Source organism: Melospiza melodia, unplaced genomic scaffold, assembly GCF_035770615.1.
Source record: "Melospiza melodia melodia isolate bMelMel2 unplaced genomic scaffold, bMelMel2.pri scaffold_34, whole genome shotgun sequence".
Classification (NCBI taxonomy): Eukaryota; Metazoa; Chordata; class Aves; order Passeriformes; family Passerellidae; genus Melospiza; species Melospiza melodia.
The window spans coordinates 5,368,491-5,512,139 of NW_026948659.1; the positions used below are offsets into that span (position 1 = coordinate 5,368,491).

A 143,649-nucleotide genomic window follows, 5' to 3' on the forward strand; every position below is an offset into this window, starting at 1 on the left:
TGAGGTTCCCCAGGTCGTCAAGCTCTCCTGCTCCCACTCCACCTTCAGAAAAATTTGGATTTCATTGTTTGTTGCCCCTTTAGCTTTTGGCTGTTTTGTGTTCATTGTTTTCTCCTATGTGCAGATCTTCAGGGCTGTGCTGAGGATCCCCTCTGAGCAGGGACGGCACAAAGCCTTTTCCACCTGCCTCCCTCACCTAGCCGTGCTCTCCCTGTTCCTCAGCACTGGCTTTTTTGCCTACCTGAAGCCCCCCTCCTTCTCTTCCCCATCCCTGGATCTGGCCCTGTCAGTTCTGTACTCGGTGGTGCCTCCAGCCCTGAACCCCCTCATCTACAGCCTGAGGAACCAGGAGCTCAAGGCTGCGGTGTGGAGACTGATGACTGGAAAATGTAGAAAACATTAAAGTTTTTGCCAATCTCTGCATATCTCTTGTAATAAAAGTGAGATTTGAAAGTTTTTGTTGGATTGGTTATTTTCCCCCTCTGTTTTAATTTTTAATATTCTCCCTATTGTTTCTTCCATTTCTAATTTTCTTTCTCTCCACCTTCCCAGTGCCCCCAGACAGTGTCAACATGAGCTGTGTTCTCAGTGTCTTTAAATGAAATAAAGGATCTCTCAGCAGAATTTTCACCAGAGATCTCCCTTTGTTCCTTCCCTGGAGCTGCAGCAGCAATGTCTGTGTGCAGAGCTGGGGCAGATCAGGGCTGGCACAGCAGCTGTGCCCAGCAGCAGCAGCACTTGGTGTTGCCAGTGCTGCTGCCGTGGCCCTGCCCCGCTGCCCTGGTGGGCCTGGTGTTGCTGCAGGGCCTGAGTGCTTTTGGGGCCGGGCACAGCCCTGGGGGTGGCAGTGCCGGGGCTGCAGCAGGGACAGGCCATGGGCACTGCTGGGGCAGCGCTGACGCCTCAGCCCAGGGCCTGGGGGCTCCAGGCTCCTTGCCCAGGCTCTCTCAAGAACACGACCAAGCCAATGCTCAGCACAGAAAAGCCCTGTGAGCAGCCCCAGGCTGGCCGTGGGCAGGCTGGGGGCAAACAGCATGGCTGGGGCTCTGCAAGGGCCCTGGGGCAGACGGGAAGGAGCAGCAGAGCAGGGGCTGATCCATCCCCAGTGCGCTGCACAGCCCAGGGCAGCGTCCCAGAGCGTCCTGATGGAGCTGCCAACAACATCCCTCCTCTGCAGCCCTGGCCTCTCCCCCAGCTCACACAGGTGCCCCATCCTTGCAGGCACAGACACGGCAGCACTGGCTCAGCAGCCGCTGTTTGCATTGCACAGAGCAGGGGGAGCACCCCCATGCTGTTGGTGTGGGGACATGAACCTGAGGGAGCACAAATGCCATCAGCCCCTGGGGCCAGCAAGGGCTGGGGGACACCAGGGAAACCACTCAGCTTTGTCCTGGCCTCTGCAGTCAGCCAGAAAGTTTGTTCCCATCAGCTGGGAGTTTCCTGTGCCACTGCAGACGCTGTTGCTCAGAGCCAGGGCTGCCTGGCAGCCACCCCCAAACTGCCCTGAGCATTTCCTTGGCTTCACCTGTGCTTTCTTTCCCCTTTCCTGATCTAGATTACTTCTTCTTCCACCCCTGTACCCTCCCTGCCATCAGCCCATCCCTGTTTGCCCTGTCCACTCTGGCCCCACTCCCCATTGCAGTTCCTGACTTGGCACCCATGGGAACGTCCCTTGGGCAGCAGGATCATCCTACAAGTGCTGCAGGAATTGTCTGCAGGCTCCTGCAGTGCCTGGTGCTGCTCCCTTGCCAGAGGCACCCCAGGCCAGGGGGGCACATCTGGGCTGCTGTGTCTGGCTCTGGGGCTCCCTGTTCTGGGCACTGAGGAGGGGCTGCAGAGGCTCTGCAGGACTGACAGGATGGGCTTTGGGGCTGGCAGGAGAAGCTGAGGGCCCTGGGCTGCTGGAGCTGCTGAAGAGGAGGCTCAGGGCTCCTCCTGCAACTGCTCCAAGGGTGGTTCCAGAGAGTCACAGAATCAGCAAGGTTGGAAAAGACCTTGGAGATCATCAAGTCCAATCTCTGCCCTGACACCTCCTTGTCTCCGTGAGCCTCCTCTTCTCCGAGATGAACCACCCCAGCTCCCTCCGCGACTCTGATAGGACTTGTGTTCCAGACCCCTCCCCAGCCTTGTTGCCCTTCTCTGGACACGCTCCAGCCCCTCCATGGCCTTCCGAAATTGGGGGCCCAGAAGTGGACACAGCACTCGAGGTGTGGCCTCACCAGTGCAGAGTGCAGGGGAAGAATCACTGCCCTGCTCCTGCTGGCCACACCATTCCTGATCCAGGCCAGCAGCCATTGGCCTTCTTGCCCACCTGGGCACACTGCTGCCTCATGTCCAGCCTGCTGTCCATCAGTGCCCCAGGTCCCTTTCTGCCTGGCCGCTGTCCAGCCACTCTGTCCCCAGCCTGTAGCACTGCAGGGGTTGTTGTGGCCAAAGTGCAGGACCCGGCACTTGGACTTATTAAACTTCATCTTATTGGACTCTGCCCATCCATCCAACTGTTCCCGGTCTCTCTGCAGAGGCCTCCTACCTTCCAGCAGATGGACACACGCTCCTAGCTGAGTTTTGTCTGCAGATTTACTACTGAAAGTCTCAACACTCTCATCCATGTTGTCAGTAACAATATTGAACAGAACTGGCTCCAGCAGAGACCCCTGAGGGATACCACAGGTGACTGGCTGCCAGCTGGATGCAGCAGCATTCACCACCACTCTCTGGTGTAACATTCACCGCCACTCAACTGGCCATCCAGCCAGTTGTAGGTGTTTAGTTGATGCCCCTTGTTCTTTCAGAGAATATTAAAAAACTTAATAATTTCATGGTCAGTAGTGGTGTTCACAGAGGTCCCAGAAGAGGGAAGAGAAAAGGATCTGACTCCATGTTTCAGAAGACTAATTTATTATTTTATGATAGATATTCTATTAAAACTATACAAAAAGAATACAAGAAAGGATTTCATCAGAAGGCTTGCAAGCAAAGGAGAAAGAATGGAATGACAACAAAATCCTGTGTCTGACCAGAGAGAGACAGAGCTGGACTGTGATTGGCCGTTAATTAGAAACAATGACATGAAGCCAATCACAGATCTACCTGTTGCATTCCACAGCAGCAGATAATGATTGTTTATATTTTGTACCTGAGGCCTCAGCTTCTCAGGAGCTAAATCCTAGCAAAGGGATTTTTCAGAAAATATCATGGCTACAATGGTCGCTGTGCCCCCAAGAGCCTCTGACCACCTCTGATCTGCCACCAGCTCTCCTCTGTTTGTGACCAGCAGGAGACAGAGCTTTCTTTGGCAGTGGGAATTGCAGGAAACCTCCCCCAAGTGCACCTTGGAAGGTTCAGGCTGGAGCTGAGGAGTAGGCAAAGTCCCTCGCAGGGCAGAATGTTGGTGCTGGAGGTGTGGCAGCGTGAGGCTGGGCAATGGCCGGGCTCTGTGTGCCAGGAGCCGGCAGCGCTGGGTGCAGGGAGCCCAGGGAGGGCACAGCAACGCTGGGTGAGAAATGCTGGGGCACAGCGAGATGGGCGAGTGCAGCCGGCCAGGGCAGAGGAGCAGCACGCCCAGGGGGCGCAGCCTGCAGGACAGATGGCCAAGGGCCGGGCAGGGCTGGCAGGGCCACAGGCACCCAGGCCTTTGTGCCCTGGGCTCGGGCAGCGCCTCTGGAGGCCCCACAGGAGGAACTTTCCTGGCAGGGGCTGCACTTTGCTTCTCCCTCGGCCTCCCTGGGGAGGCTGGCAGGGGCTGCAGGTTGATGCCATTTGTCCTTGCTGCCCCTCACATCCCCCTGGCCCACCAAGAGCCCCGAGGCAGCCGTGAGGGACAGGCCCTGCTGGCCCAGGCTGGGCTCAGGGCTTGGCCTTTCTGCTTCCTGCAGCCAAGCCAGGCCTTGCTCAGCATTGCAGTTCCCTGCTCAGAGCCTTGGCCTCCCTGCAATCCTGCCCTCAAGGATCTGTTCTCACCAGGCCCTGGGCAGCCTTGGGCACTCCCTCCCCTCCCTGGGGCCCAGCCATGCTCCAAGACACTTGGAGTTTTGCTGCTGACTCCTTGAGCAGCTTCTTCATCCTTCTCTGCGTGCCTGAGGCTCCTGGACCCAGCCCCAAATTCAGCGTGGGGCTGATTAAAATACAGAAAGGCCTCAGGCGCGCTTTGTCTCCCTTCCATTGTCTTCAAGGCTTTAGGGTGTGTGCAGTGATTGGAGTCAGTTTGGAGTTCTCTTCAGGAAGAAGATAACAAAATGCACCTTCTGATTTTTTTTAATCAAGGGTGCATTTTTTTATTTTTGATTTCATTGAAGAGGTGGCAGAAGCATTCCGCAAGTCCTGTTGACCCTGAATGTCTCTTCAGGAGGTCTGGGCAGAGAGAAGAATGAGCACTTAGAGGCTGAGCCTGTTTGCACAACCTGCTTCTCATCCCTAACCTCACCATCGCCCCCTTGGACTGAGATCCCAAAACATCCAAAAATGTTCATGCAATGATTTTTTAAAATTTTTATTCTGTAACACATTATTTAGTGTTAATATTTTATTATTTCTATATTTGTTGTATTTATTTATATTTATAACAACAGGGTTAGTTTTTCTTACCTAGTTTTTATATTTATATAGAAAAAATCAAGACATTTTGAGTAGACAAGAATTTTAATGCTGAGTGTTTCTAAGTAAGACAATTCCCTTTGTGAAAAGTGCATATTATATGGTTCCACGCAGATATTTACCATATGTATTTTGATGCATTGATTAGTAGTGCTGTATTAAAATTTTAATAATAGTCTTGTAATTAAAATATACCTTTTTTAGTTAAAATAAGAACTATGTTAGTGGGGTTTTTAAGAATGGAATGAGGCACTCGCAGCAGATAGCAGCCCCAGGACACCTAAATCTTTAAGAGAAAAATAATTTATTGCCCTCTTATGAGAAGAAACAAACTTCTTCCCACCTCGAAGGCGCTGTTAGGATTAGAAGGAAGAAGTTGCTGATGACCAGAGAGAATCCTGTATTTGAATGGAATTTATGTATCATATATGAAGCGTGTAAATATGCAACAGGCTATTGCTCTTAAGGGTTAATTCTTTGTTAACAGAGGTCCTTTATTGGGCTCATGCTGCCCAGAAAAAGGTACCTGGACGACCGTAACTCTTTCTCTTTATTGCCTCATACTGTCATAATTCAATTTGTCCAAATTACTATTATTCCAATTGCATTACTATTTTTATAACCATTTTATTACTAATAAAATTTTAAAATTTTAAAAACAGGTGATTGGTGTTTTTCACACCTTTGTTAATTAATTAAGCTCTAGTAGCTATTTATTTCTTCCTCTTTCTGGAAATTAGATATATTTGTAGTCTTTTTGTCAGCTTTTTTTATAATATTTTTAGAGTACAGGCTCGGGGGAGGGCATGCTGGGGTGACTGGAGACATTTCAGGGGCCCTTTTGGGGCAGTTTTGGGTCTGGGGAGGGAATTCAGAGAGAACTTGAGGGTCTGGAACACACTTGGGGTAGCCAGGTGGGCACTTGGAGGGGCACTCAGGGATTCTGAGGGACAGTTCGGGGTCTGGGGCAGCACTTGGGGGTCCAGGGGGGCCCTTGGAGGTCGTGGAGGGGAATTTGGGGCCCTTCGGGATTCGGGCAGGCCCTTGGGGGACTCGAATGGGACTCTCTGGGGCTAGGGGGGTGATGAGACTTGTAGGCGAGGGTATCGTACAGTTTAAGAGGGCCGCGGAGCATCACGGGAGCTCTGGGCACAGCTGCAATGGCTCTCGGTGAAGCGCGGAGCATGACGGGGGATGAAGTCCCGGCTGCACGAGCGCTGCGGAGTAATGGGAGCCGTAGTCCCGGAAGTGGCTCAAACGGGGTGTTTGGTGGTCCTGGAAGGCACTTAGGGGACATTTTTACGTCTGGGCCGCGACTGGAGGTCCTCGGGGAAACTTAAACGGCTCGGGAGACCCTTCAGGGCAGCTCGGGAAGCTCTAACGGGCCCCTTACCGCGCAGGGCATGGCAGGACTTTTAGCCGCAGGACTGTGTTCTGAGGGGCTCTGGGGATGCAGGGAATGAGAGGAGATGAATTCCCAGAAGTAGCTTTACCGGGCATCTGTGGGGTTGGGAGCACTCAGGGTGTCCGGGGAATTTTTGGGGAGTCCAGAATGGGCACTGAGGGAGCACGGACGGATCCTGGAGGGTCTGGGGAACACTTATGGGACAGATGGTGGCGGAAGCCGCGCGTTCCGTGGAGCGCAGGGCATGACGGGCGTTGTATTCCCGGCTCCAATGTGCTATATGGGGCCGCAGGGCATGATGGGAGATGTAGGCAAAAAACATGGTGCAAATCTAGGCACCGCCCTCAGACCCAGATCCCTGGTGCTGTTTGGCTGCGGGCAGTGATGGGCGGGAGCCTCGGTAAATGGATGTTGTGTAGGCGAGAACAGCCTATTCACCTTCCTCCAGTTCCTCCCACTACAGCCCAGTTCATTCCCAGTACAAACCAGTATAACCTTAATCCCAAATTAATCCCAAGTAGAATCCAGTAGAACCTCAGTGCCCATCCAATTCCTCCCAGTACTGCCCAGTCCATCGCAATACACCTGAGTTAATTCCCAGTCGTTCCCAGTTCCTCCCAATGACATCCACAGGTCCCCAATCTTCTCTGCAATAACCCTAGTATCCCCATTATGTCCCAGTCCTCCCCAGTGTCACTCCCAGTATGTCCCAGTGTCTCCCACAGCGTTCCCAGTGTTCCCCAGTATGTCCCCGTCCTCCTCAGTGTTTCCAAGGACAGTTTAATTTCTCTTGGTGGCCGTGGCAGCCAAACCCAGCAGTGGGGTCAGTGCAGTGCCCATGGCCACAGCCCCTTGCAATGCCCCCGTAAAGGTTGGCCTGATGATCCACCCTCACAGCTGGCCCAGGGCAGCTCTGCAGTGGCTTTGGTGGCACCTGGGGCTGGCACACACCTGAGCAGTGTGTCTGTTTGCAGTGGGGAAACTCAGGAGTTTCAGATTGCTTGAAAAACCCCCAAAAGTGAAAACCCCTCTTAGGCTGAGTGCAGCCAGCTCTACAAGCACAGCAGGTCCCAGGGGAGTGAGGACAGACAGGGTGGGGCTGGGCAATGTGGAGCAAGGTAGTCCACACTGGATCAGAGCTCCAGGCACAGATTCTGTGAGAAGGCCAGAGCTGCTGAGTAGCGACCCTGGGCCAATGTCAATCAAAGAATGCATCGATGACCTCTGCTCCAAGGAGAAATTTAAAAAAATACATCCTTTAAAATTGGAATGTGTATTTCTGACAAGTTCTTTGAAATCTTTCTCCATAACTGCACTAGGAAAAGTTTTATGATTCTCACATGGCTTTGATGATGTTTACAACAGACTCAGTGCCTGAGAGTGTCTTCAAAAAACTTCTCAAGAACTCAAAATTAAATTGAAACTGAACTTCTAGTAGTTTTAATGAGTCCCACTGAGGGACACAACTGAGAATGTGTCCCCAGGTTCCAGGGACAGCAGAGCACTGGAGGCAGTGATGACTGCTGGGGACAAACAAGGCCAAGGTGTCTCTGGTGCTGAGCAAAGCTGGATGTGTTTGAGGAATGCCAAGGGCCAAGGCCTGAGCCCCAGCCCCTGGCCAGGCAGATGCTGTCCCTCCCTCCTTGCTCAGGGCTCTTGCCAGGATGGGCACTGGCATGTGGGGATGTGCAATGGCAAGGGCAGGAGCATGGGGCGGCCCCTGCCAGGCTGCTGAGCAGGGACAAGGAGGCAATGAGGCCCCAGGCCTGCAAGGGTCACTTGTCTCCTGCTCCTGCCTCAGGCCCAGGCCCAGCAGCCATGGCCAAAGTGCTGCCCAAGTTGGCTCTGGCAGGGCTGTCTTGCAGCTGCTGCACATGCCTGTGCCCTGTGCAGCTCAGGCTGCCCCACGGTGTCCCTGCCCTGCGCCTCTGTCCCTGCAGGCTGTCGGCATCCCCTGGCTGCCCCACCTGGCTGGGCCCTTCCTTTGCTGACAGCTCTGCCTCCTGCCTGCCTCTGCCTGCCCACAGAAAGCCTGGGGCTGATACCCAAAGGCTTCATTCCATGTTTACCCTGCCTGTGAACTTTCAGCACAGGAACAAGACATGCAGGGGCTGCTTTCCCAGCGAGGGTGGAAGAGAAGAAGAAGACATCTGGCTCAAGGGTGCAGGGATAGAGAAAACAAGGAGTGAATCTGGGAATTTGGGGTGGGTTTTATGGAAATGAGTAAATTGTAATTCACATTTAGTGACTGTATATAAGCAACAGAGTGGTAGAATCACATGCCCATGTAAGGTTAGCAGTTATCCCTCACCAGACCTCAGGCCTGAATAAATGACAGCCTATGAAATAGCAAATTAGTGTTCAGGAGCCTTATTCTGATGTTTCAGAGATTTGTGACAGTGGGGCTTCACAGACCCAAGGAGTCAGCTGTGACACTGTGCAAGCTCATGGAACTAAGGGTCCATTGTGACACAGCAGAACCCCACGGAACCAAAATCCATTTGGGCACATTGGGGCCACATTGAACCAATGGTCCATTGTGATAGTGCAGATCCAATGAGACCATTGTGACCCTGAGAAACCTCTTGGAACCAAGGGGCCATTGTGACACAGCAAGGCCTGGTGGGACCAATAGCCAGGAACAGGAGACAAGTGACCCTTGCAGGCCTGGGGCCTCATTGCCTCCTTGTCCCTGCTCAGCAGCCTGGAAGGGGCCGCCCCATGCTCCTGCCCTTGCCATTGCACATCCCCACATGCCAGTGCCCATCCCAGGAAGAGCCCTGAGCAAGGAGGGAGGGACAGCATCTGCCTGGCCAGGGGCTGGGGCTCAGGCCTTGGCCCTTGGCATTTCTCAAACACATCCAGCTTTGCTCAGCACCAGAGACACCTTGGCCTTGTTTGTCCCCAGCAGTCATCACTGCCTCCAGTGTTCTGCTCTAACTGGAACCTGGGGACACTTTCCCAGTTGTGTCCATTTGTGGGACTCATTAAAACTTCAAGAAACTTTGGAGAGGGATATTGACTTTGAATTCTTAAGTGATTTCAAGTCCTTGTACTCTGTCTGTGCTGCTGGGCTGGGCCGGGCTCCTGGCACAGAGGCAGCTCCTGGCAAGGGCAGCAGAGCTGCAGAGAGACAGCTCTGGCCAGGAGCAGCTCCTCTGCCAGCCCAGCAGGGCTGGGGCTCTGCCTGCAGCCACCCAGGCACAGCACAGAGGAACAGAGAGAGCAGAAGCAGCCTAGGCTGGGAGGGTGATTGAGCTCTCGCTAGGGGATGAATCTTCACAGGATTTGAATGAATAATTCTCTGCCTCTAGGAAAGTTAAACTTCCATTCCTAGAGGCTTCTCCTAAGGCTGGCACATCCCACAGTTTCCATGATCTTTTGCAAGCCCTCACCCAGTTCCTCCTCTGCAGAGGCGGTGGCCATAGGGGAGAAAGGGCAGTATCTGCAGGCAGCAAGGGCAGGCAGCACAAGTGACAAAGAGGTTAAAGGGGTGGGGTGGGAGGACAGGAGAGACCCCATCAGGGGAGAAATCTGCACAGCCCCTGGACACGGTGAGTCTCTGGCTGCAAGGCAATGCAGGTGAGTTCCTGGAAGTGTCTCTGACAATGCCAGCACTGACAGGACCTGTCAGGGTGGCTCTCCTGGATGTCCTGGTGTGGAGCAGAACAAGCTCCAGAGCAGGGCTTCCCTGCTGCCCCCTCGGAGGCACAGGACAGGTCCCTGCAGGGACAGGCAGAGCTGCCGTGGGGCCGTGGGGTGGAGATGGGCTCTGTGAGCCCTGGCAGGGAGCGGAGCTGGGCAAAGGGAGACGCTGCTGGCAGCAACAGCCCCACTCAGCAGAGACACGGGCAGGGAGGGACAGGGAGCTGCTGCCACAAATGCTGGCCAGGGGGATGTGGCACCTCCCTGCTGTCCCTGTGGCTCAGGCACCTTCCCCCAGCAGCTCCTCCCTGGGCTCCTTTCCCATCCTAAGCAGAGCCCCTGCCCTCATCCCACGGGGGCTCGGCTGTGCAGAGCCCCTGCAGCAGCCAGAGCCCAGGGAAGGAAGGACAAGGCCCTGATTTCCATCAGTCTCTGTGTCCCTGCTGTCCCCTGGCAGGAGCATTGTGACATTTCTCTGCCATCTCCAGGTGCCTGTGCTGTCCTTGTTGCCGCCATTGGGTTTCTGAGGCAGAGCAAGGGTTTGGGGCTGGCAGGTGTCCGTCCAGGCCGGGACCCTTTGGATCCTGCTGTGGAGATGTGTCTGTGGGAGCAGAGTGCCCAGGTGCCCTCAGGGCTGTTCAGCTCATTCCCTGGGTGTCCTGCAGGGCTGCAGGGTGCTCTCCAGAAGGGCACAGCTCTCCTGTGCTGTCTCTGGGCTGCCTGGGATCCCCATGGAAGAGACAACTCAGTGGCAGGGCCAGGGAAATGCTGCTGGCAGCTGAACCTGGGCACTGCAATGATCCCTCTGTGCACCAGCCTGGCAGGAGAGAGCTGAGATCCTCATGAGGCCCTCTGGGAGAAGCCGAGGGCTCTGTCCATCTGCTCTCTGCCCAGAGCCCTCTGCCCTCAGCACTGCCCTGTTTCTCTCTAGGGGAACTCCTCTGGGTGTCTCTCCTTCAGCTCCAAGCTGCCAGCAAGGGGCAGCTGAGAACAGCCCTGATGGGCAGAGCTGCTCTCTTGTCCCTGCACTGAGAGTCCATCCCTGTGCCTCTCACACCCACGCGATTTCATCTGCAGTGCTTTAGAAATGTCAGGGATTTCAGACACCCACAACCACTCCTAACTGTAGCAGGTGCAGCTGGATGAAAAAAGACAAGGAACTTCTTCAGCTGAGTTCTTCAGATGGGCAAATTGCAAACAGCAGGACTGAAAAGCTTTCTGGTGTTTGACAAGTCCATTTAATTGGTGATCATCCAGCATTCTCAGTTGCCTCTCACTGGACAGGGCTAAGGAATCCTTTGGAGCCCATTTGTAAGTCCCTGCTCTCAATGCCTGCAAAACCCAGGGCCCAGGAAAGGGGAATGCAGAGAAGTGTTCCTAAAAAGAGAGACTCTGAATGTTGAATTGCTATGAGATATGTAATAGATTTTGCTCTGCATCTGGCCCAGCTCTGTCCTGCCTTTTCCTCCTCATCAGAAAACCATTTCCTGAGGCAGCAAATGTCCAACAGCAGCTCCATCAGGCACGTCCTCCTGCTGGCATTGGCAGTCACGCGGCAGCTGCAGCTCCTGCACTTCTGCCTCTTGCTGGGCATCTCCCTGGCTGCCCTCCAGGGCAACGGCCTCATCATCAGCGCCGTAGCCTGTGGCCACCACCTGCACACGCCCATGTTCTTCTTCCTGCTCAACCTGGCCCTCAGCGACCTGGGCTCCATCTGCACCACTGTCCCCAAAGCCATGCACAATTCCCTCTGGGACACCTGGGACATCTCCTACTCAGGATGTGCTCTTCAGCTATTTCTGTTTGTCTTCTTCATTTCAGCAGAGGTTTCCCTTCTCACAGTCATGAGCTATGACCGCTACGTGTCCATCTGCAAACCCCTGCACTACGGGACCCTCCTGGGCAGCAGAGCTTGTGCCCACATGGCAGCAGCTGCCTGGGCCAGTGCCTTTCTCAATGCTCTACTGCACACAGCCAATACATTTTCCCTGCCCCTGTGCCACGGCAATGCCCTGGGGCAGCTCTTCTGTGATGTTGCCCAGATTCTACAACTCTCCTGCTCACACTCCTACCTCAGGGAACTTGGGCTTCTTGCTGTTAGTGCCTTTTTATCGTTTGCCTGTTTTGGGTTCATTATTTTCTCCTATGTGCAGATCTTCAGGGCTGTCCTGAGGATCCTCTCTGAGCAGGGACGGCACAAAGCCTTTTCCACCTGCCTCCCTCACCTGGCCGTGGTCTCCCTGTTCTTCAGCACTGCAGCCTTTGCCTACTTGAAGCCCCATCCCTCCATGTCTTCCCCCTCCCTGGATCTGGGATTGTCAGTTCTGTACTCGTTGGTGCCTCCAGCCCTGAACCCCCTCATCTACAGCCTGAGGAACCAGGAGGTCAAGGATGCTCTGAGGAAAATGATGACTGGATGGTTTCAGAATCATTAAACTGTCTCTTTTCTGTTGCAGAGCCTTTAGAATGTAACTCTTTACAATCTCAGACTTTTACCCTATTTGACCATTTTTTTTTCAGTAACTTCTTTGAATACTGTTGTTTTTTCTGCAAAATATTGTAGTAGCATTGTTTGCATTTCTGCATTAATATCTATATTATTTGAAGCACAAAGACTTACAAGCGGTCTGTTCCCAGTGCATTTAAATAAAAACAAGTGCCTGCCCCAATCTGGTTATCCAGGATTCTTCCTCAGCCCTTCTCTGTCCCTGCAGGAGCAGTGCCTGTGAGCAGAGGTGGCAGGAAGAGACTCCCAGCACAGCAGCACAGCCAGGGACAACGGCCCTGCCTCTTCCCCGATCTGCTCTGCCCAACTCCACCCTGTCCTTGCCAGCCCTGCTGTGGCTGTAAGGCCGGAGTGCTCTGGCATCTTGGTCACTGTCCTGCTGCGTGTCCCTGCTGTGGCCACAGGCAGGGCCAGGCCATGGGCACTGCTGGGACACAGCTGGGCTCCAGCACAGCAGCTCCAGCAGCAAAGGGCATCTCCTGAGGGCAGGGCAGGGAGGCTTCGCTCCCCTCCAGAGCTGCTGTCAGCAATGTGCTCCAGGAATGCCCTGGCACAGCAAAGCCCAGGGCCTGGGGCAGGGGGGAGTGTGCAGGGGGGCCTCACAGCAGTGTCCTGGCACAGCCAGAGCTCCTGGCATGGACCTGAGGCAGCAGAAGAGCAGGGCCTGGGCTGTGTCTCTGTTCTGGGGCAGCCTGGGAAGGTGCCCCAGGGCAATTGTCCCACACCAGCCCCTGCAACCACCATTGCCAGCACTGGCCTCTCCCCACCTGCAGGAGGTTGTTTGTCCCTGCAGGGAGGGACACCAAGTGACCAGGCCAGCAGGCCATGTTTGCTCTGTGCTGAGGAGATCTCAGCAGTGCATCCTGTGTGTGTGTGGGGAGATGAACCCCAGTGAGCACAAACACCATCAGCAGCACCCGGGGATGGCACAATTCCATGGAACAAACAGGGCCTTGAGGCCACTTCACTCTGAGAGTAACGTCCTCTGGGAAAACACCTGAATTCTTTGCTGGGTTGTGGTTAGGACTGCATGGAGAGAAATATCCCAGGCAGGGAGGCTCCAGGGAAAAATGCTCAGGGCAGCCATGGACTGCACAGAGAGACATTGGATAGAGTGAGGGTCTGTGGGGAGAAATCAGAGCTGCCTCCCTTCTGAACCAGTCTGAGGACCTGGACAGGGCTGTGCTGTGTTCTGGGCACTGACCTGGCACTGAGGGATGTGGAAAAGGCCTTTGGTGTCAGGGCTGTTGAGAAGGCTGGGCAGCGTCACTGTGGGACCTCTCTCCAAGCCCTTGGAAAGGCCAGAGCCATCCCAGAGGTTCCTGGGCACTTGGGAAGGGCAGACATGGAACCAGTCTGCACACAGGGCAGGGAGGGGCACTGGGAGAGTCACAGCCTGCTCAGGCTCAGCAGGGAAGGGGATGTGGCAAATCTTCCTGCAGCCATTCCAGGCACTGGCAGGACAGGGCAGGGACTGCAGAACCCACGTGGGAGGGAAAAGAAGGTGATGTTGTGTGCCCAGACTTCAGCCAGGCCTGGGACAGGGTCTGCTGTGGCCTCCTCAGAGCCAGACTGGAGAGAGCTGGGCTGAAGGAGTGGAACATGGGCTGGGTGGGAATTTGGCTGAACAATGAGGGTCAAATGTAATCCATGGTACAGAGTCCTCTTGGCAGCCACGCCCTGGTGACACCCCTCAGTGACCAGCCCTTGGCCACCACTGTGGAACATTTCTATCGTCTCTAAAATGGCATGAGATGTACTTTCAATTCCTTTATGGATGCTGCCAGATTGCAGGGAGTCTGTGACTGAACTCATCTAGTTAATGGTGACTGCAAAATATATCTGGGCAAGATGACTGAGTTGTGTAAATTTGTCTTGCCATCAGGCGCCAAGCAAAGCACAAGAAAGGGCAGAAAAAACTAATGCATCAGAAGAAAGGCAGTTCAATAGGCAAAAACCCAAATCCAACCAAAAAAATCCCAAACCAAATCAAAAAAACCAAAGCAAGATCCACCCACAACAACAGAAAAAACTCCTCAAACAAATCAACCACAAAAAGAAAAAGCCACAGAAGAAAAGCAAATCCTCAGGAAATCTCCAACCAGAAGAAAATGTTTGACCACCTTGTGGCAGGAGAGGATTCTGTATGTGTAGGTGCTGTTTTGAAAGAATAATGTCATAAAAAAATAATTAATCTCCTACCCTCCTTCTCCCCCCGCTTCTCTCAGATGATTGCTTATCATGGTGTGACACAGAATGGAACATCCCTTGGGTCAGTCCAGCCCAGCTGTCCCAGCCCTGTTCCCCAGGAACACTTGCCCACCCCAGGCCCATAGGCTGGGGGGTCGCAGACGCCTCATGCGGGGCGAGCACTGAGAAAGGGACAGGAGAACAGAACAACACAGCCTTGGAGAAACTGATTGAGGATGTACCTATCGCAAACAGAAGTCACACTAAATGCAAGCAGGATGCCAGCTCAGCTCTGCAAGGCTGACAAAGCAGAAGTTATGCAGAACAATAATATTGCCCTTTCTCAAAAGGAGGGTTCAAGGAACAGCCACCTAAAAAGGGCACTGGATGTTGAAGACAAAACCAAAGAACCATAAAAGGATTTGTGATAAGGTGTGCAACTGTGTCAAATAAACTCAAAGGAAGTGGGGATAGCTAATGGATACATAATCTGCGTGTGTGATAAAAACTCTGTTCATTCATAGCTTAATGCACTCCAATGGAGGGAGGATGGCCCAAGTGACCACCATGCTGTAATGAAGAATGCCTGCTTTCAAATACTCCAAACTCTTTTCAGAAGTTTCTATCCAGTGGGTTTCACTATCAGTGGTTTCCTTGACTCCCTTATGCCCCACAATTTCACAATGGCCCCTTGGCTCCATGAGGCCCTGCTGTAGAACAATGGACCCTTGGTTCCATTGGGTTCCGTACTGTCAAAATGGCCTCCTTGGTTCTGCACTGCCACAATTCTTTCCTTGGTTCCACGAGGCCTTGGTGTGTCACAACAGCCCCTTGGTTCCATCAACTGCCAGAGTGTCACCCTGGTCTCTTGGATCTGTAGTGTCAAAATGGACAATTGGTGACAAGCAGCCCCGCTGTGTCACCATGAATATTTAGTTCCATGGGGTCCCACAGTGTCACAATGGCCCCTTGGTTCCACGAGGTTCCACAGCATCACCACAGTCTCCTTGGATCTGCAGTATCTCCATGGACCATTGGTTCCATGTGGCCCTGCTGTGTCACAGTGGTTCCTTGGTTCCATGAAGCCCCACAGCATAACATTTGAATCTTGTTCCTGTGAGGTTCTGTACTGTCACCATGTTCTCCTTGGATCTGGACTGTAACAATGGACCGCTGGTTCCATGAGGTTCCATGATATCACAATGGTCTCCTTGGTTCCACAAAGTTCCATGATGTCTCAATGGTCTCCTCATGGTTCCACGAGGCCTTTCTTTGTCACAATGGACCCATGGTTCCATGAGCTTCCATGGTGTCACCATGGTCTCCTCAGATCCAGATTGTCACAATGGACAATTGGCTCCATGGGCCCTCCTGTGTCACAAAAAACCCTCAGTGCCATGAGGTTCTGTGGTGTCACAATGGTCTGCCTGGTTCAGCGAGGCCCTGGATTGTCACAATGGCTGCTTGGTTCCATGAGTTCCACAGCATCAACAATGGTCTCCTTGTTTCTACAGTGTCACAAAGGATCCTGGTTCCATGAGGTCCCTAAATGTCACTGGTCTCCTGGGTTCCATGTGGCCCTGCTGTGTCGACACAGCCCCTTGGTTCCATGAGTTTCTGTACTGTCAGCAATGGTTCCTTTGTTCCAATGAGGCCCTGCTGTGTCACAATGGACCCTGGGTTCCATGAAGTTCTTCAGTATCACAATGGTCCCTTGGATCCATGAGGTCCCAGAGTGTCACCATGATGTCATTGGACACACACTGCCAAAATGGGCCATTGTTGCAGCTGGAATAGCTACTAATAAAGCCCAGGGTAGGGAAGCAAAAAGGGCATTTGCATGGTACCCACAGATGTTTAATTCAGCCGTGCGGTGAGATTTTCAGGGTCACAAGACAGGATTCCTGAGAGGAGTCCAGGTTTCTGTATCTCCAGAGGAAGGGGTTGATCAGTGCCATGGGGGCAGTACAAAGATGGGGCCAATGGGGGAATAGGGAGGGAGTGGCTGAGGGACACAGAACAAGGGGAAGGAGCCAATGGGGTCGCACAGCTTTTGAGGGAAGCTTCTTGTGTCTCCCTAACCCAGGGAATGCCTCTCAGGGTCTCCACAGCTGCAGAATGTCAAAACGGCCCCTTGGTTCTTTTGGAGTCCTCAGAATCCCAGTGACACCATGGCTGCATGAGGCCCAGCTGTGTCACACTGGCCCCTTGCTTCTATTGGGCCCCACAGTGTCACAATTCCCCCTCCCCTTAGTTCCATGAGGCCTCGCAAAGACACAATGGACCTCTGGTTCCATGAGACCCACATTGTTCCATGAATCCTTAGTTCCATGGGGATGTCCCATCCTTAGATCCTGTAGTGTCACAATGGGCCCTTGGTTCCATGGTGCCACACAGAGCCACAATTGCCCAACAGGGCCTCCTAGTGTTACAATGGACTCCTTGGTTCCATGGAGACACAAAATGCCACAATGGCCCTTTGGTTTCACAAGGCCTCAAGGTGTAGAAATGGCCCCCATGGTTTCCTGCAGCCATGCTGTGTCACAATGGACCAGTGGTTCCATGATGCCCCAGAGTGTCACAATGGTCTCCTTGATTCTGCACTTTAAGAATCTCCCTTGGTCCAATGGAGCCCCACAGTGTCACTATTGTGCCCTTGGTTGAATGAGGCTTTGCTGTTTCACAATGCTCCTTTGGTTCCATGAGGCCTCATGCGTCATAATGGTCTCCATGGTTCCATGAGGCATTCCTATGTCACACTGGACTCTTGGAGGAGGAATCATGTTTTGGTCATGGATGCTTGAATGAGAAGGCCAGTTCTTTTCCATTTGAAGAAAAGCCCAGAGCCCCAGGGTTTCAGGTGAACATGAGCAGAGTCTCAACATGCCAAGGGCAGTTGGACCAGTCAGGCCAAGCCAACCAGATCTGTTCCCTGTTACCTTGTTTCCATGGGGCCCTGCAGTGTCACAGTGGTGGTTTCATATTGGATCCTTGCTTCCATGAGGCCCAGATGTGTCACACTGGCCTCTTGTTTCCATGAGGCTCCAGTGTCACAATGGTCCCTGCCTTCAATGAGGATTTACAGTGTCACAGGGGTCTCCTTGGTGCTGCAGTGTCACAATGGACCCTTGGTTCCATGGGGACTCACAATGTCAGAGGAGTCTTCTCTTTGGTTCCATGTGGCCCTGCAGAGCCCCTTGATTCAACGAGGCCTCCAAGTGTCATCATGGCCTCCAGGATTCCATGAGGCCCCACAATGTCCCAATGGACATTGGTTCCATGGGGTCCTGCACAGTTCCATGAATCCTTAGTTCCATGGGGCCCGGCAGTGTCACAATGGCCTCCTTGGTTCCATGGTGCCACATGGCGTGACAACTGCCCCTTGGCCTGCCAAGACTCCATAGTGTCACAATGGTTCCTTGCTTGCATGAGATCTTGTAGAGTCACAATGGTCTCCATGATCCCATAAGGCCTTGCAGTGTCAAAACAGACCATTAGTTTCATGGAGCCCCACAGTGTCACTATGGTCCCCTTGGCTCCACAAGGCTCTGAAGTGCCACAATGGCCCTTTAGTTCCACAAGGCCTCCAAGTGATAAAATGGCCTCCATGGTTCCATGAGGCCTTGCTATGTCACAATGGACCTTTGGTTCCATGAGCCCACACAGTTTAACAAGGGACCCTTGGTTCCATCAGGCCTTGCTGTGTCACAATGGACTTGAGCTCTCACACTTCCAGCAGCAGTCTCCTTGGTTCTGCAGTGTCACCATCGACCCTTTGTTCCATGAGGTTCCGCAGGAGAACATGGTCGCCTTGGTTCTGTGAGGTTCTGCAGTGTCAAAATGGACCCATGGTTCCACGAGGCCTTGCTGTGTCACAATGGCCCCTTGGTTCCAAGAGGTTTCTCAGGGTCACAATGGTCTCCTTGGATCCGCAGTATCACAATGGATTATTGGTTCAATGTGGCCCCAGTATGCCAAAATGGATTTTGGTTTAATGGGGTTCTGCTCTGTCACAATGGACCCTTTGTTCCATGGGGTTCCACAGTGTCACAGCAGACTCCTTGGGTCTGTCAGCCTCTGCTGTCACCAAATGTCCAAAATATCAGAATAAGGCTCCTTAACACTAAGTTGGTCTTTATTAGGGCATCATTTATTCAGGTCTTAGGTGCAACATGGGATAACTTCTAAACTTACATGGACATGAGATTCTCCCAGGATGTTGCTTATATACAGTCCCTGAATGTGAATTACAATTTACCCATTTCCAGAAAACCCACCCCAAGTTCATAGATTCACTCCTTGTTTTCTCTATCCCTGCACCCTTGAGCCAGATGTCTTCTTCTTCTCTTCCAACCATCCTCGCTGGGAAAGCAGTCCCTGCATGTCTTGTTCCTCTGCTGAGAGTTCACAGGCAGGGTAAAAATGGAATGAATCCTTTTGGTATCAGCCCCAGGCTTTCTGTGGGCAGGCAGAGGCAGGCAGGAGGCAGAGCTGTCAGCAAAGGAAGGGGCCAGCCAGGTGGGGCAGCCAGGGGTTGCCGACAGCCTGCAGGGACAGAGGCGCAGGGCAGGGACACCGTGGGACAGCCTGGGCTGCACAGGGCACAGGCATGTGCAGCAGCTGCAAGACAGCCCTGCCAGAGCCAACTTGGGCAGCACTTTGGCCATGGCTGCTGGGCCTGGGCCTGAGGCAGGAGCAGGAGACAAGTGACCCTTGCAGGCCTGGGGCCTCATTGCCTCCTTGTCCCTGCTCAGCAGCCCTGCAGGGGCCGCCCCATGCTCCTGCCCTTGCCATTGCACATCCCCACATGCCAGTGCCCATCCCGGCAAGAGCCCTGAGCAAGGAGGGAGGGACAGCATCTGCCTGGCCAGGGGCTGGGGTTCAGCCCTTAGCCCTTTGCATTCCTCAAACACATCCAGCTTTGCTCAGCACCAGAGACACCTTGGCCTTATTTGTCCCCAGCAGTCATCACTGCCTCCAGTGTTCTGCTCTAATTGGAACCTGGGGACACTCTCTCAGTTGTCTCCCTCAGTGGAACCCGTCAAAACTTCAGGAAAGTTAGAAGTTTCAATTTAAAGTTTGAGTTCTTGAGAAATTTTCTGAACACCCTCTTAGGGACTGAGTCTGATGTAAACACTAGAGCCACAAGAGGCTCATTAAAATCCTTGTGCTTTTTCTGTGCTACTGAGCTTTAAAGGTACAGCTCTTCCAGGACCAGCTCCTCTCCCAGCCCAGTAGGGCAGAGGGCTCTGCCTGCAGGCACTGAGGGGACAGGAGCCAGGCAGAGACAGGCTGAATGCAATCAGGATTGCGAAGACATTGAGCTGAGACTTCACTTGCGGAAACATCTTTCACAGCCCTGTGCATGGTGAGTGTGTGGGTGCAGGGCAATGTCCCCTGTGCTCCTGGAGGGATCTCCTGAAGCCAGCACAACTCACAGCCTGGGGGATGTGTCAGGAGGACGCTCCCACTTTCTCTGGGGCACAGGAGCAGGAAGAGGAGGATGTGCTGCAGAGCAGGGCTGCCCTGGGCACCGTCAGAGGGAGAGGGCAGGATGGCTCCTGCTGCCAGGGACGGCTGCAGGGGGTGAAGCGGGGGCTGCAGCCAGGGCTGCCCAGGACTGTCCTGCAGAGCAGCTCCTGCAGCCCTCAGGGCTCTTGGCCAGCCCAGGGCATGTGCCACCTGCCAGGGGCAGCTCTCAGCCTGCCTGGCAGCTCCCCATGGACCCTGCAGGGGAAAAGTTGGAGGTGGAAGGAGCCACCCCCATCAGGGCAGATTCCTCCTGCTCTGGAGATGGTGCTGCATGGCCAGGGCTGCTCTCAGCTTTCTCCTCAAGTAAAGGGAAAGGGGCTGTCAGCTTTGGCTGTGTCACTGACACTCCTGCACTGTCACCCTGGGCATCAGCAGATGGGCCTCAGCTCTCCCTCAGAAATGGCCTCCTCAGCCTCCTCTCCCTACAGACAGCAGCAGCAGCAGCACCTTGACTTGCAGCATCTCTGTTTGTCTGGCCTGCCCTTAAGGCCCTGCTGCCAGGGAGATGCCCCTGGGCAGTGCCCTGTGCTGGGAGGGGTCTGCAGGGCAGAGCTGAGCCCCCAGGGCTGGGCTGGGCTGGGGCAGCAATGGCAGGGACAAGGCTTGGATAGAGAGAAACAGCTCCCAGCAGGCACAACTCCAGGAGGCAGAGAACCAGAGCAACCTTTTGTATTCCTTCCTGTCCAGCTGCACAGGGAAAGACACAAGGGTTTGAAGAAAATTATTTTTAAACTGGAGTGTTCAAAAAGTCCACTTTATTTTTCAAGACATTTTTAAGTGCAGGCACCCTGAAACAGAGGAGTTGTAATTATCAAAGGACTCTTGTGTGAGGTCTAGTACTGTGTGCACTGGGGCACAGAGAGCGCTGTTTTCTTGGGGTCTCCCCAGTTTTCAGCCTGAGAGCAATGGTAAAGATGAGGCAGGAGCTCAGCAGCACAAACTCAAAATCAAAAAAATGTTTGGCAAAATTCCCTCATGGGAAGAGAAGTGATTGTGCACTGATTCCAAATAAAATACATAGGATTGACTCAAAGAAATGCATTGCATTTCTCTATGTCTTCTTTCAACAGTCGACTACGACCAGAGTGAAGGAATGTCCAACAGCAGCTGCATCAGGCACTTCCTCCTGCTGGCATTGGCAGACACGCGGCAGCTGCAGCTCCTGCACTTCTGCCTCTTGCTGGCCATCTCCCTGGCTGCCCTCCTGGGCAACGGCCTCATCATCAGCGCCATAGCCTGCGGCCACCACCTGCACACGCCCATGTTCTTCTTCCTGCTCAACCTGGCCCTCAGTGACCTGGGCTCCATCTGCACCACTGTCCCCAAAGCCATGCACAATTCCCTCTGGGACACCAGGGACATCTCCTATAAAGGATGTGCTGCCCAGGTTTTCTGCTTCCTTTTCTTTATCATAGCAGAATTTTCCCTTCTGACTGTCATGTGCTACGACCGCTACGTGTCCATCTGCAAACCCCTGCACTACGGGACCCTCCTGAGCAGCAGAGCTTGTGCCCACATGGCAGCAGCTGCCTGGGCCAGTGCCCTTCTCAATGCTCTGCTGCAAACAGCCAATACATTTTCCCTGCCCCTGTGCCATGGCAATGCCCTGGACCAGTTCTTCTGTGAGGTGCCCCAGATCTTCAAGCTGTCCTGCTCACAGTCCACATTCAGAAAAATTTGGATTTCATTGTTTGTTACCTGTTTAGCTTTTGGTTGTTTTGTGTTTTCTCCTATGTGCAGATGGTTTTCTCCTATGTGCAGATCTTCAGGGCTGTGCTGACGATCCCCTCTGAGCAGGGACGGCACAAAGCCTTTTCCACCTGCCTCCCTCACCTGGCTGTGCTCTCCCTGTTCCTCAGCACTGGCATATTTGCCTACCTGAAACCCTCCTCCATCTCCTCCCCATCCCTGGATCTGGCCCTGTCAGTTCTGTACTCGGTGGTGCCTCCAGCCCTGAACCCCCTCATCTACAGCCTGAGGAACCACGAGCTCAAGGTGGCAGTTTGGAAGCTGATGACTAGATGGTTACAGAAGCATAAAACTGCTGGCCAGTTTCTGCCAATCACTTGTAATAAAAGTAATCTTCAATACTTCTTTTTAGTTTCATTTTGGAGATCCTTTATCTTTGTTTTATATTTTAAATATTTTCTACAAAGTGATGTCACTGTTTGTGCCAACTTGTTGTTGCCAGAGCTGTTTCCGTGGCCCTGCCCCGCTGCCCTGGTGGCCCTGGTGTTGCTGCAGGGCCTGAGTGCTCTCGGAGCCGGGCACAGCCCTGGGGGTGGCAGTGCTGGGGCTGCAGCAGGGACAGGCCATGGGCACTGCTGGGGCAGCGCTGACGCCTCAGCCCAGGGCCTGGGGGCTCCAGGCTCCTTGCCCAGGCTCTCTCAAGAACACGCCCAGGCCAATGCTCAGCACAGAAAAGCCCCATGAGCAGCCCCAGGCTGGCCGTGGGCAGGCTGGGGGCAAACAGCATGGCTGGGGCTCTGCAAGGGCCCTGGGGCAGACGGGAAGGAGCAGCAGAGCAGGGGCTGATCCATCCCCAGTGCGCTGCACAGCCCAGGGCAGCGTCCCAGAGCGTCCTGATGGAGCTGCCAACAACATCCCCCCTTTGCAGCCCTGGCCTCTCCCCCAGCTCACACAGGTGCCCCATCCTTGCAGGCACAGGCACGGCAGCACTGGCTCAGCAGCCCCTGTTTGCATTGCACAGAGCAGGGGGAGCACCCCCATGCTGTTGCTGGGGGGACATGAACCTGAGGGAGCACAAATGCCATCAGCCCCTGAGGCCAGCAAGGGCTGGGGGACACCAGGGAAACCACTCAGCTTTGTCCTGGCCTCTGCAGTCAGCCAGAAAGTTTGTTCCCATCAGCTGGGAGTTTCCTGTGCCACTGCAGACGCTGTTGCTCAGAGTCAGGGCTGCCTGGCAGCCACCCCCAAACTGCCCTGAGCATTTCCTTGGCTTCACCTGTACTTTCTTTCCTATTTTCTGATCCAGATTACTTCCCATTGCCCATCCCTGTTTGCCTCTTCTGCAAACAGCCCATCCCTTTTTGCACTCCACATTGCAGTTCCTGAACTGGCACCATGGGAACGTCCCTTGGGCAGCAGGATCATCCTGCAAGTGCTGCAGGAATTGTCTGCAGGCTCCTGCAGTGCCTCCTGCTGCTCCCTTGCCAGAGGCACCCCAGGCCAGGGGGGCACATGTGGGCTGCTGTGTCTGGCTCTGGGGCTCCCTGTTCTGGGAAATGAGGAGGGGCTGCAGGGGCTCTGCAGGACTGACAGGATGGGCTTTGGGGCTGGCAGGAGAAGCTGAGGGACCTGGGCTGCTGGAGCTGCTGAAGAGGAGGCCCAGGGCTCTTCCTGAAACTGCTCCAAGGGTGGTTCCAGAGAGTCACAGAATGAGCCAGGTTGAAAAAGACCTTGGAGATCATCAAGCCCAACCTGTGCCCTGACTCTGCCTTGTCTCCCTGAACCTCTTCTTCTCCAGCATAAACAACCCCAACTCCCTCAGCCTCTTTTCACAGGACTTGTGTTCCAGACCCCTCCCCAGCCCTGTTGCCCTTCGCCCTTCTCTGGAAACGCTCCAGCCCCTCCATGGCCTTCCTAAATTGGGGGCCCAGAACTGGACACAGCACTCAAGGTGTGGCCTCACCAGTGCCGAGTGCAGGGGAAGAATCACTGCCCTGCTCCTGCTGGCCACACCATTCCTGATCCAGGCCAGGAGCCATTGGCCTTCTTGCCCACCTGGGCACACTGCTGCCTCATGTCCAGCCTGCTGTCCATCAGTGCCCCAGATCCCTTTCTGCCTGGCCGCTGTCCAGCCACTCTGTCCCGAGCCTGTAGCACGGCAGAGGTTGTTGTGGCCACAGTGAAGGACCGGCACTTGGACTTATTAAACTTCTTCTTCTGGACTCTGTCCATCCATCCAACTGTTCCTGGTCTCTCTGCAGAGGCCTCCTACCTTCCAGCAGATGGACACACGCTCCCAGCTTAGTTTTGTCTGCAGATTTACTACTGAAAGTTTCAACACTCTCGTCCATGTTGTCAGTAACAATATTGAACAGAACTGGCTCCAGCAGAGACCCCTGAGGGACACCACAGGTGACTGCTTGCCAGCTGGATGCGGCAGCATTCACCACCACTCCCTGGTGTAACATTCACCGCCACTCAACTGGCCATCCAGCCAGTTGAAGGTGTGTAGTTGATGCCCCTTGTTCTTTCAGAGAATATTAAAAAACTTAATAATTTCATGGTCAGTAGTGGTGTTCACAGAGGTCCCAGAAGAGGGAAGAGAAAAGGATCTGACTCCATGTTTCAAAAGACTAATTTATTATTTTATGATAGATATTATATTAAAACTATACAAAAAGAATAGAAGAAAGGATTTCATCCGAAGGCTTGCAAGCAAAGGAGAAAGAATGGAATGATAACAAAATCCTGTGTCTGACCAGAGAGAGACACAGCTGGACTGTGATTGGCCATTAATTAGAAACAATGACATGAAGCCAATCACAGATCAACCTGTTGCATTCCACAGCAGCAGATAATTATTGTTTATATTTTGTACCTGAGGCCTCAGCTTCTCAGGAGCTAAATCCTGGCAAAGGGATTTTTCAGAAAATATCATGGCTACAATGGTCGCTGTGCCCCAAACAGCCTCTGACCACCTCTGATCTGCCACCAGCCCTTCTCTGTTTGTGACCAGCAGGAGACAGAGCTTTCTTTGGCAGTGGGAATTGCAGGAAACCTCCCCCAAGTGCACCTTGGAAGGTTCAGGCTGGAGCTGAGGAGAAAGCAAAGTCCCTCGCAGGGCAGAATGTTGGTGCTGGAGGTGTGGCAGCGTGAGGCTGGGCCATTGCCGGGCTCTGTGTGCCAGGAGCCGGCAGCGCTGGATGCAGGGAGCCCAGGGAGGGCACAGCAACGCTGGGTGAGAAATGCTGGGGCACAGCGAGATGGGCGAGTGCAGCCGGCCAGGGCAGAGGAGCAGCACGCCCAGGGGGCACAGCCTGCAGGACAGATGGCCAAGGGCTGGGCAGGGCTGGCAGGGCCACAGGCACCCAGGCCTTTGTGCCCTGGGCTCGGGCAGCGCCTCTGGAGGCCCCACAGGAGGAACTTTCCTGGCAGGGGCTGCACTTTGCTTCTCCCTCGGCCTCCCTGGGGAGGCTGGCAGGGGCTGCAGGTTGATGCCATTTGTCCTTGCTGCCCCTCACATCCCCCTGGCCCACCAAGAGCCCCGAGGCAGCCGTGAGGGACAGGCCCTGCTGGCCCAGGCTGGGCTCAGGGCTTGGCCTTTCTGCTTCCTGCAGCCAAGCCAGGCCTTGCTCAGCATTGCAGTTCCCTGCTCAGAGCCTTGGCCTCCCTGCAATCCTGCCCTCAAGGATCTGCTCTCACCAGGCCCTGGGCAGCCTTGGGCACTCCCTGCCCTCACTGGGGCCCAGCCATGCTCCAAGGCACATGGAGTTTTGCTGCTGACTCCTTGAGCAGCTTCTTCATCCTTCTCTGCGTGCCTGAGGCTCCTGGAGCCAGCCCCAAATTCAGCGTGGGGCTGATTAAAATACAGAAAGGCCTCAGGAGCTCTTTGTGTCCCTTCCATTGTCTTTGAGTCTCCAGGGCTTGTGCAGTGATTGGAGTCAGTTTGGAGTTGTCTTCAGGAGGAAGATGTCAAAATGCACCTCATGATTTTTGGTTTTTTAATCATATCAGTATTTTTTCATTTTTTAGTTATGAGAAGAGGGGATAGAAGCATTCCCCAAGTGATCTGGATGCTGAATGTCTCCTTAGGAGGTCTGGGCATGGATGAGAATGAGCCCCTTGCAGGCTGAGCCTGTTTGGAAGAGCTGCTCCTCACCCCCAGCCTCACGATGTTTGACAATGCTCACCTGGGACTGACATCCCAAACAAAAAAGAAAAATTTTAGCATTTTTCTGTATAAATGAAATTTATTAATAACAAAATTATGATTATATTATTTTAATTTAGTATTGTCCTATACAATATTTTTATTACCTAATTTGTATATTTATCTTGAAATTTGATACATTTCTAGCAACCAAGAAAATTATTCATCACTGGTTCTCAGTAACACAATTCCTTCATGAATTAATTAATGAATTTCTATTGGCTATTTATTTCTTTCTCTTTATGTTAATTAGTTATATTTGTAGTCTTTTTGTCATCTTTTTTATCATGTTTTTCTCAGACTGGGTGGGGGGGGCGTGCACTTCGGTGTCTTTGGAGACATTTCTGGGGCACATTTGGGGCAGTTTTGGGTCTGGGGAGGGAATTCAGAGGGAACTTGAGGGTCTGGGGCACACTTGGGGGAGCCGGGTGGGCACTTGGAGGGGCACTCAGGGATTCTGAGGGACAGTTCAGGGTCCGGGGAAGCACTTGGGCGTCCAGGGGGGCCCTTGGAGGTCACGGAGGGGAATTTGGGGTCCTTCGGTGTCCGGGCCGGCACTTGGAGGGACTCGAACGGGGCTCTCCGGGGCGCGGGGGGTGATGGGAGTTGTAGGCGCGGGTATCATACGGTTTAACGGGGCCGTGGAGCATCACGGGAGTTCGAGACGCAGATACAATGGCTCTCGGTTGGGCGCGGGGCATGATGGGAGATAAAGTCCCGGCGGAAATAGCGCTGGTTGTGCGCCGTGGAGCATGATGGGAGCTGTACTCCCGAAAGTGGTTGGAACGAAATATTTGGGAGTCCGGGACGGGTCTTGGGGAACACCTTTGCGTCCGAGCCCCGACTTGAGATCCTCTGGGGGAACGTAAACGGCACGGGAGCCCTTGGGAGGAGCTCGGAGAGCTCCAACCGGGCTCTTCAGGGCGCAGGTGGCGGCCGGAGTTTTAGGCGCGGGACTGTGTTCTGAGGGGCTCTGGGGCCACGGGGGACGAGAGCAGATGAATTCCCAGAAGTGACGGTACCAGGCATCTGTGGGGGTGGGAGCACTCAGGGGTTCGGGGGTGCTTATGGGAGTCCCGAATGGGCGCTGAGGGGACACTGAGGTATCCTGGAGTGTTTGGGGGACAGTTGTGGGACAGATGGAGACGGATCCCGGAGTTCAGTGGAGCGCAGGGCATGACGGGAGTTGTTCTCCCGGCTGCAATGGGCTCAGTTTTGCCGCGGGGCATGACGGGAGTTGTAGGCAAAAAGAAAATTTGCTGCCCGTGTAAGCACCGCCCCCAGGCACGGATCCCTGGTGCTGATTGGCTGCGGCTGGAGATGGGCGCGAGCTTCGGCAAATGGGATGCAGTGGAGGTGGGAACAGCCAATTCCCCCTCCTCCAGTCCCTCCGAGTAAAGCCCAGTTCATCCCCAGTACAGACCAGTATAACATCAGTGAAGCCCAATTAGTCCCCAGTAGAACCCATTACATTCCAGTACCCCTCCAATCCCTCCCAGTACAGCCCAGTCTGTCCCAATATACCCGAGTTCATTCCCAGTCGTTCCCAGTTCCTCACAGTGTCATCCACAGGTACCCCAGTGTCCCCAGTCTTCTCTGCAATATCCCCAGTGTCCCCAGTTTCTCCGAGTATCCCCCAGTGTCACTCCCAGTATGTCCCAGTGTCTCCCACAGCGCTTCCAGTGTTCCCCAGTATGTCCCAGTCCTCCCCAGTGTTTCCAAGGACAGTTTAATTTCTCTCAGTGGCCATGGCAGCCAAACCCAGCAGTGGGGTCAGTGCAGTGCCCATGGCCACAGCCCCTTGCAGTGCCCAGTGCAGCTTGGGCTGATGATCCACCCTCAGAGCTGGCCCAGGGCAGCTCTGCAGTGGCTTTGGTGGCACCTGGGGCTGGCACACACCTGAGCAGTGTGTCTGTTTGCAGTGGGGAAACTCAGGAGTTTGAGACTGCTTCAAAAAAAAGCAAAAAGTGAAAACCCCTCTTAGGCTGAGTGCAGCCAGCTCTGCAAGCACAGCAGGGCCCAGGGGAGTGAGGACAGACAGGATGGGGCTGGACAATGTGGAGCAAGGTTGTCCACACTGGGTCAGAGCTCCAGGCACAGCTTCTGTGAGCAGGCTGGAGCTGATGAGGAGAGACCCTGGGTCAATATCAATCACAGAATGCTGCAATCAACTCTGATGTAAAGAGAAATAAAATAAAATACATCCTTTAAAATAGGAATGTGTATTTTTTGCAAGTTCTTTGAAATCTTTCTCCATAACTGGACTAGGAAAAGTTTTATGACCCTCTCAGGGTTTTTGTGTTGTTTACATCAGACTCAGTGCCTGAGAGTGTCTTCAAAAAACTTCTCAGCAACTCAACTTTAAATTTAGACGCCAAATTTTCTTAAAGTTTTAATGGGTCCCACTGAGGGACAGGACTGAGAAAGTGTCCCCAGGTTCCATTTAGAGCAGAACACTGGAGGCAGGGATGACAGCTGGGGACAAACAAGGCCAAGGTGTCTCTGGTGCTGAGCAAAGCTGGATGTGTTTGAGGAATGCCAAGGGCCAAGGCCTGAGCCCCAGCCCCTGGCCAGGCAGATGCTGTCCCTCCCTCCTTGCTCAGGGCTCTTGCCGGGATGGGCACTGGCATGTGGGGATGTGCAATGCCCAGGGCAGGAGCATGGGGCGGCCCCTGCCAGGCTGCTGAGCAGGGACAAGGAGGCAATGAGGCCCCAGGCCTGCAAGGGTCACTTGTCTCCTGCTCCTGGCTCAGTGCTTTCCTTTTTATGGAAAAGAATCCTCCCTCCTTCCCAGGCAAACAGGGCTCCCATACTACTAACCAGTATGATTAAGCAGAAGCCATTTATTGTTTACATTATGCACCTATTTATACATTCTAACCCTAATGCATACACTGATCACGCTCTTCTTCATTGGAGCCTCTCTCTTGTCCTTGTGTTCTGCACGCACTTCTCGGAGTATGTGACTGGTTTCAGTTCATGTGGTTCACAGCACTCTGTTATCGAGTTCTTGTGGTCTTGGTATTCTGTTTCTCAGTCTTTTCTTTCTTCATTTAGCACAGTTTATGTCTTAGTAACCTTGATGAATTCCAGAGGGCTCTGATAAGAATGACTACAAGCAATATGGCTGGTGCATAGTGTGGCCCAAGTTGTTCAGATGCATTGCTACAATTCCCCCTTGTTCTTCTTCTTCTTGCACCAGCCAAACCCTTTTTACAGTATTTTCTACCAACTGGGTCACCAATTTCACTATGTGTGGAATAATACAAAGTAATATAATAATAACTACTAGTAATAACAAAGGTCCCTTAAGGTATCTTTCAATCATCCAGTTATTCCCCATCCCTCAAAGCATTCATCCAAGCCCCAATCATTCACAGTCAATTTCTTCATGTTGTCTTCTAGTTCTTTGAGTTTCCTGTGAATCGAAGAGAGTAGGTTCATAAAACACATTCCTTCAAAATTTTCACACCTGTGCCCATGTGCTAACAGCAAAAAATCTATAGCAGCTCTATTTTGCAGTGTGCCATGTCTAATATTATCTAAATCAGTGAGCATTTGATTTAAAATAGCTGAACTTGTGTTCAGTGTGGGAATCCACAAAATCAAAGGGCTTTGGGGAAGCTGCAAAATGCAGGCCTCAGAGACAGCAGAACTGTGATTAGAGCTAAGCAGTAGCCATGAGATAGGTCAGCAGAAAAATTATTTAAAAAGTAGAAAAGCAAGGAGAAATAGAACAATGGTCTGTGTCTTAACGCTTGTCTAGAATAACTCCCTAAGATACAGAAAAGTTTTTCTGGCAAGATATTAGGAACTTTGAAGCTTAATAATGGAGCTCTGTGCATTGTGTTTTAAAGCTTACAAGCAGATATTGTATTCAAAATAAGCAAGTGTTGGTTTTACCAAAGGTACATGTGCTTATAGTGGTTGGATAGAACTGCTGTCAATATGCTTTTGCTTTGTGGGATTGGTTAAAATACTTATAAATTAAGTTGTACTATTAAGTTCTTGGTCAGCTGCTTGGGATGTGAGCTGCTGGCATCTTCGCATTGTCACAACCGTGTAATGAGACTGATGCTGAAAAATAAAACAGCTCAAGGCATGTTCCACAGCAGTGCCTTTCCCGTTTGTGATTTGTACATAGCCCCTGGCTCTCTCTATACAGGATAGACTATGCAAAGTACTTTACGTTATTTGAATTTCATTAATTCTAATGTCATATACCTTTCACGAATTGCTCTCAAAAAGAACCAAACCCCCCTGTCTTAAGGCACTCTCATAACAACATGTACACACACCTCAAAGAAAGACCTCCAGTACTTGACCAGAATCATGAATCTAAAATTGTTGAAGGGCCATAGCCTCTCATTATGTGGGTGACAGAAAATGCTTGTGTTTCTACAGATACAGGACCCTGGTGGATTCCCAGGAGATTTATCAGTCCCTATGTAGACCACAGATCTGAAGATGACCCCTTGAATGAACACAAAGTCAGCTCCCTCTCCCACCATGCCACAGAAGCAGCTTTCTCTTGGAGATGAAGAAAAAAATAAATTCACATATCCAAACATTGTGGCAAGGACACTCATCACACGTAGATATATCCCATTGATAATGTCCATGTCAACCTCAAATGCAGACACACCCCTCCCTTTTCCATCCCTCTACCAGTGACCCTTTATCCCTACCCCTCCCTCTTTCCCCTCTTGAAACTACTCCTTTTTCCCTGCCTCAAATTTCCCTTAAAAAAAAAAAGGGAGTGATTGGGAGGAGTTGGTAAGAGCTATAGGGAGAACTTAAGAATATTTAAGAATGTCTTAAAATAAGTCAACTAATGTGTGCTTTTACCATCCACAAGTGAAAACTACCCAGTGGGAAAGAAGAAGAATGATTCTTCCTGCGTTACCCTCCAGGGCACCCTGCAGCAGTACCAGTGCCACCATTGCCATTGTCTTTATCAGCGCCCTCATCCGTATCCAAGTGACCACCAGCTGGATCATCCCTCAGCCAAAACAAAACATCTGGATCACTTTGGCAAATTCATTAAAGCCAGACAATCTTTGCATGGCCATGGAAAGCACAGACGATACGCTCTTAACATTCTAGGTGGGAGTTCCCCTGTCACCAAATGACTGCCTGTACATAGGTAAGAAACCCAACCCCATGGACACCTGGGACAAATGGACAAAGATCCTCCCACACCATGTCTCCACAGGATTTGCTTTTCAAGGCCCAGGATGGTGTTAGGGGCAGTGGTGTGAGGCACAGGGTAGGTCTCCAGCCATCCAGTGGTGGCTTCCACCATGGTCAGCACATAGCGCTTGACTTGGAGTGTCTGGAGCAGTGTGATGGAGTCAATCTGCCAGGCTTCCCCATACTTGTACTTGGACCACCACCCACCATACCAGAGGGGCTTCACTCTCTTGGCCTGCTTGATTGCAGCACACGTCTCACAGTCATGGATAACCTGAGAAATACTGTCCATGGTTAGACCCACCCCTCTGTCTCATGCCCATTTATGGGTGGCATCTCTGCCCTGATGGCCTGAGGCATCATGGGCCCATCGAGCTAGGAACAACTCTCCTTTATGTTGCCAATCTAAGTCTATCTTTGACACCTCTATCTTTGCAGCCTGACCTACCTGCTCATTATTTCAGTGTTCTGCATTAGCCTGACTCTTGGGGACATGGGCATCTACACGGTGGACATTCACAGATAGATTTTCTACCCAAGAGGCAATGTCTTTCCACTCACCAGCAGCCCAGATTGATTTTTCTGTGCGCTGCCAGTTGGCCTCTTTTCACCTTTCCAGCCAACCTGACAGAGCATTGACAACCATCCAGAAATCAGTGTAAAGGTAGAGCTTTGGCCACTTCTCTCTTTCAGCAATGTCCAGGGACAGCTGAACAGCCTTGAGTTCCTCAAGTTGACTTGATCCACCTTCTCCTTCAGTAGCTTGTGCAACCTGTCATTTGGGGCTCCATATGGCTGCTTTCCACCTCCAGTTCATCCCTACGATGCGACAGGAGCCATCAGTGAAAAGAGCATGGTGTGCTTCCTCTGCTGATAGCTAATTGTATGGTGGAGCTTCTTTAGCCTTGTCACTTACTCCTGGTTCTCTTCATCAGTGAGACCAAAGTTTTCACCTTCCAGCCAGTTTGTAATTATCTCCAAAATTCCAGGGTGATTCAGCTTTCCAATACGGGTGCGCTGTGTGATCAGAGCAATCCATTTGCTCCATGTGGCGTCAGTGGCGTGGTGGGTGGTGGGAACCTTTCCTTTAAACATCTGCCCCAGCACCAGCAGTTGCGGTGCCAGGAGGAGTTGTGCTTCTGTGCACATCACTTCTGAGGCCCCTTGGACTCCTTCATAGGCAGACAAGACTTCCTTCTCTGTGGGAGTGTAGTTGGCTTTGGATCCTCTGTAGAATCCCAGTAGTTGGCCTTGAGCATCCCCAGCCACCTTCTGCCAAAGGCTCCAGGACAGACCATGGCTCCCGGCTGCAGAGTAGAGCACATTCTTCACCTCTTGGTCCTCTGACTGGACCAAGGGCTACTGCATGAGCGATCTCCTGCTTGATCTGGGCCAAGGCTTGTTGCTGCTCAGGGCGCCAACAACAGTGGAAACTGTTCTTCTTGCAGGTGGAGAGGGCTCACAATCTGGCTGTACGCACGAATGTGCATTCTCCAAAAACCTATGGCATGCAGGAAAACTTGTGTTTCCTTCTTGTTTGTTGGTGGAGACTTTGCGGTGTTCATGTTGATGACCTCAGTGGGAATATGATGCTATCTGTCTTGCCACTTTACACCCAGGAACTGGATTTTCAGGAAGGTCCTTTGATTTTGCTCTTCTTGATGGTGAAGCTGGTTTCCAGTAGAATCTGGATGATTTTCTCTCCTTTCTCAAACACTTCCATTGCTGTGTTCCCTCACACAATGATGTCCTCAATGCACTGCAGGTGTTCTGGAGCCTCACCCTTTTCCAGTGCAGCCTGGGTCAGTCCATGGCAGATGGTGGGGCTGTGCTTCCACCCCTGGGGCAGTTGGTTCCAGGTGTACTGTACGCCCCTCCAGGTGAAGGCAAACTGAGGCCTGCATTCTGCTGCCAGAGGAATGGAGAAAAACACGTTGGCTATGTCAACAGTGGCAAATCATGTTGCTGCCTTGGACTCCAGCTTGTACTGGAGTTCCAGTATGTCCAGCACAGCAGTACTCAGCTGTGGAGTCACTTCATTCAATGCACGATAGCCCACAGTCAATCTACATTCTCTGTCAGATTTGTGCACAGGCCAGATGGGGCTGTTGAAGGTTGAGTGGGTTTTGCTGACCATCCCTTGGCTCTCCAGCTCATGGATCATTCTGTGGATGGGGATCATGGCATCTCAATTTGTTCAATACTACTGGTGATGAACAGTCAAGGTGGCAATTGGCACTCATTGCTCTTCCACCCTCAAGAGTCGTACTGCAGATGGGCTTTCTGACAGTCCAGGCAAGGTGTTCAACCACTTTATGTTCTCTGCCTCTACAACAGCTATTCCAAACGCCCACCTGAGTCCCTTTGGGTCTTTGTAAAGCTGTTCCAGAGGAAGTCTATGCCCAGAATCCACGGGGCCTCTGGGCCAGTCACAATAGGATGTTTCTGCCACTCCTTCCCAGTCAGGCTCCCCTCAGCTCCCAACAGGGTCAATTGCTGTGATCCCCCATCACCCCAGCAACGGAAACAGGTTCTGCCCCCACATGTCCTGATGGTATCAGGGTACACTGCACACCTGTATCAACAAAGGCGTTGTGTTTTTGTGGCTCTGATGTGCCAGGCCATTGGATCCACACCATCCAGAAAATCCAGTTTTCCTGTGCCTCTTCCTGACTAGATGTCGCTGCCGAGGCAGTCATGACACAAAGCAGAGACCACAAGCAGTCTCAGGTGGCAACTCTTCATTATTGAACAGGGCTGACCTTTTATACATTTTCCAAATGTTTATGCTTCTTCTATCCTAACTATTGGCCACAATAAGTCAACATAACACTATTGGTGAAAAGTTACAGTGATTTCAACTAACTTTCTAAAAATTCTTTGTCCAGCTGCAAAGTTCTCTTATCTTTCTTCAGTTCCTCACTTCTCTCAGTCTCCTTGGTTACAGCCTTGGAGAGAGCTCCTTATCAGCTTCTTCTTGCTTCTCAGCTTTTTCTCGCTCCTTTAGCTAACAGGCCTGCTGTTCTACAGCTAGAGGCAGGACATCCTCAGCCCTTGTTATTATTTCTTTCCTGGGCATACATGGTAGAGGTTCCTTCAAGGGGATCTGACAGATCACACCTGGCAGCTCGGTCACGGGAGGTTGAGGCTACTTTCACTTTAGAGGAATTCCCTCAGTTAGTGTTTGCCTCCTTGAGTTGATGCACCCCTGCTGCCAGGACAGAAGTGGGTTTCCCACCCCACCTTCCCATGTCTTCCCCATGGTCATGCAAGAAGAACCACAGGTCAGCTCGTGGGGTGTACGTACCCTCTCTCTCTAGCTGGGGGACATTGGGCTCTGACTTTGGGGCCTGTGACTTGCACTGGTGCCATATGGGAACTGTTCTTCCTCCCTCCACCCTCATCTCTTCTTGTAGGCTCTTAATCACAGCAGAGACATGAGCCTGCATTGGGCCATTGATCACACTCTCACAATTTCTAAGCCTGTTGGTGACAGAACCCACTGTCTCTTGGTTGGTATCAGCAGTAATCGTTGCAATGAAGGTGGTGTATTGGGATGGCCCCAGATTTGTCAGACTCCGCAGCATTTGCCCTGTGCACCTGACCTTGTCTGGGTCATTATCATGCTGTCCATCCCTCCCAAAGAGTACCTCCTGTGGTAGATAGGGACAGGCGATCGGAAGATCACGTGATGTGACGGAAAGGGGCAGGATTCCTTTTCCCCTAATCCCCTGAGATAAGAGATCACCCTAGGAATGTAACTAGGAATGTAGCTCCCCTAACGATAGTAATGCTGGTAACTTTCCACTCCTTACTAACCATAGAAAGTACTGCAGACCCCCTCTGACGTAGAGAAGCCCCTTAAACTATAAAACCCCATGAGATGAGACAATAAAGGCCTTTGACTGTCTGCCACATTGGTATCTGCGTGCTCTTTGGCCCGAGCGACCCTGGTGAGTTTTGGTCGCCGTGCTGCTCCTCGAAACCAGGTCGCTTTGCCTTATATCAGAAGGCAACAACTGGTGCCGACACCCGTGAGGGAGCTCGGTAATGGGATTCGCCTGGAAAGAGGACCGGCGGCTGCACAGCTGGCCTAGTGCAGCCGGGGGCCGCCCCCGGACCCGCGTAGACCATGGAAGCCATAGCGAAGATCGTAACTCAGATGCATGCGCAATGGGGCATTGAGTGTAAGCTTAAAGATCTATGTCTTGCATTACCGAGACTGATTAAGCTTGGGGCCATAGAAAGCCCAATAGAAATCCTCCATTCAGGGGTTTGGGATATTGTACAAAGGCTCTGGCCGAGGAAACCATGTGCTCAGGCTCAGGGTAAGCCCTAAAATCGTGGGGCAGAGTTCTCCAGGCTCTGCAAAAAGCTCGACAAGAGCAAGAAACCTGGAGAGCCGTGCGAACTTGTTTCTTAGCCATGCCGCAGCTGGGGGTGGGCGCGGCAACGCAGACCGCAGAGGATTTTGATCAGATCGGCGGCGCGGAACCACGAATGCTGGATTCCCCCGAGCAGACCAACTTAGCATCAGAGAGGGGGGAACATGCGCGGGCATTTTGGCAGGGGCTCGCAGAGGAGGCGCAGGAAGTGGCTGGATTGTCGGACCCTGTAGGGATCGATAAAAACGTCCCCCCACCCTATGCGTTTGAAAATGGCATCGAACCGCGTGCTCAGGGCGGAAAGGAAGACGCGGAGGGCGGAAATGCAGTCAGCCCGCTTAACAACGCATGCGCGGGTGAGAGGGGAGGAGGGGCGGCCCCCGCGGAGGAGCGTAAAACCAATCAGAGCGCTCAGTTCACATTAGGTCCTTATAGGGCAAGGACCTCCTCCAGCAGGAGGCGGGGGGAGCCCAGGGGGAGGGAACGGCCCGACCCCCACAAGAAGGGGCAGGGTCAGAGCCCGAAAAAACAGCAGAGCAGCCCAGAAACGTCCGGCCAGTCGACTTCCGGCTCGGACTCATACTCGAGCTCCGAGCTCTAGAGGGGACCGGGGGGTTCCAACTCTGATTCTAGTTTTAACAGAAAGAGAGCAGCGGCATGTAAGGTCACTCGTCACAGCGCTCCCGCATGGGTGAAGGGGTTATCAGAGAAAGATTGAACCCCGCTTACAGACTGGTGGAAAATAAAAATAGCGTGTGCAGAATGGGCTCCGTCGGCGTCACTGGTGTTTCCGGTCCGGGTGGGGGGACTAGGCGGAAATCAAAGAACCTACTTCCCAGTAAACCCGAAAGACGTGAAGGCAATTATTAAAGCGATTGAAGACAGCGAATTAATTCTGCCATGGTTTCCACACTCACTGACAGTGTTTTTGGAGGGGTGACCCTACCTTTTGATATTAAGCAGACTTGCAGGATGATTTTTGATGGGCAGGGATGATAGTTTTTAAACAGGGAGGACAACAGTATAAAGCAGCTAGCTTTGGTAACGGGAGCTGACCATCCACTGCACGGCTCCAGCATACAGAGGCTAATGGGCACAGACCCCACTATGATCACCCCCCAGGCGCAGCCTGAGGGCTTGCAGGCCCATGAGGTTATGACAACAACCTGTGCTGCCCGAGAAGCCATCTGTGTTGCTTCCAAAGTAATAGCCAAACCCTCCCCATGGTCTGCTATAAAACAGAGTGAGAGTGAGAGCTTCACTCAATTCGTGGACAGGCTTCAGGCAGCATTAGATTCCTCCTCATTACCCTCAGAGGCGAAGGGTCCCGTGCTGGCAGACTGCCTACGCCAGCAATGCAACTCAGCCACCAAGGACTGAGGAACTCAGTCACCAAGGATTTTAAGATCACTGCCATCTGGGTCCAATGTTGCTGCCATGATCAGACATGTTGCAAAGGAAGAACACCTAGCCCCCATCCAAGCAGCAGTTCACACTGCAATAACCAGTGTGATGGCATGCCTTAAGTGCGGCCAGGCAGGCCACTTGGCAGTGAACTGCTTCCAGCCAAGACACCCACCAGCAGCTGCTCCACCACGCCAGGGGAGACTAAGGGGACCATTCTGGGCATGTGAAAAGAAGGGGCATTTAAATAAGGAATGCAGATCCAGACCTCAGGGAAATGGGAGAGGGAGGGGGCACCCGGGCCGTATCCAGCCTCCTCCCACCTGGAACATGCAGCAGCCCAGCTACAGCAACCCCCAGTGGGGCAGGGGACCCTCATACCCCATGCCCCCACAGGGAGCAGTCAATTTCGCACCCCTGCCAGCAGCACAATGGCAGAGTTGCGCAGCACCGCCAGCAGTACTTTCGCATCCTCCACCGCCACAAGCCGGGCCGGTGCCACAGGGCCAGCAGGGGACGCCCCAGAGCGGGATCCCTGGGTGGCCCTGACCATGAAAATAGGGAAGGAGCCCCTGATGGTGTGGGGGACATGCCGCCTTTATGGCAGTCAGGATCCCCACGTCATAGGGTTTCAGTTTTGGGCGGACACAGGATCAGACTGCACGATTTTTCCCCAAGTGCATTGGCCCAGACATTGGCAATTCAAAGAAGTCCCTCCAGTGAACGGAGTGGGAGGGCAGTCCCGGGCGTGGAAAAGCACCCAGCTGGTGGCTACAACACTTCACATGAAAAAGGGACCAGAAGAGACAGGGGCAATCTACCCCTACATTTTGTAAAATTCGCCCCCCCGATAGGAAAAGATGTCCTTGCTATGTTAGGAGTCAGGATCACAAATTTATCATGAGGGCCACTGCCGTACACCCTCCGCTGCCAATCAAATTGACTTGGAAATCATCAGACCCCGTATGGGTCGAGCAGTGGCCCCTGTCAGAGCCTCGAGCGGCAGCCTTGCTGGAACTGGTCGACGGCGAACTGCAAAAGGGCCACATAGAACCCTCCATCAGCCCATGGAACACTCCTGTATTTGTGATCCCCAAAAGGTCTGGAGAAGGTTATCGTCTCATCCACGACCTGAGAGAAGTGAACAAGAAGATCCGACCCATGGGTCCAGTCCAGACACTGCTACCCACCAACTCAGCCATCCCCGCAGGGCAGCCGTACGCAGTGCTGGACATCAAGAGCTGTTTCTTTTCAATACCTCTGCACCCTGAGGACAGAGAACGATTCGCCTTTTCCGTGGCGTTTCGAAACAGCGAGCAGCCCAACCTCTGCTTCCAATGGAGAGTATTACCACAAGGTTTGGTAGACAGCCCAACCATATGCCAAATCACCGTGGACAGAGCACTGACGCCAGTCCGACACTCCTATCCCACCGCAACCATCATTCAATATGTGGACGACATCCTAGTTGCTGCGCCATCGGCAAGCCAAGTAGATCACCTGGTGTCCACAATCACGGAAACCCTTCAGGCCAACGGCTTTGAGATCGCGAGTGCAAAGATCAAGAGAGGACCCTGCATGACCTTCCTGGGAGTGGGGGTCACAAGCTCCTATGTGACCCCCCCCAAGGTGAAGGTCTGTCGAGACATCAAGACGCTCCACGACATACAACGCCTGGTGGGATCGCTGCAGTGGCTTCGCAACATCGTCCTAATTCCTCCCGAGGTCATGGACCCTTTACATGACCTCCTGAAAGGAGAGCACCCCTGGGATCCCAAGGAGCTGACACCACAAGCAACGAGCCCCCTCAACTTCATCAAAAGCCAGATGTCCACTGGCACACTTGCCAAGTGGAACCCAGCCATGTCACTGGACCTGTACGTCCACTTTACACCAAAGGGGGGAGTGGGAGCACTGGCCCAAGGACCTTTCGAAAAGTCCCGACCAATCAAATGGGTTATCCTCGGAAGACCTGCTCATGCATTTTCCCCGGGAATTGAATGCATTGCTAACCTCATAATGAAAATCGCCTTGAAACACCTAGGAACCGAGCCGACAAGCATCCACCTTCCTTTCCGCAAGCAGCCGACCTTGGAGTCAACCACAGTATCGGAGCACCTAGCCCTCGCTCTCACCGGCTTCAGAGGAGAAATCTCCTACTCCGCCAGACCACCCTGGACTCAGCTGCTGACCATTGTCCCCATGGACATGCCGCCAAAGGTCATGGACCGACCTAAGCCATGACCAACGGTCTTCACAGACGCTTCCTCCACAACTTCAACCGCAGCAGCAGTGTGGCAGGCAGGAGAGCAATGGCACTGCGTCAAAGCGTGTGACCCCACACTGTCATTGCAACAACTGGAGGCAGCAGCAGTGGTCTTGGCATGCGGACTCTTCCAAGATGAACATCTCAACATTGTAACGGACTCTATATTCGTGGCAAGGCTCTGCCTAGCCATGGCAGGACCAGATGTGTCAACATCTGCAGCAGCCCTAATGCTGGAAGAAGCGCTCTCCTCGTGACAGGGCACCGTGTCAGTCATGCACATCAACAGCCACGACCCAGTCAAAGGTTACTTCCAGATCAGCAACGACAAAGCGGACACTGCAGCAAAAGGCGTATGGACGTTGCAGGAAGCTCATCAACTGCACGAGTCACTCCACATCGGAGCCAAAGCACTGGCGAAGAGATGCGGAATCTCAACAGCGGATGCAAAACATGTGGTAGCCACCTGCCCTCATTGCCAGAAGTCACCCCTATGGACCTGTGGGGTCAACCTGAGAGGTCTCAAGCCTTCAGAGATCTGGCAGTCGGACTTCACTTTGTGTCAACTGCTGAAGCCCCGAGCATGGCTTGCAGCGACAGTGGACACTTATAGCGGAACGATCATAGCCACACAGCACCACAAAACTAACTCCAAGGCCACAATCAGCACTGGCTGACAGTCATGGCTTGGCTTGGTATCCCCAAACAGATCAAAACTGACAACAGCTCCAATTTCACATCCAAACCAGTGCAAGAATTCGCCTCAAAATGGGGCATCACATTAGTTCAAGGTATCCCGTATAACAGTACCGGGCAGGCCATAGTTGAGCGGGCAAATCACACCCTGAAAACCAAGCTAGAAGTGTTGGCGAAAGCAGAGGGCTTTGCCAATTCCATTCCCCAGGAGATCAGGCGCGTATACTGGCAACCGCTTTGCTAGCACTGAACCAATTCCCTAGGGGAGATGAAACAAACAGTCCCGTTCAAAAACACTGGGCCAACCGAACGCTGGAGGAGGGCCCGCAGGTTGTAATTAGAAATGAGCTGGGTGAGTGGGAATGGGGCTGGAGGCTGATGCTCACGGGCTGAGGGTACGCAGCTGTCAAAAAGGACAGCAAAATCAGGTGGTGTCCACTTAAGTCAATCAAGCCCGACCTTCACAACGAGCAGAATGAGTCTGATGAGAGTTGCAAGTTTCTGTTTACAGGATATGCTCATGGGGCGTCCTCGTGACGTGTACATCCCCGTTCCAGAGGAAACTGACAGACCACCAAGCCACCAGGCAGCGCCGGAGAGACCCGCACAGGTGAGACCCAAGCATCAAGGGTGTTTCTGTGTGATTTTGCTGTTGGGGCTTGTCACCAGAGGGCAAGCCAGCCCAGACCACCTCCCCCATCGGCCATTCAGGTGGGTCATGCGACACCTTAGTAGTGACAAGGTGCTCAAAGAAATCACCACACCAAACGCCCCATCCTTCGTGCTCCGCATTACTGACCTGTTTCCAGGACAACCAAAGGTAGACCCCTATTCCCCACACGCCACACACATGTACCTATCCTACTGGTGCCCAGCTTCAAACCCTGGGAAAAGCTACTGCAATCACCCAGGGTGGGGATATTGTGGGCACCGGGGCTGCGAAACCATTGTTACAGATGCCAGACGATCGGGGCCTGGGTGGGAGCCACAAGAGCCCGACAAATTCTTACAGTTCACCTGGGCACCCACCGGCTGCCAAACACCCATCTTCCTCCAGGGAAGTTTCTAACGAAACCATCATAAAATCCCTAAATTTCAGAAATGCACTGACTACAACATGACGGTTTTGCCAAATCACCCTAGTTGGGCCATAGGCAGAATGTGGACAGTAGTCCTTCAAGGGTCGAAAGAGAGGGTGAATGTGCGAATTATCAGGCTCCAACCGTTGGCACCCTGAGCGGTCAGACCCAACAAAGTGATTAAAAGTGCACAGAAAAAGAAAAACACGACCTACCCCAAAACCTTGCCCACAAAGGTCACCAGTATCCCGACCGGCCATGCGGAAGCCTTTCAGACAGGCCATTCAACCGGGTTGGACTCAGACCCAATCCTTCGCATGCTAGAAGCTACCTTTCTATCCCTGAACGAATCCAACCCTAACCTAACCGACTCCTGCTGGCTTTGTTACGATGTCAAACCCCCCTTTTACGAAGGATTCACTTTAAACACTCCCTTCAGTTACTCCACAGCCGATGCCCCTCACCAGTGCAGATGGGATACCCCCCACAAAGGAATCACCCTGAGTCAAGTCACAGGCCAGGGCAGATGCTTTGGCAATGCAACCCTAGCTAGGCGGAAAGGCAACGTCTGCACCGAAGTTGTGAAGCCCGACAGGAAAAACAATTAGTGGGTAGTCCCATCCGCATCTGGGATGTGGGTTTGCCAGGGATCTGGAGTGAGTCCCTGTGTGTTCCTTCCCAAATTCAATGACTCTAACGACTTTTTTGTCCAAGTTCTGATTGTTCCTAGGGTCCTGTACCACTCAGATGAAGAAGTGTATCACCTTTTTGAGGAACCCAGCCGTCTCCACAAAAGAGAAGTAATAACAGGCATAACTATCGCAGTGCTGCTGGGCCTAGGAGCAGCCGGAAATGCAACGGGTGTCTCAGCCCTAGCGACCCAACACCAAGGACTGTCCCAGCTGCAAATGACCATCGATGAGGACCTGCAAAGGATCGAGAAATCCATTTCCTTACTAGAGAAGTCAGTCTCCTTATTCTCAGAAGTGGTCTTGCAGAACAGGCGAGGCCTGGACCTCCTGTTCATGCAGCAAGGAGGCCTGTGTGCTACCTTGAAAGAGGAGTGCTGCTTCTACGTGGACCACACGGGAGTCTTTAGAGACTCCATGGCGGAACTCCAAAACAGACTGGCTCAGAGACAGAAAGACAGGGAAGCCCAACAGGGTTGGTTCGAGTCCTGGTTCAATCAATCACCATGGCTGACCACCCTGATTTCTACCCTAATAGGTCCATTGGCAATGCTACTTTTAGCTGTCAGCTTCGGACCATGCCTGCTGAACAAGCTAGTCTCATTCGTTCAGACCCGCCTGGAACAAACCAACATCCTGTTCATAGTCCGGCAACAAATGCTGTGAGTTCAACCAGGGAACACTGCCAGTCACAAGATTTTCTAAACTTGCCTGGCAAAAACTTACTCAGGTTTACCAAACCCCTTTCCCTTTTTAAGTTACAACCCTATACCTCATTTCATTTCCTATGTATATGACTTCCTCGTTCATTTGTGAAAAAGGTGGGGGGAGATGTGGTAGATAGGGACAGGTGATCGGAAGATCACGCGATGTGACGGAAAGGCAGGATTCCATTTCCCCTAATCCCCTGAGATAAGAGATCACCCTAGGAATGTAACTAGGAATGTATTCCCCCTAACGATAGTAATGCTGGTAACTTTCCACTCCTTACTAACCGTAGATAGTACTGCAGACCCCCTCTGACGTAGAGAGACCCCTTAGACTATAAAACCCCACGAGATGAGACAATAAAGGCCTTTGACCGTCTACCACATTGGTATCTGCGTGCTCTTTGGCCCAAGCGACCCTGGTGAGTTTGGGTTGCCGTGCTGCTCCTCGAAACCAGGTCGCTTTACCTTATATCAGAAGGCAACACCCATCTACCCCGTGTGCTCCATAGACCCTCGTTATACGGGCGCATACAACTCCCACCATCCCCCGCGCCCCGTTGAGCCCCATTATATCCGCGCCTACACCTCCCATCATGCCCTGCGCCCCATAGAGCCCCGTTATACCCACGCATCCACCTCCCATCATCTCTCACGCCCTATAGATCCCTATTATATCCGCGCCTACATCGCCCATCATCCTCCGCGCCACATTGAGTCCCGTTATATCCGTGCATACAACTCCCATCATCCGTCACGCCTCATAGAGTCCCGTTATATCCGCGCCCCATAGATCCCTATTATATCCGTGCATACGACTCCCATCATCCCCCGCGCACCATAGATCCCTATTATATTTGCGCCTCCAACTCCCATCCTCCCCCGCTCTCCATAGAACCCCGTTATACCAGCGCATATATCTCCCATCATCCCCTGCGCTCCATAGACTCCCGTTACATCGGCACTCCATTGAAGCCCCAAAACAGATAGCCTTCAAGAAATAATGAGTTAAAACATAGAATGTGAGGCATTTGAAGAAAGCATAGCATTTAGGAAACACATAGAGCAATAAATCGGCTAAAGCATGGAACACAATGACAGGAAAGAGAGGGACAGGGGAACTGATGGGCTAAGCATGTTCAGAGCCAACAATGTCAAACTGACCCTAAGAGCCTTGCCAAGCCATGGGGACCAAGCCAAGTACACCGGGAATTGGCCAAATTAGGAAAGGGGTTCAAAGGTTCAAGGAGGAAGACTCATCAGGAGACCCCAGCCCATGATGAAGGCAACCGGAACGACCACCAAGATGATCCTCAAAAGAGGTATCCCTGCCCATGCTCCGCCTACACCACACCCCATATGAATATTTATGCAAAGATGTGATTATGTATATGATCTGATGTAATCCTATATCCAAAACTGTATAAAAGGCTTGCCTTTGTTACGGGAAACTTAGAAATCCATTTTGTGATTTCTCCGACGTGTCGCAATAAAATACCTCCTGCTTATCTGACTTAATCTGAGTCTCTTAGGCAGTTATTCTCGCCTTTTGGGGCAAAATTCGGCATCACCATAGATCCCTATTATACCCATGCATACAACTCCCATCAACCCCTGCGGCCCATTGATCCCATTATACCCGCGCATACAACTCCCATCATCCCCCGTGCTCCACAGACTCCCGTTATACCCATGCCTCCAACTCCCATCGTACCCCGCGCCCCACAGATCGCCATTAATTCCCTCCCACACCCCAAAACCCCCCCAAAACCAGGAAAGAAACCCAAATTTATTTGACCACCAACACTCAGACACCTCCAAGCTCCCAAATCCTTTAATATTCACAATTTTCTCCTGTTTAACCCTTTCCTCCCACGCCGTTCAGCTCAGCGGGTTTGACTGAGCTCCATCTGCTCCATGGGGGTTTTTGGGGGGATTTTGGGTTTTTGGGGTCCCTCAGAGCAGAGCCCGGCCCCGCTGGGTGAGCAGGACCCCGAATCTCCGTTTCAGGGCCAGGCGGTGCCGTGAGAATTTGTCATCAGGGGAGAAGCGGGCGGGGTGGGCCGAGCGTGTGGGGAGCCTGGCCGGGGACACTTTCTGAGGGGAAAATTACACAAAATGCTGTAAAACACAGCAAAATCCTACAAATTACCCGAAATCCACCCCAAATCCCCCATCAGGACAAGCAAACTCCCCCCAAATCCCCCTAAAACCCTTAGAATTCCCCCCAGATTCCTCTCCTCGGGACACTCAAAATTTCCCGCCAAATTCCCCCCTCAGGATACCCCAAAATTCCTCCAAAATCCCAAAACTGTCACCTCAGGACACTCAAAATCCCACAAATTCCCCCCAAAATGCCCCAAATTCCCCCTCAGGACACCCAAAATCCCTCAAATTTCCCCAAAATGTCCCAAATTCCCCCCAAATTCTCCAAATTCCCCCAAATTCCCACTCAGAACACTCTGGGCACTCAAATTCCCATTTTTGGACCCAAATTCGCCCTTTTTGGTGCTAAATTCTCCTTTTCTGGTACACATTTCCCTTTTTTGGACCCAAATTCTCCTTTGTTAGTCCTAAATTTCCCCTTTTTTAGTCCCAAATTTCCCTTTTTTTAGTTCCAAATATTCCTTTTCTGGTACAAATTTCTCATTTTTGCCCCAAATTCTCCATTTTTAAACCCAAATTTCCCTTTTTAGCCCCAAATTCCCCATTTATGGACCCAAATCCCCCCTGTTTAGTCCCAAATTCCGCTTTTTTAGTCCCAAATTTCCTTATTTTATTCCCAAATTTCCCTTTTTTAGTCCCAAATTCTCCCTTTTTAGTCCCTATTTCCCCATTTCCAGTCCCAAATTCCCATTTCTTATTCCCAAATTCCCCCTTTTTCTAACAAATTTCCCCTTTTCACCTCACAACTCCAGTCCCAATTCCCCCCTCAGCCCACCCAACCTCTCCCTCATCGCTCCCAAACTGCTCCCAAGGCACCCAAACCCCGCGGATCCCCTCAGAACCCTCCCCAAAATCCCCAAAATCGCCCAAAATTGCCCAAAATTTGCAAAAATCGCCCCAAAATCCCCTCGGTACCTTGAGGGTATAAATGCGCTCCCCGCGCTCGTTCTCGTAGCACTACAGGAACATGGCAGCGGTGGCGGGAAACAGAACCGGAAGTCGCCTCAGGATTGAAGGAGATGTGGGCGGGGTTTATAACGGAAGTTGGTGAAGGGGGTGATGGGAAATGTAGTCCCGAAAAGGGAGCAGGAGTACAGAAGGGAAGTGCGCGGGGTTGAAAGTGGAAGCTGAAAAAGGGGATGATGGGAAATGTAGTCCCGGAATGGAGCGGAGTACAGAGGGGAAGTGGGTGGGGTTTAAAGCGGAAATTGGCAAAGGGCGTGATGGGAAATGTAGTATCGAAAGGAGCGGGAGTACCGAGGGGAAGTGGGCGGGGTTTGTAGCAGAAGTGAGCGAAGGGGATGATGGGAAATATAGTCCCGGACAGGAGTGGAAGTACCGGGCAGGAAAAAAGAGGAATTTGGGACCAGAAAGGGAAAGTTTGAGTCAAAAAAGGAGAATTTTGGTCTAAAATGGGAATTTGTGCCCAAAAATGGGAATTTGGGCACTAAGGGGAGGTTTGGAGCCAAAAATAGGAATTTGGGTCAAGGAAAAAAGAATTTGGACCAAAAAAGAGGAAATTTGGGTCCAAAGAGGAGAATTTTGGATTAAAAAATGGAAATTTGTGCACAAAAAAGGGAATTTGCGCAACAACAAGGGGAAATTGGGTTAAAAAAATGGAGATTTGGGCTGAAAAAAGGGAAAATTTAGGTCCAAAAAGGAGAATTTGGGACTAAAAAAGGGAATTTGGGTCCAGGAAGGGAAAGTTTGGGACAAGAAGAAGAATTTGTGTCCAAAAATGGAGAATTTCGACCAAAAAAGTGGAATTTGGACGAAGAAAATGGAAATTTGTGCCCAAAAAGGGAAAATTTGGGTCCAAAAATGGGAATTTTTGTCCTAAAAGGGAAATTTGGGTCCAAAAATGGGAATTTTTTTTCTTAAAAGAGAAATTTGGGTGCTAAAAGGAGAATTTTGGTTGAAAAAAGGAGAATTTGCTTCAAAAAAGGGAATTTGAGCAACAAAAAGGAGAAATTTGGACCTAAAAAGGGAATTTGGGTGAAAAGAGGAAAAATTTTGGCCAAAACTGGGAATTTGGGTGCTCAGATGGGAAGTTTGGACCGAAAAATGGAAATTTGGGACTAAAAAATTGAAATTTGTGCCCAAAAAAGGGAAATTGAGCAACAAAAAGGGGAATTTGGGCTGAAAAAAGGGAAAATTTGGGTCCAAAAAAAGAGAATTTGGGACTCAAAAAGGGATATTTGTGCCCCACAAATGGGAAATTTGGGTCCAGGCAAAAAGAATTTGGACCAAAAAAAGGAAATTTGGGGAGAAAAAAGGGGAATTTGGCGCCAAAAATGGAAAGTTTGGGCTCAAAAAGGGGAATTTGAGCAACAAAAAAGGTAAATTGGGTTAAAAAAAAAGGGAATTTGTGCTGAAAAAAGGCAAAATTTGGGTCCAAAAAAATGGAATTTTTTTTGGGGAAAAAAGGGAATTTCGACACAAAAAAGGGGAAATTGGGCTGATAAATGAAGAATTGTCGCAGAATGAGACCTTTGTCGGGGATGAGCCATTTGTCGGGTGCAGGGAAAACTCGGACACTCAATATGAGTCAGCAGCAAGTTCCGTTTATTGAAGAGAGCATCAGACACTTATCCAGCAAGTAATGAGCTCATGAATATTCTGTGAGCCAAGCGATCTATTGGTTAAACTAAACATCAATTCTCCCTCATTCCTTTGGGCCTACGTTCTCTATTTCCCACGTCTCTCTGTCCACTCGTTATCATACCCAGCCAGGCCCAAGGACGCGCTGTCTTGCAGGTGCAGGACTCGGAATTAGCAACAGCCTTGTGCTTTTCCAGTCTCTGATCAGCGAAATTCCCAACAGGTGGGGACTGAGGACAGCAGAGGAGAACCCTGGGAGGGACTGAAGGGTGGTGTCAGAGACGGTGAAGCCTTTTGACATAGTAGAGAAAAGCAAGAAAAAGCCCAAATTAATGCCAAGGGCACCTGGGGAGGCCCAGATTCAGAACAAATGTTTTGCGGAGAAAAGAAGAAACCTCACAACTTTGTAAAAGTTGTAAAGCCTTGTATGCTTTTATTACGACGCACGCCGGACGCAAGCCCCCAGAAAGGCAAGCGTGCCTCTGAAGACCTTGGGTTTTCTTTTATCCCCCTTCCAAATGCATATGCATACAGTTTCACAATAAGTTCATACATATTCATTCCGTGTGACATTTAGCACCAGTTCTTCTTTATCAAAAGAATTTCTATGTCTGGGGCAGATTGAACTTGTGGTCATTTCTGTTTTTCTTTCTCTGTCTCCTTGTTGTCTCTAAAATGTGCCTTTTCTTCAGCTTTGGCTCCACAGACTCTTCACCTCTTCCAGACACTTCACCTAATTCAGAATAAATCTTTACTCTGTCTCACAAAGACAATGGAGTTTCTCTCCCAGGGAAGGGCTGTGGTGCAACAAATCCCCCAGAAGGAGCCTGGGCCAGCCCCAGGCTTTGTGTGGGCAGGCAGAGGCAGGCAGGAGGCAGAGCTGTCAGCAAAGGAAGGGCCCAGCCAGGTGGGGCAGCCGGGGGATGCCAACAGCCTGCAGGGACAGAGGCGCAGGGCAGGGACACCGTGGGACAGCCTGGGCTGCACAGGGCACAGGCATGGGCAGCAGCTGCAAGACAGCCCTGCCAGAGCCAACTTGGGCAGCACTTTGGCCATGGCTGCTGGGCCTGGGCCTGAGGCAGGAGCAGGAGACAAGTGACCCTTGCAGGCCTGGGGCCTCATTGCCTCCTTGTCCCTGCTCAGCAGCCTGGCAGGGGCCGCCCCATGCTCCTGCCCTTGCCATTGCACATCCCCACAGGCCAGTGCCCATCCCGGCAAGAGCCCTGAGCAAGGAGGGAGGGACAGCATCTGCCTGGCCAGGGGCTGGGGCTCAGGCCTGGGCCCTTGGCATTCCTCAAACACATCCAGCTTTGCTCAGCACCAGAGACACCTTGGCCTTGTTTGTCCCCAGCTGTCATCACTGCCTGCTGTGTTCTGCTCTAACTGGAACCTGGGGACACTTTCTCAGTTGTGTCCATCAGTGGGACTCATTTAAACTTCAAGAAACTTCAGAATTTCATTTTAAATTTGAGTTCTTGAGAAGTTTTTTGAAGACTCTCTCAGGGACTGAGTCTGATGTAAACAACACCAAATCCCCTAGAGGCTCATTAAATTCCTTGTGCTGTTTCTGTGCTGCTGAGCTTTAAAGGAACAGCTCTTCCCAGGCCCAGCTCCTCTCCCAGCCCAGCAGGGCTGAGGGCTCCGTCTGCAGGCACTGAGGGGACAGGAGCCAGGCAGAGACAGGCTGAAGGCAATCAGGATTGGGAAGACATTGAGCTGAGACTTCACTTGGGGAAAGATCTTCACAGCCCTGTGCATGGTGAGTGTGTGGGTGCAGGGCAATGTCCCCTGTGCTCCTGGAGGGATCTCCTGAAGCTGAACCAGGACAGGACTGATGTGACTGTAAGGATGGCACTGCTGCTGTTTCTGCTTTGGGGGAGGCTGTGCTGCAGAGCGGGGCTGCCCTGGGCACCGTCAGAGGGACAGGGCAGGACGGCTCCGGCTGCCAGGGACGGCTGCAGGGGGTGAAGCTGGAGCTGCAGCCAGGGCTGTGCAGAGCTCCAGCTCATGCCCAGGGTGACTTTTCATGAGCTCATTCAGGGCAGGAGTTTCCTGCTTGGGTCTATGCTTTCCTGAATCTGTGCTCCCACTTTCCCTGGCTCAGCTTGGTGGCAATAGAAAATTAACTCTGCAGGGCAGATCAGGGCCTGAGACACTTAAACCATCACCCTGAGGATTCCTGGGCACCTCAGCAAGTGCCTGCACCTGCCCAGCCTCCAGATCCATGCAGCATCACCTTTCCATGGTGCCCAGGCTGGGGGAGCTGTTCTTTAATCCCTGCAGGGCCCCGCAGCTGCAGGGCAGGGCTGGCCCAGGGGCTGGGCTGGGCTCGGGCAGCTCTGGCAGGGAAGGAGCCCGGGGCCACAGGAGCAGCTGGGGCTGGGACAGCTCCAGCAGCAGAGCCATGGGCAGGCAGGGAGGGAGGCAGTGCTGAGGGAAGCCCTGCTGCAGGGCAGATGTGGCACCTGCCGGGCCTGCCCTGCAGGGCAGACACTGCCCTGAGCAGCACAGCTCTTGTGTCCCCTCGCAGCCAGCACAGCCCTCAGCCCGGGGGGCTCAGGGCCCTCAGTCCCTCCTGGGCCGGCAGAGCAGCCCCAGAGATGAAGGGCATCTCTGCAGCCATGTGCCCATTCCCTGCTGACCAGGGCCTGAAGGTCACTGTCCTGCCCTGCTGCTGCCTGGCAGGGGCTGCGCAGGGCTGGCCAGGGAAAGGCTTTTCCTCAGGCCCGGCTCTCTCTCTCTCCTTGCCTTGCCCAGGTGCTGCTGGCATTGCTGAGGGGCTCTCTGCAATGGCAGTTCCAGCTGCAGGGCCAGGCCCACCCCTTGGGCTCCTCCTGTGCTAGCTCAGCACAGCAATGGGGTGTCCCAGCTCCCTGTGCCCGGGCAGCTCTGGGCAGGGCAGCCTAGGGGGCTGGCACTGAGCCCACTATCCTGAATCTGGTAAAGGCAGGAGCCACTTTGTGTGCCAGGGATCCTCTGCTCTCAGCAGTGTCTCCTGGCTGTCCAGGGTAACATGGGAGTGGATTTCAGAAAGGTGCAAGTGCAGGGCAGCTGGAACAGGAGAGAGGGACAGAGCAGCTCCCCTCAGTCTGCACTAAGCCTCAGACAATCCTCCTGCCTCTCTGGACTCTCTGTTCTCCCCAGGTGCAGCAGAATCCCTCGCTCTGCCTTCTGTTATCCCCATCCCTTCACCCAGGCAGTTCTGCAGCCTTACAGGAAGATTCTTTATCCAAGCCTGAACACCAGGACAGGGCCCTGCTCTCACTGTTCCCCTGCACTGACTGGGGGTCAGGGCTGACTCCCAGGTGTCCTGCAGGCCAAGGTCCAGCTCCTCACACAGCATTGGCCAGCAGCAATCAGGGCTCCAGCAACAATGGTGAAGGAAGATCTCCTAGACATACACAAGGGGGAGGTGCGTAGTGGAAAAAAAGAGGCTACGACAAAGAGTTTTGATTTTTCTGTGAGAAATTTCCCCTTCATTGCCGTGTCCTTCCTCCTTCTGTACGTTGAAATGTGCAGACACAGCAAATGTCCAACAGCAGCTCCATCAGGCACTTCCTCCTGCTGGCACTGGCAGACACGCGGCAGCTGCAGCTCCTGCACTTCTGCCTCTTGCTGGGCATCTCCCTGGCTGCCCTCCTGGGTAACGGCCTCATCATCAGCGCCGTAGCCTGCGGCCACCACCTGCACACGCCCATGTTCTTCTTCCTGCTCAACCTGGCCCTCAGCGACCTGGGCTCCATCTGCACCACTGTCCCCAAAGCCATGCACAATTCCCTCTGGGACACCAGGGACATCTCCTACAAAGGATGTGCTGCTCAGCTATTTCTGTTTCTATTTTTCATTTCTGCAGAATTTTCCCTCCTGACCATCATGTGCTATGACCGCTACGTGTCCATCTGCAAACCCCTGCACTACGGGACCCTCCTGGGCAGCAGAGCTTGTGCCCACATGGCAGCAGCTGCCTGGGCCAGTGCCTTTCTCTATGCTCTGCTGCACACAGCCAATACATTTTCCCTGCCCCTGTGCCATGGCAATGCCCTGGGCCAGTTCTTCTGTGAGGTTCCCCAGGTCGTCAAGCTCTCCTGCTCCCACTCCACCTTCAGAAAAATTTGGATTTCATTGTTTGTTGCCCCTTTAGCTTTTGGCTGTTTTGTGTTCATTGTTTTCTCCTATGTGCAGATCTTCAGGGCTGTGCTGAGGATCCCCTCTGAGCAGGGACGGAACAAAGCCTTCTCCACCTGCCTCCCTCACCTGGCCGTGCTCTCCCTGTTCCTCAGCACTGGCTTTTTTGCCTACCTGAAGCCCCCCTCCTTCTCTTCCCCATCCCTGGATCTGGCCCTGTCAGTTCTGTACTCGGTGGTGCCTCCAGCCCTGAACCCCCTCATCTACAGCCTGAGGAACCAGGAGCTCAAGGCTGCGATGTGGAGACTGATGACTGGAAAATTTAGAAAACATTAAACTTTTTGCCAATCTCTGCATATCTCTTGTAATAAAAGTGAGATTTGAAAGTTTTTGTTGGATTGCTTATTTTCCCCCTCTGTTTTAATTTTTAATATTCTCCCTATTGTTTCTTCCATTTCTAATTTTCTTTCTCTCCACCTTCCCAGTGCCCCCAGACAGTGTCAACATGAGCTGTGTTCTCAGTGTCTTTAAATGAAATAAAGGATCTCTCAGCAGAATTTTCACCAGAGATCTCCCTTTGTTCCTTCCCTGGAGCTGCAGCAGCAATGTCTGTGTGCAGAGCTGGGGCAGATCAGGGCTGGCCCAGCAGCTGTGCCCAGCAGCAGCAGCAGCACTTGAAGTTGCCAGTGCTGCTGCCGTGGCCCTGCCCTGCTGCACTGGTGGCCCTGGTGTTGCTGCAGGGCCTGAGTGCTCTTGGGGCCGGGCACAGCCCTGGGGGTGGCAGTGCCGGGGCTGCAGCAGGGACAGGCCATGGGCACTGCTGGGGCAGCGCTGACACCTCAGCCCAGGGCCTGGGGGCTCCAGGCTCCTTGCCCAGGCTCTCTCAAGAACACGCCCAAGCCAATGCCCAGCACAGAAAAGACCCCTGAGCAGCCCCAGGCTGGCCGTGGGCACGCTGGGGGCAAACAGCATGGCTGGGTCTCTGCAAGGGCCCTGGGGCAGACGGGAAGGAGCAGCAGAGCAGGGGCTGATCCATCCCCAGTGCGCTGCACAGCCCAGGGCAGCGTCCCAGAGCGTCCTCATGGAGCTGTCAACAACATCCCCCCTCTGAAGCCCTGGCCTCTGCCCCAGCTCACACAGGTGCCCCATCCTTGCAGGCACAGACACGGCAGCACTGGCTCAGGAGCCCCTGTTTGCATTGCACAGAGCAGGGGGAGCACCCCCATGCTGTTGGTGTAGGGACATGAACCTGAGGGAGCACAAATGCCATCATCCCCTGGGGCCAGCAAGGGCTGGGCGACACCAGGGAAACCACTCAGCTTTGTCCTGGCCTCTGCAGTCACCCAGAAAGTTTGTTCCCATGGGTTGGGATTTTCCTGTCCCACTGCAGACGCTGTTGCTCAGAGCCAGGGCTGCTTGCAGCCACCCCCAAACTGCCCTGAGCATTTCCTTGGCTTCACCTTCGCTTTCTTTCCCCTTTCCTGATCTAGATCACTTCTTCTTCCACCCCTGTACCCTCCCTTCAAACAACCCATCCCTGTTTACCCTTTCCATTCTGGCCACACTCCCCATTGCAGTTCCGGACTTGGCACCATGGGAATGTCCCTTGGGCAGCAGGATCATCCTACAAGTGCTGCAGGAATTGTCTGCAGGCTCCTGCAGTGCCTGCTGCTGCTTCCTTGCCAGAGGCACCCCAGGCCAGGGGGGCACATCTGGGCTGCTGTGTCTGGCTCTGGGGCTCCCTGTTCTGGGCAGCGAGGAGGGGCTGCAGCGGCTCTGCAGTACTGACAGGATGGGCTTTGGGGCTGGCAGGAGAAGCTGAGGGACCTGGGCTGCTGGAGCTGCTGAAGAGGACGCCCAGGGCTCCTCCTTCAACTGCTCCAAGGGTGGTTCCAGAGAGTCACAGAAACAGCAAGGTTGGAAAAGACCTTGGAGATCATTGAGTCCAACCTCTGCCCTGACACCTCCTTTTCTCTGTGAGCCTCCTCTTCTCCAGGATAAACAACCCCAGATCCCTCAGCCGCTCCTGACAGGACTTGTGTTCCAGACCCCTCCCCAGCCTTGTTGCCCTTCTCTGGACACACTCCAGCCCCTCCATGGCCTTCCTAAATTGGGGGCCAGAACTGGACACAGCACTCGAGGTGTGGCCTCACCAGTGCTGAGTGCTGGGGAAGAATCACTGCCCTGCTCCTGCTGGCCACACCATTCCTGATCCAGGCCAGCAGCCATTGGCCTTCTTGCCCACCTGGGTACACTGCAGGCTCATGTCCAGCCTGCTCTCCATCAGTGCCCCCAGGTCCCTTTCTGCCTGGCCGCTGTCCAGCCACTCTGTCCCCAGCCTGTAGCACTGCAGGGGTTGTTGTGACCAAAGTGCAGGACCCGGCACTTGGACTTATTAAACTTCATCTTATTGGACTCTGTCCATCCATCCAACTGTTCCCGGTCTCTCTGCAGAGGCCTCCTACCTTCCAGCAGATGGACACACGCTCCCAGCTTGGTTTTATCTGCAGATTTACTACTGAAAGTCTCAACACTCTCATCCATATTGTCAGTAACAATATTGAGCAGAACTGGCTCCAGCAGAGACCCCTGAGGGACACCACAGGTGACTGCTTGCCAGCTGGATGCAGCAGCATTCACCACCACTCTCTGGTGTAAAATTCACCGCCACTCAACTGGCCATCCAGCCAGTTGTAGGTGTTTAGTGCATGCCCCTCGTTCTTTCAGAGAATATTAATAAACTTAATAATTTCATGGTGAGTAGTGGTGTTCACAGAGGTCCTAGAAGAGGGAAGAGAAAAGGATCTGACTCCATGTTTCAGAAGACTAATTTATTATTTTATGATAGATATTCTATTAAAACTATACAAAAAGAATAGAGGAAAGGATTTCATCAGAAGGCTTGCAAGCAAAGGCGAAAGAATGGAATGATAACAAAATCCTGTGTCTGACCAGAGAGAGACAGCTGGACTGTGACTGGCCATTAAATAGAAACAATGACATGAAGCCAATCACAGATCCACCTGTTGCATTCCACAGCAGCAGATAATGATTGTTTATATTTTGTACCTGAGGCCTCAGCTTCTCAGGAGCTAAATCCTGGCAAAGGGATTTTTCAGAAAATATCATGGCTACAATGGTCGCTGTGCCCCAAACAGCCTCTGACCACCTCTGATCTGCCACCAGCCCTTCTCTGTTTGTGACCAGCAGGAGACAGAGCTTTCTTTGGCAGTGGGAATTGCAGGAAACCTCCCCCAAGTGCACCTTGGAAGGTTCAGGCTGGAGCTGAGGAGAAAGCAAAGTCCCTCGCAGGGCAGAATGTTGGTGCTGGAGGTGTGGCAGCGTGAGGCTGGGCCATGGCTGGGCTTTGTGTGCCAGGAGCCGGCAGCGCTGGGTGCAGGGAGCCCAGGGAGGGCCCAGCAATGCTGGGTGAGAAATGCTGGGGCACAGCGAGATGGGCGAGTGCAGCCAGCCAGGGCAGAGGAGCAGCATGCCCAGGGGGCACAGCCTGCAGGACAGATGGCCAAGGGCTGGGCAGGGCTGGCAGGGCCACAGGCACCCAGGCCTTTGTGCCCTGGGCTCAGGCAGCACCTCTGGAGGCCCCACAGGAGGAACTTTCCTGGCAGGGGCTGCACTTTGCTTCTCCCTCGGCCTCCCTGGCAAGGCTGGCAGGGGCTGCAGGTTGATGCCATTTGTCCTTGCTGCCCCTCACATCCCCCTGGCCCACCAAGAGCCCCGAGGCAGCCGTGAGGGACAGGCCCTGCTGGCCCAGGCTGGGCTCAGGGCTTGGCCTTTCTGCTTCCTGCAGCCAAGCCAGGCCTTGCTCAGCATTGCAGTTCCCTGCTCAGAGCCTTGGGCTCCCTGCAATCCTGCCCTCAAGGATCTGCTCTCACCAGGCCCTGGGCAGCCTTGGGCACTCCCTGCCCTCACTGGGGCACAGCCATGCTCCAAGGCACTTGGAGTTTTGCTGCTGACTACTTGAGCAGTTTCTTCATCCTTCTCTGCGTGCCTGAGGCTCCTTGACCCAGCCCCAAATCCAGCGTGGGGCTGATTAAAATACAGAAAGGCCTCAGGAGCTCTTTGTCTCCCTTCCATTGCCTTTGACTCTCCAGGGCTTGTGCAGTGATTGGAGTCAGTTTGGAGTTGTCTTCAGGAGGAAGATGTCAAAATGCTCCTAATGATTTTTGTTTTTTTAATCACATCAGTATTTTTTTTTATTTTTTAGGTATGAGAAGAGGGGATAGAAGCATTCCCCAAGTGATCTGGATGCTGAATGTCTCCTTAGGAAGTCTGGGCATGGAGAAGAATGAGCCCCTTGCAGGCTGAGCCTGTTTGGACAATCGGCTCCTAACCCCCAGCCTCACCATATTTGACAACGCCCACCTGGGACTGACATCCCAAAAAAAAAAGAAAAATTTTAGCATTTTTCGTTATAAATAAAATTTATTAATAACAGAATTATGATTATATTATTTTAATTTAGGATAGTCTTAGACAATATTTTAATTACCTAATTGGTATATTTATATTAAAATTGGATACATTTCTAGCAACCAAGAAAATTATTCATCATTGGTTCTAAGTAACACAATTCCTTCATGAATTAATTAAATAATTTCTATTGGATATTTATTTCTTTCTCTTTATGTTAATTAGTTATATTTGTAGTCTTTTTGTCATCTTTTTTATCATGTTTTTCTCAGATAGGGTTGGGGAGGCGTGCACTTCGGGGTCCCTGGTGACATTTCTGGGGCACATTTGGGGCAGTTTTGGGTGTGGGGAGGGAATTCAGAAGGAACTTGAGGGTCTGGGGCACACTTGGGGGAGCCAGGTGGGCACTTGGAGGGGCACTCAAGGATTCTGAGGGACAGTTCGGGGTCCGGGGCAGCACTTGGGGGTCCAGGGGGGCCCTTGGAGGTGAGGGAGGGGAGTTTGGGGCCGTTCGGGGTCCGGGCGGGCACTTGGAAGGACTCGAACGGGGCTCTTTGAGGCGCGGGGTGTGATGGGAGTTGTAGGCGCGGGTATCACACGGTTTAATGGGGCCGCGGAGCATCACGGGAGTTCTGGGCGCAGCTGCAATGGCTCTCGATGGGGCGCCGGGCATGACGGGAGATAAAGTCCCGCCTGAAATAGCGCTGGTCGTGCGCCGCGGAGCATGATGGGAGCTGTAGTCCCGAAAGTGGTTGGAACAAAATGTTTGGGAGTCCAGGACGGCGCTTGGGGGACACCTTTGCGTCCGAGCCCCGACTTCAGATCCTCTGGGGGAACGTAAACGGCACGGGAGCCCTTGGGAGGAGCTCGGAGAGCTCCAACCGGGCTCTTCAGGGCGCGGGTCGCGGCAGGAGTTTTAGGCGCGGGACTGTGTTCTGGGGGCTCTGGGTACACGGGGGACGAGAGCAGATGAATTCCCAGAAGTGGCTGTACCGGGCATCTGTGGGGGTGGGAGCACTCAGGGGTTCAGGGGTGCTTATGGGAGTCCCGAATGGGCGCTGAGGGGACACTGAGGGATCCTGGAGTCTTTGGGGGACACTTATGGGACAGATGGGGACCGATCCCGGAGTTCTTTGGAGCTCGGGGCATGACGGGAGTTTTTCTCCCGGCTTCCATGGGGCTCAGTCGGGCCGCGGGGCATGACGGGAGTTGTAGGCAAAAAGAAAATTTGCTGCCCGTGTGAGCACCGCCCTCAAGCCCGGATCCCTGGCGCTGATTGGCTGCGGCAGGTGATTGGCGGGAGCTTCAGAAAATGGGATACAGTGGAGATGGGAACAGCCAATTCACCCTCCTCCAGTCCCTCCCAGTAAAGCCCAGTTCATCCCTAGTACAGACAAGTGTAACATCAGTGAAGCCCAATTCTTCCCCAGTAGAACCCAGTACAATCCAGTACCCCTCCAATCCCTCCCAGTACAGCCCAGTCCATCCCAATACACCCGAGTTCATTCCCAGTCGTTCACAGTTCCTCAGTGTCATCCAAAGTACCCCAGTGTCCCCAGTCTTCCCTACAATATCCCCAGTGTCCCCAGTTTCTCCCAGTATGCCCCAGTGTCACTCCCAGTATGTTCCAGTGTCTCCCACAGCGTTCCCAGTGTTCCCCAGTATGTCCCAGTCCTCCCCAGTGTTTCCAAGGACAGTTTAATTTCTCTCGGTGGCCGTGGCAGCCAAACCCAGCAGTGGGGTCAGTGCAGTGCCCATGGCCACAGCCCCTTGCAGTGGCCCAGTGCAGCTTGGGCTGATGATCCACCCTCACAGCTGGCCCAGGGCAGCTCTGCAGTTCCTTTGGTGGCACCTGGGGCTGGCACACACCTGAGCAGTGTGTCTGTTTGCAGTGGGGAAACTCAGGAGTTTGAGACTGCTTCAAAAAATCCCAAAAAGTGAAAACCCCTCTTAGGCTGAGTGCAGCCAGCTCTGCAAGCACAGCAGGGCCCAGGGGAGTGAGGACAGACAGGATGGGGCTGGACAATGTGGAGCAAGGTTGTCCACACTGGGTCAGAGCTCCAGGCACAGCTCCTGTGAGTAGGCCAGAGCTGCTGAGGAGAGACCCTGGGTCAATATCAATCACAGAGTGCTGCATTCAACTCTGATGTAAACAGAAATAAAATAAAATACATCCTTTTAAACAGGAATGCGTATTTTTTACAAGTTCTTTGAAATCTTTCTCCATAACTGGACTAGGAAAATTTTAATGACCCTCTCAGGGCTTTTGTGTTGTTTACATCAGACTCAGTCCCTGAGAGTGTCTTCAACAAACTTCTCAAGAACTCAAATTTAAATTTAGACTCCAAATTTTCTTAAAGTTTTAATGGGTCCCACTGAGAGACATGACAGGGAAAGTGTCCCCAGGTTCCAGTTAGAGCAGAACACTGGAGGCAGTGATGACAGCTGGGGACAAACAAGGCCAAGGTGTCGCTGGTGCTAAAGCAAAGCTGGATGTGTTTGAGGAATGCAAAGAGCCCAGGCCTGAGCCCCAGCCCCTGGCCAGGCAGATGCTGTCCCTCCCTCCTTGCTCAGGGCTCTTGCCGGGATGGGCACTGGCATGTGGGGATGTGCAATGCCCAGGGCAGGAGCATGGGGCGGCCCCTGCCAGGCTGCTGAGCAGGGACAAGGAGGCAATGAGGCCCCAGGCCTGCAAGGGTCACTTGTCTCCTGCTCCTGCCTCAGGCCCAGGCCCAGCAGCCATGGCCAAAGTGCTGCCCAAGTTGGCTCTGGCAGGGCTGTCTTGCAGCTGCTGCCCATGCCTGTGCCCTGTGCAGCCCAGGCTGTCCCACGGTGTCCCTGCCCTGCGCCTCTGTCCCTGCAGGCTGTCGGCATCCCCCGGCTGCCCCACCTGGCTGGCCCCTTCCTTTGCTGACAGCTCTGCCTCCTGCCTGCCTCTTTCTGCCCACACAAAGCCTTGGGCTGACCCAGGCTCATTCTGGGGGACGTGCTGCACCACAGCCCTACCCTAGGAGAGAAACTCTGTCGTCTTTCTGTCTGTTCTGGGCCTCCCCAGGCGCCCTTGGCGTTAGTTTGCCTTCTTCTGGCTGTTCTCTACTATGTCAAAAGAATCCACCATCTCTGACACCACCCTTCAGTCCCTCCAAGGGCTCTCCTCTGCTGTCCTCAGTCCCCACCCCACTGAGCACAGAGCTCCTCTGTCCCTGTACAGTTCTCATATGCTTGAGGCCATGGGTGCCTGGACAAGAAGGACAGTTCTTTTCTACAGGAAGAAAACTGCAGAGCCCCAGGGTTTTGAAAGGAGATCAGAGGCGCTCATCAGACTCTAAGGCAAGCCAGACCTGTCTGTCCTTGCTGCTTTTGTCTGAAAGCAACCTGTGGAGAGTTTGGTTCAAGCATGGCTTACAGAAAGAGGCCATGAAGGCATACAGTTGAGAGAAAATTAAAAGGTAGTTGTAAAGCAGTTCCCAGGCTTAGTTCTATAAACAATTAGGCTCTCTCAAGCATCACTTTATAAACAATAAGCTTCTCAGACAGTCTTCCCATAACTAGTAAAACACTCTGTCCCTGGGCTCTCTGGGAAAAGATAGCTGCCTGGGAACAGATATGGAAGTTTTGGGAACCTTTCATATCACAGTGGGAACGCTAGTCCTATTTTTAATAAACAATCATAGGTATTGTAAAACAAAAGGAGTGGTTAGAGTTTTCTCTGTTAACCTATCGTGAGCTTGGATTTTTGCAATATGCATGAAGTTAATTAACACTGTTACATAAAGTGGCTGATCGATCAATTAATCGGAGTTCGATGCATCAATCAGATGGTCATCCCCCTTCACTTCAATAGCAACCCTTGGTGTTGATGGAAGGAGGCCAGGACATCAATTTGATCATCACAGGCCCAATTTTATTGATCAGTACAGCGGGTTAAATACAGTTAATAATGAGCTTCATACATATTTCAAAAGTTGATCTCAGGATTGGTCAGTTACATATCAGCACCTACGCCTACTTCTGCATTCCTATGGTTCTACTTTTGATACTTTCTACATATTCTCAGGATATATTCAGGAATAATCTCTACTCCCTATCCTCATGTTGCAGCAAGGTCACTGCTGACCTTTCCTTTCAGCTTGCTGACTGCTGACTTTCTTCCTTCAGCTGAACCAGCGGCATTATATCAGTATGGCCTTTCTCAGCTAACCAATTATTAATAAATCTCTCCACACCTTGGATATTTGGGGAGTTTTGGAGTGGAATTCAATTTCAGCCACGAGTGCCTACACCAGAATGACAGTTCTTCTCCACAGGATGGAAAGGGCAGAGCCCCAGTGTTTCAAAGGCTGATTAGAGGCAGCCCCAAGGAGGCCATGGCCAGCGAGACCTGTTTGTCTTGGCAGCTTTTGTCTGGGAGCAGTCCTTGGGTAGGTTGAGTTTGGGAGGCCAAATCCCAGTTTTGTCCATGGGCACCAGGACAAGAAGGAGTTCTTTTCCATAGGAAGGAATGTACAGAGTCCCAGTGTTTCACAGGCAGATGAGAGCTGGCCCTCAGGATACCAAGGGAACCTAGACAGTCCTGGCAGCTTTTGTCTGGGACCTATCCTTGGATATAAGGAATTTTGGGTGCAGATTCCCAGGCTATGGACACCTGCACTTGAAAGATGATTTTTCCATGGAAAGAAAATCTTGGCCCCCCAGCGTTTTGAAGGCAGATGAGAGGTGGCCCCCAAGATGCCAAGTCCACCCAGAGCTGTCTATTCTTGCAGGTTTCATATAGGAATCATTCTTTGATATAACTGAATTTGGACATAGAATCCCAATTTCAGCCATGAACACCTGGAGGAGGAGAGTTTTTTCCCACAGGGAGGAAAGCACTGAAGTCCAGGGTTTTAGTGGCAGATGACAAGCAACACTCAACATGCCAAGGTCAGCTGCACCAGTCAAGCCAAGCCAACCAGAACTTTTCCATGTTCTTGGATCCTTTGGTCCCTGCAGCATCACAATGGCCTCTTGGTTCCATGAGGCCTTGCAGTGTCAAAATAGTTTCCTTGGTTCCATGGGACTCTGCAGAATGCCACAATGGCCCCTTGGTTCTATTGGGCTCCCCAGGATCACAATGGACCCTTGGTTCCTCAGGGCATGGCTGTGTCACACTGGCCTCTTGCTTCCATGGGGACCCATAGTTTCACACTGACCCCTTGGTGCCATGGGGATTCAGAGTGCCAGAATGGTCTCATTGATTCCATGAGTCCCCTCAGTGTCACAAAGAGCTCCTTTGTTCCACAAGGCCCTGCTGAGCCCCTTGACTCAATGAGGCCTCAAAGTGACATAATGGCCTCCAGGATTCCATGCAGCCCTGCAGTGTCACAAGGGCATCTTGGTCCCATGAAGCCCTAAAGTACGGAATGGCCCCTTGATTCCACTGGGTTCTTCACTGTCTGGTCAATTCTCAGTTCCATGCAGCCCTGTAGTGTCACAATGGTCTCCTTGTTTCCCCAGAGTCGGAATGTCCCCGTGGTCTCATGGAGCCCCAATACGATCCCCTTGATTCCATGAGGCCCTGCTGTGCTGCAATGAGCCCTTAGTTAAATGAGGCCCTGCAGTGTCACAATTGCCCCTTGGTTCCAGTGGGTCCTGAAGTGCCACAATGGCCTCCATGGTTCCATGAGGCCTCAGAATGTCACAATGGACTTTTGACTCTAGAAGTTTCCATACTACAAACAACAGTCTCCTTGGCTTCACAGTGTCATAAGTGACCCTGGTTCCATGAGGTGTCTGGCCTCCCACAGCCTCTCAGAGACCTTCTCCCCGTCAAGGTCCCCAAGAGCCCTTCATGGCCTCTCAGAGCCCCTCATGGCCCCTAAAAATTCCTCATGGCCCCTCAGGACCCCTCTCAGCTCACGGCCTCTCATGGCCCCTTCACAGCCCCCACAGCCCCTCATAGCCCCTCATGGCCCTTCACAGCCCCAGGCCTGGAGCTCCTCCCAAAGGAGAAGGGGTTGGGCCCTACTTGTTCTCCTTTTATTTTGGTCCCTTCACAGCCACGAGTAAAGAAAGGCTAAAATGGAGCCTTTCCCCAGCCTTTCCCTCGGGGTTAACGGCAGACTGAAGCTCTGTACAGGCACTGATACGAGTGCCACCATCCCTGCAGCCGCCAGGCCTTTGCTGTCCCCCCGTGTCCGTTCCCTGTCCCTGAGTCCCGCCCGGCTCTGGCAGCAGCAGCAGCCGCAGCGCAGGGGGTGCCGGCCCGGCCCAGCCGGGGCTTCTGGCCAGGAGCAGCAGTAGCACCGGCCCCTTCCCACCTGCTCCTGCCTCGGCTCCCAAGGGCTTTTTCCAGCTCAATTCTGGACTAGAGGAGCAATCACCCACACACAGCCCTGACTCCTCAGGGCCCACCTGTGCTGCCCTGAGCCAGCCCTCAGAGAAAGAAAGGATCAGGTTCCAGCCCTGTTTTCCGCTTTGTTTTACTCACCCTGAGGTGACAGCAGGAGGCTGCTGTTGCCTTTGCCTTGGGAATTGGACACCATGGCTGTTCTTGCCATTCTTCTGCTTGCCATTTGAAATTTATCCGTAAAACTGCAGTTGCCTTTTTTGATCAGCTCTACCCAGAGTGCTTTCGTGATGGTGAATGTGGGAATCCTTAAAATCAGAGGGTTTTGGGAAAGCTGCAAAAGGAAGGCCTCAGAGACAGATGAACTGTGATTAGAGCTAAGTGGTAGCCATAAGATTTGTCAGCAGAAAAGCTATATTAGAAATAGAAAGTAAGGACAAATAGAACAATGGTTTTTGTATTAACGCTTGGTAGAATAACTCCCCGAGCTGCAGAAAAGTATATCTAGCAAGATATTGGGAGGTTCTAAGCTTGAGCTCTGTGCATTGTGTTTTAAGGCTCACAAGCATGTATTGTATTTGAAATAAGCCAGCATTGTTTTAACCAAAGGTATGTGTACTTATAGTAGTTGGATAGAACTACTGTCAATATGCTTTTGCTTTGTGGGATTGGTCAAAAAACTTTTAAAGTAAGTTGTAACATTGAGTTATTTGTCTGCTGCTAAGGACACGAGCTGCTAGCATCTTCCCATTGTCATAACTATGTAATGATACTGATGCTGGAAAATAAACAGCTCGAGACACGTTCCTCTGCAGTCCCGTCCTGTTGGTGATTTGTACATAGCCCCCGGCCGGCAATAGGTGAACTCAGGCTTTTGGACACAGGCATCATGATTGGGAGATCTTGAAATGCTCTCAAGTCACTGAGCACTAAGTCAAGGAGAATTAAAGCAGCCACACCGGCCACATATGCAGTGCTCAAACACAGCCCTGTTGCTACTGCTGCTGAAATAGAATCAACTGACAGAGGCCATCACAGAAATTGCCTCTGGAATGTCAAATCAAATGAAGAAATCCACCAGGAGGAAGAGAAACCAGAGGGTTTGACTGACTTCATTCTCTCTTCTCCCAAGCAGCAGCAGCAAATGGAGATGCGCAGAGGTATTTCCAGCTGCTGCTGATCCCAGCTGGAGCCCAGCCTGCTGCCCAGGCCCAGCGGGAAGCTGAGCCCAGCCCGGGGAGCTCCCGCAGTGTCGGGAGCTCAGCGCACGCGGGGCCAGGCCCAGAGCCCCGGGCACAGCCGCCCATTGCGGGGCAGCAGCGCAGACGGAATGTCCTGCGGCCCAAACCTCCTGCTCCTGCCACACAGCGCCAGCGCTCTCCCCCTCCTCCTCCTCTCCCAGCACGGCACAAATTCCAGCTCGGAGGAGGCTGCCCCAGAGAGGCTCAGGGTCCTGCTTCAGCCTCAGTGTCCCTGCAGAGGAACAGGGCATCTTTCAGCCCTTCCACAAGCTCAGGTCTCTCATTTCATGGGGAAATCTGGGATGATAATGGACTTGTTAAGAAGGAGAAAAGTGGCATCAATGTATAGAATAATGGCAAGAGGAGAAGTTGTAGTATTGCAGATCAGTAGAGATAGTGGTTGATTTACTAACTGATGGCTGCTCCAATTTGTTTGAATTTTGTGGGCTACAACATCTAGAGCAGCTTGTTTCTCCGGTGAACAGGTTCGGGAACTGTTTGCCTCAGTGCCATACAGCCAAGATCGGAAGGGTTGCAGGTGATCATTGGTGATGCCAACAATATTACAAACCCATTGTAGATCTCCTAGGAGTTTCTAAGTATCATGCAAATGACTTATTTTTGCAGCAATTGTTACTTTTTAAGGCCTGATCTGAGCATCTGAGATGAGCCAACCTAAGTATTTCCAGGCTGCAGAACATTGTACATTTCAAGAGCTACAGTTAAACCTGGCAGCAAACAAGATGTCGTTTATATAATGATAAATAAGTACACATGGCCAACGTTGTCATATAGGTTGAAGTGCCCAATCAACAAGGATTTGGCACATAGTAGGCAAGTTGTAAGAGCCGTAGGGGAAAACTTTCCATTCATAGCAATTTGCAGGGGCTGCACGATTGACAGATGGCAAAGTCAGTGCAAATCTTTGTGTGTCATCAGGGTGTTAAGGAATTGTGAAGAAACACTCTTTTAAGTCTTTTATGACAATTTGCCAATTTTGAGGAATCATTGTGGGAGCAGGAAGGCCAGGTTGCAATGCTAATTTGCCAATTTTGAGGAATCATTGTGGGAGCAGGAAGGCCAGGTTGCAATGCTCCCGTAGCTAGCATTTGTTCATTTATTTTTCGTAAATCATGCAATAGTTGCCATTTCCAAGATTTCTTTGGCATAAAGAAGATAGGAGTTTTCCATGGGCTTGTGGAAGATCAGATGTGGCCTGCTTTTAGTTGTTCTTGAATTAATTCTTCTGCAATGTGCAGCCATTCTGGAGTCATCGGCCACTGGTGTACCCATACCTGCTTTTCAGTTAGCCATGTGATTTTTAGTACGGGCAGCTGCTGTCCAGTGGCCGTGGAACAAAATGCTGATCAGTTGTCATGACAAGTCCTAATTGTGGTAAGACATCTCATCCACTTAAACCTGGAAATGTGTGTAGAAGTTGCATCACATATGGTTGAGTTACAACAGTTTGGCCATTTTCAAATTGCAGTGTAATTAAATATTTACTTTCTTTTGGTGCTTTTGCACCTCCTACTCCTACTACTTGAGTGACAGGAGACTACAGTTCCCATGTCTGAGGCCACATTTGTTGATTGATGATGGTGACATCTGCTCCAGAGTCTAATAACGGCTCTAAATTAATTTGCTGATTGCCTTTCTTTAATTGAATCTTTTGGTATGATCTCTGATTAAGATCTAATGTGAAGAACACTTCATGTCCAGTAGATCCAAAACCATTTTCTCCTCTTATTTTGGGTGTTTGGCCTTTCTGTAGGAGCATCTTGTAATAGTGAGGATCATATGTACAAACTTTTTCAAAGGGAAGTATTTTAGCAATTTTCCTACCTATTGGATTTGTGACTGGTGGTTGTAATGCATAGGCCATGATTTGCACTTGTCCTGTAAAGTCTGCATCCACCACTCTCGGTAGTACGATTACTCCTTGTTTTCCTGTTGAAGATCTTCCAAGTAAGTGTCCTCCAAGTCCAGAAGTTCGACTATATAAAGGACCTTTTACATCAGTTGGAATTGGTGTCGCTTCTTTATTACTCAAAGTTACTGCTGCTGTGGTTGCTACGTCCACTCCGAGGCTTCCTCAGGTGGCTGGGATGTGCTGGTAAAAGAAATTCTTTTCTTCTGGGTCGCTGTCGCTGGAGTCTGAGCTTGCGTCTTCGCGCGCAGACCTGGCACGCTGCACTGCAAGTTTCCCAATTGTCCTCATCCACAAGCAGCTGTAGCATGAGTATCAGAATTGCATGTATGACACCAAACAGTTTTGGAGCAGTTTCATCGTATGTGTCCTGGTTCACTGCAGCGAAAGCAGTTGTTGGTTTTGATATTATTGTTAATTTCATTTTTCATTTTAGTTTCCTTATCTCCCCTTCCAGATAGTGCTGCTGCAATTATATGCCCTTGCTCCTTTATTGCTCCTCTCATTGCTGCAGTGAATGCAGCTGCTTGATTATTTTGTTTTGCTCGGGTGGCTCTCACAAGTATTGCATCTATCGGACTTCCTAGAGGTAGTGTTGCTAGGATTGCTCTAGTTTTGGGATTAGCTCCTTTGAACGCAAGAGTGCAGAGCATTTGCCCTTGAAGTTGAGGTGGTAAATCTGAAGCATCTTTTATTGCTGCTGACAAGGATCTACAAACTGTCCATAGGGCTCTGTTGCCCCCTGCCAGACAGTGGTGTAAGGTGCAGGCTTTCTCTTATCTGGTACAGACAAAAGGGCTCGATGAGATAAAGCTCGAGCAATCTGATGCATCTGTTGGGGTATTGTAGTTGAACTTGCGTGGTAGAATAAGGTCCTTGTCCTGGTAACATGGCTGCTTGCAATCCATAAAGGGTGTCTCCTACAACTTGATGTCTGTTTGCTTCTTCTACTGCTAATCTTTTCCATTCTCTCTCAAACATTAAATATTGAGATGATGTAAGCAGCAACGAGGCAACTTCAGAACAATCTGCAGGAGAAAGGACATCTGCTGTAAAAATAAATTGAATGATGTGACGAGCAGCTTCTGACAAGAGACTGTGAGTGGTAACTGTTTGTTTTGCTAGTTGCAGTAATTTCAGAATCAGATCCTGATACAGCAGTGGGGGAAGCATTAATCAAAACTCAGTTTGTGGCAAAATCATGGGAGGATATTAGAAGGAAACTTGAAAAGTTAGACGGCTGGCAGGAGAGAGGTTTGCAAGAATTGTTAAGGGAAGCACAGAGAGTTTATGTCCACAGAGATGAAGAAAAGGCGAAAGCTAAAGCTAATGTTTTTGTGGCTGCATTAAAAGAGGTTCAGAACACTGGTGCATCTTCAGGGAATGCTAAAACCACAAGAAAAATAACAGGTGAGGGTTCTAAAAGACCAACCTGCTTTTACTGTGGTATGAAGGAGATGTTAAAAGGGTTTGCAAGAAGCGGTAGGTAGATAAAAAACTGTTTGTAGAAGATTAGCGGTGTCAGGGGCTCTATTTATTAGGGACCAGGCCATCACAAGAGCCCTTGATAAAATTAAAAGTAGGTCCCCAAGGTGAAGAATACACCTTTTTAGTAGATACGGGTGCAGAAAGATCAACAGTGCAAAGATTACCAAAAGGATGCAAAATCAGCGGGAAAACAGCTCAAGTAATTGAAACAAAAGGGGAGGCCTTTAACGTTCCCATTATTGAAGAAGTACTAATTGAATCAAAGGGGAAAGTGGATATCAGTGATCTATTACTAGTCTCAGAAGCAGAATGCAATCTTTTGGGGAGGGACCTGATTCTTTCGTTAAAAATTTGTATTCAACCCCAAAATGATCAACTAATGGTACAGCTGTACAAACTGACGGACCAGAATGAGAGTAAAATATGTCCTTATGTCTGGTCCACTCCTGGGGAGATCGGTAAATTGGATATAGAACCCTTAAAAATCACCATTGTAATTCCTGAGTTTCCTGTAAGGGTGACACAATACCCTATTCCACTAGATGGCAGGCGAGGGCTGAAGCCAGTAATTGAAGAACTCTTAGGGCAGGGCAAGTTAGAAGAATGCATGTCACCCCACAACACCCCCATAATCCCTGTGAAGAAAAGTGACGGCAGCTACCGTCTAGTCCAGGACCTAAGGGCTGTCAGTCAACGAACAGCCACAAGGTTTCCTGTAGTAGCTAACCCGTATACATTACTAAGTCAGATTTCCTTGGACTATACCTGTTATAGTGTAGTGGATTTGAAAGATGCCTTTTGGTCCTGTCCTTTAGAGGAGGGATGCAGGGACTATTTTGCCTTTTAGCAGCAAGATCCAGATACAGGGAGAAAACAATAATTAAGGTGGGTGGTATTTCCACAGGGCTTTACAGAATCCCACAATATTTCAGCCAGGCTTTAGAAAGAATTTTACAAGATTTTGAAAGACCAGAAGGAACTAAACTAGTACAATATGTAGATGATCTGTTAATTGCAGGAGAGAATCAGGAGCAAGTGAGAGAAGCAACAATCAGTCTGTTGAATTTCTTGGGAAAGAAAGGCCTAAAGGTTTCAAGGGCAAAGTTACACTTTGCTGAAGAGGAAGTGAAATATCTAGGTCACTGGCTGAGTAAAAGAACAAAGAAATTAGATCCTGAGAGAACATCAGGAATACTGAGTATGCCTTCCCCTAATACCAAAAGGGAAGTATCACAACTCTTAGGGTTATTGGAATATTGCAGACAATGGATAGATAGATAAAGGCAAAAGGTGAACATTTTGTATGAAAAACTAACAGCCAATACAGTGAAATAGAACCAGGAGGATGAAAAACAATGTAATAGTTTGAAAGATGCTCTAATTCAAGCCCCAGTACTCAGCCTACCTAATTTTGAGAAACCTTTTCAATTATTTGTAAATACTGCTGAGCAAACTGCTTAGGTAGTCCTTACCCAGCACTGGGGAGGAGACAAAAAGCCGGTGGGGTATTATTCAAGTTACTGGACCCTGTTAGTCGAAGATGGCCAATATGTTTACAAGCTATAGTAGCAACAGCTCTTTTGGTACAAGAAGCAAAGAAAGTTACATTTGGAGCTCCTTTAGTAATATATATACCCCCACAATGTTAGAAGCATATTGCATCAAAAAGCAGAGAAGTGGCTCACTGATAGCTGGGTTTTAAAGTATGAAGCTATCTTGATACATTCCCCTGAACTGGAACTTAAAGTCACTCCTGCTCAGAACCCTGCTCAATTTCTCTATGGGGAGCCAGCTGAAGAGCTTGTGTGGAATTACAAACCAAAGTCAGACCAGATTTGAATGAGATGGAGCTATCTAGTGAGGAAAATATTTTATCGATGGCTCGTCAAGTGTAATAGAAGGGAAAAGAAATTCAGAATACACTATTGTAGAAGGAGAAAATATGTCTGCAAAGAAAGAGGAAAAATAAGTTCTAGCTGGTCGGCTCAAGGTTGTGAATTATTTGCTTTATACTGAGCTTTAGAACTTTTAAAAGATGAGGTGGGGACTATTTACACAGACTCAAAACATGCTTTTGGAATTGTACACACATTTGGAAAAATCTGGATGGAAAGAGGTTTGATAAACACTCAAGGGAAGAAACTGATCCATCAGGAGTTAATAATCAGAGTGCTTGAAGCCCTGAAAAGACCTAAGAGAAGAGCTGTAGTACATGTAAGAGGTCATCAACAAGGGTCAAGCTGCTTAGTGAGAGGAAACAACACAGCTGAACAAGCTGCAAAGGAGGCAGATTGTAAATTAAAATAAATATCCAGCTGAACACTATAGTGGAAATTCAAGAGGAGCTGCCAAAAGGCTATAGTACTCAAGAGGAGGAATCTATAAAAAGATTAAAAGCTAAGAAAGAGCTGGGAAAATGAGTACTACCAGATGGGAGAGAGATTTTACCTAAAGCTTACGCTAGAAGGATTCTAAGCCAGTTACACCAGCGTACTCATTGGGGAACAAGACCATTATGTGGTCATTTGTTAAAATATTATGGATATATTGGAATTTTTGAGATAGCAAACCAACACAGGGGTGTTTGACTTGTCAAAAAGTTAACAAAAGGATAATGAGACAAGCTTCAACCGGCGGTAGAAAAATAGCCTACCAACCATTGGAAAGGGTTCAGGTGGATTATACTGAATTACCAAGGGTGGGCAGATGGAAATGCTTTTTAGTATTAGTAGATCAACTAACTCATTGGGTGGAGGTCTACTCAGCTGCCCGACCCACGGCGAAGTTTAAAAAAAAAATAAAAATTGTTGGAACAAATTATTCCCCGATTTGGGGTTATCAGGGCCATTGATTCTGATCAGGGCTCCCACTTTACTTCCAGCATCATAAATAGAGTAACACAAGCCATGGGTATTTCCTGGGAATATCACACCCCTTGGCACCCCCATAGCTCTGGGAGGGTGGAAAGAATGAACCAAACTATAAAACAGCAATTAAAAAAATTGATGATTGAGACCCAAATGTCATGGGCAAAATGTTTACCTTTAGGATTACTTAATATAAGGACGCTTCCAAATGCATATACGGGACTTTCTGCATATGAGATGCTTTATGGAATGCCCCATTCTCAGGAAGTACCCCAAACATCAGTAGTTGTAGCCGATATGACTATTCAAAAATACATCCAGAAGATGGGACAACATGTCCAGAACTAAGGGAGAAAGGGGTAATTGCTTAATCAGCCCCTCTCAGATTTAGCATGCATCAAATAAAATCGGGTGACTGGGTGCTGATTAAAAGATAGAAAGAAGAAAGTTTGTCTCCTAGGTGGGAAGGTCCCTATTTAACTCAGCTGACCACTGATACAGCTGTCCGAACTGCGGAAAAAGGCTGGACCCACACGTTGTGGGTCAAAGGACCAGCAGAACCACTGACAGAGACGGAATCCCAGTGGAGAATTGCATCTACACCCGGAGAACTGAAAATGAACTTAAAAAGGGACTGATGTATGTGAGGAAAATGCTCCTACCTTAATTAGAAGAAGCAAAGTGTGACAAGGGCAATTGGATACATTATGAATATCAAATTAAAGCAAAAGAGTGGCAGAAAGCCAAGTATTGCTGGAAGAAAGGGAGGCACATACACCAACCCTATTGTAGTCACACATCCCCCGAACTTAGGGGCCAATTGGCCTATATTAAAAAGAATCAGGCCACAACCACAATAAACAGAGATCTGAAGGCTCATGAGGCAAAAGGCAAAAATGAAACAAAAGATATCAGTGACTAAATCCCAAGGTATAAACTCTGCTACAGAGAAGATCTACATCTCGGCCCTTGGATGCAACCCAAGGGGCCTTGAGAGAGGTAGAGAGTTAGACCCTCTGAGGATTATTTTCACTGCATTGATCATTGCATCCCAGGCAATGGGCCTTAGTAGCCTCACTCCTGAACTCCACATAATCCATAAGCTGCAGGATCAGAGCCTATTGCTCCGGCTGTCTGTGACAAATGCAATCATACTGTCTGGATCAGAGGAAAAATGGAATCAATGTTCATGGCACATTCCCATGTTCGTGAAGTGTGCTATGACCATAACCAATTAAAGATGTGCACTATGGGTGGCAAAATATACTGGGTTGGAGAAATTTTAAAACACGGACTGAAGGTTTCTCCCAAGGATTGGCCTGTATTAATCAACCTTCTCAAAGATGATGATGAATGAAAATTCTTTTGTTTAGCAAAGGACAGAGAAGGAAGAGACCCAGAGAGTAGAATTAAACAAATTACTCAAAAACTACAAAAGCAAGAATCAGAAGCAAAAATGTAAAGAGTAGAACAAGAAAAGCTAAATAAATTTAGTGAACAATACAAACAGTTAGAACAGCAGCATAGTGATTGGGGTTTTCTGACTTCAAACAGGAACCTTTTTGTAGATCTAATGCAAGAAATTGCCACAGAATTAGAGTTAGGTAATTGTTGGATTTGTGGGGGATAGAAATAAGCTGAAAAAATGGCCATGGAGAGGTGAGAGTCTAGCTCCAGAGCAATTTCTAAAATAGAGCCATACTCAAATTTCCAAAAGATTGAAACGGCCTGAAGGATGCATTTTAAATCATTGAATAATTGGAACAGTTTGCATCAGCAGAGAGGGGAGAAAATATACTGAAGTGGTAGGGTATACTCCATGCACATCTACTTTAGCAGTAAATTCAAACAATAACACTAGAACTTGGCAGCCAACACCTCCTGCTGGATAGTGGAGCCTAATGAAGGAGAAAAATCGCAAATGGAACAACCAGATAAAGTTGTGCTGGCATAAAAGTCCTGGAGCTAACCCTTACCAATCCCTGGAGACCCCAAGAATTTACTGGGAAAAACCTGAGGCTGTAAATTACCATAGAGAGCCCCAAATGGTATATATTGGATTTATGGGCAAAAAGCTTATACAACCCTCCTTCTTTTTACTACCAAGTCCAAGAGTAACCTGTTAGGAGCACCCTTAGATGAAAACCTTAACAGGGAAAAAAGAGAATTGAAACTTGAGTTTCCAAGGGCAGGAGGGGACCAAAAACGGGGAGAAGAAGTGTGGCTAGCAGAAAGAGTAATAGATAACCATGGGCCAGCCACTTGGGCTCAAGATGGAAGCTGGGGATACATGACCTTGATTTACCTATTGAACCGATTGATTAGACTACAGACAGTGGTAGAAATAGTCTCAAATAACTCCTCAGAGGCCCTGGACTTGTTAAGCTGGCAGCACACTCAGGTGCAGGCTTTTGTGTATCAGAACAGAATAGCATTGGACTATTTGCTGGCCGAAGAAGTGGGTGTGTGTGAAAAATTCAATGAGTCTGAGTGCTGCATTGAGATTAATGATTATGGAGAAATCATCAGAGGTTTAGCAGCAGAGATCAAAAGGCTGGCTCATGTCCCAGTCCAAAAATGGAATTCCATCCTTCAAGCCTCATGGTGGGACCAGATGCTTGGAGGAGGAGCTTGGTGGAAGAAAATAGGGTTCATGATATTGTGTTCATTAGCTGGGTTATTGTTTCTACCTTGCCTTATTCAATATTTTATCCGACTAATCCACTCAGTCATTCAAAGCATGCAGATTGCTGTGGTAGACCTGGAATTGGCTACAGGTGAGGTTGGCAAACTGGAGACAACAGCTAAGATATCCAAAATAATGAGATTAAAGACAGAAGACAAAAAGGGAAAAGCTTCCACAGTTTTGGCCAGATTTGAAGCCCAGACATGAATGAGAAAGATAAATAAAAATTTATACAAGTAGGGGGAGGACTGTGAGATACAAAGCTGCGTTTCATGTCAGGTACATACAGGCAATGTGTGTATTTGTGATTGCAATATGGAGACCAACAATGGGACAGTTGCGAATTCTAATAATAACTGAGGAAAGTAAAGCATGAAAGAAGACCTTTGAACCTATCTTTTGTTTGCAATTAACCTTGGTTGATTGAGGAGCATTTGAATTAAAGTGTTAAGGAAGTTGCTCTTTGCTGGTAGTTAATCCTTAAAGAGTTCTGCAATAATAACCTTTTGAAGTGTAATTTTAGAATGTTGCTTGTATACTTGAAACCATAGTTTTGGAATATATATAAAGGAAACATGCTTATCTCACACCTTAACAAAAAAGAGAAAAGCAGTTTAAGAAAGGAAGATGAACATAAACTTGAGGGGTTACAATTTTGACCAAGGGAAGCTGGACATCATTGTTATGAGATTTATAGCCTCTGCAATCAAAAGGTGGACCCACATCTGGGGAGCTGGACTCCACTAGATGGGATCTGTCTTTCTTCTTTTGGAAACTGGACCACCACCATATGGGGATACTCCTTTTTGGCATACATCCCAAGAAAAACTAAATCACAATAGTGTATAGAATTGTGAAAAAAAATTTGGGAATAAAAACCGCTGATGAGTAAAAATTGGAATAGAAACTGCTGAGAAAGCTGATGAGTACCCCTATAAATACCTGTAAGCCTCAACTATTTGTATGCAGGTAGAGGGAAAACTTCCCCCATTGTACCCAGAGCTGTATTGCTCATATTTAACATATTAAAAAATGAATTGACTGCTGCATGAATATTGGACTAGTCAAGCTTCTCATGTATAACAGGCACAGCGCAGGGACAATGCAGGACAGCCTGGGCACAGGCTAATGCAGCAGCTGCAAAACAGCCCTGCCAGAGCCAACTTGGGCAGCACTTTGGCCATGGCTGCTGGGCCTGGGCCTGAAGCAGGAGCAGGAGACAAGTGACCCTTGCAGGCCTGGGGCCTCATTGCCTCCTTGTCCCTGCTCAGCAGCCTGGCAGGGGCCGCCCCATGCTCCTGCCCTTGCCATTGCACATCCCCACATGCCAGTGCCCATCCCGGCAAGAGCCCTGAGCAAGGAGGGAGGGACAGCATCTGCCTGGCCAGGGGCTGGGGCTCAGGCCTTGGCCCTTGGCATTCCTCAAACACATCCAGCTTTGCTCAGCACCAGCGACACCTTGGCCTTGTTTGTCCCCAGCTGTCATCACTGCCTCCAGTGTTCTGCTCTAACTAACCTGGGAACACTTTCTCAGTGGGACCCATTTAAACTTCAAGAAACTTCAGAGTTTATATTTAATTTTGAATTCTTGAGAAGTTTTTTGAAGACTCTCTCAGGGACTGAGTCTGATGAAAACAGCGGCAAAGCCCCAAGAGGCTCATTAAACTCCTTGTGCTGTCTCTGTGCTGCTGAGCTTTAAAGGAACAGCTCTTCCCAGGGCCAGCTCCTCTCCCAGCCCAGCCGGGCTGAAGGCGCTGCCTACAGGCACTTAGGGGACAGGAGCCAGGCAGAGACAGGCTGAAGGCAATCAGGATTGGGAAGAGATAGAGCTGAGACTTCACTTGGGGAAAGATTTTCACAGCCCTGGGCATGGTGAGTGTGTGGGTGCAGGGCAATGTCCCCTGTGCTCCTGGAGGGATGTCCCGAAGCTGACCCAGGACAGGACTGATGTGACTGTAAGGATGCTCTGCTGCTGTTTCTGCTTTGGGGGAGGCTGTGCTGCAGAGCGGGGCTGCCCTGGGCACCGTCAGAGGGACAGGGCAGTACGGCTCCTGCTGCCAGGGACGGCTGCAGGGGGTGAAGCTGGGGCTGCAGCCAGGGCTGCCCAGAGCTCCAGCTCATGCCCAGGGTGAGTTTTCATGAGCTCATTCAGGACAGGAGTTTCCTGCTTGGGTCTCTGCTTTCCTGAATCTGTGCTCCCACTTTTCACTGCCTCAGCTTGTTGGCAATAGAAAATTAACTGTGCAGGGTAGATCAGGGCCTGAGACACTTAAACCATCACCCTGAGGATTCCTGGGACCTCAGCAAGTGACTGCACCTGCCCAGCCTCCAGATCCATGCAGCATCAACTTTCCATGGAGCCCAGGCTGGGGAAGCTGTTCTTTAATCCCTGCAGGGCCCAGCAGCTGCAGGGCAGGGCTGGCCCAGGGGCTGGGCTGGGCTCTGGCAGCTCTGGAAGGGAAGGAGCCCGGGGCCACAGGAACAGCTGGGGCTGGGACAGCTCCTGCAGCAGAGCCGTGGGCAGGCACGGAGGGAGGCAGTGCTGAGGGAAGCCCTGCTGCAGGGCAGATGTGGCACCTGCCGGGCCTGCCCTGCAGGGCAGACACTGCCCTGAGCAGCACAGCTCTTGTGTCCCCTCGCAGCCAGCACAGCCCTCAGCCCTCATCTCGGGGCCCTCAGTCCCTCCTTGGCTGGCAGAGCAGCCCCAGAGATGAAGGGCATCTCTGCGGCCGTGTGCCCATTCCCTGCTGACCAGGGCCTGAGGGCCGCTGTCCTGCCCTGCTGCTGCCTGGCAGGGGCTGGGCAGGGCTGGCCAGGGAAAGGCTTTTCCTCAGGCCGGGCTCTCTCTCTCTCTCCTTGCCTTGCCCAGGTGCTGCTGGCATTGCTGAGGGGCTCTCTGCAATGGCAGTTCCAGCTGCAAGGCCAGGCCCAGCCCTTGGGCTCCTCCTGTGCAGGCTGAGCACAGCAATGGGGTGTCCCAGCTCCCTGTGCCCGGGCAGCTCTGGGCAGGGCAGCCTGGGAGGCTGGCACTGAGCCCACTCTCCTCACTCTGGGAAAGGCAGGAGCCACTTTGTGTGCCCGGGATCCCTCTGCTCTCAGCAGTGTCTCCCGGCTGTCCAGGGTAACACGGGATTGGATTTCAGAAAGGTGCAAGCGCAGGGCAGCTGGAACAGGAGAGAGAGACAGAGCAGCTCTCCTCAGTCTGCACTAAGCCTCAGACAACCCTCCTGTCTCACTGGACTCTCTGTTCTCCCCAGGTGCAGCAGAATCACCCGTTCTTCATTCTGTTATCCCCCTCACTTCACCCAGGCAGTTCTGCAGCCTTACCGGAAGATTCTTTATCCAAGCCTGAACACCAGGACTGGGCCCTGCTCTCACTGTTCCCCTGCATTGACTGGGGGTCAGGGCCGACTCTCAGGTGTCCTGCAGGCCAAGGTCCAGCTCCTCACACAGCATTGGCCAGCAGCAATCAGGGCTCCAGCAACAATGGTGAAGGGAAGATCTCCTAGACATACACAAGGGGGAGGTGCTTAGTGGAAAGAAATAGGCTACGACAAAGAGTTTTGATTTTTCTGTGAGAAATTTCCCCTCCATTGCCCTGTCTTTCCTCCTTCTGTACGTTGAAATGTGCAGACACAGCAAATGTCCAACAGCAGCTCCACCAGGCACTTCCTCCTGCTGGCACTGGCAGACACGCGGCAGCTGCAGCTCCTGCACTTCTGCCTCTTGCTGGGCATCTCCCTGGCTGCCCTCCTGGGCAACGGCCTCATCATCAGTGCCATAGCCTGCGGCCACCACCTGCACACGCCCATGTTCTTCTTCCTGCTCAACCTGGCCCTCAGCGACCTGGGCTCCATCTGCACCACTGTCCCCAAAGCCATGCACAATTCCCTCTGGGACAACTGGGACATCTCCTACTCAGGATGTGCTGTTCAGCTATTTCTGTTTGTCTTCTTCATTACAGCAGAGGTTTCCATTCTCACAGTCATGAGCTATGACCGCTACGTGTCCATCTGCAAACCCCTGCACTACGGGACCCTCCTGGGCAGCAGAGCTTGTGCCCACATGGCAGCAGCTGCCTGGGCCAGTGCCTTTCTCAATGCTCTGCTGCACACAGCCAATACATTTTCCCTGCCCCTGTGCCACGGCAATGCCCTGGGCCAGTTCTTCTGTGATGTTGCCCAGATTCTACAACTCTCCTGCTCATACTCCTACCTCAGGGAACTTGGGCTTCTTGCTGTTAGTGCCTTTTTATTATTTGCCTGTTTTGGGTTCATTGTTTTCTCCTATGTGCAGATCTTCAGGGCTGTGCTGAGGATCCCCTCTGAGCAGGGACGGCACAAAGCCTTTTCCACCTGCCTCCCTCACCTGGCCATGGTCTCCCTGTTCTTCAGCACTGCAGCCTTTGCCTACCTTAAGCCCCATCCCTCCATGTCCTCCCCCTCCCTGGATCTGGGAGTGTCAATTCTGTACTCGTTGGTGCCTCCAGTCCTGAACCCCCTCATCTACAGCCTGAGGAACCAGGAGGTCAAGGATGCCCTGAGGAAAATGATGACTGGATGGTTTCAGAAGCATTAAACTGTCTCTTTTCTGTTGCAGAGCCTTTAAAATGTAACTCTTTACAATCTCAGACTTTTACTCTATTTGACCATTTTTTTTTCAGTAACTTCTTGAATACTGTTGTTTTTTCTGCAAAATATTGTAGTAATATTGTTTGCATTTCTGCATTAATATCTATATTATTTGAAGCACAAACACTTACAAGCGGTCTGTTCCCTGTGCATTTAAATAAAAACAAGTGCCTGCCCCAATCTGTTTATCCAGGATTCTTCCTCAGCTCTTCTCTGTCCCTGCAGGAGCAGTGCCTGTGAGCAGAGGTGGCAGGAAGAGAGTCCCAGCACAGCAGCACAGCCAGGGACAATGGCCCTGCCTCTTCCCCGATCTGCTCTGCCCAACTCCACCCTGTCCTTGCCAGCCCTGCTGTGGCTGTAAGGCCGGAGTGCTCTGGCAGCTTGGTCACTGTCCTGCTGCGTGTCTCTGCTGCGGCCACAGGCAGGGCCAGGCCATGGGCACTGCTGGGACACAGCTGGGCTCCAGCACAGCAGCTCCAGCAGCAAAGGGCATCTCCTGAGGGCAGAGCAGGGAGGCTTCACTCCCCTCCAGAGCTCTGTCAGCAATGTGCTCCAGGAATGCCCTGTCACAGCAAAGCCCAGGGCCTGGGGCAGGGGGGAGTGTGCAGGGGGGGCTCACAGCAGTGTCCTGGCACAGCCAGAGCTCCTGGCATGGACCTGGGGCAGCAGCAGAGCAGGGCCTGGGCTGTGTCTCTGTTCTGGGACAGCCTGGGAAGGTGCCCCAGGGCAATTGTCCCACACCAGCCCCTGCAACCACCATTGCCAGCACTGGCCTCTCCCCACCTGCAGGAGGTTGTTTGTCCCTGCACGGAGGGACACCAAGTGACCAGACCAGCAGGTGCCAAGCAAGCCACAAGAAAAGGCAGGAAAAACTTATGCATCAGAAGAAAGGCAATTCAATAGCAAAAAACCCAAACCCAACCAAAAACAACCAAAGCAAGACCCACCCCCAATAACACAAAAACCCCACAAACAAACCAACCACAAAAAGAGAAGACCATAAATAGAAGAAAAGCAAATCTCCTATCAGCAGAAAATGTTTTACCACCCTGTGGCATGAGAGGATTCTGTATTTGCAGCTGCTTTTTTCAAAGAAAAATATCTTAAAAAAAAATATTCCCTACCACTCTTGCCCTCCCGCTTCTCTAACTTGATTTCTGATCATGGTGTGACATGGAATGGAACATTCCTTGGGTCAGTCCAGCCCAGCTGTCCCATCCCTGTCCCCCAGGAACACTTGCCCAACCCAGGCCCATAGGTTGGGGGGGTTGCAGACGCCTCATGTGGGGCGAGCACTGAGACAAGGACAGGAGAACAGAACAACATTTACTCTTGTCAAGGACAGTAGAACAGAACAGCCTTGAAGAAACTAATTGAGGATGTACCTCTGGCAAGCAGAAGTCACACAAAATGCAAGCAGGATGCCAGCTCAGCTCTGCAAGGCTGACAAAGCAGAAGTTATGCAAAACAATAATATTGCCATACTCAAAAGGGGGAGGGTCAAGGAACAGCCACCTAAAAGGACACTGGATGTTGAAGACAAAACCCAAAGAACCATGAAAGGATTTGAGATAAGTGGGTAAACTATGTCAAATAAACTCAAAGGAACTGGAGATAGCTGATGGATACATAATCAGTGTGTGTAATAAAAACTCTGTTCAATCAATGCTTAATGCACTGCAATGGAGGAAGGATGGCCCAAGTGACCACCATACTGTAATAAAGAATACGTGCTTTCAAATACTCAAAACTGTTCAGAAGTTTCTATCCGGTGGATTTCAGTATCAGTGGTGTCCTTGACTCCCTTATGCCCCACAGTTTCACAATGACTCCTTGGTTCCATAAGGCCCTGCTGTAGAACAATGGACCCTTGGTTCCATTGGGTTCCGTACTGCCAAAATGGCCTCCGTGATTCTGCAGTGCCACAATGCTCTCCTTGATTCCACGAGGCCTTGGTGTGTCACAACAGCTCCTTGGTTCCATCAACTGCCACAGGGTCACCCTGGTCTCTTGGATCTGCAGGGTCACAAAGGACGATAGGTCACAAGCAGCCCTGCAGTGTCACCATGAATATTTGGCTCCATGGAGACCCACAGTGTCACAATGGCCCCATGGCTCCATGAGGTTCCACAGTATCACCATGGTCTCCTTGGATCCGCAGTATCTCCATGGACCATTGGTTCCATGTGGCCCTGCTGTGTCAAAGTGGTTCCTTGGTTCCACTGTAAAGCCCCACTGCAAAGCAATGGAATCTTGGTCCTGTGAGGTTCTGTACTGTCAACAATGGTCTCCTTGGTTCTGGACTCTAACAATGGACCCTTGGTTCCATGAGATTCCATGATATCACAATGGTCTCCTTGGTTCCACGAGGTTCCATGATGTCTCAATGGACTCCTCGTGGTTCCACGAGGCCTTTCTTTGTCACAATAGACCCATGGTTCCATGAGCTTCCATGGTGTCACCATGGTCTCCTCAGATCCAGATTGTCACAATGGACAATTGGCTCCATGGCCCTCCTGTGTCACAATAAACCCTCAGTGCCATGAGGTTCTGTGGTGTCACAGTGGTCTGCCTGGTTCAACGAGGCCCTGGAGTGTCACAATGGCTGCTTAGCTCCATGAGTTCCACAGCATCAACAATGGTCTCCTTGTTTCTACAGTGTCACAATAGATCCTGGTTCCATGAGGTCCCTAAATGTCACTGGTCTCCTGGGTTCCATGTGGCCCTGCTGTATCAACACAGCCCCTTGGTTCCATGAGTTTCTGTACTGTCAGCAATGGTTCCTTTGTTCCAATGAGGCCCTGCTGTGTCACAATGGACCCTGGGTTCCATGAAGTTCTTCAGTATCACAATGGTCCCTTGGATCCATGAGGTCCCAGAGTGTCACCATGATGTCATTGGATCCACGCTGCCATAATGGGCCATTGTTGCAGCCGGAATAGCTGCTAATGAAGCCCAGGGTAGGGAAGCAAAAAGGGCATTTGCATGGTACCCACAGATGTTTAATTCCGCCGTGCGGTGAGATGTTCAGGGTCACAAGGCAGGACTCCTGGGGGGAGTCCAGGTTTCTGTATCTCGAGAGGAAGGGGTTGATCAGTGCCATGGGGGCAGTACAAAGATGGGGCCAATGGGGCAATGGGGAGGGAGGGGCTGAGGGACGGAGAACAAGAGGAAGGAGCCAATGGGGTCAAACAGCTTTTGAGGGAAGCTTCTTGTGTCTCCCTAACCCAGGGAATGCCTCTCAGGGCCTCCACAGCTGCAAAGTGTCAAAATGGCCCCTTGGTTCTTTTGGGGTCCTCAGAATCCCAGTGACACCATGGCTGCATGAGGCCCAGCTGTGTCACACTGGCCCCTTGCTTCTATTGGGCCCCACAGTGTCACAATTGTCCTCCTTAGTTCCATGAGGCCTTTCACTGTCACAATGGACCTCTGGTTCCATGAGTCCCACATTGTTCCATGAATCCTTAGTTCCATGGCGATGTCACATCCTTAGTTCCTGTAGTGTCACAATGGGCCCATGGTTCCATGGCGCCACACAGTGCCACAACTGCCCAACGGGGCCTCATAGTGTTACAATGGACTCCTTGGTTCCATGGAGACACAAAGTGCCCAAATGGCCCTTTGTTTTCAGAAGGCCTCAAGGTGTAGAAATGGCCCCCATGGTTTCCTGTAGCCATGCTGTGTCACAATGGACCAGTGGTTCCATGATGCTCCAGAGTGTCACAATGTTGTCCTTGATTCTGCACTTTAAGAATCTCCCCTTGGTCCCATGGAGCCGCACAGTGTCACTATTGTGCCCTTGGTTCAATGAGGCTTTGCTGTTTCACAATGCTCCTTTGGTTCCATGAGGCCCCATGCGTCATAATGGTCTCCATGGTTTCATGAGGCATTCCTGTGTCACAGTGGACTCTTGGAGGAGGAATCATGTTTTGGTCGTGGATGCTTGAATGAGAAGGGCAGTTCTTTACCATTTGAAGAAAAGCCCAGAGCCCCAGTGTTTCAGGTGTACATGAGCAGAGTCTCAACATGCCAAGGGCAGTTGGACCAGTCAGACCAAGCCAAACAGACCTGTTCCCTGTTACGTTGTTTCCATGGGGCCCTGCAGTGTCACAGTGGTGGTGTCATACTGGATCCTTGCTTCCATGAGGCCCAGATGTGTCACACTGGCCTCTTGTTTCCATGAGGCTCCAGTGTCACAATGGTCCCTGCCTTCAATGAGGATTTACAGTGTCACAGGGGTCTCCTTGGTGCTGCAGTGTCACAATGGACCCTTGGTTCCATGGGGACTCACAATGTCAGAGGAGTCTTCTCTTTGGTTCCATGTGGCCCTGCAGAGCCCCTTGATTCAACGAGGCCTCCAAGTGTCATCATGGCCTCCAGGATTCCATGAGGCCCCACAATATCCAAGTGGACATTGGTTCCATGGGGTCCTGCACTGTTCCATGGATCCTTAGTTCCATGGGGCCGTGGAGTGTCACAATGGACCCCTTGGTTCCATGGTGCCACATGGCGTGACAACGGCCCCTTGGCCTGCCAGGACTGCAGAGTGTCACAATGGTCCCATGGTTTCATGAGGCCTTGTAGCGTCACAATGGTCTCCATGATCCCAGAAGGCCTTGCAGTGTCACAACAGACCATTGGTTTCATGGAGCCCCACAGTGTCACAATGGTCCCCTTGGCTCCACAAGGCTCTCAAGTGCCACAATGGCCCTTTGGTTCCACAAGGCCTCCAAGTGATAAAATGGCCTCCATGGTTCCATGAGGCCTTGCTATGTCACAATGGACCTTTGGTTCCATGAGCCCACACAGTTTAACAAGGGACCCTTGGTTCCATCAGGCCTTGCTGTGTCACAATGGACTTGAGCTCTCACACTGCTAGCAGCAGTCTCCTTGGTTCTGCAGTCTCACCATGTACCCTTTGTTCCATGGGGTTCCACAGTAGAACACGGTCACCTTGGTTCCGTGAGGTTCTGCAGTGTCACAATGGACCCATGGTTCCACCAGGCCTTGCTGTGTCACAATGTCCCCTTGGTTCCAAGAGGTTTCTCAGGGTCACAATGGTCTTCTTGGATCCTCAGTATCACAATGGACCATTGGTTCAATATGGCCCCAGTGTGCCAAAACGGATTTTGGTTCCATGGGGTTCTGCTCTGTCACAATGGACCCTTTGTTCCATGGGGTTCCACAGTGTCACAGCAGACTCCTTGGGTCTGTCAGCCTCTGCTGTCGCCAAATGTCCAAAATATCAGAATAAGGCTCCTTAACACTAAGTTGGTCTTTATTAGGGCATCCTTTATTCAGGTCTTAGGTGCAACATGGGATAACTTCTAAACGTACATGGACATGAGATTCTCCCAGGATGTTGCTTATATACAGTCCCTGCATGTGAATTACAATTTACTCACTTCCATAAAACACACCGCAAGTTCCCAGATTCACTCCTTGTTCTCTATCCCTGCACCCATAGGCAAGGGGTCTTCGTTTTCCCTTCCATCCATCCTTGCTGGGAAAGCATGCCTTGTTCCTGTGCTCAAAGCTCACAGGCTGGGTAAAAATCGAATGAACCCTTTTGGTATCAGCCCCAGGCTTTGTGTGGGCAGGCAGAGGCAGGAGGAGGCAGAGCTGTCAGCAAAGGAAGGGGCCAGCCAGGTGGGGCAGCCGGGGGATGCCGACAGCCTGCAGGGACAGAGGCACAGGGCAGGGACACCGTGGGACAGCCTGGGCTGCACAGGGCACAGGCATGGGCAGCAGCTGCAAGACAGCCCTGCCAGAGCCAACTTGGGCAGCACTTTGGCCATGGCTGCTGGGCCTGGGCCTGAGGCAGGAGCAGGAGACAAGTGACCCTTGCAGGCCTGGGGCCTCATTGCCTTCTTGTCCCTGCTCAGCAGCCTGGCAGGGGCCGCCCCATGCTCCTGCCCTTGCCATTGCACATCCCCACATGCCAGTGCCCATCCCGGCAAGAGCCCTGAGCAAGGAGGGAGGGACAGCATCTGCCTGGCCAGGGGCTGGGGCTCAGGCCTTGGCCCTTGGCATTCCTCAAACACATCCAGCTTTGCTCAGCACCAGCGACACCTTGGCCTTGTTTGTCCCCAGCTGTCATCACTGCCTCCAGTGTTCTGCTCTAACTAGAACCTGGGGACACTTTCTCAGTCATGTCCCTCAGTGGAACCCATTAAAACTTCAAGGAACTTTGGAGTATAAATTTAAGTTTGAGTTCTTGAGAAGTTTTTTGGAGACACTCTCAGGGACTGAATCTGATGTAAACAACATGAAAGCCCGGAGAGGTCATTAAATTTTTCCTAGTCCAATTATGCAGAAAGATTTCAAGGACCTTGTAAGAAATAAACATTCCTATTTTAAAGGATGTATTTTATTTTATTTCTCTTTAGAGCAGAGTTGGTTGCAGCATTCTGTGATTGATATTGACCCAGGGTCTCTCCTCAGCAGCTCTGGCCTGCTCACAGAAGCTGTGCCTGGAGCTCTGACCCAGTGTGGACAACCTTGCTCCACATTGCCCATCCCCATCCTGTCTGTCCTCACTCCCCTGGGCCCTGCTGTGCTTGCAGAGGTGGCTGCACTCAGCCTAAGAGGGGTTTTCACTTTTTGGAGATTTTTTGAAGCAGTCTCAAACTCCTGAGTTTCCCCACTGCAAACACACACACTGCTCAGGGGTGTGCCAGCCCCGGGTGCCACCAAAGCCACTGCAGAGCTGCCCTGGGCCAGCTCTGAGGGTGGATCATCAGCCCAAGCTGCACTGGGCCCCTGCAAGGGGCTGTGGCCATGGGCACTGCACTGACCACACTGCTGGGTTTGGCTGCCACGGCCACCGAGAGAAGTTAAACTGTCCTTGTAACACTGGGGAGGACTGGGACATACTGGGGAACACTGGGAACGCTGTGGGAGACACTGGGACATACTGGGAGTGACACTGGGGGATACTGGGAGAACCTGGTGACGCTGGGGATATTGCAGGGAAGACTGGGGGACACTGGGGCATCCTGTGGATGACATTGGGAGGAACTGGGAACAACTGGCAATGAACCCGGTTGTGTTGGGATAGATTGGGCTGCACTGGGAGGAACTGGAGGGGGACTGGGGTTGAACTGGGTTCTACTTGGGATGAAATGGACTTTACTGGGGTCATACTGGTCTGTACTGGGAATGAACTGGGCTGTAGTGGAAGGGACTGGAGGAGGGTGATTTGGCTGTTCCCACCTACAACGCATCCCATTTGCCGAGGCTCCCGCCCATCAGCAGATCCAGCTAATCAGCACCTGGGATCCGGGTCTTGGGGCGGTGCCTAAATGGGCACCATATTTCTTTTTGCCTACATCTCCCATCATGCCCCGCGGCCGAAAGGAGCCCCATAGAAGCAGGGACTACAACTCCCGTAATGCCCTGCGCTCCAAAAAACACCGGGATCCGCCCCCATATGTCCCATAAGTGTCCCCCAGACCCTCCAGGATCCCTCAGTGCCCCCTCAGCGCCCATTCGGGACCCCCCAAAAGCTTCCCCGGATCCCCTGAGTGCTCCCAACCCCACAGATGCCCGGTGCAGCCACTTCTGGGAATTCATCTCCTCCCATCCCCCGCGGCCCCAGAGCCCCTCAGAACACAGTCCCGCGCCTAAAACTCCTGATGTGACCCGTGCCCTAAAGAGCCCGGTTAGAGATCCCAGACCTCCTCCCAAGGGCTCTGAAGACGTTTACGTTCCCTTCGAGGGCCTCAAGTCGCGGCTCGGACGCAAGTGTCCCCGCAAGAGCCTTCTCTGCACTCCACATATTGTGTTCGAGCCACTTTCGGGACTTCAGCTCCCATCATGCTCCGCGGCGAACATCCGGCGCTATTCCAGCCGGGACTTTTTCTCCCGTCGTGCCCCGCACCCCACCGAGAGCCATTGCAGCTGCGCCTCGAACTCCCGTGATGCTCCGCGGCCCCGTTAGACAGTGGGATACCTGCGCCTACAACTCCCATCATACCCCGCGCCCCAGAGAGCCCCGTTCGAGTCACCCAAGGGCCCGCCCGGACCCCGAAAGGCTCCAAATTTCCCTCCCTGACCTCCAAGGGCCCCCCTGGACCACCAAGTGCTGCCCCGGACCCTGAACTGTCCCTCAGAATCCCTGAGTGCCCCTCCAAGTGCCCACCCGGCTTCCCCAAGTGTCCTGCAGACCCTCAAGTTCTCTCTGAATTCCCTCCCCAGACCCAAAACTGCCCCAAATGTGTTCCCAAATCCTCTCCATGGACTCCAAGGTGCCCTCACCCTCCCTCCCCCCGGCCCCGTATTGTAAAAAGAATTTTAAGCAGATGGCAAAAAGAGTACAAATTTATCTAATTACCAGAAAGAGGAATTAATAAATTACTGCTAGAACTTAATTAATTAATGAAGGTGGGGAAAACTACAATTACTTGTTTTTAAAATTTTAAAAGTTTAATACTAATAGCATGGTTATCAAAATAGTAATACAATTTGAGTAATAATAATTTGGACAATTTGAATTGGGATAATATGAGACAATAAAGAGAAAGAGTTAGGGACATCCAGGTACCTTTTCCTGGGCAGCACCAGCCCAGTAAAGGACACCCGTTATCAAAGGATTAACCCTTAAACCAATAGCCCGTTGCATAGTCATAGACTTCATACATGATGCATAAATTCCAGTCAAATACAGGATTCTGTCTGGTCATCATCAAATTCTTCCTTCTAATCTGAACAGCGCCTTTGAGGCGGGAAGAAGTTTATTTCTTCTTATAAGAGGGCAATAAATTATTTTTCTCCTTAAGTTTTAGGCATCCTGGGGCTGCTATCTGCTGTGAGTGCCTCATTCCGTTCTTAAAAATCCCACTAACATAGTTCCTATTTTAACTACAATAGCTACCTTTTAATTACAGGACTACATTTAGTATTAAAATGTTAATACAGCACTACTAACCAAGAAATCAAAGTACATGTGGTAAATATCTGCATAGAGCCATATAATATGCACTTTTAATAAAGGGAATTGTCTTACTTAGAAACATTGAGCATTAATTTTCTCGGCTAATAAAAATGCCTTGATTTTTTCTATATAAATATAAAGACTAGTTAATAAAAACCAATAGTGTAGTTATAAATATAAACACATATAATAAATATATAAATAATAAAATATTAACATTAAATAATGCATTACAGAATAAAAATTAATAAATTGCATGAACATTTTTGGATGTTTTGGGATCTCAGTGAGGTTGGGGGTGCGGGTCAGGTTGTCCAAACCGGTTCAGCCTGCAATGGGCTCATTCTTCTCCATGCCCAGACCTCCTAAGGAGACAATCAGCATCAAGATCACTTGGGGAACGCTTCTGTCACCTCTTCAATGAACTGAAAAATAATACAATGCACCCTTGATTAAAAAACAATCAGGAGGTGCATTTTGGAATCTCCTTCCCGAAGACAACTCCAAACTGACTCCAATTCCTGCACAAGCCCTGGAGACTCAAAGACAATGGAAGGGAGACAAAGAGCTCCTGAGGCCTTTCTGTATTTTAATCAGCCCCACGCTGGATTTGGGGCTGGCTCCAGGAGCCTCAGGCACGCAGAGAAGGATGGAGAAGCTGCTCAAGGAGTCAGCAGCAAAACTCCAAGTGCCTTGGAGCATGACTGGGCCCCAGGGAGCGCAGGGAGTGCCCAAGGCTGCCCAGGGCCTGGTGAGAGCAGATCCTTGAGGGCAGGATTGCAGGGAGGCCAAGGCTCTGAGCAGGGAACTGCAATGCTGAGCAAGGCCTGGCTTGGCTGCAGGAAGCAGAAAGGCCAAGCCCTGAGCCCAGCCTGGGCCAGCAGGGCCTGTCCCTCACGGCTGCCTCGGGGCTCTTGGTGGGCCAGGGGGATGTGAGGGGCAGCAAGGACAAATGGCATCAACCTGCAACCCCTGCCAGCTGTGATAAATGGGGCCCGGAGACCAGCTCCTTTAAAAGGCCTTTATTAAAGTCAGGTCTGGGTGGGGAACACGAGGGGTTGCGCACACCACCACTGCTCCACTGGACGATGCTGAGGAGGAGGAGTGCAGCTTTGTCTTTCGGCACAGCTGGGGCTTCCGTCCTCACGAGAGTCCTTGGGAAGGTGATGTTGGCTCCTACTCCAGGGGTATCTTTCAAGCTGGGTACTATCAAAATTATGGTGACAGGACGGAATCCAGCTCTGGTCTAATGTGGGTGACTTAGTGTGGTTCTGGTGGGTTAAAGTCAAAGTTTATGCGCTGGTTTGTTGTTTTGAGAGAGTTCATATAGTTCCCACAGCCTCTCATTTGAATTCAGTCCGGGTGCACCTCCTCCTGGGAGCAGGGGAGCAGGAGAAGTGGTTCCCGATGGGAATGGATACAAATCCCGGGTGAGAGGGAAAGGGGTACAAATACAGAGTATGATGGGGAGAGATACAAATACAGGGTAAAATATTAACATCTAACAGCAACAACTAAAGGCAAGTCTTAGAATTCTAATATTCAGTGTTTAGCAGCACACTAACATGGGGTACAAATAGAGAGCATGACGAGGAGAGATACAAATAGAGGGTAATATAGCAACATTTAACAATGGCAACTAAAGGCAAGTCCTAGAACTCTAACATTCAATGTTTAACAACAGACCAACACTTCAAATTAAGACCTTATCAACTTCATAAACATGAACTACCAATTACTACTCTGGAAACGAGCTGTCATCTCCAGGATTTTCATTTCTCACAGTATCCCCCCTCTTTCTTTTTAATTGAGTTTAAGCGCACATCAATATGTAATTTCTGTTTTGTGGACATAAAACTTGCTTAATTTCTGATACTGGTCATAAACACTTTTAGCTGTTTTATGTTCTCCTTCTTGACTTTCAATCATCATTATTTTGGTTTTGGCTTGAGCAGTTGTTTCTGAAAACTGTGTACTAGCCTGAATTGTACATGATATAATCTTATTTAAACATGGGAGTAGGCAAGGTAAGATTATTAAACTTATTAATACTTCCACTACTATAAAGATTACTTTCTTCCACCGTTTCCCTTTAAAAGACCAAAAATCATCCCACCAACTGGTGCCTAGTAGGGGAGTCCACTCCTGATTTCCCACATATGCTATTTTTTGTATTTCTGTTGAGATGTTTCTTATTACCTCACTTCTATCATTGATTTTCAGGCAGCACTCTGATGAATTAAATTTTCCACATATTCCTCTTTCATCGGCTACTAAGTAATCAACTGCAAATAAAATTTGGTAGATGACAGTTCTAGTTTGGGCCAGTTGGTAATTAATATGGTCAAGGACAAGTGATGTTCTGTTGGACACGACTTCTAGTACTGCCTGGAGTCGAATGATCCTACTGAGCATGTAAATTGGAGTGCGATATCCCCAGGATCCATCCTGGGCCCAAGTTGCAGGTCCATATGTGTTAATTATCTCTTCTGCTGTCCAGATTGTTCCCTTCCAGGTTTGTTTTCTCCCCAGGTCAATTATATTCCTCTTTTTCTGGTTAGTCTTTCTCAAATTGTCATACAATGCAACCCCTAAACTTGACCCTGATTCCTTTGGCAATAGAAAGAAAGCAGGTTTGATGACACCTATAGTGCAGCTTCCCATCCAGTCTCCTGGAAGAGTAGTATAGGCTGTGTTGCCACAAATCCAAAATAGATGATTGGGGGCTTTCCAAAAGATGTCGCGGACTTCCCAAGGGTATTCTCAATATTTACATATTTGTCCAATTCCCAAAAGGGGTTTACCCCTTTTTCTGCACATTTGTGCAGCCTATAGCCTTCAGGATAAATGCACCCCTTTTCCTTTTTCCCAGTGGACCATTATTGATTTGGCTCTTGGGGAATCCATCTAGCATTTAAGTCTTCAATCTTTAGATACCTCTTGCATGCCATATTTCCCACTGGGCTATTATATCTCTTCCCTGTCCTTATTATGCATTCTTCCCCAATTACTTTAGATTTTAAGTCCCATTGTTCCTTCCTTCTTTGTCCTAAAATGTGAGGTTTCTGTCCTGAATGTTCCCACCTTAGAATTTCTAATGGTCCTAAACTAATTCCCTCCCATGGCCAAATTTCTGTCATTTTAGTACTCCCACAGACCCAGCAGTTGGTTAGATTTAGTTCCTTACTAATTCTTTCAACTAGGTCTAGGAATAGGTTCTTCCCTAAGGGCATTTCTATTTCATCCTTTTTGGTGGTTACTGTTAATTGTCTTTCCTGTATTAGATCTTTCAGTCCTTCCTGATTACTTTCATGCTCAAAACAAAAACAAGTTTTTCCTACAGGGCATTCTCCAAGTAAGCGTTGCCTAAATGAGGCAGTGCTTCTGGCAATCCAATAGACTTTCCCGACCTCTTGACAGGTAAATAACTGGGAGTAGTTAAAAAATAAGGATTTACATTGGTGTGAACCCTTATCAGTGACCCAAGGTTCTCCCCATCGTGTAGGGGGTGATAGTAGATGGATTTTCCTTACTCCCTATACTCCCATACACAGGAACAACACCAGTCCTCCGAAGAGTCCAGTATGAACCATTGCCATGATCTCAACTGGCCGTACCTCTTAGAATTGGGGAACTTTCTCCCTTCTCTTTCCTCCCACTTTCTATCAATTTAATAGCTCCTGAGGAATGTTCTGTAGGAGAGTAGGTTTGAAACCCCCAGGGTTTTCCTTGGAGAAAAATAGATTATTAGAACTCTTTTGAACCTTTTGAACTTAACTATCATACTAACATTTAATTCTTATAACTCTTCAGCTTGTAACCTTGAACAGTTTAAAAGAGATGGAGGAACCCTTTCTCTATATTGAAGATAATATATGAAATCTTTACACCAAACAGTTAACAAAATGTTCACTCTAATCTCTAATCCAATAATAGCATAATATACTCCAAAACAAACGAAGGCTCCAACACAAACTAAAAATTCTACATTCATAAGTCAACAACAATAACAATAAATAATAGTGACTTGAAGAAAAAGTATAACAATTTTAATATATTAGTCTCTTTTGCTTTTATCAGTCTTTCTAAGCAACCTTTGGTCTCTTTCTAAAGGTAACTTTGAGATTGTCCGAGTTCGGGATTGCAACCCACATGGAAGTGTCTGTAGCTGGTGCTGTTGGATCCAGTCTGCTGTTTGGGGGGGTGGTACCGGTCCTTTGACTGGAGTGATGTGAGTCCAGCCTCTTTCTCGTGCCCTTCCTGCAGTGTGTGTCATGAGTAATACCTGGAAGGATCCTTCAAATTTTGGAGTTAATGGCGTATTGCTCCATGACTTCATTAGTACCCAATCTCCCGGACTTATTTGGTGCACATCTGTATCAAGGGAGGAAGTTTGGGGAAGATATCCTCTTTTTCTCAGACTCTCTAGGGTCTTTCCAATGGTTTCTATTTACTTTCGGTAGCTGTTTCCCCTTCTAAATAGTCCCCACTACTGTATGGAGTCATTAAAAATGGGAGTGCAAACATCATTTCATAGGGCGGAACCCCTATATCTGATCAGGGTCCTGTCCTGATCCTTAAAAGGGCAAGGGGGAGACATTTGAGCCAGTTCATCTACATTTCTGCAATTAATTTTGTTAATATATTTGTGAGGGTTTTATTCATTCTTTCTACCCTCCCAGAGCTCTGGGGATGCCATGGGGTATGTAGTCTCCATTTTATTCCTAAAGCCTCAATTATTTTATGTAATGCTTGTGCGATAAATTGTGGTCCCCAATCTGAATCAATATTGTTCACCAACCCGTACTGGGGATTGATGTTAAAATTCTAAGATAATCTTGGCTACTATTTCTGCTTTTCCGGTGTCTTTTCCAGTTGGAAAGGTTTCTACCCAATGAGTGAGGTGGTCAACTATTACCAATACGCGTTTGCAACTCTGTACAGCGGGCATTTCAGTCAAGTCTATCTGAATGTTTTGGAATGGTCTTTGGGCTAATTCTTTTTCCCCTCGTATGGTATTCTTCATCACTTTTTGATTTAGTTTTTGGCAAATTAAGCACCCCTGAGTTACTGCTTTTGCTAACTCATGTATTCCGATAGATAAGTTTTCTCTTAAATAGTGATCACATAACCCTTGGACCCCCCAATGGATTAATTCATGTATCTCTGTTAACATTTTCTGGGCTAGTGCTTTATTTAAAAATTTACGCCCATCTGGTATCAACCACTCCCCTTGGTTCCCCCGATGCATTTTTAATTCTTTTATTGCTATTAGTTCTTTCTCACTGATTACTAGTTTTCCTTTTCTTTCTTCGCCTAACACTTTGTTTAACCTGAGTAATTTCACTGGCTCCCCTGGGTTTAACGCTGCCTCCCTAGCCACTTGGTCAGCTAACTGATTCCCTTTTGTCCTTGATGGTATCCCCTTTCTGATGTCCCTTAACATGCGATCTCTGCATGTTTAGGTAGAGATTCTAATATTGATCTTATGTGTTCTGTGTGCACTAAGTTTTTTCCTTTGGAGTTCAGATACCCACGTTCCTCCCAAATCTTTCCAAATGTATGAACGATCCCAAAGGCATACCGTGAATCAGTGTAAATTGTCCCTTGGTCCTCTTCCAATAAGTCAAGTCCCTTCTTTAAGGCATAGATTTCACAACACTGAGCTGACCAATTAAAAGGCAGTTTGCCCTTCTCGGTAAATCTCATGTCTTCCTTTTCTGTAGTTTCAATTATTGCATATCCAGACATCCTTTTTCCCTCAACTACTCTCGAAGACCCATCAGTAAATAATTTTATTCCATAAGATAGAGGTATCTTTTCTAGATCTTCCCTAACTTTTGTCTGAAAGTCCACTAGTTCCAAGCAGTTATGCTCTAGTTCTAATAATGGCTCTCCAGAGAGAAACTGCACTGGATTTAGAGTTTTAGAGGTTTCCAGCTCTAGGTTATCAGCATCTATTAAGATTATTTCATACTTTAATACTCTGGAGTCAGTAAGCCACTTCTGGGCTCTTTGGCCTTCAAATTGTTTTTAGGTCATGTGGTGTATGGATTCTTATTTTACATCGCAGGGTCAGTTTTTGAGTCTCTTCAATTAAGGTGGTTGCTGCAGCAACTGCTTGAATACAGGTGGGCCACCTCCTAGCTACCGGGTCTAGCAGTTTGGAGATGTAAGCTATTGGTTTCTTACACTCTCCCCACTCTTGTGCTACCACCCCATATGCAATTCCTTTTTCAGTATTTACAAATAGGTCAAATTCTTTTCCCAGATTAGGCAAACTTAGGACAGGTGCTGAGGTTTGTTTATCTTTCAAATTATTTCATTTTTTGTCATCCTCATTTCTCCATTCTATTGGGTCAGCGTTTACTAATTTGTCATATAAAAATTTTACACTTTGGGTATATTGGTCTAACCCTACCTTAGAGTACCCAAATAAGCCTAATAGTTTTCTGACATCTCTCTTAGTTTTTGGTGCTGGTATGGATAGTATGCCTGAAATTCTTTCAGGACTTAATTTCTTATATCCTTTCCCAATTATGTGTCCCAGATAAGTAACTTTCACTTCCACAAATTGCAATTTTTTTGAGATACTTTTAAACCCTTTCCTCTTAGGAAATTTAAAAGGCATATACTTGTTGCCCTGACATTATTCTGTTCCTCTCCAGATACTAATAATTCATCTACGTATTGTAGAATTTGTACTTCGCTCTCAGGGTTGAATTGTTCTAAAAGCCCTTCTAAGGCTTGCCCAAAGAATTCTGGGGACTCGGTAAATCCTTGGGGTTAGGCAAGTCCACCTTAATTGTTGTTTCCTCCTCTTCTCTGGATGTTCCCACTCAAACACGAAACAATCCCTACATTCCTCAGCAAGAGGACATGCCCAAAATGCATCTTTTAAATCTATAATAGTAAACGAGGCATGCTCCCTTGGGATCTGACTCAAGATGGTGTAGGGATTTGGGACCACTGGATGCCTGGTTATAATTCTCTTATTTTTCTTCCTTAAGTCTTGAACCAATTGGTATTTTCCATCTGCCTTCTTGATTGCTAAAATAGGGGTGTTGTGGGGAGACATACGTGGCTCCAGGATACCTTCCTCTAATAGCTGCTCAATCACAGGGGTCAGTCCCTTTTTTCCCTCAATAGACCTTGGGTATTGCTTTACTTGAACGGGAGGAATCCTTTTTTGCATTTCAATTCTTATTGGTGGGATGTCTAGATAACCCCTCTTTCCTTCTCCTGCTCAAACCTCTGGGTTTATCTGCTCTGTATCTCCTGATATCAATTTCATGATCTGGACTATCATTCTCCCATCCTTTGGGATAATCTCCACTCCTAATGAGACTTGTAGGTCCCTTCGTAGTAAATTCCTTTCTAGATTAGGTCAATAGATCAAGTCAGCCACACACTGCCTTCCGTTTCCTTTAATTTCTACGTTTTCAGCTCTGGAGGCTCTAAATGGTTTTCCCTCTGCTCCCATCACCTCACAGACCTTTCTCCCAGTTGTCACTCCTGCGGGTAATTCCTTTATACTTGATCTATCTGCTCCGGTATCAATTAAAACTTCAAATTCCTCACTTTGGGGACCGACTTCAAAATTTACCAGAGGCTCTTCTTGATGGTACATTGGGTCCCCTAGCATGTAATGCCCCTGACATCCCTTGTTGTCATCCCTCAGGAGTCGCTCAAGAGCCTCTTGTTCTTTTACCATTGCCTCATCCAAAGAGAGTTTATTGCAATCCCTTCTTATGTGTCCTATCTCTCCACAATAATAACATTTCCTGTCGCTCAGTGGTGCCCCTGGTCTCTTGTTTGTATACACCCATGGAGGTAGTATAGGTTTATCTTTGGGTGTTTCAAAGGAGGCCTTTCGTCCATTTTCACTGATTCTCGATGGTTGTCCCGGCTGATCTCTTTACCCCTAGACTTTCCCTGGCTACAGCTACCATGATTCTAGCTTTAGCTTTAGTTTTCTCTTCTTCTCTCCTTAAATATATCTGTAAAGCTTCCTTTAACAGTTCATTTATTCCCTTCTCCTGCCAGTCATCCATTTTCTCTAACTTTCTCCGTATGTCCAGCCACGATTTTGTAAGAAATTGCACTTTTAGAAGTACTTGGCCTTCAGAGCTATCAGGATATCTATTGGAATATAATTGGAAGTTCGTCTTTAATCTGTTAAGCCAAGTAGCTGGGGTTTCATCCTTTTCTTGCATTCTATCAAAAGCTAGTTTTGTGTTATTACTTCAGGGAACTGATTCCTTTATTCCTCTAACCATCAGGGACCTATACTCTTCCATGTTCCTTCTATCTTCCTCTTCATTAGGGTCCCACTCAGGGTCCTGTAAGGGTAATTTCTGGTCACTGGGATCTCCTGAATGATTTTCTCACTCCCTGGTATGCATTCCTGCAACCCTGATCATCCTTACTTCTTCAGCGCTGAACAAAATTTTTAAAATAGAGTTCAGCTCTCCCCAGGTGTAAATGCTGGGGCCTAGAAATTGGTCTACTTGGTTCGATATACCTACCGCATCCTCCACTAAGTTCCCTAACTCCTTTTCAAAGCCTCAAATTTCAGTGGCTGTTAATGGGGCATTCACAAACACATGTCCCCCCCGTATCCCACCCATGGGGACTTCTCTAAGAGGAAAAAGCTTCTCCACTTTAGATGTTTTAGATCTTGTATTACAGTAAGGTCCCTCCGTGAGGTTACCCTTGTGGGAAGAAACAGGAGGAGTGGGGCTAGTTGACTTATACTAACTGGGTTAGAGATGGAGGTGCTCACCTCCCAGTTAGGAGGGAGCAATGGTACAGCAGTAGGTAAGGGGAAAGAGACTGAACCCATAGGAAGGGACACTGGAGGTGGGGCTGGAGAGACAGTTGAAGAGGCTGAGGGGGAGACTGGAGAAATAACTGGATTAGAGGGAGGTGGGACAGTAGTGTTTGGAGCAGGTAAGGCAGTTGAGGTTAGGGTAGGAGTAATAACCATAGGAGTGTTAATCGGAGGTGGTAATGGGATGCGAGCGGCTGCTGATTCTGGGGATAGAGAGGCCAGAGGTAAAATTGGGGGATCTGGGAGAGGAGCGTGGGGCCTTGCCAGGTAAATAGAGGGGGAATGGAGGAGGAGGTAAGTAATCAAGGGGGTCCCACTTAACACTAACCTCTTCTCTCCCCTCACTATTTTCCTTCCGTTTTTGTAGTTTACAGATTTGTATAACATTGCCAGTGGTATGCCTCTGTGAACATGCAGCATATGTTAACTGCTCAAGACTGGGACTTTCTTGGGTTTTCAGGTGTTGGTTTAATTGGGAACACATCCATGGATCTCTTGTCCCATACCATGGCCACTCCCCCTGCAGGTTTAACTTAGGCCAGACTTCCATACAATAGTGAATCATTTTCATTTTTTCTAAGCCTTTCATGGCCTCCTGAATTTTGGGAATTCTGTCCATCCCTGCCCCAAAGACCAAAAGAGATGTTAGAAAATTATTACGTTTGTTTGAGTATTGAAGATTATGGCTTGATCAGTATTAAATCACTAAAAGCGGTAAATTTCCATGTGACAAATTGATAGACTCAGAGCCTGTAACCTGGACCTCAAATGACGAGGACCAGCTTCGGAATCTGAAAACTAAATTGTCCTCTGCCCCTGTACTGAGCCTACCAAACCTTTAAAATATCTTTGACCTATTTTTAAACGTGGAAGTGGGGATAGCTTGCGGAGTCCTTACACAGGATTGAGGAGGATGCAGGAAGCCGGTCACATCTCTCTCCAAGTTACCAGATCCAGTAGCCAGAGGGTGGCCAGCCTGTGTGCAAGTGACAGAGGCAACAGCCACCCCAATAGAAGACACACAGAAACTTACCTGAAAGGGGAAGATGCGGCTTCATACCCCACACAATGTGAAAGATGTTTTAAGTCACAAGGCCCCTCAGTGGCTAACTGACTCCCAAATACTAAAGTATGAAGTCATCCTAATAAGTACCAAGGCCTCCAATTATTCACTTCAAAATGTTTAAATCCAGCCCTGTTCCTCACAGGAGACTCATTAACAGACCTGGAACATGATTGTTTAGAAATTATTGAAATGCAGACTAAAGTGCGAGAAGATTTAGAAGATAAGCCCCTCCCACATGGGAGAATTTTATTTACAGATGGATCATCACAAATGGTAGCCAGTAAACAGGTCTCAGGGTATGCAACCATAGATGGGCAGAACATGCAAGTTGGGGAAAGCTACCCTCAAATTGGTCTGCCCAGTGTTGTGAAATCTGTGCCCTGAAAAGAAGTCTAGATTTACTAGACAAAGATAAAGGAACAATCAATATCGACTCCTGGTGCGCATTTGGGATTGCCCATACATTCGAAAACTATGGGAAGAACAAGGGTACCTTAACTCTTAAGGCAAAAATATAATACATGAAGAGCTAAGAAAATTAGTACTAGAGTCCCTAAGGAAACCAATAGAGATACCCAAAGTTCACATAAAAGGACATCAAAAAGGGGACACCCTTGAAATAAAGGGAAACCAATTATCTGATCAAGTAGTGAAAGAAGTAGCTTTGGAACAGGAAAGTCCATTTAAAATTCTTAAGATAGAGAGAACACCTAGTATAGAAAGAAAAGAGGAAAGACTCATCTTTGATGTGAAAGAATTAAGGGAGTTAGAAAAGATGAGAGAACATCAAAAAGAAAATGGAGAATGGTGGACCCCTGATGGCCAACAAATTTTAAATAAAGCTCCAGCCCGAAAGGTGATGACAGAGTTATATGAGTTCACCCATTGGGAAATACAAGGCTTATGTGACCACTTTCCAAGGGATCATATGTGCATGGGAGTACATAACATAGCAAAGGCAGTTAGCAGGGGATGTTTAACTTGCCAACAAATTAATCAGAAAGTAATGAGAACAGTATTATCTGATCTGGTGGAAGAGAGTTGGCCTTGCGGCCATTCCAAAGTGTGCAGGTAGACTTCACAGAAATGCCCGCTGTCCAGGGACACAGACATTTATTAGTCACCATGGATGACCTCATCCATTGGGTAGAGGCGTTCCCAAAAAAAAACAGAGACAGCCCAAGCAGTCACAAAAGCAATTCTAGAAAACCTCATTCCCCAATATGGGTTAATAAAAAATATAGAGTCTGACCAAGGTCCACATTTTACAGACCAAGTCTTATGACAAGTTGTTGAAGCCCTGGGAATGAAATGGAGGTTGCACAGCCCATTGGCATCCCCAGAGCTCCAGGAGAGTAGAAAGGATGAATAAAACCATCAAAAACACGTTAACTACATTAGTTACACAAACCCAGATGAATTGGCTTAAATGTCTATGCTTAGGACTGTTACAAATTAGAACAAGGCCTCAATCAGGCATAAGAGTCTCACCTTTTGAAATGATGTTTAGACTCCCCTTCTTGACAAGCCCGTATAGCACGGGAATTTATCCAGAAGGAGAGACAGCCACCCAAAAATAGGTAAAGGCCATAGGAAGGAGATTCAAAGATCTTAGGAAAAAGGGCTATCTCCCTCAAACCCCTCCCTTAGACACTAAGGGACACAACATCAATCCAGGGGACTGGGTGTTAGTTAAATCATGGAACATTGCACTTTTAACCTCTGAGTTTGAATGTCCTTTTCAGGTCCTACTCACCACCAATACAGCCATACGACCCAAGAGAAGGGGTGGACACATATAACCCAGATTAAAGGACCTGCACCACCTCCCACTGAAGAGTCAAAACCAACCACATCTCCTACTAAATCCTCTAATGAATGGACTGTGACTAATCACTCAGATGATCTAAAGGTAACCCTCCAGAAGAGACCTAAAGACTGTTAGAGACTGTTTATAGTCAAAAACTTGTTAAGAACTGTTTAAATAATCAAAACTTGTTAAGAACTGTTAAAAATTGCAGTTAATGTTATTTATATGTTACTTTTGAGTTTGAAAAGTAGATACTTTTCTGTTGCATTTATTATTAGTTAGTGTTTATCAATGGATGTACACTTTTTAGTTTGTGTTGGAGCCTTTGTTTCTTTCAGTGTATATTGTGCTTTTGTAGGATTAGGCATAAGAGTAAATACCTCGTTATTTGTTTGGAGTATTTTTTGTATCATTTTGGATACCGAAAATTCTTAAAGTCATCTGACCATTGAGTTCAAGGTTTTAAGGTCATGTTTTCATGTGAAAAAGTTTAAATGCCCCAGTTAACTCCAATCTTAGTGTACAAAGCAATCTCCTATAAAACATCCATCAGGGCAAAAATAAATTAGTAAAGAAAAGTCAAATGTGTTGACACTGAGAGAATAAAAACTCTGTACTAAAACCAATGAGCGCTTCTGTAGGAGAAAAGCAAAACCAGGAGGCAAGGCTGGGTGAGTCTACAGTCTGCCTAAAAACAGCCACTCCAATCACTGGGTGCAGCTCAGTAGTTGTAGAGTTTAGGGGAATGCCTCATACCAGACTCCTGGGAATGCTCTTACTGATCTAACTTGTTAACAACACGCTGGGAAGTCAGAAGAGCCCATGTGCTGACTGTTACTACCCCCTTTACAGAGGGGAAGAAACCAGATCTTTAATACGAGTACGTACAAATTTAAACCTAAACTGTGCCAACCTCTCTCTGTTAGCAACCTGCCAAGGGCACGGAAAGACTTACTGGATTTCACAAAATATAGCAACTTACCAGCAAGGACTGCCTGGGGAGTGTCCTATAGGAGATGCTTGGCTTTGCTTTGAACATAAGTCCAATCAAAAAGGCACAGCAGATTTAATAAAAGAGAAAGAAGTAACAACATCAATAAATTGAGAAAGAAGACCTAGAAACATCTCGTGGAAAAAACTTGTTGATAGATTTAGTGGAAAAGATGAGTAAAGAGTTGAATGTAACTAATTGCTGGATCTCTGGAATTACACAAATGGCCAAAGTCTGGCCTTGGGAAGGGATCAGCTTAAGACCAATAGATATCTTAAAATGGACACAAACAAGACAAAAAGTACCAACTATTGGCCAAAGAGGAACAGAATGGTGGGAATTAACGTCTAAAATAATTGGAGAAGAGTAATGTATATCTAGGAAAGGAAAATGTATAAAACCCCAGTAGGAGAAATGTCCTGTAAAAGATATTTAAAAGTAAAACATCCATTAGCTACACAGATCCCTAGAAAGCCCAATAGATACTGGTGCATTGGGAAGAAAGAAATGGGGTGTATCTATCAAGAAGGAGATAAATTCCATGAGTGTACTGCAAAAGGAATAAACCCATTCTGGGGAGTGAGAGAAATATCCAAGTACTGGGAATTTCCAATGGCTGTCAGTGATGCTTCTCAGAAAGCTCCAGAAAACCTGCTTTGGGTATGTGGGAATGTGGCTTACACTGAATTACCCGGGGAGTGGAGCAGCACTTGCACTATAGGAATTATTAAACCGTCATTTTTCTTACTCTCAAAAGAGTCTGGAACGAACCTAGGGGTCCCAGTATATGATGATTTGAACAAATCTACTGACCAAAAAGAAACTTAATTGAAATTGGAGGAACCCAGACACGGAAAACACAGTATGGACCCCCAGGAAATAATTTGCACTTATGGACCGGCGACCTGGGCTCAAGATGGGTCCTGGGGACACCGGAGCCCAATTTATACGGGGTTAAATTGGATTCTGAGATTACAAGCAGCACTCGAGATGGTGTCGAACCGAGCCTCTCTGGCTTTAGACCACATAAATGACCAACTATCCCAGACTAGAGCTGTGGTGTATCAAATCAGACTAGCAGTAGATTATTTATTATTTGTGGAAAATTTAACTCCTCTGAGTACTGCTTAGAAAGAGATGACTGCACTGAAGTAATTAGAAATATCTCAAAGGAAATCCGGAAGTTAGTTTATGTTGGAACACAAGAGTGAACCCCTACATTCGATACCAGCTGGTGGGACAATTTCTGGTCATTAAAAGGAAACTGGTGGGAAAAAAACCCTTTTTCATCATACGTGAAATTGCTGGTTTGATCCTCCTACCTTGCATGCTCCCCTGTATAATCCAAGTTGTAACATCTGCTATACAAGAAAGTTTAATACCAAAAGAGCTTAATAAGAAAGAAGTAAAAGAAATCATGACAATGAACAATCATGAACATCAAAAAGCCAAGGAAATTTATAACCAATAATAAAAATTGTAAGAAAATTGTACTTTCAAGAAGAAGTAATTGCTAATTAATTCAGGCTTGAGCCCAATTGAACAATTAGAGGGGGAAATTGTAGAGAATACTTTGTTAAAGGAGTTGATATAAAGTTCATTGTTAAAGGAGTTAATGTAAAGTTCCAATGTTAGATAGATTGTTTGTTGAATGTTTAATAGTTATGTCAAGTTCCAATGCTAGTTAAAGGATTTATAATTGTGTAAATCCCCTCACTGTCAGGTGTTCCTCCCACTGCTCCTGTTGGCATTCAGAAGCACATAATCACGAGAATGATTCTATGCAGGTGCTTTTATTGAAGAGCTCTGGGTGCCAGGGTACAAACCCAAATCTGTCTCCGACATGCATTCGGGATGAACATGTTTTTATATTCTATAGTTATATAACGTTCATGATAATTATTAAACTTTTATTGTTCTATTGTATACATAGATTGGAGCCAAGCGTGGGCTCCTTGTGGTGCCCCTCAAATTTCTAACATAGTTTCTCATGGTTCTTCTTATGATTATAAAATAATTATATTTAATTACTAAACAATCATCACAATTATATCATTTTTCATATACTTCTTAAGTCAATGCAATTGCACATGATCTCGGAAACACAAAGCCTAACATTTTCAGAGTCCATTTTAAACATTTTTCCAGGGCCCCACTGAGTCTACCTTCTTTCTAATTCCCCAAATGTTATTATTCAAAAACCTTTTACTATCACTCCCACTCTAATCTAAGATGACGAACAACCCGACACCATAAAGAAGAGGATTATGTCATAATACCCAAATATGAAACTCCCATAAGACCTAAAAGAAAAGAATGTCTTGACAAAAACCCCTATAACAAGAAGCCACCATGCAAATAAAGAATTAAAATAACACCACTAACCAGAGAAAACATAAGACAACATCAGGACCATGGTCAGAGCTTTTTGTCTTCGTCACCCTAACAGAGCAGGCCAAGAGCAGCACAGGGACCATGGACCTGAAACCAACAGTGCCCACCCAGACACTTTTGAAAGGAGAGAAAACCCAGCTCTGCCAGGCCTTGCTCAGCATTGCAGTTCCCTGCTCAGAGCCTTGGGCTCCCTGCAATCCTGCCCTCAAGGATCTGCTCTCACCAGGCCCTGGGCAGCCTTGGGCACTCCCTGCCCTCCCTGGGGCCCAGCCATGCTCCAAGGCACTTTGAGTTTTGCTGCTGACTCCTTGAGCAGCTTCTCCATCCTTCTCTGCGTGCCTGAGGCTCCTGGAGCCAGCCCCAAATCCAGCGTGGGGCTGTTAAAATACAGAAAGGCCTCAGGAGCTCTTTGTCTCCCTTCCATTGTCTTTGAGTCTCCAGGGCTTTTGCAGTGATTGGAGTCAGTTTGGAGTTGTCTTCAGGAGGAAGATGTCAAAATGCACCTCATTATTTTTGTTTTTTTAATCACATCAGTATTTTTTAATTTTCTAGTTATGAGAAGAGGGGATAGAAGCATTCCCCAAGTGATCTGGATGCTGATTGTCTCCTTAGGAGGTCTGGGCATGGATAAGAATGAGCCCCTTGCAGGCTGAGCCTGTTTGGACAATTGGCTCCTCACCCCCAACCTCACCATGTCTGACAACGCCCACCTGGGACTGACATCCCAAAAAAAGAGAAAAATTTTAGCTTTTTCCTTATAAATAAAATTTATTAAAAACAAAATTATAATTATATTATTTTAATTATGATAGTCTTATACAATATTTTTATTACCTAATTTGTATATTTATATTAAAACTGGATAAATGTCTAGCCACCAAGAAAGTTATTAATCATTGGTTCTAAGTAACACAATTCCCTTCATGAATTAACTAATTAATTTCTGTTGGCTATTTATTTCTTTCTCTTTATGTTAATTAGTTGTATTTTTAGTCCTTTTGTCATCTTTTTTATCATCTTTTTCTCAGACAGGGTTGGGGGGGCGTGCACTTCGGGGTCCCTGGAGACATTTCTGGGGCACATTTGGGGCAGTTTTGGGTCTGGGGAGGGAATTCAGAGAGAACTTGAGGGTCTGGAGGACAACAGGGGGAGCCGGGTGGGTACTTGGAGGGGCACTCAGGGATTCTGAGGGACAGTTCAGGGTCCGGGGCAGCACTTGGGGCTCCAGGGGGCCCTTGCAGGTCAGGGAGGGGAATTTGGTGCCCTTCGGGGTCCGGGCGGGCACTTGGAGGGACTCGAACGGGGCTCTCTGGGGCGCGGGGGGTGACGGAAGTTGTAGGCGCGGGTATGATACGGTCTAACGGGGCCGCGGAGCATCACGGGAATTCTGGGCGCAGCTGCAATGGCTCTCGGTGGGGCGCCGGGCATGACGGGAGATGAAGTCCTGCCTGAAATGGCGCTGGTCGTGCGCCGCGGAGCATGACAGGAGCTGTATTCCCGAAAGTGGATGGAACGAAATGTTTCAGAGTCCGGGACGGCTCTTGGAGGACACCTTTGCGTTCGAGCCCCGACTTCAGATCCTCTGGGGAAACGTAAATGGCACGGGAGCCCCTGGGAGGAGCTCGGAGAGCTCCAACCGGGCTCTTTCGGGCGCGGGTCGCGGCCGGAGTTTAGGCGCGGGACTGTGTTCTGGGGGGCTCTGGGGCCGCGGGGGACGAGAGCAGATGAATTCCCACAAGTGGCCGTACCCGCCATCTGTGAGGGTGGGAGTACTCAGGGGTTCGGTGGTGCTTATGAGAGTCCCGAATGGGAGCTGAGGGGGCACTGAGGGAGCCTGGAGTGTTTGGGGGACACTTACGGGACAGATGGGGGCGGATCCCGGAGTTCTTTGGAGCGCGGGGCATCACGGGAATTGTTCTCCCGGCTGCAATGGGCTCAGTCGGGCCGCGGGGCATGACGGGAGTTGTAGGCAAAAAGAAAATTTGCTGCCAGTGTAAGCAACGCCCCAAGGCCCGGATCCCTTGCGCTGATTGGCTGCGGCTGGTGATTGGCGGGAGCTTTAGCAAATGGGATGCAATGGAGGTGGGAACAGCCAAATCACCCTCCTCCAGTCCCTTCCAGTAAAGCCCAGTTCATCCACAGTACAGACCAGTATAAGATCAGTGAAGCCCAAGTCTTCCCCAGTAGAACCCATTACATTCCAGTACCCCTCCAATCCCTCCCAGTACAGCCCAGTCCGTCCCAATACACCCGAGTTCATGCCCAGTCGTTCACAGTTCCTCCCAGTGTCATCCACAGGATGCCCCAGTGTCCCCAGTCATCTCTGCAATTGCCCCAGTATCCCCAGTGTCTCCCAGTATCTCCCAGTGTCACTCCCAGTATGTCCCAGTGTCTCCCACAGTGTTCCCAGTGTTCCCCAGTAGGTCCCAATCCTCCCCAGTGTTTCCAAGGACAGTTTAATTTCTCTCGGTGGCCGTGGCAGCCAAACCCAGCAGTGGGGTCAGTGCAGTGCCCATGGCCACAGCCCCTTGCAGTGGCCCAGTGCAGCTTGGGCTGATGATCCACCCTCACAGCTGGCCCAGGGCAGCTCAGCAGTGGCTTTGGTGGCACCTGGGGCTGGCGCACACCTGAGCAGTGTGTCTGTTTGCAGTGGGGAAACTCAGGAGTTTGAGACTGCTTCAAAAAATCCCCAAAAAGTGAAAACCCCTCTTAGGCTGAGTGCAGCCATGTCTGCAAGCACAGCAGGGCCCAGGGGAGTGAGGACAGACAGGATGGGGCTGGGCAATGTGGAGCAAGGTTGTCCACACTGGGTCAGAGCTCCAGGCACAGCTTCTGTGAGCAGGCCGGAGCTCCTGAGGAGAGACCCTGGGTCAATATCAATCACAGAATGCTGCAACAAGATCTGCTCTAAAGAGAAATAAAATAAAATACATCCATTAAAATAGGAATGTGTATTTTTTACAAGTTCTTTTAAAACTTTCTCCATTAGTGGACTAGGAACACTTTAATGACCCTCTCAGGGCTTTTGTGTTGTTTACATCAGACTCAATCCCTGAGAGTGTCTTCAAAAAACTTCGCAAGAACTCAAAATTAAATTGAAACTCTGAAGTTTCTTGATGTTTAATGGGTCCCACTGAGGAACACGACTGAGAAAGTGTCCCCTGGTTCCAGTTAGAGCAGAACACTGGAGGCAGTGATGACAGCTGGGGACAAACAAGGCCAAGGTGTCTCTGGTGCTGAGCAAAGCTGGATGTGTTTGAGGAATGCCAAGGGCCAAGGCCTGAGCCCCAGCCCCTGGCCAGGCAGATGCTGTCCCTCCCTCCTTGCTCAGGGCTCTTGCCGGGATGGGCACTGGCATGTGGGGATGTGCAATGGCAAGGGCAGGAGCATGGGGCGGCCCCTGCCAGGCTGCTGAGCAGGGACAAGGAGGCAATGAGGCCCCAGGCCTGCAAGGGTCACTTGTCTCCTGCTCCTGCCTCAGGCCCAGGCCCAGCAGCCATGGCCAAAGTGCTGCCCAAGTTGGCTCTGGCAGGGCTGTCTTGCAGCTGCTGCCCATGCCTGTGCCCTGTGCAGCCCAGGCTGTGCTACACTGTCCCTGCCCTGCGCCTCTGTCCCTGCTGCTCTGGGAAAAGGTCCCCTGTACCTTTTGGACACATACCTTGGCATATTGGAATGCTGTCCATATGGATGGCTACAGAGCACCAAAACATAAATTCTCATCTCTTTTTTCTGAAAATATAGGATCATAAGTCCCTATACTATCCTTTGGTGGTTTTCATTATAATGAAACTTTCCTTTCTGAATAGAAGAGTGTCCTTCTTTGTGTGTAATATCTAATACAAAGGTAAAAGTAATTAGGAATCATTTCATTTCAGGCATTGGCATTCATGACCATAGCACTCCAGGAAGGGGCCAAGTTAGAATCCATGTGTTTTTCAATACAAAGATTGTTCTGGAAGCTTGAAACATAACTGAAGAGGACAACTGGTAAGTGACTTTGTCCTGCAGCCTTTTGGTTCTCCTTTTTTAAGATATTCATGTGTGAAATTGTAACTAACCTGATGTCATTTGTATTTTTAGAGGAAAGAAGGGGTCATTAAGGGTAACTAAGGCCTATCCATAAGACATTCTCTAGATCTTTAGATTATTGAGCCCCAAAGGATAAGTTATCATGGTGTACCATGATAAAGGGTACCTTTATCAACACCATATGGACCACCCTGTAGCTGGCCTTTGGACACTCAACTTTTCAACTGCCTCATACAGACATGTTCATACACACAGACAAGTGTGCAAAAAGCTTTCTCATCTGACTCCACCAGATCCCACTGGCTCTGCAGCACAGTCAGAACATACACATTGAGTCTAATTAAGATACAGGGTACTGTGGAACAGTGCAGGCACCAGGTGCAAGGCATGGCCTTACAAGCACACTGATCAGCATTTGTCAGCATCTGTCAGCATGACTGACCCCACTTATTGTTATATTCCTCTATTTTCCTATGTCTATTTCTCTCCAAACCACCTTGATTCCTCCCTTTTCCTTCTTTGGTTCTTCCCCTAACATTCCATATTAAGTCTAGTGAAATTAAAAAATGCTGCTTCCTTGCACCCCAATATTAACCCTGTAACACTAGGCAGTAATACCAGCCATTCTGCAAAGCCATCTGGAGAGCCACTCTGCTGACTCATGGTGATAAGTTTTCTTCCCAGATCATGAGGCTGAGGCTCTCCTGGAACAGCTGAGAATGTTTTTATTTATTTATTTATAAACGTATTTTTAAAATTAATGTATTTTATTTATTTATTTAACATCTTTTACCATGGTCCACATGTTCCATGTGGCATACCATGTCTCCTGCTACAAAAGACTCCAGTATCACTGCTCTTACTTTCAAAATGAAGATAATACTGAATAAACTTCTATCCTTCAGTGGAACCCAACTACTGACAGAGTCTGATGTGAATCTCTCCTGGCCACCTTGTTACAGTGATTGGCAGGAGTGTTGGCCAACTAAATATCTCCCAAGGCTGCAGCCATCATTTGGCAATGTGGAACAGGTCTTGGACCACATAAGCCATGTTATAAAACTCATCCCCCGGCTGCCCCACCTGGCTGGCCCCTTCCTGTGCTGACAGCTCTGCCTCCTGCCTGCCTCTGACTGCACACACAAAGCCTGGTGATGACCCAGACTCGTTCTGGTGTTGGACCAGAGCTCTGCCCTGGAGGGAAATTTCTTTCTCCTGCATGCCAGTCTGGACCTCCCCAGCTGCCATTTTTATTAATTTTTTCTTTTTTCTACCTTTTTCTTTTATGTCAGAAGGATCCACTATCACTGAAACCACCCTTCAGTCCCTCCCAGGGCTCTCCTCTGCTGTCCTCAGTCTCCACTCCACGGAGCACAGAGCTCCTCTGTCCCTGTACAGTGCTCATGTGCCTGAGGCCATGGGTGCCTGGACAAGAAGGACGGTTCTTTTCTACAGGAAGGAAATCACAGAGCCCCAGGGGTTTGAAGGCAGATCAGAGGCAGTCACCAGAGGCCAAGACCAGCCAGACCTGTCTGTCCTTGCAACTTTTGTCTGAAATCAGCCCTTGGAAATTTGTGGAGTTTTGAAAGTGGAATTTCATTTTAGCCATGGGTACCTGGACCAGAATGAAGTTCTTCTCCACAGGAAGGAAAGGGCAGAGCCCCAGTGTTTCAAAGGCTGATTAGAGGCAGCTCCAAGGAGGCCAAGGCCAGCCAGACCAGTTTGTCTTGGCAGCTTTTGTCTAGGAGGAATCCTTTTATTGTGGAGAGTAATTAATAATAATTGGTTAGCTGAGAAAGGCCACACTGACATAATGCCACTGGTTAAGCTGAAGGAGAAAAGTCAGCAGTCAGCAAGCTGAAAGGAAGAGTCAGCAGTGATCTTGCTGCAACATGAGGATAGGGAGTTGAGATTAGTCCTGAATATATCCTAAGAAGATATAGAAAGTATCAAAAGTAGAACCATAGGAATGTAGAAGTAGGCGTAGGTGCTGATATGTAAGCTGACCAATCCTGAGCTCAACTTTTGCAATATGTATGAAGCTCATTATTAACTGTATTTAACCCGCCGTACTGATCATTAAAATTGAGCCTGTGATGATCAAATTGATGTCCTGGTTCCCTTCCGCCGACAAATGGTGGAGAATGCGGGCATAACCGAACCTCTGCCCTTTTTCTCGGATTAAAAGAAAAAGGGATTACGCTGAGGTCGAGGAAGTTGGGTTTGGGTCCTTGCAGCCGGGACGGTGCCGGAATTTGAAGCACCCTTAAGGTTCACAACGGTGACTTAAGCCAATACGTGTCGCAGGAGCCTGGAGAGCTGCAACAGCGCACGCTGATTAATAGGTATGGATAGGCAAGCGGCATATGATTTATTTACCGCCTATTTAGAGCGGCGTGGGATAAAAGGGATAGATTTAAAAAAGGAGTTACCAGGGTTATTAGCTTATGGCCATGCTAAGGGTATCTTTTCTAATCCTAATACAGTTCATGAGCTAGCAGAGTGGAAGAAGTTTGGGGAAATATTGTGGGACACAGTGCTAGACGATGATAAGTCAGCAAAGTAATTAGGAAAGTTATGGCGGGTGGTGTATAACACATTACTTCAGCAGGTCTCTGAGAGAAAGGCAGCAGAAAGGGCAACAGAAGCTCATAAGAGGAATATAGGGTATGGTCGTGAAGATGATCCCCTGGCACCTTCTGTAACTAAAGTACTTATGCCTAAGAGTCCCCAGCAAAGTGGTGTGGAGGATTTTTCTATAGGTGCAGTGGAACCGTCTGCACCTTTCCTGTCAGAGGGGGAGGGCGAGTCGGATGGTGGGGGTAAGAGCAAACCAGCTTTGCCTCCGCCACCAGCTTCAGGCGGGTTGGATGGCTGGGGTGGGAGCAAGCCAGCTTCGCCTCCGCCGCCAGCCTTGCCTCCGCCGCTTCCCCTCAGTGAGCTGGCTCCGGTTACAGCTTCGGCGGGGGAAGGGCCCATTCCCCTGCCCGAGCCGGCTCCAGCGGGGGGGCTGATTGCCCCCCGCAGGCCGGCTCCGCTTGAGTCGGCTCCGGTTTCACTGTCAGCTCCAGCGGGGCTTCCCCCGCGTGAGCCAGCCTCTGCATCACTGCCCCCCCCGCGCGAAAACTCGGTGTCTGCACCGAAGCGCCAGCAGCAAAGCACCCTTAAAGGGCCAGATCCCATCCCAGGGGCGCACCGTGATCCATGGGGGGAGATGGCTAAACAGAAGAGGGAGGCTTGGGCTGCTTTGGCAAAAGAAGTAATGCAAATGGGGGATGGTGAGGCGGTGGAAATAGCTTCTAGTCTTGCATGTCCAGTTACATACACACCACAGTATGATGCACAGGGGAACCTTACGCATAATATAGCAGAATATACTCCCTTAGATTGGAAGCTGTTAACTCAGCTACGTTCTACGGTTAGTCAGTTTGGAGTAAAAAGTGAACCTCTTAGGAAAATGTTAGATTATCTTTTTAATACTCAGGTTTTATGTCCTAATGATTTAAGAGGAATAGTTCGGTTGATATTTACTCAGCATCAGCAGTTATTGTTTAACGCCCATTGGCAAGCGTTGGTAAATGAATCGGTTGCTGTACAACGAGCCCAGGGAGACCCATTACATGGGGTGACAGTAGAGGAGCTGATGGGCTTACGGGCATATTTGTGTACAGAGGCACAGATGATATCGGGAGCTGATAAACTTAGAGAGTCTATGCGGTTGGTGCGTGCTGCAATAGACATGGTTAAAGAGCCAGGAGGGTTACCAGCTTATATGGGTATTAAGCAAGAAAGGGAAGAATCATTTGGAAATTTTATTGATAGAGCAGCTACTGCTATAGATCGGGCTGGTGTCGCAGACTACATGAAGGAGGCGCTATTGAAGCAGTGTTTCTTGCAAAATAGCAATCCAGCAACCCAGAGAGTGTTAGCTACCTTAGGAGCAAATTGGACTATTGAGGAAGCATTAGAACGCATGGCATTAATGCCAACAGCTTCACAGGCATTTATAGAAGAAGCCTTAAAGGAATTAGGATTAGGGTTACAAAAGCAAGCAGAGTCCACTCAAAATCAGGTGTTAGCTGCTCTTGCTCCTCTCCGAAACGGCTCTTTGGCATTCACTCAAGGAGGTTCGAAGCCATTCCTCAAGTGTTATCGATGCGGCAACGAAGGACACACACGCCGAACGTGCCGAGCGACTGGCGTATGGTGTCAACACTGCCGATCCAGCTCCCAGAACACTAAGGCTTGTAGGCGCCGGTCGGGAAACCATTTGCAGAGCGCGAATCATGGGGGCCGCGCCCAGACACGAGTTGCTGCCGTGACAACGGAGACACCAGCAGCTGCCGTGACATCGCTGCCACCTCCTGTCTGCAACCCGCAACAACACGGAGCCTCGGCTTGGACTTATCAGCAGCAGTAGACATCACACTAATGACGAACTGGCCTGAGATGATACCCACTGGAATAAAGGGTCCTCTTATATTAAATGAACAAACATGTGGAGCATTATTGCTGGGACGTTCCTCTATAACTATGTTGGGATTATTTGTTTTTCCTGGTGTTATCGATGCGGACTTTACAGGGGAAATGCAAATTATGGCTTAAACCCTTTATCCTCCGATTAAAAGTACAAAAGGACAACGCATTGCACAATTGGTACCACTGTCACAAATGACATCAGGAATACAATCATTTACTGGGCAAGCACGGGATGAAAAAGGTTTTGGCTCTACTGGTGTTACACTTTTAACTGTGGATTTACAAAATAGACCAAAGCAAAAGGTTGAAATTACCTATGGGCATCAAAGCATAACCCTTTATGGATTATTGGATACAGGAGCAGATACTAGCATCATTTCTCCAGAAGCATGGCCACAACATTGGCCTCTATTTCCCTCATCAAACATGCTCGCAGGAGTGGGAGGATTTACATTGGCAAGCAGGTCGCCGTCTTTGTCTGTGTGCATTGAGAATCAACAAATATCTGCTGTGTTTTCAATTGTTCAACTGCCTCCTACAGTTTCCTGCTTAATTGGAAGGGACATTTTAACACAATTGGGAGTGGTGTTAACTAATCAGCACCCTTTGGGGTAATTGCCATTGCTTGGACTTTCCCCATTCCACTCACCTGGAAAACGGATACACCGGTGATGGTTAAGCAATGGCCATTAAAAGGGGAGAGTCTTATGCATGCCCATGAATTGGTACAGGAACAATATACAAAGGGACACCTGCGACTGTCCACAAGCCCTTGGAATACACCTATTTTTGTAATCAAAAAGAAATCAGGGAAATATCGTTTGATACATGATTTGAGGGCTGTAAATGACCAAATGGAACCAATGGGGGCCTTACAGCCTGGTCTTCCAAATCCAGCTATGATTCCATAACACTGGCCACTTTTAATTATTGACCTAAAGGATTGTTTTTTCACTATTGGCCTGCATCCTGATGACATGAAGAGATTTGCTTTTACTTTACCAGCAATAAATCGTGGGGAACCAGATAAAAGATTTGAATGGACATCTCTTGAATGGACACAGGGCATGCGCAACTCCCCCACTTTATGTCAGCTTTATGTTGATGCTGCATTACAGCCACTACGTCGTAAATGGCCAGCAACTATAATATATCATTACATGGACGATATTTTGTTTGCACAGCAACAGCCATTCTCCTCTTTACAGATTAACACCATTAAAAATACTCTTGCTGCATATTCACTTGTTATTGCTGCAGAGAAAATTCAGACTACAAAGCCCTGGAAATATTTGGGATGGACTTTGACCGATCAAATAGTGATACCACAAAAATTGGAATTACAATTGGACATTAAAACTCTACATGATGCACAGAAGTTGCTGGGAGACTTACAGTGGCTGAAGCCTATTGTGGGAATACCAAATCACTTATTAGAAGCCCTACGGCCTTTGTTAAAAGGCGTGGACCCTACTACTCCTGTACACCTGACAAAGGAGCATCGTCTTGCCTTGCAGCAAATTAGTAACTGTGTACAGCAAGGGTATGTGTCTCCTCGACAACTCGACCACCCCATTGACCTTACTATTTGGAATAGCCCTTGCCACTTGCTTGGTGCTCTCTCTCAGTTGCAAAAGAAAACGGGGGAGATACGGGTGTTGGAATGGTTGTCACCACCACTACAGCAAAAGAAAACAATATCTTCAAAAATTGAACAATTGGCTGCATTAATCAAAAAGGGGCGTCTCAGAATTCTTGAAGTGGATGGTAGAGAACCTGCTACTATTAGATTACCTATGGAAAAAGAAACCTTGGACTGGTACTTGATAAATTCAAAGAATTTACAAGAAGCATTATTGATGTCACCTGCTAAAGTAGAGACTAGTAAATTAGTGCCTAGAGTTTTGCAATGGATGACAGAATGGAACTGGATCACTCGACCTTTGAGAGAAGAAAACCCCATAGAAGGAGCTATTACAGTTTTTACAGATGCAGGAAAGAAATCAAGGCATGCTGCTGTTACCTGGCAAGAAAAAGGACAATGGAAGCATCAACTCCTCACAGCAGACCCTGCAGATAGCTTACACACTTTGGAATTGTTAGCAGTAGTATGGGCGGTGTCCAACTTACAGGAGCCTTTAAATGTGGTCACAGACTCTATGTATGTTGCAGGAGTAGTCAAACGAATAGAGGAAGCAGCAATTAAAGAAGTGAATAATAAACGATTGTATGAGTTACTGATACAGTTGAGGAAGGCTTTACGAGAAAGAAATGCAGCATATTCTGTGATTCATATTAGGAGCCATAAATGGTCTGAAGGTTTAGTAGAAGGGAATGAACGTGCAGATAAATTGGTTACCCTACCCATTGATAATTCTTGTCCTATTGACAAGCACACATTGGCCAGAGAAGCACATAGTAGATATCATCAAAATGCAAGAGGTTTAGCAAAACACTTTGAGCTGAGTTTGTCACAAGCCAAGGCCATTGTTAGAGCATGTCCAACATGTAGTTATCATAATGGTGGGATAGGTCTAGGCATCGGGGTTAATCCTCGAGGTTTAAAAATAAATGAGATATGGCAAATGGATGTTACACACATAGCTAGATTTGGTAAAGTCAAGCATGTGCACGTCACCATAGATACATATAGTCATTACATATGGGCTACGGCTCAGGCAGGAGAGAAAGCTATACAGGTTATCAGACACCTGTTAAGTTGTTTCGCAGTTATGGGAGTTCCAAAGAGTATCAAAACAGATAATGGTCGAGGTTATGTAAGTGCTAGGGTCCGGAAATTTTTGCATCAGTGGTCTGTTAAGCATGTGACAGGTATTCCACGCTCTTCTACTGGACAGGCAATAGTGGAAAGAGCAAACGGTACCCTTAAGCAGTATATTGAAAAACATCAAGATTTGACAGATCCACAAGCATGTTTGGCTAAGGTTTTGTATGTGATTAACCATTTATGTATTTTTGGGGAAGATGATACCCCTCCTGCAATGAAACATCATCCGAGGTCAGGTCAGGAAAATACTAAGGAAACAGAGGTCCGGGTTAAGTATAAGAACCCAAGTACAGGATTATGGGAAAAACCTGCAAAAGTATTATATTGGGGTCGGGGGTATCTTTGTGTTTCCTCACCTACAGGGCCTTTGTGGGTGCCTGCTAAGTGGACTAAACCTGTTTTTGATGCAGCCTCTGGTGGATCGCCTTACGGAGGAGGACAAGGAGCGACTGGGGAAGAAACTGCTTCTAGTCCTACGACCGCTACTGTTTCAATTGAAGGGGTACTCGGAAGGGGTGGACAGAGCACTGACACGTCACTACCGGACGGCCCAGGAGTTGATTCGTTTCATTGACTCATTATCAACTTTTCACTTAACAGATCCAGCGAAACTACATTGCCTTGACTGTCACAGTCCACATTGTGCTGCCTGGATAGCTCTACGTTGTGGGGGTTGTAAAAGAACTTTTTGGATAGAACAATCATTATTACGGGATTTGTGGTGTCATACTTGTGAACACGAGAATACGTGGGGAAAAAGCTGGCAAGATGAATTGTGGAGACAAACAGGGCAAAACGCATATATAGCTTTAAATCTTTATGAGTCTCCTGAACAGAAGGTTCTTGCTTATTATCGATGGGAAATACAATGTATTGTAAATAGAATTAAGGTTCAAAGTAAATCACGTGTAGTTTCTATAAGGTGTAGGAAATTAGTGCCTTTAACACAGCATTCAGTTGTAGGACCCTTCCAAGGGGATCCTGATAGAGCATTAGATTGCTGCATTGATAAGTTGCAAAAATTAAGTTTGCAAGTGGCAGGACCAGTGAAATTAGGAGCAGCAAGATTGAAGACAGATAAGAAAAAGAAGGCAAAAAAGGGAACGGTCTCATTTGAATAGGGGTATCAGTGATAGCTAATTAATTTTCTATGATTAGAACACTTTTGCAGTTGTGGGACTCTCAGGAGGATATAGTTGTTGAGGAGGATAACGAACAAGAACTACAATTATGGAATAAGATACACCTTGTGTTAAAGAAAGACCTTGAGCTGTTAGCCTCATATAGTAAAAAAGCTGAAGAGGCTTTGCGATCACCACCATTGAATTGGTTGCTTTGGATTGAAGAACCACAATTTTATACTGGTCCTTTCTTATACTCACTTCCTTGTTATGTTTGCAAAAGGGATAATGATAAGTGCTATGCATGGGTAGCTTTGCATTGTGCAGATTGTAATCAGGTTTATTGGTATTCACAGAGATCAGTAGATTATTTATGGTGTGCCCCTTGTTCTGGAAGGTGGATTCGAAATTATTTCTGGGTTAGAGCTCTTGAACAAAGTACTGGCTTGCCAGGACGGACAGGATTACAGCTCTTGGAGAGTGCAGAACAAGTGATTATAGCATATCTTAGGTGGAAGTTGCAGGAAGAACTTAGAATATTTGAAATTACTAAAGCCTCACGCATCATAGCAGCTCGCTGTAAAGCTGATTTGCCTTCAAACTTACCTCATGCTATACCTGTGAGCAAGGATGCTAATTTAGAATTAGATCAGTATATTCAAAAATTGACTCAGCCTTACAATAGACAATCTAGCAAACCAGGGAAAAGACAGCGAAGAAAGGAAAAACAACGTAAGCAGAAGGAAGAAAAGGAGAAGCAAAGTAAGCAGAAAGAAAAATGAGGTTTGTTGTTGTTATACTGCTCAATGCTGTAGCAAGTGAAGCAGTAGGAGTAACACACTTTACTCAACCAAGGGAAAATTTATGGGTGACACTTGCTAATCAAACTAACCAATCATCACTTTGTCTTAGTCTTGGAGGAATCACTAACCGATTTCGAACATGCCTGGTGGGACTTCCGGTGTGGTCTCCTGGAGAATTTTGTAGTTTGATAAACAATCAAACCTTATGTATGTCTAACATGTCAAACATCACATTGCCGGTGCAACAAGGGTATACTGCAGGTCAGAGTGATGGCTATCGTCAATGCTTACTAATCCAATCACTTAACACCACTTTGCATTCTCCTCCTGAAGAGTTGGATCTTTTTGGAAGTACAAACGCCAGTATGTCTAACACTACAGCTGGTGGATGGTTTAGCTTCAAACTTTCGAGTGCTCAGAATTTAAACCAACCTAAAGAAACATGAGCCACCCTAGATTCATCCCTGAATGTGAGTGAATTCTCTCCACAGCATTACAGTCAATGTAACGGCACAAATATCACAGCACCAATGAAATTACCCACAGGAATATTTTTGATTTGTGGAGACAGGGCATGGAATTGTATACCAGCTAAACCACAGGGTGGACCCTGCTTTTTGGGAAAATTGTCACTGTTTCATCCTAATGTGTCCTTGCTAATGCAGCTGAGTCAAAATTCAAACAGGAGAAAACGTAGCATACATGACTTAGACTGCAGCAAGATAGGAGATCCACGGTTTTGGGGCACATTCAAACAGGTGGTGGTTTCAACTATCTTGCCAGGAGGATCTGCCAATAAAGCCATGAATTTAGCAAAACAATTAGGATGCTGGGCAAGGGATGAGCTGAACAAGACATCACAAATCCTAGACATGCTAACTGCAGATGTGCAAAGTGTTAACCATGCTGTTTTGCAAAATAGAGCTGCTGTAGATTTTTTGCTCTTGGCACAAGGGCATGGATGTGAAGAGTTTGAGGGAATGTGTTGCATGAATCTGTCTGATCATTCGGTGTCCATTCACACTAAGATAAAAGAATTACAACAGGGACTTCACAAACTTAAGGAAGAAGACGGTTTAGGAATTGACGAATGGCTTAAAGGCTTGGGACTCGGACCGTGGCTGAGGAACCTTGTGATCTATGCTATAGGACTGCTGGGTGTAATTTTACTGTTTTTGCTTATTTTGCCTTGTATCTTTAACTGTATTCAAAACATGGTCAGCCGTACAATAGCAAAACCATGGAAAACTAATCTCCTTGCACAAGAAGAAAGGGGGAAATGTGGAGAGTATTATTAATAATTGGTTAGCTGAGAAAGGCCACACTGACATAATGCCACTGGTTAAGCTGAAGGAGAAAAGTCAGCAGTCAGCAAGCTGAAAGGAAAAGTCAGCAGTGATCTTGCTGCAACATGAGGATAGGGAGTAGAGATTAGTCCTGAATATATCCTAAGAATATGTAGAAAGTATCAAAAGTAGAACCATAGGAATGTAGAAGTAGGCGTAGGTGCTGATATGTAAGCTGACCAATCCTGAGCTCAACTTTTGCAATATGTATGAAGCTCATTATTAACTGTATTTAACCTGCCGTGCTGATTAATAAAATTGAGCCTGTGATGATCAAATTGATGTCCTGGTTCCCTTCTGTCGACAAACCACTGTCACCAAATCCCTGAAATATCAGAATAAGGCTCCTGAAATCTAATTTGGTATTTCAGAGGGTGTCATTTATCCAGGACTAAGGTCCTACATGGGACAACTCCTAACCTTATGTGGACATGTAATTATACAAGTGTGTTGCATATACACAGATGCGAAATGGGAATTATAACTTCCCCACTTCCATAAAACCCACCCCAAGTTCCCAGATTCACTCCTTGTTTTCTCTATCCCTGCATCCTTGAGCCAGATGTCTTCTTCTTCTCTTCCAACCATCCTTGCTGGGAAAGCAGCCCTGCATGCCTTGTTCCTGGTCTCAAAGTTCACAGGCAGGGTAAACATGGAATGAACACATTTGGTATCAGCCCCAGGCTTTGTGTGGGCAGGCAGAGGCAGGCAGGAGGCAGAGCTGTCAGCAAAGGAAGGGCCCAGCCAGGTGGGGCAGCCGGGGCATGCCGACAGCCTGCAGGGACAGAGGCGCAGGGCAGGGACACCGTGGGACAGCCTGGGCTGCACAGGGCACAGGCATATGCAGCAGTGCAAGACAGCCCTGCCAGAGCCAACTTGTTTAGCACTTTGGCCATGGCTGCTGGGCCTGGGCCTGAGGCAGGAGCAGGAGACAAGTGACCCTTGCAGGCCTGGGGCCTCATTTCCTCCTTGTCCCTGCTCAGCAGCCTGGCAGGGGCCGCCCCATGCTCCTGCCCTTGCCATTGCACATCCCCACATGCCAGTGCCCATCCCGGCAAGAGCCCTGAGCAAGGAGGGAGGGACAGCATCTGCCTGGCCAGGGGCTGGGGCTCAGGCCTTGGCCCTTGGCATTCCTCAAACACATCCAGCTTTGCTCAGCACCAGCGACACCTTGGCCTTGTTTGTCCCCAGCTGTCATCACTGCCTCCAGTGTTCTGCTCAAACTGGAACCTGGGGACACTTTCTCAGTTGTGTCCAGCAGTGGGACTCATTTAAACTTCAAGAAACTTCAGAGTTTTGTTTTAAATTTGAGTTCTTGAGAAGTTTTTTGAGCACTCTCTCAGGGACTGAGTCTGATGTAAACAACACCAAATCCCCAAGAGGCTCATTAAATTCCTTGTGCTGTGTCTGTGCTGCTGAGCTTTAAAGGAACAGCTCTTCCCAGGCCCAGCGCCTCTCCCAGCCCAGCAGGGCTGAGGGCTCTGCCTGCAGGCACTGCGGGGACAGGAGCCAGGCAGAGACAGGCTGAAGGCAATCAGGATTGCGAATACATTGAGCCGAGACTTCACTTGGGGAAAGATCTTCACAGCCCTGTGCATGGTGAGTGTGTGGGTGCAGGGCAATGTCCCCTGTGCTCCTGGAGGGATCTCCTGAAGCTGACGCAGGACAGGACTGATGTGACTGTAAGGATGGCACTGCTGCTGTTTCTGCTTTGGGGGAGGCTGTGTTACAGAGCGGGGCTGCCCTGGGCACCGTCAGAGGGACAGGGCAGGACGGCTCCAGCTGCCAGGGACGGCTGCAGGGGGTGAAGCTGGGGGTGAAGCTGGGGCTGCAGCCAGGGCTGCTCAGAGCTCCAGCTCATGCCCAGGGTGACTTTTTATGAGCTCATTCAGGACAGGAGTTTCCTGCTTGGGTCTCTGCTTTCCTGAATCTGTGCTCCCACTTTTCCCTGGCTCAGATTGGTGGCAATAGAAAATTAACTGTGCAGGGGTAGATCAGGGCCTGAGACACTTAAACCATCACCCTGAGGATTCCTGGGCACCTCAGCAAGTGCCTGCACCTGCCCAGCCTCCAGATCCATGCAGCATCACCTTTCTATGGAGCCCAGGCTGGGGAAGTTGTTCTTTAATCCGTGCAGGGCCCAGCAGCTGCAGGGCAGGGCTGGCCCAGGGGCTGGGCTGGGCACGGGCAGCTCTGGCAGGGAAGGAGCCCGGGGCCACAGGAGCAGCTGGGGCTGTGACAGCTCCAGCAGCAGAGCTGTGGGCAGGCAGGGAGGGAGGCAGTGCTGATGGAAGCCCTGCTGCAGGGCAGAGGTGGCACCTGCTGGGCCTGCCCTGCAGGGCAGACACTGCCCTGAGCAGCACAGCTCTTGTGTCCCCTCACAGCCAGCAGAGCCCTCAGCCCAGGGGCTCGGGGCCCTCAGTCCCTCCTGGGCCGGCAGAGCAGCCCCAGAGATGAAGGGCATCTCTGCGGCCGTGTGCCCATTCCCTGCTGACCAGGGCCTGAGGGCCACTGTCCTGTCCTGCTGCTGCCTGGCAGGGGCTGGGCAGGGCTGGCCAGGGAAAGGCTTTTCCTCAGGCCCGGCTCTCTCTCTCTCCTTGCCTTGCCCAGGTGCTGCTGGCATTGCTGAGGGGCTCTCTGCAATGGCAGTTCCAGCTGCAGGACCAGGCCCAATCCTTGGGCTCCTCCTGTGCAGGCTGAGCACAGCAATGGGGTGTCCCAGCTCCCTGTGCCCGGGCAGCTCTGGGCAGGGCAGCCTGGGAGGCTGGCACTGAGCCCACTCTCCTGACTCTGGGAAAGGCAGGAGCCACTTTGTGTGCCAGGGATCCTCTGCTCTCAGCAGTGTCTCCTGGCTGTCCAGGGTAACACAGGAGTGGATTTCAGAAAGGTGCAAGTGCAGGGCAGCTGGAACAGGAGAGAGGGACAGAGCAGCTCCCCTCAGTCTGCACTAAGCCAACCCTCCTGCCTCACTGGACTCTCTGTTCTCCCCAGGTGCAGCAGAATCTCTCATTCTTCCTTCTGTTATCCCCATCACTTCACCCAGGCAGTTCTGCAGCCTAACAGGAAGATTCTTTATCCAAGCCTGAACACCAGGACTGTGCCCAGCCCTCACTGTTCCCCTGCACTGACTGGGGGTCAGGGCTGACTCCCAGGTGTCCTGCAGGCCGAGGTCCAGCTCCTCACACAGCATTGGCCAGCAGCAATCAGAGCTCCAGCAACACTGGTGAAGGAAGATCTCCTAGACATACACAAGGGGGAGGTGCTTAGTGGAAAGAAAGAGGCTACGACAAAGAGTCGTGATTTTTCTGTGAAAAATTTCCCCTCCATTGCCCTGTCTTTCCTCCTTCTGTACGTTGAAATGTGCAGACACAGCAAATGTCCAACAGCAGCTCCATCAGGCACTTCCTCCTGCTGGCATTGGCAGACACGCGGCAGCTGCAGCTCCTGCACTTCTGCCTCTTGCTGGGCATCTCCCTGGTTGCCCTCCTGGGCAACGGCCTCATCATCAGCGCCGTAGCCTGCGGCCACCACCTGCACACGCCCATGTTCTTCTTCCTGCTCAACCTGGCCCTCAGTGACCTGGGCTCCATCTGCACCACTGTCCCCAAAGCCATGCACAATTCCCTCTGGGACACCTGGGACATCTCCTACTCAGGATGTGCTGCTCAGGTGGTTTTTTTTTTGTGTTTTTCATGTCAACAGAATTTTCCCTTCTAACTGTCATGAGCTACGACCGCTACGTGTCCATCTGCAAACCCCTGCACTACGGGACCCTCCTGGGCAGCAGAGCTTGTGCCCACATGGCAGCAGCTGCCTGGGCCAGTGCCTTTCTCACTGCTCTGCTGTACACAGCCAATACATTTTCCCTGCCCCTGTGCCATGGCAATGTCCTGGGCCAGTTCTTCTGTGAGGTGCCCCAGATCCTCAAGCTCTCCTGCTCACACTCCACCTTCAGAAAAATTTGGATTTCATTGTTTGTTGCCTCTTTAGCTTTTGCTTGTTTTGTGTTCATTGTTTTCTCCTATGTGCAGATCTTCAGGGCTGTGCTGAGGATCCCCTCTGAGCAGGGACGGCACAAAGCCTTTTCCACCTGCCTCCCCCACCTGGCCGTGGTCTCCCTGTTCCTCAGCACTGGCACATTTGCCTACCTGAAGCCCCCCTCCATGTCCTCCCCATCCCTGGATCTGGCCCTGTCACTTCTGTACTCGGTGCTGCCTCCAGCCCTGAACCCCCTCATCTACAGCCTGAGGAACCAGGAGCTCAAGGCTGCGGTGTGGACACTGATGAATAGACGGTTACAGTAACATTAAGCTTCTGACCGGTTTCTGCAAATCTCATGTAATAAAAGTCATCTTTGATACCACTTGGGTTTGTTTGTTGATATTTTCTTGCCTTTCGGTTTACCGTTTTATTATTTACAACAAAGTAAGGTCAGTGTTTGTGCAATTTCTCATTTTGTTTCTCTCAACCTTCACGGTGGCCTCAGACTGTGTCAATGAGGTGCTGCACTCTCAGTGGCTTCAGACAGAATAAAGGCTCTCCGAGCAGAGTTTTCACCAGAGTTCCCCCTTCTGTTCCCTCCTCTGGAGCTGCAGCAGCAATGTCTGTTTGCAGAGCTGGGGCAGATCAGGGCTGGCACAGCAGCTGTGCCCAGCAGCAGCAGCAGCACTTGGTGTTGCCAGAGCTGCTGCCATGGCCCTGCTCCGCTGCCTTGGTGGCCCTGGTGTTGCTGCAGGGCCTGAGTGCTCTCGGGGCCGGGCACGGCCCTGGGGGTGGCAGTGCCGGGGCTGCAGCAGGGACAGGCCATGGGCACTGCTGGGGCAGCGCTGACGCCTCAGCCCAGGGCCTGGGGGCTCCAGGCTCCTTGCCCAGGCTCTCTCAAGAACACGCCCAGGCCAATGCCCAGCACAGAAAAGCCCCGTGAGCAGCCCCAGGCTGGCCGTGGGCAGGCTGGGGGCAAACAGCATGGCTGGGCCTCTGCAAGGGCACTGGGGCAGACGGGAAGGAGCAGCAGAGCAGGGGCTGATCCATCCCCAGTGCGCTGCACAGCCCAGGGCAGCGTCCCAGAGCGTCCTGATGGAGCTGCCAACAACATCCCCGTCTGCAGCTCTGGCCTCTCCCCCAGCTCACACAGGTGCCCCATCCTTGCAGGCAGAGCCACGGCAGCACTGGCTCAGCAGCCCCTGTTTGCATTGCACAGAGCAGGGGAGCACACCCATGCTGTTGTTGTGGGGACATGAACCTGAGAGAGCACAAATGCCATCAGCCCCTGGGGCCAGCAAGGGCTGGGGGACACCAGGGAAACCACTCAGCTTTGTCCTGGCCTCTGCAGTCAGCCAGAAAGTTTGTTCCCATGGGCTGGAAGTTTCCTGTCCCACTGCAGACGCTGTTGCTCAGAGCCAGGGCTGCCTGTCAGCCACCCCCAAACTTCCCTGAGCATTTCCTTGGCTTCACCTTTGCTTTCTTTCCCCTTTCCTGATCTAGATCACTTCTTCTTCCACCCCTGTACCCTCCCTTCAAACAACCCATCCCTGTTTACCCTTTCCTCTCTGGCCCCACTCCCCATTGCAGTTCCTGACTTGGCACCATGGGAATGTCCCTTGGGCAGCAGGATCATCCTACAAGTGCTGCAGGAATTGCCTGCAGGCTCCTGCAGTGCCTCCTGCTGCTCCCTTGCCAGAGGCACCCCAGGCCAGGGGGGCACATCTGGGCTGCTGTGTCTGCCTCTGCGGCTCCCTGTTCTGGGCACTGAGGAACAGCTGCAGAGGCTCTGCAGGACTGACAGGATGGGCTTTGGGGCTGGCAGGAGAAGCTGAGGGCCCTGGGCTGCTGGGGCTGCTGAAGAGGAGGCCCAGGGCTCCTCCTGCAACTGCTCCAAGGGTGGTTCCAGAGAGTCACAGAATCAGCAAGGTTGGAAAAGACCTTGGAGATCATCGAGTCCAACCTGTTCCCTGACACCTCCTTGTCTCTGTGAGCCTCCTCTTCTCCAAGATAAACCACCCCAGCTCCCTCAGCCGCTCCTCACAGGACTTCTGTTCCAGACCCCTCCCCAGCCTTATTGCCCTTCTCTGGACACACTCCAGCCCCTCCATGGCCTTCCTAAATTGGGGGCCCAGAACTGGACACAGCACTCGAGGTGTGGCCTCACCAGTGCCGAGTGCAGGGGAAGAATCCCTGCCCTGCTCCTGCTGGCCACACCATTCCTGATCCAGGCCAGCAGCCATTGGCCTTCTTGCCCACCTGGGCACACTGCTGGCTCATGTCCAGCCTGCTGTCCATCGGTGCCCCCAGGTCCCTTTCTGCCTTGCCGCTGTCCAGCCACTCTGTCCCCTGCCTGTAGCACTGCAGGGGTTGTTGTGGCCAAAGTGCAGGACCCTACACTTGGACTTATTAAACTTCATCTTATTGGACTCTGCCCATCCATCCAACTGTTCCCAGTCTCTCTGCAGAGGCCTCCTACCTTCCAGCAGATGGACACACGCTCCCAGCTTAATTTTATCTGCAGATTTACTACTGAAAGTCTCAACACTATCATCCATGTTGTCAGTAACAATTTTGAACAGAGCTGGCTCCAGCAGAGACCCCTAAGGGACACCTCAGGTGACTGCTTGCCAGCTGGATGCAGCAGCATTCACCACCACTCTCTGGTGTAACATTCACCGCCACTCAATTGGCTCTCCAGCCAGTTGTAGGTGTTTAGTTGACGCCCGTTGTTCTTTCAGAGAATATTAAAATACTTAATAATTGCATGGTCAGTAGTGGTGTTCACAGAGGTCCCAGAAGAGGGAAGAGAAAAGGATCTGACTCCATGTTTCAGAAGACTAATTTATTATTTTATGATAGATATTATATTAAAACTATACAAAAAGAATAGAAGAAAGGATTTCATCAGAAGGCTTGCAAGCAAAGGAGAAAGAATGGAATGATAACAAAATCCTGTGTCTGAGCAGAGAGACACACAGCTGGACTGTGATTGGCCATTAATTAGAAACAATGACATGAAGCCAATCACAGATCCACCTGTTGCATTCCACAGCAGCAGATAATATTGTTTATATTTTGTACCTGAGGCCTCAGCTTCTCAGGAGCTAAATCCTAGCAAAGGGATTTTTCAAAAAATATCATGGCTACAATGGTCGCTGTGCCCCAAACAGCCTCTGACCACCTCTGATCTGCCACCAGCCCTTCTCTGTTTGTGACCAGCAGGAGACAGAGCTTTCTTTGGCAGTGTGAATTGCAGGAAACCTCCCCCAAGTGCACTTTGGAAGGTTCAGGCTGGAGCTGAGGAGAAAGCAAAGTCCCTCGCAGGGCAGAATGTTGGTGCTGGAGGTGTGGCAGCGTGAGGCTGGGCCATGGCCGGGCTCTGTGTGCCAGGAGCCGGCAGTGCTGGGTGCAGGGAGCCCAGGGAGGGCACAGCAACGCTGGGTGAGAAATGCTGAGGCACAGCGAGATGGGCGAGTGCAGCCGGCCAGGGCAGAGGAGCAGCACGCCCAGGGGGCACAGCCTGCAGGACAGATGGCCAAGGACTGGGCAGGGCTGGCAGGGCCACAGGCACCCAGGCCTTTGTGCCGTGGGCTCGGGCAGCGCCTCTGGAGGCCCCACAGGAGGAACTTTCCTGGCAGGGGCTGCACTTTGCTTTTGCCTCGGCCTCCCTGGGGAGGCTGGCAGGGGCTGCAGGTTGATGCCATTTGTCCTTGCTGCCCCTCAAATCCCCTTGGCCCACCAAGAGCCTCCAGGCAGCCGTGAGGGACAGGCCCTGCTGGCCCAGGCTGGGCTCAGGGCTTGGCCTTTCTGCTTCCTGCAGCCAAGCCAGGCCTTGCTCAGCATTGCAGTTCCCTGCTCAGAGCCTTGGGCTCCCTGCAATCCTGCCCTCAAGGATCTGCTCTCACCAGGCCCTGGGCAACCTTGGGCACTCCCTGCCCTCCCTGGGGCCCAGCCATGCTCCAAGGCACTTGGAGTTTTGCTGCTGACTCCTTGAGCAGCTTCTTCATCTTTCTCTGCGTGCCTGAGTCTCCTGGAGCCAGCCCCAAATCCAGCGTGGGGCTGATTAAAATACAGAAAGCCCTCAGGAGCTCTTTGTCTCCCTTCCATTGTCTTTGGGTGTCCAGGGCTTGTGCAGTGACTGGAGTCAGTTTGGAGTTGTCTTCAGGAGGAAGATGGCAAAATGCACCTCATGATTTTTGGTTTTTTTAATCACATCAGTATATTTTTATTTTTTAGTTATGAGAAGAGGGGATAGAAGCATTCCCCAAGTGATCTGGATGCTGAATGTCTCCTTAGGAGGTCTGGGCATGGATAAGAATGAGCCCCTTGCAGGCTGAGCCTGTTTGGACAATTGGCTCCTCATCGCCAGCCTCACCATGTCTGACAACGCCCACCTGGGACTGACATCCCAAACAAAAAGAAAAATTTTAGCATTTTTCCTTATAAAGAAAATTTATTAATAACAAAATTATAATCATATTATTTTAATGTAGGATAGTCTCATACACTATTTTTATTACCTAATTTGTATATTCATATTAAAACTGGATACATTTCTAGCAACCAAGAAAATTATTTCTCATTGGTTCTAAGTAACACAATTCCTTCATGAATTAATTAAATAATTTATATTGGCTATTTATTTCTTTCTCTTTATGTTAATTAGTTATATTTGTAGTCTTTTTGTCATCTTTTTCATCATCTCTTTCTCAGACAGGGTTGGGTGTGCGGGCACTTCGGGGTCCCTGGAGACATTTCTGGGGCACATTCGGGGCAGTTTTGGGTCTGGGGAGGGAATTCAGAGGGAACTTGAGGGTCTGGGGCACACTTGGGGAAGCCGGGAGGGCACTTGGAGGGGCACTCAGGAATTCTGAAGGACAGTTCAGGGTCCAGGGCAGCACTTGGGGGTCCAGGGGGGCCCTTGGATGTGAGGGAGGGGAATTTGGGGCCCTTCGGGGTCCGGGCGGGCACTTGGAGGGACTCGAACAGGGCTCTCAGGGGGGCAGGCGGTGATGAGAGTTGAAGGCGCGGGTATCATACAGTTTAACGGGGCCGTGGAGCAACACGGGAGTTCTGGGCGCAGCTGCAATGGCTCTCGGTGGGGCGCCGGGCATGACGGGAGATAAAGTCCCGCCTGAAATGGCACTGGTCGTGCGCCGCGGAGCATGATTGCGAGCTGTAGTCCCGAAAGTGGTTGGAACGAAGTGTTTTGGAGTCCGGGACGGCTCTTGGGGGACACCTTTGCATCTGAGCCCCGACTTTAGATCCCCTGGGGAAATGTAAACGGCACGGGAGCCCCTAGGAGGAGTTCGGAGAGCTCCAACCAGGCTGTTTAGGGCGCGGGTCACGGCCGGAGTTTTAGGCGCGGGACTGTGTTCTGAGGGGCTCTGGGGCCACGGAGGACGAGAGGAGATGAATTCCCAGCAGTGGCTATACCGGGCATCTGTGAGGGTGCGAGCACTCAGGGGTTCGGTGGTGCTTATGGGAGTCCCGAATGGGCACTGAGGGGGCACTGAGGGAGCCTGGAGTGTTTGGGGGACAGTTATGGGACAGATGGGGACGGATCCCGGAGTTCTTTAGAGCGCGGGGCATGACGGGAGTTATTCTCCCGGCTGCCATGGGCCCAGTTTGGCCACGGGGCATGATGGGAGTTGTAGGCAAAAAAGAAAATTTGCTGCCCGTGTAAGCACCGCCCCCAGGCAGGGATCCCTGGCGGTGAATGGCTGCGACGGGTGATTGGCGGGAGCTTCAGCAAATGGGATGCAGTGGAGGTAGGAACAGCCAATTCACCCTCCTCCAGTCCCTCCCAGTAAAGCCCAGTTCATCCCCAGTACAGACGAGTGTAACATCAGTGAAGCCCAATTCTTCCCCAGTGGAACCCAGTACAATCCAGTACCCCTCCAATCCCTCCCAGTACAGCCCAGTCCATCCCAATACACCCGAGTTCATTCCCAGTCGTTCACAGTTCCTCCCAGTGTCATCCACAGGATGCCCCAGTGTCCCCAGTCTTCTCTGCAATTGCCCCAGTTTCCCCAGTTTCTCCCAGTATCGCCCAGTGTCGCTCCCAGTATGTCCCAGTGTCTCCCACAGCCTTCCCAGTGTTCCCCAGTATGTCCCAGTCCTCCCCAGTGTTTCCAAGGACAGTTTAATTTCTCTCGGTGGCCGTGGCAGCCAAACCCAGCAGTGGGGTCAGTGCAGTGCCCATGGCCACAGCCCCTTGCAGTGGCCCAGTGCAGCTTGGGCTGATGATCCACCCTCACAGCTGGCCCAGGGCAGCTCAGCAGTGGCTTTGGTGGCACCTGGGGCTGGCACACACCTGAGCAGCGTGTCTGTTTGCAGTGGGAAAACTCAGGAGTTTGAGACTGCTTCAAAAAGCCCCCAGAAAGTGAAAAACCCTCTTAGGCTGAGTGCAGCCAGCTCTGCAAGCACAGCAGGTCCCAGGGAAGTGAGGACAGACAGGATGGGGCTGGGCAATGTGGAGTAAGGTTGTCCACACTGGGTCAGAGCTCAAGGCACAGCTTCTGTGAGCAGGCCAGAGCTCCTGAGGAGAGACCCTGGGTCAATATCAATCACAGAATGCTGCAAAAACATCTGCTCTAAAGAGAAATAAAATAAAATACATCCTTTAAAATAGGAATGCATATTTTTTACAAGTTCTTTGAAATCTTTCTCTGTAAGTGGACTAGGAAAACTTTAATGACCCTTTCAGGGCTTTTGTGTTTTTTACATCAGACTCATTCCCTGAGAGTGTCTTCAAAAAACTTCTCAAGAACTCAACCATAAACTTGAACTCTGAAGTTTCTTGAAGTTTTAATGGGTCCCACTGAACAACACGACTGACAAAGTGTCCCCAAGTTCCAGTTAGAGCAGAACACTGGAGGCAGTGATGAGAGCTGGGGACAAACAAGGCCAAGGTGTCTCTGGTGCTGAGCAAAGCTGGATGTGTTTGAGGAATGCCAAGGGCCCAGGCCTGAGCCCCAGCCCCTGGCCAGGCAGATGCTGTCCCTCCCTCCTTGCTCAGGGCTCTTGCCGGGATGGGCACTGGCATGTGGGGATGTGCAATGGCAAGGGCAGGAGCATGGGGCGGCCCCTGCCAGGCTGCTGAGCAGGGACAAGGAGGCAATGAGGCCCCAGGCCTGCAAGGGTCACTTGTCTCCTGCTCCTGCCTCAGGCCCAGGCCCAGCAGCCATGGCCAAAGTGCTGCCCAAGTTGGCTCTGGCAGGGCTGTCTTGCAGCTGCTGCCCATGCCTGTGCCCTGTGCAGCCCAGGCTGTGCTACACTGTCCCTGCCCTGCGCCTCTGTCCCTGCTGCTCTGGGAAAAGGTCCCCCTGTACCTTTTGGACACATACCTTGGCATATTGGAATTTTGTCCATATGGATGGCTACAGAGCACCAAAAACATAAATTCTCATCTCTTTTTTCTGAAAATATAGGATCATAAATCCCTATACTATCCTTTGGTGGTTTTTATTATAATAAAACTTACCTTTCTGAATAGAAGAGTGTCATTTGTGTGTAATATCTAATACAAAGGTAAAAGTAATTAGGAACCATTTCAGGCATTGGCATTCATGACCATAGCACTCCAGGAAGGGGCCAAGTTAGAATCCATGTGTTTTTCAATACAACTATTGTTCTGGAAGCTTGAAACATCAAGCAAGAGGACAACTGGGAAGTGACTTTGTCCTGCAGCCTTATGGTTCTCTATTTTTAAGAAATTCATGTGTGAAATTGTAACTAACCTGATGTCATTTGTATTTTTAGAGGAAAAAAGGGATGATTAAGGGTAAGTAAGGCCTATCCATAAGACATTCTCTAGATCTTTAGATTATTGTGTCCCAAAGGATAAGTTATCATGGTATACTATGATAAAGGGTACCTTTATCAACACCATATGGACCACCCTCTAGCTGGCCTTTGGACACTCAACTTTTCAACTGCCTCATACAGACATGTTCATACACACAGACAAGTGTGCAAAAAGCTTTCTCATCTGACTCCACCAGATCCCACTGGCTCTGCAGCGCAGTCAGAAAATACACATTGAGTCTAATGAGGAAACAGGGTACTGTGGAACAGTGCAGACACCAGATGCAAGGCAGGGCCTTACCAGCACACTGATCAGCATTTGTCAGCATCTGTCAGCATGACTGACACCACCTAATGTATTATTCCTCTATTTTCCTATGTCTATTTCTCTCCAAACCACCTTGATTCCTCCCTTTTCTTTCTTTGGTTCTTCCCCTAACATTCCATATTAAGTCTAGTGAAATTAAAAAATGCTGCTTCCTTGCACCCCAATATTACACCGTAACACTAGGCAGTAATACCAGCCATTCTGCAAAGCCATCTGGAGAGCCACTCTGCTGACTCATGGTGATAAGTTTTCTTCCCAGATCATGAGGCTGAGGCTTTCCTGGAACAGCTGAGATTTTTTTTATTTATTCATTTATAAATGTATTTTTTAATTTTATGTATTTTATTCATTTATTTAACATCTTTTACCATGGTCCACATGTTCCATATGGCATACGATGTCCCCTGCTACAGAAGACTCCAGTATCACAGCTCTTACTTTCAAAATGAAGATAATACTGAAAAAACTTCTGTCCTTCAGTGGAACCGAACTACTGACAGAGTCTGATGTGAATCTCTCCTGGTCACCTTGTTACAGTGATTGACAAGGGTGTTGGCCAAATATCGCCCAAGGCTGCAGCCATCATTTGGCAATGTGGAACAGGTCTTGGACCACATAAGCCATGTTGTAAAACTCATCCCCTGGCTGCCCCACCTGGCTGGCCCCTTTCCTTTGCTGACAGCTCTGCCTCCTGCCTGCCTCTGACTGCACACACAAAGCCTGGTGATGACCCAGACTCGTTCTGGTGTTGGACCAGAGCTCTGCCCTGGAGGGAAATTTCTTTCTCCTGCATGCCAGTCTGGAACTCCCCAGCTGCCATTTTTATAATTTTTCTTTTTTCTGCCTTTTTCTTTTATGTCAAAAGGATCCACTATCACTGAAACCACCCTTCAGTCCCTCCCAGGGCTCTCCTCTGCTGTCCTCAGTTCCCACCCCACTGAGCACAGAGCTCCTCTGTCCCTGTACAGTGCTCATGTGCCTGAGGCCATGGGTGCCTGGACAAGAAGGACGGTTCTTTTCTACAGGAAGGAAATCACAGAGCCCCAGGGGTTTGAAGGCAGATCAGAGGCAGTCACCAGAGGCCAAGGCCAACCAGACCTGTCTGTCCTTGCCGCTTTTGTCTGAAAGCAACCCTTGGATATTTGTGGAGTTTTGAAAGTGGAATTCCGTTTCAGCCATGGGTACCTGGACCAGAATGACAGTTCTTCTCCACAGGAAGGAAAGGGCAGAGCCCCAGTGTTTCAAAGGCTGATTAGACGCAGCTCCAAAGAGGCCAAGGCCAGCCAGACCAGTTTGTCTTGGCATCTTTTGTCTGGGAGGAATCCTTTTATAAATGAAATTTTGGATGCCAAATCCCAGTTTTGTCCATGGGCATCTGGACAAGGACAGTTCTTTTGCATAGGAAGGAAAGTACAGAGCCCAGGTGTTTCACAGGCAGATGAGAGCTGGCCCTCAGGAAGCCAAGGGAACTTGGACAGTCCTGGGAGCTATCCTTGGATATAAGGAATTTTGGAGGCAGATTCCCAATTTTGGCTATGGACACCTGCACTTGAAAGATGATTTCTCCATGGAAAGAAAATCTTGGCCCCCCAGCGTTTTGAAGGCAGATGAGAGGTGGCCCCCAAGATGCCAAGGCCATCCAGAGCTGTCTATTCTTGCAGGTTTCATACAGGAATCATCCTTCGATATAACTGAATTTGGCCGTAGAATCCCAATTTCAGCCATTAACACCTGGAGGAGGAGAGTTCTTTCCCACAGAGAGGAAAGCACTGAAGTCCAGGTTTTTAGCGGCAGATGACAAGCAACACTCAACATGCCAAGGTTAGCTGCACCAGTCAAGCCAAGCCAACCAGAACTTTTCCTTGTTCTTGGATCCTTTGGTCCCTGCAGCATCACAATGGCCTCTTGGTTCCATGAGTCCCTGTAGTATGACAAGAGATCTTTGTTTCCCAGTGATATCACAGTGGTCTCGTTGGGTCCCCATTGGCACAATGGCCCCTTGCTTCCATGAGGCCTTGCAGTGTCAAAATAGTTTCCTTGGTTCCATGGGACTCTGCAGAGTGCCACAATGGCCCCTTGGTTCTATTGGGCTCCCCAGGATCACAATGGACCCTTGGTTCCTCAGGGCATGACTGTGTCACACTGGCCTCTTGCTTCCATGGGGACCCATAGTTTCACACTGACCCCTTGGTGCCATGTGGATTCAGAGTGCCAGAATGGTCTCCAATTCCATGAGTCCCCTCAGTGTCACAAAGAGCTCCTTGGTTCCACAAGGCCCTGCAGAGACCCTTGATTCAATGAGGCCTCAAAGTGACATAATGGCCTCCAGGATTCCATGCAGCCCTGCAGTGTAACAAGGGCATCTTGGTTCCATGAAGCCCTAAAGTACGGAATGGCCTCTTGATTCCACTGGGCTCTTCACTGTCAGATCAGTTCTCAGTTCCATGCGGCCCTGTAGTGTCACAATGGTCTCCTTGGTTCCCCAGAGTCAGAATGTCCCCGTGGTCCCATGGAGCCCCAATACGATCCCCTTGATTCCATGAGGCCCTGCCGTGCTGCAATGAGCCCTTGGTTAAACGAGGCCCTGCAGTGTCACAATGGCCCATTGGTTCCAGTGGCTCCTGAAGTGCCATAATGGCCTCCATGGTTTCATGAGGCCTCAGAATGTCACAATGGACTTTTGACTCTATAAGTTTCCATACTAAAAACAACAGTCTCCTTGGCTCCACAGTGTCGTAAGTGACCCTGGTTCCATGAGGTGTCTGGCCTCCCACAGCTTCTCAGAGACCTTCTCCCCCTCAAGGTCCCCAAGAGCCCTTCATGGCCTCTCAGAGCCCCTCATGGCCCCTAAAAATTCCTCATGGCCTCTCAGGACCCCTCTTAGCTCACAGCCTCTCATGGCCCTTTCACAGCCCGCACAGCCCCTCATAGCCCCTCATGGCCCTTCACAGCCCCAGGCCTGGAGCTCCTCCCAAAGAAGAAGGGGTTGGGCCCTGCTTGTTCTCCTTTTATTTCGGTCCCTTCACAGCCACGAGGGCAGAAAGGCTGAAATGGAGCCTTTCCCCAGCATTTACCTCGGGGTTAACGGCAGACTGAAGCTCTGTGCTAGCGCTGGCTCGAGCGCCACCATCCCTGCAGCCGCCAGGCCTTTGCTGTCCCCCCGTGTCTGTTCCCTGTCCCCGAGTCCCGCCCGGCTCTGGCAGCAGCAGCAGCCGCAGTGCAGGGGGTGCCGGCCGGCCCAGCTGGGGCTTCTGGCCAGGAGCAGCAGCAGCAGTGCCGGCCCTTCCTGCCTGCTCCTGCCTCGGCTCCCAAGGGCTTTTTCCGGCTCAGTTCTGGACTAGAGCAGCAATCACCCACACACAGCCCTGACTCCTCAGGGCCCACCTGTGCTGCCCTGAGCCAGCCCTCGGAGAAAGAAAGGATCAGGTTCCAGCGCTGTTTTCTGCTTTGTTTTACTCACCCTGAGGTGACAGCAGGAGGCTGCTGTTGCCTTTGCCTTGGGAATTGGAGACCATGGCTGTTCTTGCCATTCTTCTGCTTGAAATTTATCCATAAAACTGCAGTTGCCTTTTTTGATCAGCTCTACCCATAGTGCTTTCGTGATGGTGAATGTGGGAATCCTTAAAATCAGAGGGTTTTGGGAAAGCTGCAAAAGGAAGGCCTCAGAGACAGCAGAACTGTGATTAGAGCTAAGCAGTAGCCATAAGATTTGTCAGCAGAAAAGCTATATTAGAAATAGAAAGTAAGAACAAATAGAACAATGGTTTTTGTATTAACGCTTGGTAGAATAACTCCCTAAGCTGCAGAAAAGTATATCTAGCAAGATATTGGGAGGTTCTAAGCTTGAGCTCTGTGCATTGTGTTTTAAGGCTCACAAGCATGTACTGTATTTGAAATAAGCAAGCATTGTTTTAACCAAAGGTATGTGTACTTATAGTGGTTGGATAGAACTACCGTCAATATGCTTTTGCTTTGTGGGATTGGTCAAAAAACTTTTAAAGTAAGTTGTAACATTGAGTTCTTTGTCTGCTGCTAAGGATACGAGCTGCTAGCATCTTCCCATTGTCATAACTATGTAATGATACTGATGCTGGAAAATAAACAGCTCGAGACACGTTCCTCAGCAGTCCCGTCCTGTTGGTGATTTGTACATAGCCCCCGGCAGGCAATAGGTGAACTCAGGCTTTTGGACACAGGCATCATGATTGGCAGATCTTGAAATGCTCTCAAGTCCCTGAGCACTAAGTCAAGGAGAATTAAAGCAGCCACACCGGCCACATATGCAGTGCTCAAACACAGCCCTGTTGCTACTGCTGCTGAAATAGAATCAACTGACAGAAGCCATCACAGAAATTGCCTCTGGAATGTCAAATCAAATGAAAAAATCCACCAGGAGGAAGAGAAACCAGAGGGTCTTGACTGACTTAATTCTCTCTTCTCCCAAGCAGCAGCAGCAAATGGAGATGCGCAGAGGTATTTCCAGCTGCTGCTGATCCCAGCTGGAGCCCAGCCTGCTGCCCAGGCCCAGCGGGAAGCTGAGCCCAGCCCGGGGAGCTCCCGCAGTGTCGGGAGCACAGCGCACGCGGGGCCAGGCCCAGAGCCCCAGGCATGGCCGCCCATTGCGGGGCAGCGGCGCAGACGGAATGTCCTGCGGCCCAAACCTCCTGCTCCTGCCACACAGCGCCAGCGCTCTCCCCCTCCTCCTCCTCTCCCAGCACGGCACAAATTCCAGCTTGGAGGAGGCTGCCCCAGAGAGGCTCAGGGTCGTGCTTCAGCCTCAGGGTCCCTGCAGAGGAACAGGGCATCTTTCAGCCCTTCCACAAGCTCAGGTCTCTCATTTCATGGGGAAATCTGGGATGAAAATGGACTTGTTAAGAAGGAGAAAAGTGGCATGAATGTGTAGAATAATGGCAAGAGGAGAAGTTGTAGTATTGCAGATCAGTAGAGATAGTGGTTGATTTGCTAACTGATGGCTGCTCCAATTTGTTTGAATTTTGTGGGCTACGACATCTAGAGCAGCTTTTTGCTCCGGTGGACAGGTTCGGGGACTGTTTGCCTCAGTGCCATACAGCCAAGATCAGAAGGGTTGCAGGTGATCATTGGTGATGCCAACAATATTACAAACCCATTGTAGGTCTCCTAGGAGTTTCTAAGCATCATGCAAATTACTTATTTTTGCAGCAATTGTTACTTTTTAAGGCCTGATCTGAGCATCTGAGATGAGCCAACCTAAGTATTTCCAGGGTGCAGAATATTGTACATTTCAAGAGCTACAGTTAAACCCGGCAGCAAACAAGATGTTGTTTATATAATGATAAATAAGTACACATGGCCAACGTTGTCATATAGGTTGAAGTGCCCAATCAACAAGGATTTGGCACATAGTAGGCGAGTTGTAAGAGCCGTAGGGGACAATTTTCCATTCATAGCAATTTGCAGGGGCTGCACAATTGACAGATGGCAAAGTAATTGCAAATCTTTGTGTGTCATCAGGCTGTTGAGGAATTGTGAAGAAACACTCTTTTACGTCTTTTATGACAATTTGCCAATTTTGAGGAATCATTGTGGGAGCAGGAAGGCCAGGTTGCAATGCTCCCGTAGCTAGCATTTGTTCATTTATTTTTCGTAAATCATGCAATAGTTGCCATTTTCAAGATTTCTTTGGCATAAAGAAGATAGGAGTTTTCCATGGGCTTGTGGAAGGTCAGATGTGTCCTGCTTTTAGTTGTTCTTGAATTAATTCTTCTGCAATGTGCAGCCATTCTGAAGTCATCGGCCACTGGTGTACCCATGCTGGCTTATCAGTTAGCTATGTGATTTTTAGTATGGGCGGCTGCTGGCCAGTGGCCGTGGAACAAAATGCTGATCAATTGTCATGACAAGTCCTAATTGTGGTAAGACATCTCATCCACTTAAACCTGGAAATGTGTGTAGAAGTTGCATCACATATGGTTGAGTTACAACAGTTTGGCCATTTTCAAATTGCAGCATAATTAAATATTTACTTTCTTTTGGTGCTTTTGCACCTCCTACTCCTACTACTTGAGTGACAGGAGATTACAGTTCCCATGTCTGAGTTCACATTTGTTGATTGATGATGGTGACATCTGCTCCAGAGTCTAATAACGGCTCTAAATTAATTTGCTAATTGCCTTTCTTTAATTGAATCTTTTGGTATAATCTCCGATTAAGATCTAATGTGAAGAACACTTCATGTCCAGTAGATCCAAAACCATTTTCTCCTCTTATTTTGGGTGTTTGGCCTTTCTGTAGGAGAGTCTTGTAATAGTGAGGATCATATGTACAAACTTTTTCAAAGTTTAGCAATTTTCCTACCTGTTGGATTTGTGACTGCTGGTTGTAATGCATAGGCCATGATTTGCACTTGTCCTGTAAAGTCTGCATCCACCACTCCCGGTAGTACGATTACTCCTTGTTTTCCTGTTGAAGATCTTCCAAGTAAGAGTCCTCCAAGTCCAGAAGTCTGACTATATAAAGGACCTTTTACATCATGCTTTTTGATAGTCAAACTATGTTAGAAAGTTTCTTTTTGGCCGATTTCAGTATTAGTTCCACACGGCCCCGTAGTTTCACAGTGGCCCCTTGGTTCTGAACTGTCACAATGGTGTCAGTCCCACAAGGCCCCGCAATGTCCAAAGAGTCCCCGTAATTCCATGGGGCCCTGAAGTGCTACAATGGCCCCTTGGCTCCATGAGGCCCTGCAGTGTCACCCTGGGGCAGGAGGCCAGGAGGGATTCATTCCCCACACGCTGCAGCTCCCTGGGCCAGCTGGCACCGACACCTTCTCCCAGGCCAGCACTGCTGGGCACAGCCAGGGCCAGGCCACACTGCAGCTACCAGCAAACCACGGGGGGGCTGTGAGGCCAAAACCCAAGTGACAGACAGTTTGTCACTCTTCCTGTCTGTATTTGACCAAGAAATGTCCCATTGTGGGGTCCCCTTTCCTGCAGTCACTGCAGCACTGGGACCATCCCTGGAGCTCTGAGCAAGAGAAATGGCCAGCACTGCACCTCTGCACTGACTCGGGGATGGTGGGAAATGCTCTGTGCAGGGGCTGGAACAATGGAAAAGGACAATTGGCAGTGCAGAGGGAAACCCAGCTGGGCTGCTGGACTAGGGCAAGATATCTCTGTCCGAGGGAGAAGTTGGCTGTGAAAGTCCCTTGTGTGGATGCTCATGTGCCCAAGAGTCAGGCACTGAAGAGCATCACAACAACGGACAGGAGGATGGGGCTGCCAGGATTAAAGTGTTCCAAGGGGGTCTGTGTTCCAAGGGTGTCTGGACTGGCCACACAAGGGTGAGTTATTTCTGGACACCTCAAGTCATCAGGGAAGAGATGCAACTTCCAGATGAGCTCGTGAGCGAGGGGTGGATTTAACTATGGACACCATCTCCAGGTAATCCCCGACTGTGAAGCGTGGGCTGAGATCAAGCAGGGCCAGGCAGGCAAGTAAAGCCCCTGTGGTGTGGGGGACAATGGTGGGAATATAAATCTGGGGAGACACGTGGTCTTTGCAATGGGAGTAGTAAACTGGAGAGCACCATTCCTAAACCACAACAGCCCTGTCAGAGCCAGCCCTGTCCCTGCACTGCCCCAGCTCTGCTGCCCCACAGCTGCTGTATCAGGAAGGGCAGAGCCATGGGGCAGGGAAATGCACAGGGCCTCCTCCTGGGAGTGACCTTCCATCCTGGAACTCAGACCCCAAGGCAGAACCCCCCATCCTCAGCTGGGAGGTCATCATCAGAGTCTCTGCCGTTGTCCCATTTGGTGAATCTTTCACACTGAGATGTTGGTTCTTCCTTTCAGTTTCTTTACTTTTGGGGCTTGTAATGGTTCCTCCATAAACACGGCAATTCATGTCCCTGATATGGCAATTCTTTCCTTTTTAAGGAAATGTTGGGAATTAGGCCAGATTAAAATGCTGGCATGGTGTACATAGGTACTTGCAGCCCTGTGGAGAAGCAGTTGGGAAATCAGAATCAAAGAATTGTAAAATGTTTTGAGTTAGAAGAGACCTAAAAGAGTCTCTGGGAAAACTCCCCTTCCATTACCCAGGGACACCTTCCCTCGTTCGGGTTGTACAAAGCCCCTGACCTTAAACACTTCCAGGGATGGGGTTTCTATTCTACGGGCAACCAGTGCCAGTGTCCTGCCAGCATCATCATAAAATATTTCACCTTACATAAAATCTAAATCTGCCCTCAGTCAGTTTAAAGATACAGTGTATTATTTTGTATTATATTCCCCAGTACAATCTCTGGGCAAAAAGGTACACAGCCATTCCTGGACTTAAATCATATCTCCAAGGCTGACCACCTTTGAAAGGGCCCAGAGATCTCCCAGGATGTGCTTTGGAGGCCCCAAGAACTTGATCACAATATGGGAGCTGGAAGTCCTGTGTTCAAAAGTGTGGAGACTGAGGACAGAACAAGAATAGCCTGTGATGACTACAGAGATGGATTCAAATATAATGGACCTCTCCTTCATAGTGGAAATGAGCCTCAGATAGAAATATTGTCACCAAGTGCAGCTGTGATGACCCAGAATGGAAATGAGGAGAGATTATTTCCATTTCAGCAGGGCTGTGGCACAACACATCCCCAGAATGATCCTGGGTCAGCCCAAGGCTTTGTGTGGGCAGGCCGAGGCAGGCAGGAGGCAGAGCTGTCAGCAAAGGAAGGGGCCAGCCAGGTGGGGCAGCCGGGGGATGCCGACAGCCTGCAGGGACAGAGGCGCAGGGCAGAGACAACGTAGCACAGCCTGGGCTGCACCGGGCACAGGCATGTGCAGCAGCTACAAGACAGCCCTGCCAGAGCCAACTTGGGCAGCACTTTGGCCATGGCTGCTGGGCCTGGGCCTGAGGCAGGAGCAGGAGACAAGTGACCCTTGCAGGCCTGGGGCTTCATTGCCTCCTTGTCCCTGCTCAGCAGCCTGGCAGGGGCCGCCCCATGCTCCTGCCCTTGCCATTGCACATCCCCACATGCCAGTGCCCATCCCGGCAAGAGCCCTGAGCAAGGAGGGAGGGACAGCATCTGCCTGGCCAGGGGCTGGGGCTCAGGCCTTGGCCCTTTGCATTCCTCAAACACATCCAGCTTTGCTCAGCACCAGAGACACCTTGGCCTTGTTTGTCCCCAGCTGTCATCACTGCCTCCAGTGTTCTGCTCTAACTGGAACCTGGGAACACTTTCTCAGTTGCATTCCTCAGTGGGACCCATTAAAACTTCAAGAAACTTTGCATTTTTAATTTAATTTTGAGTTCTTGAGAAATTTTTTGAAGACCCTCTCAGGGACTGAGTCTGATGTAAACAACACCAAAGCCCTGAGAGGGTCATTGAAATTTTCCTAGTCCAGTTATGGACAAAGATTTCAAAGAACTTGTCAGAAATGCACATTCCTATTTTAAAGGATGTATTTTATTTTATTTCTCTTTAGATCAGAGATGACTGCAGCACTCTGTGATTGATATTGACCCACGGTCTCTCCTCAGCAGCTCTGGCCTGCTCACAGAAGCTGTGTCTTAAGCTCTGACCCAGTGTGGACAACCTTTGTGAGATGCAAAGTTGTGTTTCGTGTCAGGTACAAACAGGCGATGTGTATATTTGTGAATGTGAAATGTGTGGACCCCAACAATGGGAGAGTTGTGAATTCTAATAATAACTGAGGAAAATAAAGCATAGAAAAAGGCCTTTGAACCTATCTTTTTTTTGCAATTACCCTGGTTGATTTAGGAGCATTGGAATTAAGGCGTTAAAGATGTTGCTTTTTGCTTGCATTTGATCCATAAAAAGCTCTGCAATAATAAACTTTTGAAGTCTAATTTTAGAATATTACTGGTATCCTTGAAACTGTCGCTTTGGAATATATATAAAGGAAATATGCTTATTTCAGGCCTTATTGAAGCAGAGAAAAACAGCTTGAGAAAGGAAGATAAACATCAACTCAAGGATTCATGGTTTCGAACAAAGGGAAGCTGGACATCACTGTTATGAGATTTATAGTCTCTGCAACTAAAATATGGACACACATCTGGGGAGCTGGACCCCACCAGATGGGAGTCGTCTTTCTTCTTTTAGAAACTGGACCGTCACCATCTGAGGATACTCCTTTGAAAATACATCCTGAGAAATTACAATCACAATAGTGTATAGAATTGTGACGTAAAAAATTGGAATAAAAATTGCTGATGAGTATAAGATTGGAAATAGAAACTGCTGGAAAAACCCTGATAGTTACCCCTATAAATACCTGTAACACTCAATTATCAGTGTGCAGTTGGAGGGAAAACTTCCCCCACTGTACCCAGCACTGTATTGCTCATACTTTACCATATTAAAAAATAAATTGATTGCTGCTTGAATATTGACCTAGTCAAGCTTCTTAACAGATTTGTTGCATTGGCTGGGAATTTCCAAATCCATTGAGGGAGACTCCTGATCTCAGGGAGGCGCCTCACCTTGGAGGCTTCTGCCTCCAGTGGCCCTGAGTGATGGGGGAATCTCTCAGGGAAGAGGAAATCCATAAGGTAAATTATGAGCAAAGAATTTTGAGCTCCCAGAGTAGACTGCAGTAAATTCACCTGTAAAAACTCATGCACGAAGACCCAGGCTAGAAAAGGAGGCTGTAAGTGTCACTTGGGTAGGTGGGATAAGAATGAGTGTAGGTGTGTAAGAGTGTGAATGGTGTGTGTATGAGATGTGACCTAGTCACGACACGAGTGAGGAGTTCTTCTAACCTCGGTTTCGCTACCCCACAAGGGGGGCGGCAGGTGAAGGAACGAAGCATGGGGAAAAGGATTCTCTGTATGTAAAAGGTCGGGGGTGGTGAGATAAGATAATGATTACGGAGAGGAATTTGTTTTCTTTTCCCGGTAAAGAATCAGAGGCAGGAGGCGTTAGAAGGGACTTGTTATTAGGGAAATTCCTGACAAGAAAGGATTAAGGTCTGAACGAGTGAGATCAGAGCGAGTGAGGGTACACCCGTTTGGTGGAAAAATGGGTCAATGCCAGAGCAAATACCCAGGAGCTGGTATAAACGAGCAGGAAAATAGAGGTACTGAAGGTACTGGAAAAAGAGGGAGCATTTTGCCAGATATACCCCAGGACAGCCCCCTTGGGGTAATGTTAAAATTGTGGGAAAAATGTGAATCCAGGAGAGGAAAAAGTAAAGAGAAAATGATACAATATTGTATGGTAGAATGGACTAAGGAATTGATACGACCTGATAATTTATACTGGCCGATGTACGGGTCATCTGAAGGGTGGATCTGTAAGGCCTTGAATGCCTATGTAAATAAAAAGGACCCTATTAACCAAGAAGAAAGCGATTATGCTGCTTTATTGCATGGGTCCTGGCCTACTCCCCTGTATGCATTAAAAACCAAAAACCAGTGGGACCCCTTAAACAACCTTCCTCCACCCCTTATCTACCAGAGCTGCCTCATCCAGCACCTAACCCGGCACCCTTTGCACCCATTCCAGCACCCTTCGCACCTAATCCAGCCCCCCTAGCACCTAATCCAGCACCCTTTGAACCCAATCCAGCACCCCTAGCACCCAATCCAGCACCCCTTGCACCCAATCCAACACCCCTCACACCTAAACCAGGACCCCTTGCACCACAAGCCCCGGTGGCTCTGCTGCCACTGCCACAAGCCCCGGTGGCTCCGCTCCCAGTACATGATTCACCACCAGCACACAGAAAGAGAAACCAGGAAAGGGCACGAGCAGAAAGCAGTGGGGATAGCAATAAAGAAGGGAAGGGGGGGCAGCTGTACCCGTTGAGAGAAGTACCATTAGTAGGAACTCAAGGGAGACCAGTCATTGCGTATGTGTCAGCAGCCCTGAACACCGGGGATGTAAGGGCTTTTATAAAAGAAATGGGAAGGTTACTTGAAGATCCTCTGGGGGTATCTGAAAGGTTAGATCAGTTTCTAGGACCCAGTATTTACACCTGGACAGAGATTCAGTCAATTTTAAGTATTTTATTGACAGCAGAGGAGAGACAGCTGATAAGACAGGCTGGCATGAGAATTTGGCATAGGGACCACCAGCAGGGACTTTTAGGAGAAATGAAATGGCCCCTGGCAGCCCCTAAATGGGACCATAACAATGATCAGGATAGGCAGAATATGGTGGATCTCAGGAATATTCAGGGAATTCGAGAATCAGTCCCCAGAGGGCAAAATATTAGCAAGGCCCTGGATGAATGTCAGGGGAAAAATCAGTCACCCATAGATTGGTTAGAAAGAATAAGGAAGAGTATACAAATGTATTCAGGATTAGATCCTGATACAGCAGTGGGAGAAGCATTAATCAAAACTCAGTTTGTGGCAAAATCATGGGAGGATATTAGAAGGAAACTTGAAAAGTTAGACAGCTGGCAGGAGAGAGGTTTGCAAGAATTGTTAAGGGAAGCACGAGAGTTTATGTCCACAGAGATGAAGAAAAGGCAAAAGCTAAAGCTAATGTTTTTGTGGCTGCAGTAAAAGAGGTTCAGAACAGTGGTGAATCTTCAGGGAATGCTAAAACCACAAGAAAAATAACAGGTGAGGGTTCTAAAAGACCTACCTGCTTTTACTGTGGTATAAAAGGAGATGTTAAAAGGGTTTGCAAGAAGCGGGAGGTAGATCAAAAACTGTTTGTAGAAGATTAGCAGTGTCAGGGGCTCTATTTATTAGGGATCAGACCATTGCAAGAGCCCTTGATAAAATTAAAAGTAGGTCCCCAAGGTGAAGAAGACACCTTTTTAGTAGATATGGGTGCTGAAAGATCAACAGTGCAAAGATTACCAAAAGGATGCAAAATCAGCGGGAAAACAGCTCAAGTATTTGGAGCAAAAGGGGAGGCCTTTAAGGTTCCCATTATTGAAGAAGTACTAATTGAATCAAAGGGGAAAGTGGATATCAGTGATCTATTACTAGTCTCAGAAGCAGAATGCAATCTTTGGGGAGAGACCTGATTCTTTCGTTAAAAAATTGTATTCAACCCCAAAATGATCAACTAATGGTACAGCTATACAAACTGATGGACCAGGACGAGAGTAAAATATGTCCTGATGTCTGGTCCACTCCTGGGGAGATCGGTAAATTGGATATAGAGCCCTTAAAAATCACCATTGTAAATCCTGAGTTTCCTGTAAGGGTGACACAATACCCTATTCCACTAGATGGCAGGCGAGGGCTGAAGCCAGTAATTGAAGAAGTCTTAGGGCAGGGCAAGTTAGAAGAATGCATGTCACCCCACAATACCCCCATAATCCCTGTGAAGAAAAGTGACGGCAGCTACCATCTAGTCCAGGACCTAAGGGCTGTCAGTCAACGAAGAGCCACAAGGTTTCCTGTAGTAGCTAACCCGTATGCATTAGTAAGTCCGATTTCCTCTGACTATACCTGGTATAGTGTAGTGGATTTGAAAGATGCCTTTTGGTCCTGTCCTTTAGAGGAGGGATGCAGGGACTATTTTGCCTTTGAGCGGCAAGATCCAGATACAGGGAGAAAACAACAATTAAGGTGGGTGGTACTTCCACAGGGCTTTACAGAATCCCACAATATTTCGGCCAGGCTTTAGAAAGAATTTTACAAGATTTTGAAAGACCAGAAGGAACTAAACTAGTACAATATGTAGATGATCTGTTAATTGCAGGAGAGAATCAGGAGCAAGTGAGAGAAGCAACAATCAGTCTGTTGAATTTCTTGGGAAAGAAAGGCCTAAAGGTTTCAAGGGCAAAGTTACAATTTGCTGAAGAGGAAGTGAAATATCTAGGTCAATGGCTGAGTAAAAGAACAAAGAAATTAGATCCTGAGAGAATATCAGGAATACTGAGTCTGCCTTCTCCTAATACCAAAAGGGAAGTACCACACCTCTTAGGGTTATTGGGATATTGTAGACAATGGATAGATAGATAAAGTCAAAGGTGAAATTTTTGTATGAAAAACTAACAGTCAATACAGTGAAATGGAACCAGGAGGATGAAAAACAATGGAAGAGTTTGAAAGATGCTCTAATTCAAGCCCCAGTACTCAGCCTACCTAACTTCGAGAAACCTTTTCAATTATTTGTAAATACTGCTGAGAAAACTGCTTATGGAGTGCTCCCCCAGGACTGGGGAGGAGACAAAAAGCCGGTGGGGTATTATTCAAGTTACTGGACCCTGTTAGTCGAAGATGGCCAATATGTTTACAAGCTATAGTAGCAACAGCTCTTCTGGTAGAAGAAGCAAAGAAAGTTACATTTGGAGCTCCTTTAGTAATATATATACCCCCACAATGTTAGAAGCATATTGCATCAAAAAGCAGAGAAGGGGCTCACTGATAGCCGGGTTTTAAAGTATGAAGCTATCTCGATACATTCCCCTGAACTGGAACTTAAAGTCACTCCTGCTCAGAACCCTGCTCAATTTCTCTATGGGGAGCCAGCTGAAGAGCTTGTGTGGAATTACAAACAAAAGTGAGACCAGATTTAAGTGAGATGGAGCTATCTAGTGAGGAAAAGTATTTTATTGATGGCTCGTCATGTGTGATAGAAGGGAAAAGAAATTCAGAATACACTATTGTAGAAGGAGAAAATATGTCTGCAAAGAAAGAGGAAAAATAAGTTCTAGCTGGTCAGCTCAAGGTTGTGAATTATTTGCTTTATACTGAGCTTTAGAACTTCTAAAAGATGAGGTGGGGACTATTTACACAGACTCAACATATGCTTTTGGAATTGTACACACATTTGGAAAAATATGAATGGAAAGAGTTTTGATAAACACTCAAGGGAAGAAACTGATTCATCAGGAGTTAATAATCAGAGTGCTTGAAGCCCTGAAAAGACCTAACAGAAGAGCTGTAGTACATGTAAGAGGTCATCAACAAGGGTCAAGCTGCTTAGTGAGAGGAAACAACACAGCTGACCAAGCTGCAAAGGAGGCAGCTTGTAAATTAAAATAAACTATCCAGCTGAACACTATAGTGGAAATTCAAGAGGAGCTGCCAAAAGGCTATAGTACTCAAGAGGAGGAATCTATAAAAAGATTAAAAGCTAAGAAAGAGCTGGGAAAATGAGTACTACCAGATGGGAGAGAGATTTTACCTAAAGCTTACGCTAGAAGGATTCTAAGCCAGTTACACCAACGTACTCATTGGGGAACAAGACCCTTATGTGATCATTTTTTAAAATATTATGGATGTATTGGAATTTTTGAGATAGCAAAACAACACAGGGGTGTTTGACTTGCCAAAAAGTTAACAAAAGGGTACTGAGACAAGCTTCAACTGGCGGTAGAAAAATAGCCTACCGACCATTGGAAAGGGTTCAGGTGGATTATACTGAATTACCAAGTGTGGGCAGATGGAAATGCTTTTTAGTATTAGTAGATCAACTAACTCATTGGGTGGAGGCCTACTCAGCTGCCCAACCCACGGCGAAGTTTATAGTTAAAATTTGTTGGAACAAATTATTCCCCGATTTGGGGTTATCAGGGCCATTGATTCTGATCAGGGCTCCCACTTTACTTCCAGCATCATAAAAGGAGTAACACAAGCCATGGGTATTTCCTGGGAATATCACACCCCTTGGCACCCCCATAGCTCTGGGAGGGTGGAAAGAATGAACCAAACTATAAAACAGCAATTAAAAATTTGATGATTGAGACCCAAATGTCATGGGCAAAATGTTTACCTTTAGGATTACTTAATATAAGGACGCTTCCAAATGCATATACGGGACTTTCTGCATATGAGATGCTTTATGGAATGCCCTATTCCCAGGAAGTACCCCAAACATCAGTAGTCATAGCCAATATGACTATTCAAAAATACATCCAGAAGATGGGACAACATGTCCAGAACTAAGGGAGAAAGGGGTAATTGCTCAATCAGCCCCTCTCAGATTTAGCATGCATCAAATAAAATTGGGTGACTGGGTGCTGATTAAAAGCTGGAAAGAAGAAAGTTTGTCTCCTAGGTGGGAAGGTCCCTATTTAACTCTGCCGACCACTGATACAGCTGTCCGAACTGCAGAAAAAGGCTGGACCCACACGTTGTGGGTCAAAGGACCAGCAGAACCACTGACAGAGACGGAATCCCAGTGGAGAATTGCATCTACCCCCAGAGAACTGAAAATGAAGTTAAATAGGGACTGATGTATGTCAGGAAAATGCTCCTACCTTAAGCTGCAAAACCAGTTCACTCACGAGAGGCTGAATGTATTACTCCAGACTGTGTTATCCATGAGGTTGTTATAAGTGT

The 143,649-nt window shown here is 49.5% G+C and overlaps 1 protein-coding gene and 2 pseudogenes across 1 annotated transcript in view; all 3 read left to right on the plus strand.

Annotated features, from left to right (window-relative positions):
* The window catches only part of LOC134434283 (olfactory receptor 14J1-like), a gene marked incomplete at both ends in the record, with an annotated part of 5,337 nt that extends 362 nt beyond the window's left edge, over positions 1–4,975 (plus strand). The window contains 2 exons of the mRNA XM_063182962.1: positions 1–366; positions 4,963–4,975. The exon at positions 1–366 is cut by the window's left edge and continues 362 nt beyond it. Of these exons, the coding sequence (XP_063039032.1) occupies positions 1–366; positions 4,963–4,975 (379 nt within the window). The remainder of the gene's footprint in view (positions 367–4,962) is intronic.
* Positions 4,976–21,132: 16,157 nt separating this feature from the next.
* Positions 21,133–22,946, plus strand: LOC134434247 (olfactory receptor 14C36-like; annotated as a pseudogene).
* A 12,442-nt stretch (positions 22,947–35,388) lies between these two features.
* On the plus strand, positions 35,389–119,582 carry LOC134434248 (olfactory receptor 14J1-like; annotated as a pseudogene).
* The last annotated feature ends 24,067 nt before the right edge of the window (positions 119,583–143,649 follow it).